This window comes from Camelus dromedarius, chromosome 10 (assembly GCF_036321535.1).
Source record: "Camelus dromedarius isolate mCamDro1 chromosome 10, mCamDro1.pat, whole genome shotgun sequence".
In the NCBI taxonomy this organism is placed as follows: Eukaryota; Metazoa; Chordata; class Mammalia; order Artiodactyla; family Camelidae; genus Camelus; species Camelus dromedarius.
Genome location: NC_087445.1, coordinates 55,855,381 through 55,999,559, shown reverse-complemented (window position 1 = coordinate 55,999,559; position 144,179 = coordinate 55,855,381). Strand labels below are relative to the sequence as shown.

General features: G+C 42.0%; 1 protein-coding gene and 1 long non-coding RNA gene across 2 annotated transcripts; one reads left to right on the top strand and one right to left on the bottom strand.

Moving 5' to 3' along the window:
- Positions 1 to 37,111: 37,111 nt before the first annotated feature.
- RAD23B (RAD23 homolog B, nucleotide excision repair protein) lies at positions 37,112 to 80,744 on the bottom strand. The gene is made up of 10 exons (XM_031450150.2): positions 80,302 to 80,744; positions 66,164 to 66,245; positions 63,257 to 63,336; positions 60,142 to 60,410; positions 55,101 to 55,156; positions 49,240 to 49,367; positions 46,021 to 46,153; positions 44,557 to 44,684; positions 43,708 to 43,878; positions 37,112 to 38,928 (listed from the first exon to the last, which is right to left on the bottom strand). Exons 1-10 carry the CDS (start codon positions 80,365 to 80,367, stop codon positions 38,815 to 38,817), a joined length of 1,227 nt encoding a protein of 408 aa, XP_031306010.1. The 5' UTR covers positions 80,368 to 80,744; the 3' UTR covers positions 37,112 to 38,814.
- Positions 80,745 to 80,863: 119 nt separating this feature from the next.
- LOC116152700 (uncharacterized) lies at positions 80,864 to 126,852 on the top strand. The gene is made up of 4 exons (XR_004136320.2): positions 80,864 to 81,087; positions 103,911 to 104,025; positions 106,577 to 106,654; positions 126,783 to 126,852. It is a non-coding gene; the product is annotated as an uncharacterized LOC116152700 (long non-coding RNA).
- The last annotated feature ends 17,327 nt before the right edge of the window (positions 126,853 to 144,179 follow it).

The following is a 144,179-nucleotide window of genomic DNA, read 5'->3' as shown; positions in this document are numbered from 1 at the left end:
CCACCACTTCAGCACGCACACCCTAACCCTCTTAGTCGCCCAGCTGCCTCAGCTCACAAGCCCCCCCACCTCACAGAGCCATCTGTCAAAGCCACCCTAGGGTTTGGTTCTCACGTCCCTCCCTCTCAGCTGGCTTTATCCACCCCTGTGCAGTGGTCATGCCGGCATATGCAGTCCTATCTTTGCATTAACCCGGGCACGTGGATTTAACATATGGCTATCCCCTAAGGATAGAGAAAAAAAAAAAATGCAAAGAGGGAAAGCATGACCTTTTAAGGGAAAATGAGCACAGTATACCCCTGTCAAGTTGAATGTGAATTCCCACCCTCCTGACAGCAGCCAAAGCGAGAACCAAAAAGACCTGCACTCAGCCTGACCAGAGATATCACAAGCTTTTCCTCCCTCTGAACTTATAATGATATTTGGTCCAGGGTGGCATGGAACGAGCTTTAATACTTGCTGTAAAACGTCATTCATAGGACCCCATTCATTAAAAGGAGGCTGGAGCCTGAACAGCAGCTGATGAAAGCCAGGACTTTCTGGGGTGATTCTGGTTCCCTCTGCCACATCGCTTTACCATGGCGGCCTTCTCTGCACTGCGTGTGACCCTTTTCCTTTTCTCATTTTTTTAAATTGTAATACAATACGTTTCACATAAAAGTTACCATTTAACCAGTTTTAACTGCACAGTCCAGTGACGTTAAGTAATCCACATCGCTGTGCAACTATCACATGTATCTATCGCCAAAACTTTTTCATCTTCCCAACTTCCCACACTCTGTATTAAACAGTAACTCCCCCTTCCTCCCTGTAATCCCTGGTACTTGCTATTCTACTCTGTGTCTCTATAAATTTGATTCTCTGAGGTATCTCATATAAGCGGAGTCGTACAATTTTTGTCTTGCATATTTCATTTAGCATGATGTCTCCCAGGTTCTTTCATGCTGCAGCATGTGTCAGACTTTCATTCCTTCTTAAGGCTGAATAATATTGCATTGCATGGATACACCACATTTTGTTGATCCATTCATCTGACCATGAACATTTTTGTTGCTCTCACCTTTTCGCTACTGTTATGAACACTGGTGTACAAATATCTGCTCAAGTGTCTGCTTTCAATTCTTTTAGGTGTAGTCCCAGAAGTGGAATTGCTGGGTCATATGGCAACTTTATGTTTAATTGTTGAGGAGCTGCCATACTGTTTTCCACGGCAGCTGCACCATTTTACATTCCCACCAGCAGTGCACAAGGGTTCCAGTTGCTCCACATCCTTGTCAATGCTTGTTACTTTCTGGGTGATTTGTTTGTTTTTCTTTTAGTTGTTGCTATTTTTTTTTTTTTTTGTAATAGCCATCCTAGTGGACATGAAGTGGTATCGCATGGTGGTTTTGATTTGCATTTGTCTCACCCTTCTTGACCCAGTCAAAATCTGACCCCACTGCTTCGGCGGAGCCTCTTCTCTGGGGCAGCCAGTATGCCCGCTGGGCTTGCCTTGGTCTGCTGGGGACCCAGGCCTTCCTGTAGCTATCAGGCTACCCCTCAGGGCAGGTCTAGCCCAGGGAGTCTGCGATCTTATGAGCAGCACTTCCCTTCTCTGCAGGTCAACCTCAGAGTCCCAGTCTTGTCGTGGATGGCTTGGATCGGAGGCTCCTGCCAGATGTGGAAATACCCAACCAGCCCTCCCCTGGGCCTGCCTCGCCTGGATCCGAGCATTTGTCTAGAGGTGAAGGGGGTGCTGGCAGCAGCCAAGATTTCAGAACTCAGCCTCTGAAGGGACGTGAGAACCAGCAGGCAGCACGGCTCCACAGAGCAATGCCCTTCGAGTTCTGTTTTCAACTGGGCTGTCGTTACGCCATCTGGGGATGAGACGCAAAACTTGGATGGATTTCCCCCATGCTCTGAGCCCACAAGAATTTATATTGGTCAGCAGTGATACATTATGGAGTTCTGTTTGGGGACCCGGAAGCCTCCAGTGTGTATTTTTGGTAAATCTGATGTATCCTTGATATGCAGTTGCTTGGAAACAGCAATTTGTATAAGGTATACAGTGACTATATTTTCCAAACCGAAGTCTGGCAAGAATGAGTGTATTTATGGGGACATGGCATATTTAAAATGGGAACTTGACCAAAAAAACTCAGAGGTATGGACTCCCTAGAAATGCAATGACACACTAAGTTCACACACAGAATGTGGTTGATTTCTCCATGGTCACAGTCTTGCTCTGAGGAATGAGCTTCTGCACAGAGGATACATTGTCTTTTTAACTGGACTTCAACAACCCAAATAATTACCCAAATACACTCTCACTGAAAAAAAAAAATTAAAACAATACTAATAAAGCTTAAGTCGTTGCTATTGTCCCCGATTCTAGTCCCATTTCAGCAGTGACTGCTGCTTTAAGTTTGATGTGTTGCCTTCTAGAGCTTTTTCTATCTATTTACATAAAGATATATATATATATATATATATATATATATATATATATATATATATATATATATATATATATTTGTAAGTATGTTGTTTTTAAAACATAAATAGCATCATATTTTTATATTACCTTATAACTTATTATTTTCAGTTAATGTATATTTGAGATTTAGTACTCTCTGACCTGGAGATACTGTGGTTGACCGAGTCACTCCCCAGTAGATAAGCATTTAAGTTATTCCTAGCTAACCATTATTATAAGCAATGCCATGATGAAATACTTAATTATGTTACTTATAACCTAGGTGAAAGTGTTTCTTTAGGATGGATTTTTAAAGGTCGTATCCAAAAATGAAGACATTTTCTATGCAATTTTCAAGTTGCCTGTTGGGGTGTGGTTACCTTGATCTTGTCTGAAAATGACATATTTACGTTCAAGGGAGTCCCCGCTGAACAGTGCACCGGCTGTAAACCGTGCTGCCTGTAGGGACCAGGGATTAAAGATAAATGAGGTGAGCCAGCTGAGTGTAAGACAGCCAAGAGAGGCGAGAGCATGGTGAACGGTAGACAGCTATGCCCCGGTGTCTGGGGTGATCTATACTCAGCTCCAGCCAACTCTTAGCATATAGGAATGAAGACTTGGTATTGACAGATATTCCATAAAAACCTGGATTTTGAAAATGTGAACTCCTCAGGTCTTTCAGTGTCGGCACGAGTCCCATTTTTAAAAAGCACTGTGAGGTTAACAGCCCACATCTGCAGACCAGATTCAGTGGTCTGTAGGCTGACTGCCAACATCTGACCTCTAGGGGGTAGGTGCCATGAGGAATGGCTTCTCTGGACCCAATTTTGACCACTGGGGATGGATCATCTGGTGCAATGGAAGAAGCAGTAATCTTGGTAGAGAGCGGCTCTCCTCCAAGGGGCAGGGGGGTGCGTGACAAGCAGAGTACTACACAGGACTTAGAATTCAGGGAGACAGCACTCAAGCAGCTCAGAAAACACTACAGACTGGTTCCTACGAAGAAGCTCCAGGGGGTAGATGTCATCTCAGCCCAGAAAAATAATGTGGTAACAGGCAAAGCTGTCTAGAGCGTGAAGAGGTGCTTTGGGCATAATGTGTGTCCCCTCCCGAGAGTGTGCAAAGAGAGGCTGGCAGTCCACTTGGAAGGGACCTTGCAGCTGAGATTCCGGCTAAGATGTGGGCTGGACAAGAGGACAATTAAAGTTTAATGAATTATAAGAAGAAGAACACTGGGTCAAGGAAAGAACTTTGTTGCGATCTCTTTCCTCTCCCCATGAAAAATTTGTGCATTGTTTACATCCCTTCCAGGTATCTTTTAAGTAGTATTACTACCCACGTGTGCACCCCAAGATTTAGTTTAGTCTAGACCATTTAAAAAATGTCTCTTAAATGTTTTTTTTAATTTAGATGTTTCTCCTCCATCTCCTTCATTTAATTACAACTTATCAGTTGATGAATCCAAGTTTTTCAGCCCACAGTTTCCAGAGTTTTGCTGATCGAACATTCTTGGTGTAGCACATTTTTTTTCCTTTGTATTTCCTGGAAATTTCCTAATTCACACAAGGGGATTGGACTGAACCCTTTTAGCAAGACTACAGCAGTGTAAGTCGAGATTATAGGAAGCACTTCACATCTGGTGTCTCTTTTTGTGACTTTGGCAGCCTTGATATGTTTCCTTTCAGTCTTATAGGAGAAATGCAGAATCTGTAGTGACTAAAGCCTTTTGGTCCTTATGTCTTCCTGTCTCCCTTTTCCCAGGGGAATCTCTGAAGTTTGGGGATGTACTTGTGCAAAAGTACATGGGCTCCTGCACATGGCCTCTCTGGGGATTTGTGGGGCCCCTGTGCTGGTGAAGTGGGCTTAGGATGAATGCCCACCTCTCAATCCCACCTGGCTCTTAGAGGGGTGAAGGAGGATCCACTGGCTTCAGTCATGTGGAAATACTGGTCCACATGTAATGCTAGACTATGGGACGCATGCTGGGAGTGGGGCAGGCTGTAAACTGTGGGTGGGATCAAAGAAGCTGCTTATTTGGGAGTGCCCTGACACACAGGAGTGTTTGGATGCTAAGCACTGATTGAGAAAACCACACTTAACCATCTATGCCAAGGCTATTTCATCAGTAAATTCCTCTGATAATGGACTGAACACCTATCTTTGCCCTAACAACACCCAGCCATGACTGAGCCCCTCAACATCCCCTGGGTCGGAATAGAGTGATGACAGTGGGGTTGGGAGCCAGATGGGCCATCACTCATTTGGGCAGACTCTCCTGCTTCCCCACTGCCCCCACTGTTGGGCAAAGGATGGGAATAATGCTCTCCAGGGCACAGAATCAGATGGGAGGAGTGGGGAAGCAATTTGGAGAGAGAGAACATGCAAAGAATGAGTTCCAGTGCTCACTGGAACTGCGAGTGGTGCTTGAGATGGTGTTCTTGAAGTTGAGCGAGTGTTTACCCACTTTCCTGCTTGTGACAGAGGTAGCAGCTCCCCTGGAAGCCCAGTTCTGCAGTGTTGTTCTAGGAACCATTTCCCTGCCCTTCAACCTATCAACTATTTTTTCAGCACATATTGCTTTTTACTTAAAATAGCTAGGGTGTTTTTTTCTACAACTAAATCTGTACTGATATAACATGATTAGATTTTTAAAAAAACTAATGGAAAGGACTGGGCTTTAAGCTGGGGCTGCATGCAATTCTCCCACTACCAATTAGGAATGTGAACTTGTCATAAGATTCATAGAAGAATAAAGAATCTACATTTTCCCTAGGAAAAAATCTTCTATCTTTCCTGATCCTGAAACTCTACTTTGAGAAACCTCCATACTGTTTTCCACGTGGCTATGTCAACTTCCCACCAACAGTGCACAAGGGTTCCCTTTCCTCCACATCCTCACCAGCATTTATCTCTTGTCTTTTTGATAAGAACCTCTCTAACATCTTATTGTGGTTTTGACTTGCATTTCCCTGATGATTAGTGATGTTGTGCATCTTTTCACATACTTGTTGGTCATTTGTATGTCTTCTTTGGAAACAAATGTCTCTTTAGGTCCTTTGCCCATTTTAGATCAGATTTTTTTTTTTTTTTTTTTTTGCTGTTGAATATATTATGAGTTCCTTATAAATTTTTCACATTAAACCTTTATCAGATATTTGACTTGCAAATACATTCTCCCATTCCATAGGTTCCCTTTTCATTTTGTTGACTGTTTTTTGCTGTAGAGCAGCTTTTTAGTTTGATGTGGTCCCACTTGCTTATTTTTGCTTTTGTTGCTTCTGCTTCTGTTGTTGTTCTGGAAAATTATTGTCAAGACCCACGCCAAGGAACTTTTTCCATGTGTTTTCTTCTGGGAGTTTTACGGTTTCAGGTCTTATGTTTAAGTCTTTAACCCATTTTGAGTTAATTTTTGTAAATGGTGTAAGATAGGGGTCTAGTTTCATTCCTTTGCATGTGGATCTCCGGCTTTTGCAACATTACTTATTGAAGAGACTACCCTTTCCTCATTGAGTATTCTTGGCTCCCTTGTTGAACATTAGTTGACTGTATATGCATGGGTTTGTTTCTGGGCTCTTGATGCTGTTCCCTTGGTCTATGTGTCTATTTTTAAGCCAGTACCATAGTATTTTGATTACCATAACTTTATAGCATAGTTTGAAATCAGGAAGCATTATGCCTCCAGCTTTGTTCTTTCTCGAGAATGCTTTAGCTATTCAGTTCCATACTAATTTTAGGCTTGTTCATTCTATTTCTGTGAAAAATGCTACTGGAATTTTGATGGGGATTGCCTTGAATCTATAGATTTGGGTAGTATGGACATTTTAACAACATGAATTATTCTGGTCCATGAACAGTAGGTATCTTTCCATTTGTTTGTCTCTTTTTTAGTTTCTGTCATCAGTCCTACAGTTCTTAGGGGGAGGACTAGATTTTAAGTAGCAAGGCTCTTAAGCACTGGTTCTCAAACTTGGCTAAGCACTGGAATTGCCTGGCCAGCTTTAACTTATACACACGCCTGAGTCTCACCCTCACAAATTCTGATTTAATTGGTTCAGGGAAAGGCCTGAGCACTGAGATTTCTAAATCCTCCCCCAAGTAGTTCCAACGGGTGGCCAGTTGGCCCAGATCAGAAGTTATAGGTGGGTGGCCTGAGGGCCAAATCCAATCAGCACATCTGTTTGGTTTGGCCCACCCAGTGTTTTAAATTGGTTCTACTGCCAACACTTAAAAATGGAAACTTCATATACATGCACAAAAACCTATATTTTCAGCTTCTCCCAAAAAATCAGAAAATCTGGTGCATGCAGCCCAATTCCTGTGTGACCACAATGGGTGGGTATTGCGTGGCTGTTGCCTCCCATAATGGTCCTTTAGAAGCCCGGGGAGGGGGTCCTTCCATCCCCACTAATGCCTTATCCGTACCGCTTCACCCTGTGGACATTCAGGCTTGCCAGCCCCGACTGGACTCTAGAAGCACCCACTGGACCTTCTCCCACTGGATTCTGTCTTTGGCTGTGCTGCTTGGCTGGAAGAGAAACATTTCTTTCCAAAATCTGGTTTTAGATTTTCAAGTTGCAGAACAGCCAGCATGTCGTAAATCTGGGTATCATGCCCATACATCTTAATCGTCAATATGTTACATCCTGTACAGGACTGTTTTACAAGAGTTCTTAGATGTCCCAAGACAAATTATGATCCCTTGTTAGAAAACCATATGAACTACTTGATGAATCCAATGCCTGGTCAGTTTTGGCATTTCAAATTAATGCATCTATCTTATGATTCACTTCCAGGCATCAATTGTTTGCATTTGCACGTAGAATAGCAATGCCTTATGCATTCAGGGTTCTGCACAATTTAAAAAGCACCTCCCCAGACATTTTTTTCATAGGATCTTCACAGTAAACTGAACGAAAGCACATATATTATCCTCAGTTACTGACAAGAAAAACGAGGCTCAAAGAGGGTGACTTTCTCAAGCCAACCTGGCCTGTTATTCAGGTCTCTTGCAGTTTTACTGACTCCCTACCTTGAACTTTCTACATCCCCATGCTGGCTCTAAAAAATACTCCCCTAAGAAAACGTTCCTCTAAGAAATCCCATGAGAATTGTGACCCCCTCACTGCAAGACGCTGATCTGGAAAACACAAGGCTTTGGAAGTTTTCACTCCTGAGGTCACATCTGCTTTATGACCTCATACTGTTCAGTTTAGATTGCTCTTGGAAAAGCCTTGATTTATCAGAAAACAAAAGTTAGTAAAGGATGCTTGGTACAGTAGAAACAACATGGCCTGTGGAGTCATGCAGACCTGGGTTCCAAGAGTCCCTACACCTCACCTCCCTTCAGCTCAGTCACGGGGAAACCAGATGTGCCCAATTGGTTGAGCGTAAATCAGGGCCAAGGGAAAGAGCAGCAGAACCTGGAGGGAAGGCAAAGACGTTAAAAAAAAAAAAAAAACAAACAAACAGAAGCCCACGAGGACCATTTGATGTAAAGCAAAGAGGAGCAAGCAGAGAGAGGAGGACAACCTTGGTATCCAGCTAAGGTGGGTTTGGAGGGCAGGGCGCTACTTGAAAGGAAAGTAAAGAGCTGTTTGATACCATCTGTGGAACTCAGTGTGTATGCACAATAGTTTTCCAGGGGCCTCTCTGGCATCAGGCTGTCCTCTCCCAGCCCCCCTTTCACTAGGAGAATAGTTAAGGTGTTAACACTTGTTTAATCAAACTCACTCTTGCTGGAAAGATGTACAATGAAGCGGAATCAGGAGAAGGGATATCAGATTTTGTGTCCCAGGTCATTTTTGCTAATTATGGCCTCTGGGAGTGAGGGAGGACAAAAGAGTCAGTGGAACTTTCCATTGCATCTGCCCTACTTTTTGCCCATTATCTCTCCCCTGGACCACTGCATCAGCCTCTCTGCCTCTCTCCATCCTCCATGCTGCAGCTAACAGAAGTGGTCTCATCCTCACCTGCATACTGGAATCATCTGGGAAGTTAAGGTAACAGATGTGGGAGGCTATGTTCTATTTGAGAATGGTCAATGCCAATTACAGAGTTTAGACGTTACCCTGCAAGTCGTTTTAGAAAGATTATTTTAGCACAGTAGCCCTCAACCCTGACTTTACATTAGAATCCGTTGAAGAACATTTAAGACTCTCCATACTGGACCACACCCCAGATCAATTACCTTAGAGTCCCTGGAGGTGAAACCCAGGCGTCAGGGGGTTTAAGCCTCCCCACTGCATTAAGAATGAGATCCACTGCTCACAGCTCCAGGGTGGAGGATAGACTAGAAGAAGAGACAGTGAGGAAGAAGCAGGAAGGTTGGTTAAGGTGGGCTGACACAGTGGTCACGGTGAGAGATCACGAGGCAGGAACCAGGGCAAAAGTGGTAGAAAGAGGAAAGGAAGGACAGGATCTAGGTGAAGGAAGGAGATGACTGGACAGGCAGGACAAGAGAGGCACCAAGGATCATTTCCAGTGTTCTGCTTGTTCAAGGGCTTGAATGTGATGTCATTACTGAGATGGGGAAGACTGGGAGAGAGGCAAGAGGAGGGAGGTGCAGGAGATGCTGAATGTGACAGGACTGCGGGACACTCAGGAGGACATGCTGAATGTACGCCTAAAGCTTAGAGGTGATGGCCCAGGGAAAGAGTACATGGTTCTGCCCTGGACCAGGAGAAGAGTTTGAGAATCCTCAACACCTAGGTGGTAGGTGAAACTATAGGTGGTGATGAGATGACCAGGGGAGAAGGTGGGAATAAAGCCAAGAACATCAGCCAAAGGGAAAATAATTAATAACGGAATAATATTAAACAAACAAAAATTGTGACTGAGGCTAAGGCCAAGGGTTCTTCTCCCTCAGCATTCTAGAGGGCATGGCAGAGGAGAGGAGCTCAGAATGGCTCCCAGCTGGAGCTTGCTATAGTGCCTAACACATTGCTCAAATATTGCCAAAAACGCAAGCCCTGACCCCGCCCTACCATGTGCCCCAAGCCTGAGTTAAGAGAATAAATCTGGATGCAACATCCTGTTCTTGTCACGTCGGCACGCAGAATCCCAGTTCATCTCGTAGATCTGAAATGGAGAAGGAATTCAGCCTCATTTCACAGAGTTGAAAACTGAGGTTCCGAGGACGGAAATGCCTTGTCAAGGTGTCACAGCAAGTTGAGGGGGGGCAGGAATCAGAGAGTTGCAACCCAGGTTCCCTGGGGACCAGTCCACAGTGCCTTTCACTGCAGCTTTAGACACTGCGTCTTGCTGTTGCAAAGTTCAGCACAGCGCTCAGCGTCTACCCAGGCACTCAATGCATCAAAGGCAGTTTATAAGGAATTAATTTAAAAGGTAATTATTAGGAAGGGCAGAGGGTGCCAAGGTTCATCAACCTGTGAGCGCTTATCTGGGCACGATCTTTGCTGAGAGGAGAATAAGCCTGCTATAAAGAGCATCTCCTTGGATAATTAACTTTGTCCACGGGTTGCTCTAACCACCAGCAACAGAATCTAGCTAAGAAATGCCATCAGTCTGGGATCAGGGCAACCAGCTATGTAGGAGAAAGAACAGTGGAAAGAGTCAGGAAGCCATGCCCAGTTCTGCCACTTCCCAGTTTCCTGAGCTAAACATGTTCCTTCTCTGGGTTGCCTGTAAAATGATGAGGTCAGACTAAGTAATCTTTGAGATCCTTCAAAACCAATGACTTGGCTTATCTGCTGCCTTTCTCCAGATGCCCGTGAGATAGCTACTGTGGATTCTTTTCCAAACATGGAAGAAGGACACTTTCTTTGCTCAATGCCTGGCTTCCCTCCTCCAGGTGGAATTAATTAGCTATCAAGGCTTGATGTGGGGAAAAAAAGAATTCCATTCTCATGTTATATTTGTTAAAAACACATTTCCATATAAGCACATACATCTGTCTTTGGGCTTGTCCTGAAAGATACTTCTGTTGACAGTTTCTTGGAGAGTTCAGAGAGCAGGAGGCCTCTTTTTCCAGTACGCACCTCGTTCAGGAGTGAGGGTTTTGAAGCCCAGTCAGTCCAGTGGACTTTGTGGTGTTGGGGTGCATGTATCTCCCTTTTTAGGTTACAAGATGTTTTCCCACAAATTACGTCACTAAGTCCTCACCACAGCCTTACAAGGTAGGCAGTGTGGGTGTTATTATTACCATCCTATTGGTGAGGCATCTGAGGTCAGGAGAGGTTAAGTGACTTGGTCAAAAGCACGCAGTGGCTGCTGGCACCAATCAAGGTAGGTGGACCCACAGCCAACCCTCTTACCATTACGTGTTCATTCATTCATTCATCCACTTGACATGCATTTGCAAAGCAGCGCACATGAACCTAATACCATGACGGGCTCTGAGGATACAAAGATGAGTAAGACTTGGTTCCTCCCACTTGAGTAGCTCACAGCCTAATGAGCTGGGAGGCAGACGGGTAAAGCATTCATGGCGACACAAGTGCTGTGCTTTGGGAGGAGAGAGGAGAAAGAAACTAACTCTTCCTGGAGAAATCTTCTCAGAGAAGCAGATGCTGGAGTAGGAGTTTTCAGAGCCACAGAGAAGGGGAGTTCCTTTCCACTGTGAGAAAAAGGAACAGCATGCGTAAAGGCACAGAGGCAGGAATGGCAGACAGGTTCAGGGGACGCTGCGAAGCTCAGTGCGGCTGAAGACTGGGGTGCTCGGTGGGGTGTGGACGGAGATGAGGCTGAGAGGTGAGCAGGGATTTGGCGGTGAAGGCTCCCCGGCTTTCGCGTGGAGCTGAGCTTGATCCAGTATGTGATGGGGAGCTGAGTCTCCAGTGCGTGGAACTTCCAGACTTTCCTGTTTGGTTAATGGTGTGTTGGCTGCTGCCTGATACACAGTCACCTACACAGTCCAATTGTCTCCTCCCTACACACGGTTGACTTGACCCAGTTATGCCTGAGCATTGCTTCATCTCAGTATAGCTTCTATAAGAGGCATAAGAAAGACGGAGGAGATGGGGAGGAAGAGGAGAGATGCTTGAGCAATCCCAGAGGCCCAGCCAGGATCTGGCCTCTGAGAGGCCCCTGTGGGTTTCACATTCTCAGGGAAGTATTTTCCATCCTCCCTGGTGGAGGGAGAGTGGCTTCTCCATGCGCTGTTCGAGCACAGGTCTAGGCCTGGATGGGATGAGTCAGTGGCCCGGGGGCAGGGATGGAAGGGAGCCGGGCGGCTGATGGTGGGCACAGGCGGAGGTGTGCCGGGAAGGTGCGCTTCTGGCCGGGAGGTTTTCCTGCTCCAATCATCAAAACTCCTTGGGTTCCCTCTTATTCCCGCAAAGGCAAGGACAGGAAAAGGGGCCTGGCCAAATATGGAGAAAACCTTCACAACTCCTGTGTTTCCAGCCTTGATTTAGAGTTACCAACAGCAGCTTCCAACCCCAGATACAGTACACACTGCCTAGCGTTTGCACAGCCCCTCAGAGTTTGTGCGTTTACACTTTACCATCCAAAGTGGGACTGAGAGTGTTTTATTGCTAAACAGGACACTGGAGCATCAGATACAAACTGGAATGGTTCTGGACACATCGTGATGTACGGTCACCCTAGAGATCTCCAAATCCAGTGCTTCGTTAAAGCCTCACAGCCAGGAGGTGGACCTCACTATCTTCATTTTACAGATAAAGAAAAGCATGTGTTCCCTGCTGGCTGGCTCCATCAGCGTGGTGTGCTACCAGGGGGACGGAAGAGGAAGGGGTTGCAGCAGAGACTGGGTGGCGTCAGTGGCTCCCCTGCCCAGCTCTTCGTGGTCAGCAAGGGCTGTGTCGATAGAGGGAAAGTGCATGGTGGAGCCGGGAAGGAAGCCTCTATACGCAAACGCTGGGAATGAGGTGGGTCTTGCCTTCAGCTCTTGTACATCTATTGCCTCATTTAATTTTGACATTAGCCTTGCAAGGAGATAATATATTGCTGATGAGGAAAACAAGGTTCAGACAAATCAAGTAACTTGTCTAAGGTTACGGAGGTGCTGAGTGAGGAGATGAGATTCAAATCCAAACCTGAACCTTTTCCATCACACTGTGCTGCCTCCCCACTGGCTCTCCTAGGATTGAAGGTTCTTAAGGAGGCCCCTGTCTGGTGGTGGTGGCTTCTCCCCAGCGTTCTTCTCTGCCCTCTTTAGCAACCGACTACAACTTTGGCCTTCAGGCACTCATCTAAATATGCTTTGAGTCTAGCCAGAGTTGTGCCCAGTATGAAACGTGCATGGAAAGAGCCAGTAACCAAGCCATCTCTAACTCAACTTCTCTCCTCTGGCAGGGAGGCTGCTTGAACCGACAGGTTCTGCAGAAGCTGAGTGAGAAGACAAAGAAGTGAGTTTCAGAGGTTCTCTCTGGTTGGTTGATTGCGCTTCCAGGATGACCACTGGGCCTGAGAAAGGTGGAGATGCCAATGTAAAGGGCATAGCCTCCCTGGCTCTATCTCTGCCTCTGGGATACTGTGGTTTCCCCCTTACCCTGTCCCAATTCCAGCCAACTCCAAGAAGTCTGCTGGCAGCCCACTCAATGCCTCTCCTCCCAAGTGACAAGGCAAGGGGCCCAAAAGGCATCACCCTTTCCTGCTCGTGGACAGCAGCTTGCACACAAGGCAACAGGAGTCTGGAGTGTGTATTCTCTCCAAGCTACTCATCTATTTCATAACATGAGTCTGCATGGCAGCGTTACATCATCCCGGATTGCTTGTCCAGGTGGCTGCAGGATCTTGCCAACTTTTCTCCAGAACATTGTGAGCCCTATTAGGTTCCTGTTTGTCTGAAATTTTCCTCTCCTCTCTGGTGAGTCAATGCCTAATGTGATCTATTCCCTTGCCACTCAAAGCGTGGACCACAGCTCAGTGCATCAGTACCACCTGGGAGCTGGTCAGTAAAGCACCAGCCTCAGGCCCCACCCTGGTCCAGCTAGATCAAAGTGTGCATTTACCAAGATTACAAGTTTGGAAAGAACAGCTCTAGATGCCCATGGAGGTTCAATTCCAAAACCCCATCATCTAAAATAAATTTTGCTTAACATAATGGAAGGATTGAAGATGATGGCCAAGTGCTACAAGATACTATTAAACATCGCAGAGCACTCCTCTACTCAGTCTGCAAAACGTTATTTGAGTACTAGTTTGAGAGATTAGTAAAACGGTCCCAGGAAAGAAAATATTTACTAAGTGTGCCCTGTAAGCCAAGGCTCTAATACTGGCAGCGGCTGCCCGGAGCTCTAAGCTGAGAAGGTGCTGGGGTTAGGCTCAGAGGCTGAGCTTCAGTTAAGTGGGAACGAGCTGGGATGGATTAGCAGTGTCTGCCCTGGACCGAGGAGGGCCAAGTGGCCTCACGTGCACCGTGTCTGCCTTCCTTGTCCCAGGTGCTCCGCTTTCCTGGCACCCATTCGCATTCACACATCTCAGCAGTTTCCCTACTCACCCTCTGGCATTTGCAGTGACTCCTGGGGGACTAAGAGTTGGGATGACTCCAGACCTGACCATTGGAATAAGGACTAAGTCCAACCCCACTCAGTCCCGCAGCAGTGACCCCTTTTTTTGACCTTCCACCCGCTAGTCCCAGCTACATTTCTACAGGAAGAGAGCACAAATGTGGCTCTGAAATGGGCTCCCCTGCTATGTTTGACTGACTTTTCTCCAAGCAAAGGCTGGAGGAACCATGGTTTTCTTACCACAGAATCTGGAATTTTCTTCTCTCAAGTCCTGGAAACTCATCCAAGTCACAGAAGCATCACCAAGGACCAGCTTTGCTCAGAATCAGTCACCTACAGCTTCAATCCATCCTGCTCAGCCCAGAACCTAACAGGAGTGAGGATAGTGACTGGCTGGTATAAAGCCTTATGACATAGGAATTTATTAACAAGGATGCCCGAGGCCAAGCAAAGAGGCCAAGAGCTCAGCATGGAACCCAAAAAACCTGCCTTCATTTCCCTCTTAGACAGAGTCAGCTGTCTCAGCTCTCAGATCTCTAGATCAATAACCCGTTTCTTTTTCTTTGAAAACAAGCACTGCTGAGGCTTCTAAAGTAGAACCTAAGGATGCCAAGATCTCTTCCCCGGGGCTGTCCCAAGTTCCCTGCCTTCCCACAGCTGCCGAAAAAATAGGAAGCAGTATATATTGAGTGCCTGTTAAGTGCTATGCAATTTCACACACTTTATCTCACTTACACCTTACCGCAATCCTATGAGGTAAATGTCATTATCTAAATTTACAGACATGTAAAGTGACCTGTCCAAGGTCACCCCACTAATAAATGGTGGAGCTACAATTCAAGCCAAATCCTGTTTGGCTCCCAAACTGGCATGTCTTCCATGTTCACAACGTCTGCAACGAAATTCAAGGATCTCCTTGTTGCCAAATCCAGTGGTTACTTTAGCCCTTACTGTGCTTCATGTGTTAGCTGACCCACGCCCTCCTTGAAACGCACACATTGCCGTCCCATAGTGATTAAGGATGAGGCTGTTACCTTGGTTACTAGGGTGTAGCTGGGCCATTCTATGTCATGACAGGGATGTCTGGTGGGGGGAAAGCATTGTCCCCTTTTATTCTGAGGGGAGATATCAGGAAAGTCAAGCTGAGGGTCTCTTGTCTTAGAGATGTTGACTGCTGTTCGTTGCTTTCTGCCTGGTGGTATAAAATTGGCTTTGTTTCTAAAGTGTCAAACATCCACCCAAAGCAGTAGTGGTGACCAACTTGTCTGGATTCTTAGAAACCTTCCCACGTGGTCAGCTACATCATTTGCAGGTCCTAATGCAAAGTGAAAATGTGAGGCCCCTTATTCAAAAAAGCTAACGCATTTCAGGAAGGTGCCATCAGAGGTTAAACCAAGGACAGGGGCTTTCTGAGCGAGAGGCCTTGTGAGAATGGCGGAGGCTCAGGCCCATGAAACTGCCCCGCCGTCTAAACACACACTCAGTTCCCGTCTTTCTCTGACTCCTCAATCTCTCATTGTCTAATTCTCCCCACATATTCTCCTTAAGCCACCCCCTCAATCCAGTGTCCGCACCTCTGATTCCCCAGTTTTTTCTTCCATAGGAAGAGGAGGTTGAGTTTCTGTCATCCCACCACGTCCCGACAGGTCAGAGAGGGAAAGAATGGTAAGCCAGATTCGTAGGGGCCAACCCTGGGCGGGTAACCATGCATCTGCAATACTTGGCAGAGTCTTTATTTGTGGTTTTGGCTAATCCTAATTCAGAGATCCTTTGTTACTGCCCCTGGTCCTTCTCCACACCTACCCGCCTCCTTTCTGGAGGAGCAAGGGAACACCACCAGGCTCTAAACTTACACTGATGGGAGTCAGAGGGCCAGAATGTTGCTTCAGAATTCTTTTCTCTAGCCCTTGCATCTTCGCTGCTCCAGTCTTTCAGAAAATGCTGTGCCTCTTCTCACACCCCGAACTTTTCCTGAAGCTCATCATCCTAGACCTCCATCTCCTTCTACACCCAGTAAACGCCCAACTTCTCTCCATCTCAAAGTATCCCTGCATTTTTGCTTGCCTGCTTTCCTTCCCTTTACCTGTGCACTGAATCCCTTCTATTCCGTTCAAGACTCTGCTCCACTGACTTCACTCTTTTCCTGTCTTTGATCCTCAATCATTCCTTCTCTGGGTTCAAATATCTCCCATCCTGAAACGACTCTCCCTTCACCCTGCCTGGCCCTTAAGTTGTCATCACATCTCTTTCCTTCACTTCGCAGCCAAATAAATTGAACAAATATCCCTCACACTTAGTCTCTACTTCCTCACCTCCCACACATCCTCAACCCACAGCAATCTGGTTTCCTCCTGACCTCGCCACTGAAACTGCTTTGACAAAGGTCAATAGCCTCCTTCTGCCAAACTCAGTGGGCGCTGTTCAGTCCTTATCTCACCTGACCTCTCTGTGAGAGTCTCCTGTCAATCACCCCATTCTTCAGGAAACTCATTTCCCTGGGTCTCCACACCTTTCTCTCAAGATTCTCCTCCCACTTTCTTGGCATCTTACTCCTTTCATGGTTAAATCATCCTCTGTTGTGATGACAGAAAGACAACACCAGCAATTAGAAGTAGGACAGGAAACCTGGGGCCCCAGTGATGTGTCGCTTACTGGGAGTGTGACAGAATCCCACTAATTGTAAACCAAGAGCTTGGCAAACACAGCACCGAGTCCCAGGTGCTTAAGCAAGGACTATGGAAAATTAGCTATATCTTTCCCTTCAAGCTGTTCTACAAGCTCCCAGATTCCTTCCTATCAGGGTGGAGATATCCACGAAACAGACACATGGCATCTGGCTCTATGACACTGAGTCTGTCAAAACATTCCAGCCTTACAACTTCGAGGATCCAGGGTGAGGGATGACCGAGCTGCAGCCTCTCCCTTCATGCACCACAAGAACGTTACTCTAGCAATTCTCGCCCCTCCTCTCCTACATGATCAGTGTTCCACTCTCCACTGGATCATCCCCATCAGCACATGCTGATCCAGAGATGTTCATCCATCTCTGAAAACAAGTCTCCTGTCCCCCTGCCTCTTTGCTCCCTTTGCAGACAATGCTCCTTGAAGGAGTCATCCATACCTGCTGTCTCCCATTTCCCTCTCCCCATTCTATTTAAAAAAATTTTTTTTATTGAAGTATAGTCAGTTTACAATGTTGTCAATTTCTGGTGTACAGCACAATGCTTCAGTCATACATGAACATACATATATTCGTTTCCATATTCTTTTTCACCGTGAGCTACTACAAGATATCGAATATAGTTCCCTGTGCTATACAGTACCCATCTCTCTAAAACCAACCCTAATTAGACTTCCTCTGTAGCTGCCCCATCAAAAGCATTCTTATCATTAATGTCTTCTATATTGCAAAATTTAGTGGTCAATTCCCATTCCTTGTTACCTAACCTTCAGCCGCATTGGACATGGTTATTTATTCCCTCCTCTTTTTTATACACATAAATATATTTCTATAAATGAATATGTGTGTGTGTGTGTGTGTGTGTGTGTATGTATGTGTGTGTATGTATATATATATTTTTTTTAACTTGGCTTTTGGGTCATCCTACTCTGTCGTTTTCCACCTCCTACCTCACCAGTAGCTCCTTCTTAGTTCTTGTAGCACTTGGCCATCATCTTCAATCCTCCATTATATAAACTTATTTTAGATGATGGTGTTTTGGAATTGAACCTTTGTGTGCATCTAGAGCAGTTCTTTCCAAACGTATAATCTTGGTAAATGCAGACTCTGATCTAGCTGGTCCAGGGTGGGACCTGAGGCTGTTTTACTAACCAGCTCCCAGGCGGTACTGAGGAACGGGCCAGGGGCTGAGCAGCAGTGGCGGCAATCAGTGATGGACGCCTCAGATCTTACTGAGAACTCCTAGGTGGTGCTGGACCAGGAGAGGGCAGTGGCAGGCGGCAGCACTGGAGGCGGCCAGGTGGCCGCCGTGGGCAGCCAGCTTTCCGTGCAGCCCACACAGAGGCAGGCTCGGGCGGCCCTGCTCCCATGGGCGGCAGCAAGAACGCCCCAGGGCTGCTGCTCGAGTCAAAACTGCACCTCTGGCATTTATTTACCAGAGTAGGGGAAACCAGGAAGAAGGGAAAACTCTTCTTTATAAGTAGCCTTGGAATCGTTCCCTCTGAAATTTAAAAGAAATCTGACTTTCAGACAGAGGACGACAAATACTGTATGGTATCATGTTTACGTGGAATCTGAAAAACACAGCAAATTAGTGAACGTGACACAAAAGAAGCGGACTCACAGATACAGAGAACTAGTGGTTACCAGTGGGGAGAGGGGAGGGGGATAACATGGCGTAGGGAACTAAGAGGTACAAACTATTGTGTATAAAACAAGCTACAAGGACATAGTGCACAACACAGGGAATACAGCCAATGTTTTATAATTACTATAAATGGAGTATAACCTTTAAAACTTGTGAAACACTATATTGTACACCTGTAACTTACAGAATATTGTACATCAACTACACTTCAATAAAAATAAAAAAAGAAATCTGACTCTATTTGTAACTCCAGCTATTAAAATGGTACATATTAGTTATTTAATTTGTGATGGTTTTCTTTCACATTGAAATTAGATTTTCTTCTGGTTACAGAAATAATACATGTTGCTTTTTAACAATGAGAACTATTCGTGTAAATATCTGGACAAAAAAAAGTCACCTGGAACCTCAGTCTAAGCTAAGTACCATGAATGTTGGTTGCCAGCTCTCTCGCACCACTTCACGCATTCATATACACATGGTGTATGCAGATTTTCATAAATGAGAAGCATCGTTCTTTTTAATCAGACACTTTCCACTCCCATCCCCCACCCCACCTCCCACTCCCATCCCCCACCCCACCTCCCACAGGCAGTCTGGGATGTGTCCTTCCTCTCCTCTACACCCATACAGCCCTCTACAGTTTATCTGTGGCTATGCTCTGTTGCTGGTTTTTGTTTTAGAAAAATGAGATCCCCCATTTCCTTGCATCTTGTGTGTCAGCGGTACTCGTGGAAATCCCTCCAGGTCACCTGAAAGGGCTCCAACTCTTCTTAAACAACTGCTTAATATTCTATGGCAGGTTATGTTGAGTTGAAATTTCTCCACCCACTTTCTCCAAGGACTCTGATCCTCGCAGATGCGAAGGAATTCTGAATACGCACTGGGAAGGCAGTGCGGTAAGGGGAGGGGGGCGGGGACGACCAGGAACTTGGGAGACTGAGGACCTAGTTTTCTTAGGTGGGACTAAACTAGGAAGATTATGGGAGAAGAGCCTTTTAAATGATGATAATGCTGCTGCTGATAATGGCTATTATTTGCATGTACTGGTTTGACTTTCTTACTGACTTTACTGGGTTTTTTCTAAGTTTGTTTCAATAACGAATGCTTTCCCATGTTTCAAAATATCCAACTGTACACAGGGCACACGGTGGAAAGTCCCCTTCCTGCCCTGTCTCCTAGCCGCCCGGTCCCCCACCCCACAGAAGACCACTGTTACTGGTTTCTTGGAGAAGTACTTTACAGATTATAAATAATTTTGATTTTCTTTATTCCATTTACTTGACTACATAAAGTAAGAGAGCAGATACCACCCCCGGTTACAAATAAGGAAGCCAAGACACCAAGATTCAGAGACTGAGATCCACCTGGCCCAGGATTCCCATCAGTCAGACCCCAGGTTAAATGGCTAGCTTTCTATGCACCAAATGAGCTCACCAGTGGCTCAACGAAAGGGAGCCAGCCAGAAACGCCTCTCTAGAGCGAGCACCCACCTATCCTACTGATCTATCACTTAAGAGCCTGGAGTTTTCTCCCCAGAGGCTTCTGGTTTCTTTTCCTTACCACAGAGAGCTGACTCCCTGAGCAGCGGGAGTGGCTGAGCCAAGGACCATCCCACCTATGCCCTTGCAGCTGGAGCATCTGGGAAGGCCGGTGCTTGTGCAGCTGGGCCTCTTCTGGAGCCTTCACTCTCTCTGCCCCTAGGGCCTCAGGACAGAGGCTGTCTGTTTCTGCGTCTGTTTTGCTACCTCTGCCTTTCCTTATGTCGCTTGGTAAAAATCCCCTGATGCTCAGTTGAGAAAGATCACCTGGGCATTCCTGGGCTTCACCCACCTGGTCCTCACAACACGTTCATGGGGCGCAAGGAAGCCGAGTACGGCTCAGAGACGCCAAGTGACCTGCCCGAGATGCCACAGCAGGCACGTGGCCCCACTGGGACTTAACCTAAGGCTCTCTCCTGCCAGTCCCCATTGCCTGGTCTGCCGTACCATACCATCTCCATGGACTGCCCATGCCCTTAGCTTCTGCCTCTAGTGTGCAGGCGGAGGTTACAGTCATGAGCTTGGGGATCAGCAGACTGGCATTGAGACCCTACTTTGGCCCATGCTGGCCCTATCATTTAGGGCATGTTCCCAATCACTCTAAACTCTGTGCAGCTGAAAAGTGGAGATACTAAGACTTGACCCCTAAGGTCCTTGTGAGGTCACCGCACAAAGCAAGAAAATGAGACGGTGCACAGAGCACATTCATCTCAGGGCTCGGTTGGATGTGAGGAGTAGTGGCTGTCAATGACGATTTACAACTCTCACTTATTAGATCCCTTGCTCCCGGCAGAGGCCTAGACTCCCAGTCTTTGAGTTTGGGGCAGTGTTCTGCACAGAACAGTTGACTTTTCGAGCTGGGCCTTAGAGGATGACTAGTCAGATAAACAAAGGAGATGCTGCCAAGACCAGCAGGTATAAGAGTCCTGGGGTTTTCCAAAAATGAGGCCTCTTCCCATGTCTGGCTCTTGCAGGTGGCCTGAGGGGGCGTGGGAGAGCTAAGCCTAGAGAGGTAAAGAGGGACCAGTGCAGGGCGTAAATAGATAACAAAACTGGCTTATGGCTTGAGGGGTCCATGATGCGGGTCAAACCAGATCTCCAAGACTGAGGCTATTATAAGCAGGATAGAAAAAAAAAAAAAAAACCCACAGAACTTCCTGGTTGTTTCCAGCTACCCCACAACAGATTAGCAGCAAGAACAGTATTTTTATTGTTGGATGAACCCATCTGTTTATTTTCCCAACTGCAAGTTCCTTATAGATAATTCTGTTTTCCCTAGATTTGTAAGTCTGCCCTTCTCACTGCTAGGATAATGTCAGATAAAGACGATCTTTTAGGAATTTGGGAGTAGAAACACTTAGAAACATTCAGTGGTAAAACCAGAAAGGTTTTGATTATCGGGGTGAAGACTAAAACAAAAAACAAACAAAAAAGCTGCCTCTCAGGAACACAGCCAAACAAATTGTTAAGTTTGTTACTAAAACCGTGGGGAGAGAAACTCTCTAAAGTTTATGTTGAACAAGAGATGGTACAGAGTAGAACATCACGGGTCCCCTAATTTCCCATTGCATGTATACAACACGCACCAGCACTGGCTTTGTTGGATATGCCGTCTCCATTGTTTTATTTTCATGAGCACTGACATCTCTCCAAGCAGAACCTAGTTTCCCCAGGCCTTGCCAACCTGGTGGTAGTCTTGGGGTTACATGCAACAGCAATAACTCAATTTTTTTCTGTGATAAGCAGAATAAGGCCCCCCTCCCAAGCTGTCCGAGTTGAAACCTCCAGAAACTGTGACTACGTTAGGTCACATGGCAAAGGGAAACTGAGGACGCTAATCTGCTGACTTTAAAATAAGGAGGTAATCCAAGTAGGCCCAGTGTAATCACAGAGTCCAGGTAAGAGGGAGGCAGGAGTATCAGGTGAAGAAGGAGATGTGAGCTCCTTGTGATGTGGCCACAAGTCAAGGAATGCGGGTGCCTTTAGAAGACGGAAAAGACAAGAAAACGGATTCTTCCCTGGGGTCTCCAAAAAGAAACACAGCCCCACCAACACCTTGATTTTAGCTCTGTGAGACCCTCTGACTTCCAGAACTGTAAAATAGTAAATCTGTTGTTTTAAGATGTAAATTTTGTGGTGATTTGTTGCAGCCGAAACGGGAAACTAATACAACGCCCTTACTTGCTGACCCAGGAGCTGAGCCCTCTCCACCCACCCCAAGTCTCACTGTTTATTCTGGACAGACCTCCCTGGCTGACTCATGAGGACTCGTAAACACGTCTCCCATATTCTTCCACTCCAGCTCCTTCAGTGATGTGCGATGTGTGATGCCCACGTTACCTCTGGGCCATGCTCTGCCACTGCTGCAGGTGTCCCCTGAGAGCACCCAGGCCCGCCCCCAGGGGATCACCGTGCAGGACACACAGAACATCAGATACTTGCTTTTCCAAAGTGGCACTGTCCCTGCCACCCGCAGCACCTCAAACCCTGCGTTGTCCATGAAGGAGCTGAGAGAATCCTCCTTCCCCCACATTGTCTTTCCCCTGGGGCTTCTGGTCTCCTGGGAGTGCTTGCTGCTCGGGACACCTTCAGCTGGCAGCCCCCTCCCTTCAGGGAGGGCTGGGATCTGCGCTGTCCCATGCCTGCCGTTTGTCCCGTCCTGGCTCTCCCAAGGCTGTTGCTGCAACCTGCCCTGCTCCTTCAGCTGAATACCCTCCCTTACACAGGCTTCCCACACACACGCCCCCTCTCACCAGACGTGCCCGGATGTGTTTTCATCCCTGCTAAGGTCACAGGGACCTGCTTCCATGAGCACAAAAGAACTTCAGTTTTACTTCCCCCACCTGCTCCCTGACCCATGCTTCTAGAACCTTGAGTTCCTCCACAGTGAACTCAGCCACCATGAGGGTTTTTGGGACCCTGGCCTGCCAGCAGGGAAGAGCCATTGCAGTGCTTTACTCCCAGGGGTGGGGGGATTTTATCATCCCGCCGCCCGCCTGCAGCAGCTGCGCACACTGAGCAGAGGGGAGCCAGAGCTTCGGCCAGGTTTGTGCCCTTAGAGACTCATTTGCCAAGGCAGCCTCTTTGGGGATGAGATGAGGACGTGGCGGGAACTAAACACCATTGCCAGTATCCCCGTCACTTCATCACTCCCCCTAACCTCACCCACGAAGCTGCTCAGCTCTCACCGCTGATGGCCATCAGGAGCAGGCAGGGGTGACCCCAGGCCCGGCCCAGCCCCAGCCCCTCTGATGGGCCCTTGGTGGCTGCCTTCAGCTGACAGAGCAGTCGGGGGGACGAGGAGGTGTCTCCTGCAAGCTGGGCCAGGACCCACCAATCAGACCCTGTATCTGCAGCTGAGTCTCTCGTGGAGCTTATTTGCATAATTTGGTTCAATATTTACCGAGCCAACCTCATTTTCTGGGCCGTCTCCACGGCCGACAGCTGGGAAGGCTGCAATTACAGCATTACGCGCGCACAGGGAAGCCACTGCGAGGCACACGGAGAGGCAGCTTCCAAACAAACGCAGCCCTGGGGAGCCCCCGCCTCGGTCTACCCCAGATCTCTGCAGCTGGAGCTCTGCCTGGGCCACATCTGCAAGCCAGCTACACCCAGACAAAGCCACAGCATCAGCAAAGGCGACAGGAACAGTAACAGTTACTTTGTATTAAGCAAATCATAGTAGCCGACTGTGGCTGGGTGCCTAGGTGCCAGCACTGGGGGCACTGGGCTAAATCCTCTACGTGGAATTTCTCACTTAATCCTCACGGTGGCCCGTGGCGGGGGTGGGGGAGGGGATGAATCAGTGAGGACTGTTTCAGACCACTGTTCAGACAAAATGAGACTTTCTTAGCCCAGAAAGAGCCTTGCCTTCAGGGACAGCTGGGTTCAAGATGACTTACCCACTGCTGTAGGTCAATTATAGTTCAAAGACAACAAACAAACTCATAGAAAAAGAGATCAGATTTGTTGTTACCAGAGGTGAGGGTGGGTGGGGGAACTTGATGAAGGCAGTCAAATGTACAAACTTCCAGTTACAGGATAAATGAGTACTAGCGATGTCACATACGACATGATAAATATGATTAACACTGCTGTACGTTATGTATGGAAGTTAAGAGAATAAATCCTGAGTTCTCATCACAAAGAAAAAAACTTTTATTTTTAAAATTTTGTATCTATATGAGACGATGGGTGTTTGCTAAACTTAATGTGATAATCATTTCATGATGAAAGTCAAATCATGCTGTACACCTTGAACTTGTAAGTGGTATATGTCAATTATGTCAATAACACCAAAAGGAAAAAATAACAGCTTTAGTCATTTTTTAGGACACTTTGCCATTTACAATGCATCTTTAAATAATGATCTCATTTGATCTTCTCTGAACATTCATGTGAATTAGATGATGATAACTCGTATTTGTTGAGTTTACCCTGCCAGGCGTGGTTCTTGATGCCACGCATTTATTAATTCCCTTCATCTTCACAAGAGCCCTATAAAGTGGATGTTATTCTCCCCAGGTCACAGATGAGGAAAGTGAGGCAGAGAGAGGTTACATAACATGACAACAGTCACACAGCTGATAAACTGGAGAGACCCAAATCCTGTGGCTTCAACCTACCCTCTTTAACCACTAAGCAAGATGCTGTTCTAAGGAGTTCCGTGAGAAAACTGGACCTGGAACAGTGGAAAGGCCTCGCCTAGTATAAAGGCAGCATGCTCAGAACACCAGTTTTCAGTGGGCAGCTGCCCTGGGGCTCCAGACCCAGAGCAGGCACACAGTGAGCACCTAGGGGGTCTGTGAGGTAGCTGAGTACAGTGGGGGTGAGGACAAGGATCCCCAACTTAACCGCTCTTTGCTTCATGCCAGACCTCAAGGCCAGTGAGCTCAGGCGGTCAGGAGGGTGTGCGCTAACTGGGAGCTCCTGAGAACTGGACCAGGCCCGATGCAGCTCTGGGCACCCTGATACAGCACCCACCCCCATACACATCGGAGAGCACCAGGAAACGGAAGGGCCAACTCAAAACAAGCACATCACTGAGCTGGACCTAGTGGGAGCTTTTTCCACACGCCAGCGGAGAGGAGACGCTCACAGAGAAAACAGTGTTAGTCAGCATGCCACGTTCTGGGGCCGCCCACTCACACCTGGAGCAGCGCGGCACCCGACTGGCTTATGGCCACAAAACCTCTGTGGGAACAGCAGGCAGCAGAGCAGACAGGTCAAAAGTTTACACTTGAGATTCCAAATCTCAGGGATGCTAAATGCAAGGTGGTGCCTTACATTTGATCTTGGAACAGTAAAAGAACACTAGTGGAAGTCCACAGCCTGTGGTTTAGTCAATGGTAACGTAGGACAGTGTTTTAATTTCTCAGCTGTGATGGATGCACCATGGTTGTGTAAGATGCCACATCAGGGAACACTGGGAGAAGGTATACAGGAGCTCTCTGCATGACTGTTTACTGAAAATTGAAAATTATTCCAAAAAAGTTGTATTTAAAAAAGTTATATTCTCCAGAGGGACTCTCAACTCCATTGCATGCTAAGCAACCCTGACTCAGTTGAAGCTCTTCACCTGGGCACAGAAACATGGGGATGACAATGGTCTCTGCCTTACTGTGTAAATGGCACTGGGTCTCATCTGGATCCTAAATACTCAGTACATGTTGGCTATTATTATTATTATTATTATCCACACAGTCTGCTCTCACACACAAACTACATTCTTGGGTTGTGGCAGACATGGGACTGCTCCCAGAAGCCCCTTCGTGGAAGGGCTTGCCCCAAGCCGCAGAGGAGCCCTTCCTGGGGCAGCCACACTGGTGATGTGGCGATGGGGAGTGTGGCATAAAGGCCCGGCCACTTCAGCCAGACGCAGGACAGCTCTGCCCAGCAAGGCTGGGGCCAGCTCTCCCTAATGGACTGACCGAGGCTTTGTCAGGCCTGCATCGCAGCTGCCTTCTTCTTCTGCCCCATTAGGTGCTGGTCCCAGACAAAAGCTTGCCCCCTGAGCTCCATTTCAGCGTTTGCTTCCTGGGAGCCGTACCTGCGGCAGCTAGTACCGGGAGTGGTCCACAAAAAAGCAGGTGGCTCGACAGGGCTTGGGACTGCACTGCTCCCCTCTCAGCTGACAAGGAGGACCCCAACACTGGTGGTAGCTGAAGCACAGGCAGGTCCTAGCCCAAGGTGGCTGCAGTTGTTATACGTATGGTGTGCCTGTGGGTGGAGCGTGTCAGCAGGAGATGAACGCACTAGGCATTTGAGACGAGGGGTGGGGAGTAACTGTAACTCTAAAGATAACAGTACTAAATGGCCGTGGCTGAGTACCACTGGCATCGCACTGAAAGACAATGAACAGCTGAGGCCCAGCAACAGCCAGTGGAAAGCCAGGGATGGAAGCCACAGGGCCTCTTTAACTGCATACAAGGAAACTCATCTTCTATCTAGGGAAGGGGGAACGAATCCAAGCCTCAGACATGAGTCTGAGTTGCTGAACCTCAAAGACAGTTAACTGTCCCACCAGGGCAAGTCCATCAGGCCAAGGGAAAGTCCAGGGATCCTGACCAATGAGCTAGGGACATTTGAGTAGATGCCGCTGAATGGTTCAATTCCCCAGACTCCGCTCAGTCTTCCGAGAGCGAAGCATGGTCCAGCCCACACCTCCCTCCAAGGCAGCACAGAGATCTCTTCCTGCAAGGCAACACATGTCCCTCAGAGCCCACCTCTACCTGTCTGGGATTTCCTTTAAGAAATCCTGACCTTACCTGAGGTTAAAATGATGCTCATATTTCTTTTAATAGTTTTTCCCTGCAGCATCCAATCTGTTTAATAACAAGGCAGATCTGGGGTTAGTTTCTGTAGCCGTGGCTGGCACGTTGGCCTCAGAAGTGCTTGAACTTCTGGTCCTTGGAGCATTGGTAGGGTTTGGTGTGGCTGTGCTGGTTCCCAGGGCCTTGCCCAAATGTTCATGCACCTCCTGGCCCTTGCAAGGATGAGAGAGCAGGACGGGGCCACCCTCTGGGGGAGCAAGCAGCACAGACCCTCACCGTGGGTGCCTCCAGGACACGCACGCCGTCCGTGACAGTCCCCACAAGCGCAGCCGCTCTGTCTTCCTGGCCTGGGGGCTTCGTCTTCCCGACCGTCCAGGACAGGGACAGAGGCGGCGAGCCGGAGCGACTCATGAACAACACTGCGATACAAACTGGCTGAAGGTGGAGTTGCTTCCTCCAGCTGGGAACGGTCCGGCCTGACACACAGCCTCGGTGGACATCCTGGCTCCCGGGCTCCCTGTCAAACCTTTGCCCCTTGCAGGGATGACTCCTGCTCAGCCAGGTCCCCAAAGTCCTTTTATTTGTTTTTATAGTTTTCCCTTTCACATTTAGGTCTTAGTCAACCAAAGAGAACTGAAGACACACATACATTTAAGGTGACTTTATCTCTGTCCAGGTAGAAGCCAGGCTTCCCGGCAGCGTTCACTAGATGCTCCGTCCTCTGTCCACTTGGTCTGGATGTCATCTCCCTCGCCCCATCAAGCTCTCGTATGTTCCAAGACCTGCTTCAGGATTTTCTATTTTCTTCCATTTGTCTGCTTTGTCCTGTGCTGCTTTTGGGGCTATGGCTTGGTAATGCATCTTAATCACTGGTAAGCGAGGTAGGGGTAAGTAACAGTATCATCACAGATGAGGAGTATCTGAGTGAGCTGTCCAAGACTGCAGAGAGCTAGTAAGTGGCTGAATCAGGATTCAAACCCACGTCTGCTTTATTTCAAAGACTGGGCTCTTTCCACCCCACATGGCTGTCCTCAGAGTTGTCTCTTTCCCAGAGAGCAGGAGGGGTTGGGATGGTATTGTGATGGCACTGGCTTCATGCTTCCAACCCCAGAGGGGGTCATGTTCCTTCCCAGAAGCAACTGACATTTCCTTTGGCTCCTGGAACCAAAGAGAGAAGCCACATTATCTGCCACTATTGTCTACCCTTGGGAGCACCGAGCAGGGCAAAGAGAACCAGTCCCAGGCCCAGGACCCAGAGAAAACAGCCCCCACTTTAGTGGGCAGTGGGCTCCCTGCTTCCTGTACTGTGGCTGCAAGGGCTGAGAAGCCATATAATTATCTTTACTTTTTGAACATATGACCACATCTGTCTCCTCTGCTAAAAACAAAATCAATAAATGACACTACTCTCCTACCCCCACCAAGCCAACAAAAAACCTACAGTAGTCCCTAATGAAACAGTAAGAGCATAGACTTCTTTCTTTTTGTTTGTTTCTTTTTAGCCAATGACCCTATTTTTTTTCTATAATTATATGCAGGAGCCTCAAATGTAAAACATTAAAGTGCAGCTTTAGAAAGGCAGGTGGACTGTTCAGCCTCCTCCTCGTGCATACAGGAGGTGCTCAGTAAGTATTTATGGCTGCAGGGGCCTCTGGGTGAAGAATCCACATGGTTAAGAGAGGGCCATGGCTCCAGCTGAAGAGTGGCACATGGACTGGGTCAGGGCCAGGCAGCAGGGCGCTTCAGGCTGTGTCCCAGGTCAGCCTGGGATGTCTCCTTCGTGACCCCTTGGAAGAGGCTAGAAGACCCAGTCCCTATGTGGCTGGGTTTTGAGGGTGATTAGGCTGATTCTTCTAAAGGGAGGTTCTTAAATAAAGGGAGGGTCGTCACCTACATCCTACTCTGTGTACAGTATTATAAATGTGAAGGAGAAAAAAAACCCCATCTGACTCCAAACCCTAAGAGCTTTCCCTGCATTCTTCCCTTCAGGCATACCCAGGAGAGTAAAGATCCAAGACTATCTCAGATGGAAAAATCTCACTGTCTCCCCAACCCCCACACTTGTATAGACAGAAAATCGGCATGAAGGGGACCACAGGGGATGGCCTGGAGCCGGGTTCCCATCCTCCCCGGGCTATGTTCTAGTATGTTGCCCTCTCCGAGCTTCAATTTCTCATCTGCATGGCAGGGTTAAACAAGTCAACGTAGATAAAGCTTAGTGCCCATGCTCCTGTAGGTTTAGTTTCCTCCCCTCCTTTCCCCTGCACAGCCTGGGCAACAGAGGGCCAGGAAGGGCTAGCTTTTCTAGATCAGCATCTTCCCTTCCTCCCCTGAGCCAGATTCCCCACAGGTGCCTTCAACTCTTCCACGATGCAGAGGTGCTGGCTCCCCCTCACCTGCCTGGCTCTTCCCCACCCTGCGCTCCCACCTGAGACACTTCCTGGCTCTCCCTCACGGCAAGGGGGCGTATCAGGGCAGGGTGGAGGGCATTTTCCCTTCACTTCCCCAGCCTGCTTGGTCAGGTCCTGGCACTTCCCCAACACTTACCTGGGCTTTTCATATTACTTTCCCTCCATAATGCCAGACCAACCTTCCTTCCACCCAAACCTGTAGCAAGGACTCAAAGCACAACTCCTTCCGGTTCCCTTGTTAGCTGCGGGTGCCAAGCTCCTACTGCTGCTGATTGATACAGCAAGTTTTATTTCTGGCTTTGACATGAAATCCAAAAAACAAACGTGCAAATGAACAATTATAATCAGATATGCAGTTACTGCACATACTGAGGGAGTAGAACAAGGGAGCAGTTCTCTGCTGGGTCCTGGGCAGGAAAGCCGTCATAGAGCTTCTAACACCGAAGTGGGCTTTAATAGTGGAGGAGGAGTTCAGATGAGGAGAGGAATACGGGAGAATTTCCAGGCAGAGTGACCAGCACGTGTGGACAGGTGTGGAAAGGCCTGGGTAATGAAGTCGTGCTGTATGTGGTGGAGAGGGAGAGAGACAGGCTGAAGACATACTCTAAACCAAGCCTGCAATGGGCTTTGAAAGCCAAGCAGAGGAGTTCGGAGTCCGTTACCCTGGAAGTAGGACTGGAGGGCACTGTGGCAGTGGGGCACCAAACAAGCTCTGGGTGCCCGACATCCCAACCACGTCTGCAACCTTTCACCAGCATCCCATGGCCTTCCCAAGCAGTGTTTTTGGGGTTAACAAGTCTAAAGAGGAAAAACCATCATCTAACACAGCAGTTCTCAAGCTTTCTGGCCTTAAGACCTCTTCTCCCTCTTAAACATTGAGAATCCCTAGTTTTTATTCACATGGGCTCTATCTATCAATATGTACTTGATGAGAAAATTGAGAAAAAATAATTCACTTAAAATAAACCTACTGCATATTAAATTATGTAATCTTTATGAAAAATAATGATTTTTTAAAAAAATTAGTGAGAGGAATGGTAGTGTATTTGATTTTTGCAAATCCCCTTGTTATCTGGCCTAATAGAAGGCAGCTGGATTCCATATCTGCTCCTTCACTCCTTCTGCTGTGGTGTCACATGCCATGCAGCCTCTGGGAAACTCCACTACACACCTATGAGAGTGGGAGTGAGAACAGCAAGCAGAGGCTCAGTGTTACTAGGAAAACAGTCCTGATCTCAGAGACTGCTCCTGAAAGCAGCCCTCAAGCCACATGTTAAGAACTGCCAGGTAAACCATCAGAGGAGCAAACAGCTGTCAAGACAGCAAGGAGGGATTTAAGAGAAGCAATCACAGGGAGGAAAGGGACTTAACTCAGGGGATGTGAAGAGGCAGGGATGAAAACAAGGCAATGTCACCTAGGGTGACACACGTCTGCCTCCTGGCTCTGCCACTTAGTAGCTGTGTAGTTTCGGCCTGACTGACCTCAGTTAACCCATCTGTGAAAAGGCAATGATGCTGGTGTAAGTAAGGCACCTAGTGCAGGGTAGGACACCTGGACTCGTAAAGGTTAGCTCCCTTCCCTTGGGCAAAGGACTTTGTGGAACCAGCTTCTGTTGGGTAGCTAAGATACACGTAAGTGTGGGGCAGGCTGCTTGTGCTTCTGTAACGTGGATCAGATGTGGACTCCAAATGCACGGGCACGTTGAAACTTTGGTATTATTAGCACAGCTGCTTAATCCAAGGCTGTCAAACCAGCAAGCTCAAATTTAGGCTGCATTAACAGAGGTACTGTGCACAGAATAAGGGAGGCGAGAGCTCCTCTAGTTCACCCTGCTCAGACCCTTCCTCGAGGACTGTGTTCGTCAGGATGGGGAAAGGACTGGACAAAACTCATCCCAAGTGAGGGGCTTTTCTCAGCATGGAGATCTGGCTAGAGGGTGGGAGGTGGTCAGGGAGAGAGGTAATCGCTCTTCTTAAAAGATCTGAAAGGTTGACACACTGGCTCAGGGTGGCCCCCAGAACTGAACTAGGGCCTGAGGATGGTCTAGCCGGAGAGGCCGAGGGAAGAGGGGAGCCTGACAATCCCTGGAGTGTCTGAAATGCAATTAGTCTGAGCTGGCAGTAGTGAGGGCCAGAGGCCCTTCCAAATCTGAGTTCCTGTGCCTCTGGTACATTGGAAAGACTGACAGAGGAAATCAGGAGGGAACACTGAGAATCCCTGGGGATGGGTGAAAGGGGCAGCGGGCACCGTCAGGCAGGTTTGCTGGGTTCTCTGCCAAATCTGATCTGGAGATGAGATGTATCTGCCAATTCCTTGGCCGAGAAACCGGCAAGAGAAAATTCAGCATTGCTCGGAAACAGTTCAGAGACATTAAAACCTTCTGTACCTGCAATGCCGATGTTTGAGCCGTGCTGCCCCGCTGAGGGGGAAGCCCTCCGGCCTCTTGGGAATGCTGATGTGGCAACAGTGACGCAGGAAGGATGAAGGCACCCAGAGATCAAAGGGGCACACACAGCTCCGTGGAAAACAGCTCAGCCACACTCTTGATCCTCCCGTAACCAGTTCTCATTGTTGGATGAAGGCAGAGAAGACGTCTCCCAGCCTTCAGGGCAGGGTCAGCAACCACATCAGAAAACAAACTTGGCCTTGGGAAAGACGTTCTCCAAATCACTCTCTCACTTGACCCCTACAAGTAGCCAGTGAGGCAGGCTCTGCTTTACAGATGAGGAAACCAGGACACAGAGGTACGGCGACATGGCTGAAGTCACACAGCTGGTGTGGGACATGAAGACAGAAACCCAGCCAGACCAACTTGGGGTCCTGATTCGCACGTCCCACTGACCTGGCCCCAGCATGGAATTCCTGGGACTGCAGCTGTTAGTCTGCTCTCCATTTAAGTCTCAGATGTAGACCCATCCGGAATTTGTCAACAGAATCTCACTGTCCCCAACAAGCAGCCAGCTCACAGTATTATGTGTCAGGTCTATCAGAATCTGGTGCCAAGGTCCCTGGGCCGCGCAAAGGAAAACAGGCAGCCTGTGAGGTTCTGTTCATTGTCCCTCAACTTCTTAGTTGGCTTTTAGAACTGAAGGGACGGCCGACAAGGTGAGGAGAGCCTGGAGCCCCAGTAAAGATGACAAAAGTTGTCCCAACTATCTGTTCACTGCCTGTTTATCCATCTGGTATCAGCTGGGCATCTCCGCCTTTCACTCGTCCTGGGGATGGAAATGAAAGGCACAGGCACTGATTTTAGAGCCTGTCAGATGCTCATTCACTGCATCATGTAATGGGTGATACAATCTCAGTTCAGGTTTTCACTTTTATGGTAGCTACTTACAAGTGGCTAAGGAAATAGAAGCCTCTGGCCCAAACTGGAGGGAAGAGGGTCATGGAAAGGCTTCCCAGAAGTGAGGTCTTGTATGGTTTTGGACACTGACGAACCAGCAAGATAAAGGAGGTGGAAGGAATTCCAAACTGAGTGCCTGGCCTTAGACAAGTTGCTCATTAGCTGCTGCACGTATGAATCAGGGAAGCGGCCTGTGCCAAGACAGACACAACAGAGCACAGTTCTTGGGGGAAACCACGAACAATCCAGCACGTGGGCTGCCCTGCCCTCCACTAGTCTGCTCTTTCTGTAGTCTCCCGTCCCAGCACTAGCACCAGAAACACACTTAGACAGCTGGGTGCCTAAGAAGACTGGTTACACACAGGGGAGGTGACAGAAAGTAAACACTGAGCATAATGGGAGAAAAGTCACTGTCCAAGAAAGGAGTTAGAAATAATGAATGGGAGAAGCTAGAATGAACTAGAATGAAAGGTACCAGTGTGAACTCAAGTGTTCAATATCTACATGTAGACATCAGAATACAGATGCATTGTTTGTGTTTGTGTACTTATTGCCGGTGTCTGTTGAAATGCTTGGGAGCAGTGAGACTCCAGCAGCAATGAGCATAGGCAGCCCAAAGTTTTGGTTTCTAAACACAATCTTCACGAAAGGGAACCAGAGCTCCTTGGAGAAATGGCAAACGCCAGAGCCGCGGCACAGAAAGTACGAGAGCCTGAAGTGCGTCATTGTGCCAGAAAGGAAGGAAGTACTCAAAAGAGTGATAAGGACATGCCAAACACAGAAGCTAGCTTTAAGAATGAAAATAATGGGACAACTTGAGCATCAAAATAACGACAGTAATGGAGTACATACTACTGAATAGAACAGAAATCTGAGTCCATCAAATGCATATCACAAATGGGGCAAAGAGAATGGCAGAATACAGGTGAATGCCAATAAAGGCAGAAGAAATTATGTCACGTGAAAATCACCACTTGACAGCCATCATGAGGACCGATCCAGGCAGGAAACATCTATGGATACTAAAACTAATGGGCAAAATTTTGATGACAAATAGGATATTTACAGTCTCAAAATATCTCCCCATAAAGTACTTATTAAATACAAAGAGAAAAGCAGTGAACTATTCAGTGAAGGAGCCTGGCAGACACTGCCTCCCTGAATGATCAAAGTGACCATTTCTGGTGATGGGACAGGTCGCCACCTCATGGGATACAGTGAAAAGAGCACAGCTGCACTTCTTTGGTGTTTCCTCCAAAAATGTGTAACTTGAGTCTGGTCATCAGGAAACACCAAACATAAACTGAGGGACATTCTATAAGGTAAGTGTCCTGTAATCTTAAGAAAAAGGTTAAGGTCATAAAGATCAAGCAAAGACTGAGAAAGAATATGGATTGAAGGAGTGTATCATTCTGGGTTGAAGCCTCTTGCTATGGAGAACATTACTGGGACAACTACAAAACTTCAATGGGTTTGGCAAAGTGGGGGCATGGGGGGGGACCTGAGAGCTCTTTGTGCTGTTCCTGCAATTTTTCTGTAAATTCGAAATTGTGTAATGATGAAAAAATTGTTAAGTGTCTTTGAAAAAATGCAAACATGGTGTAAAAATTATAATACCAAAGTTAAAGATATAAAAATACAATTTAAAATAATAATTTAAGTAATAAATTAGTGAAAATGTTTCCCTTTTCTTTATAATTTCCTTAGAACGGGAGAGAATATAAAAATTAGCTAAAATTATGTCAAACAAGCAGAAGTAGGCCTCATTGGCCAAAAAGAAATTTGAAAACCAAAAACATCACAGAATGCCCCCACAAAAAACATATTAAATATACTAAAATGCTAAAAAGTAGCAAGAATCACTCCAGGGTTCATAAAATCATTCAAAAATAAGAACTCTCACCTCAAGCTGTTCTAAGGCAAAGCACCACTGACCCCATTCATTCTCAATTTTAACCAACCAATTTGAGGTAATTTATCAAGTATTTGCTTGTCTTATCTGCTGTTGCTAGCAAATAAAACCCAGCTGGCTTCAGTGATTTACAAACACTTTTCAGACCCATTCTGAGATAATTTTGGACTTTGTTAGAGAGACAGAAGCTATCAAAAACCAACCCAGGATCCACATCTAACATCCTTTGAGCCTTAAGGTGGCAGGCAGTTCAATAAGCAGAAACCAGCCCCAGCCTGCCGAAGTGCGGAAGGCCACTGGCAGGATGCCCATCTGGAGAGCTGGTTCATGTGTAACATACAACTGCCCAGCATTTTTTATCACAGAAAGTGTAATAGTTAAACAAAACACTGGAGAAAAAGTGTGCAGCTATTCGGGGCTAGGGTTGGAGGCCGGCTTCCCCAGGCACATCGAAGACTGCCTCATGGTCTGGGGAGGATGACTATCTATGAATCATTCTGAGCCAAGTGAGAAGGGAGGATGAGGGCCTAGATCAACAAGAACAGAAAATCAAGTTCGAGAGACACGAGGCAGAAGGCCGGTATGATTACTTCCTAACGTGTGCTTCCAGACGACAAGCACCTGCACTATTCAAAGGGCCTGTCATAGTATTTCTAATACAATGGCAGAGACCAGTCTCTACTCACTTTGGAATCCACAGCACCACACAGGAAGAACATCACTAATGTTTCTTTGGTCCTTGCAGCCTCGTCTCCTACCTGGGACCACTGCTTTCCATGTTAACTGTATCGTGACAGGGAAGATCTCTTTTAATCAATTTGTCACTATCAGTGTCCCTGTGGTTCCCCAAACATTAGTGCACAGCACTGTATCTCTTCCTAGCAAGTTCAAGCCTTCGCCCCCCTGCCTCCTTGTCACTGCCCCTTGCCCCCCAATCTGCGTAAACTACCCACACAGTTCTGGAAACTAGTCTGTCACTCTACAGGTCCAACTGCGATATCCCTCCCTCCAGGATTTCATCAACCTTCTTCCAGCTGTGGTCCAGATGCTTCCTCTGATGAGAGTTTACTGATCCCAGGGCCCAAGGATTCCCAGATACATTCACATGGCCTTTCTTTTTCTGGTTGATTCATCACTATGCCACGTGCTTTTGACAGTGTGCTTAGTGTTGAATTCAGTTATCTTACTGGAAGAGCAATGAACAGTGCAGCAATCGCAAAGAATAATTTCAAAGTATTACCTTAGACACTGCATACATGCTAGACTAGCACATCAGGTACATGATGCTCCTTCGACAGTGGAGATGTGGGGGTGATACCACCTCTCTGGGAAGAACTCGTGATGGTCACAAGCAAAGCAACCTGAAGCTAAGACCTCAAGTCAAGAGGCCAAGAATGCTAAAAAAAAAAAAAAAAAGGGGGGGGGGAAGAGGGGAGAAAGCACCATGTAATTTAACACATGATGGGCCTAGTTGCAATTTAAAACAGAGATGGCAAACTTTTTACACAAAGGGTCAGGCAGTAATAGTATTCAACAGCAAATCTCTTCAGCACAAAAGCAGCTGCTATAGACAGAAATACATAAATAAATGAGCATGGCTGTATTTCAACAGAACTGTTTATGGACACTGAAATGTGAATCTTATTTTTCACATGTCAAAAAATCCTTAAAAAAAAACCCATTAAAATTAAATTACATTAAAAAAATGTAAAGACCATTCTTAGCTCATGGCTCATACAACAGGCAGCGAGCCAGCTTTGGCTCATGGGGCCGTGGTTTGCCAGCCCCTGGCTCAGAACTAAGCGGAACAAAATGGATGACAGGAAGTCAACTGGAAGGACACGCTGTACCTGAGCCGCACAGCTACTAGGGAACTCACCAAAATAAAAACTTGGTCAGGAAACACTCCCTGAAATTGCTTACTTCTGGCTGAATATTTTGTAGCTATCTTAGGCTGGTTGCTGAAAGAAAAGAAGTATGGGAAAAATGGGAATTCACTGAAATCTCTTAAAGCTCTTATGAACTTTGATTTACATTCTATCAAGTATCCCATCTCTGTGTTAATGCTTCGGTTGAGAAAACAATCAGGAGATCCACTAAAATCGACCTAGTGCCCGGCCTCCTACTTGCCACATTCACCAACGGCTGAAGAAAACAGAAGGGTCGGTGATAAAGGCATTGTCAACTTCCAATGTAAGATTTTACGTGGTAAAATCATTTTTAAAAAATGAGAAATGCAATGTTGGATATATTGAAAATACTTTATAATCAATTCTCCAGAATCCTAGCCATCCAGTACAGGAAAAAATTATATGGTAGAACACTTCAGTATTTTTAAACAATGTAAAGACATATTTGACTAGAGGATGGCAATACGAATTTAACAAATACAAACTTACGCTTCCTCACATTTTCCACAGAGCAACTAAACAACAAATATACATTTAAGAAACAGGAGACAGAATACCTCAAATGCAAAATTCCAAACTCATGCATCTCCTTAGATTAAGAGATTCACCAAAACTGCTTGTAAATTAAAAAATAACAGCAAAAGGTCACAAAAAGCCTACTTCTTTCACAGCAGCTTGGCTGATTCTTTAAGCAGATAAAAGTACTGCACAGCACGGTCAAAACTTGGCCTGAATTGTCTTCTGGCAATTAGTAATCCCAACATTTGCAGTTTTGTTGTCCAAGGACAAAAGTTCCATGCTATCACTCTCTGCTGTCAGCTTCCAGAGAAAAGAGGAGGTTGCTGCCGGTGGCCCCTCCCCACTGCCCTTTCCAGTTTTCGCTATGCTCAGAGCAATTAGGTAGCAGATAAATGCCATAACATACATGACAGTATCTCATTACCCGACCAGAACTGCTACCCTTCTTCCCAACTCATTCTTCTGCCTTGAAAGATGAGCATATTTAGGATTCCTCATTTTATTCTCCTGAGACATTTTTCATGATCCGTTATAAAACATACAGGTAATACAAAGTCCAAAGGCCTTGTTGTTTTATGGATAAACACATGAAGATGAAACTACATGATAACACCATGGGGAGAAATTATGGTTTCATTTATTTTCGTAAGAGACAAGTTACGAGTGCATGACGTAGAAGCTTAAAAGTCATCAAACTGTGCTAAGGATTATTAAGAGATTATGCAGGAAAAAATCTGTGCAAATTCATCTTCTTAACTCAGTATCCGATAAAAGAAAAAATATTTCTTTAAATAGTCTTTTTATATTCAAGAAAATAGATCTGAAAAACTGAAGTAGACATCTGACCCCCCCCTTTATGATCAAATAACAATGCCAACGAAGGAGATTCCAAGGAAAAAATTGAGATGAAAAAAATCCAAATAAAAGCCAACACTGCTATTAAGATTTTTCTTTTAATAAGCCATGAGATATCTTGATTGTATATTTTCCAAAGTACTTTTCCAGCCGCATCTCCCAACCCTTCCAAAAGATTTCGCCAGTCTTTCCAATGCAATAAAAGATGCTGGGTTGTAAGTTCTGTCCACCTTCTCTTTTTGATAGCAAATAATCCTAATGAGTTTAATGGTCATACATTCTTATCTAATAAGGAAAAACATTTACAAATATCAGAAACCCAGTTTTGAGACATTTGCATTAAGTCTGAACGGAATCAGCATTTTGTGGGTTTTTAAAAAGGCAGCAGTTGGAATTCACGACTTGCTGACAAACACATTTCTGCTGAGGGAAGGGGAAGAGAGGGAGAGTGAATGCTGCATTTCTCCATTGGCCCCAAAGTGCTAATTCCACAAAGGGATACATCAAAAGCAAACATGCAACCGTGGTTTTAAAACTTTTTACTGCAATATAACAATGAAGTAAACAGTAATTAGACACCTACCAATTTCCCCCCCTAAACAAACCAAAAAAAAAAAAAAATGTAAACAGGAAAATAACTCTGCCTATACTTGTACAGCTTCTCAAATCATGTTAGAAGGGGCTCACATTCAATGATCAAGAAATTTTAAAATAGCAGTAATTATTTTCATTTTAAGAAAAAGTTTCCCTCCTTCCCCCCTTAACCCCAGGTATTTAACATTAAAGAATGGGCTTTCTTACACATTAATTTCATACTTATTTGAAGCAGCAATAATAACCATCAATAATTTGGCATTTCTGTTTAGAGTTGCTCCAATTTCTTTCCCCCCAATTTCACAAAGCCATTATCCAGTGTTGCCATGAAATAGAGAATGTAGGTTCTAGGTAGCAAAGATTCTTTCTGAAACCAACGTTAAGTCAAAGAAATACAAAGCAGGGCATTACACTAAATTTCTGGATCTAGTACACTAAAAAGAGTGAAACCTAGGAAAAGTTACCTACTGTTTTATAGAAGAAATAAAGACCTGCAAAAGCTGATTTTTGGTTGTATAATATTTTACACACTGTGGATTTGCGGCATCTGCTAACTGAAGCAGACATGCACTGTATTTATCCCTGCCCTATATCCTAGAGCCCTCCCTCCCCACCCCCAACAACCTACTACCTTATACCAAGTATTGTGGATATGAGCCCAAGTCATCCCAGACAATCCAGTGAACAAAGTTAGTGTAATGCACTGGTGTGAAGTGTGAGATAAAAAAAAGTCCCTTTCAATCTTCATCAAAGTTTTGCTGTAGAAGAAAATTGGCAGCCAAGTTCTCATTCTTCTCACAAGCAAAATATGCTTGTATCACAAGTCCTTCAGGAAATCCTAATGCCTTTAACTGGAAGAAAAGACAGAAAACATTATGGAGTCTAGCATAGCACTACTATAGATCATCACTTGAAAATATACTGGAAAGGACACAAAAAAAGCTCTTGAGAATTTTACATGAATTCATTGTCCAATCCAAGGGACTAGATAGAACCTAGACCCTTTCCTTTAACCACTTACAAAGCTCTTTATTCCTAGTTACAGCTATAGGGCTAAATGGTTCTTTGATAACATTCATTGGCATTAACATTAAAAATTAGCCGCTGGGGTGGTTTAAAAATAAATGACCCTACAGAAGTCTGTAAATCAAATGGCTTTAGCACACAAGCGGTAAAGATATAGATGAGAGTAACTGGAGGTGAATTTCAACACTTCATCTAATTATTTGTAAAGAAAGCCGTGTCTTTCATCAGGGTAAAATATTGCTCTCAAATCTCCTTGCCTTTTGAAACACTACTAGAAAAATGGGTGATCAATTATTAGTAATATTAACATATTTTTGACATCAAAACATATGGTGTTCTATTGTTATCTGCTTAATCTTTACAGCATTATAAATGGTGATACCAGCCACTTAATTTTGTTTTCCTAGTCTATTAAAAATCACTTGTGACAATAATTGCTGCTTTTAAAAACTTTTAAACACTCAGGTCAGTTATCTAACTTCTCTCGGTACCAGACATTGTCAGCCAAATGCTATTTATGAACCCCCTCCTCAACTGTCTTAGCCACCTAAGACTGTATCAAGAAATGCCTTTAAAACCTGGGCAAAGTCCTAATTCAGCACGATTACAGTCATCCATGAAAGGAGAAGAAACTCAAAAATGATTTTGTTACCTAGGTCTTGTCCAGATTAAAGCTGGGCTAGCTGAAGTAAAAGGTAGATAGGGCACGATCCAACTATACGCTTCTACAAGACACACACTTTAGATTCAAAGACACAAATATGCTGAAAGTAAAAGGATGCAAAAAGATACATACCATGCAAACAGTTACAAACAGAGAGCTGAAGTGGCCATATTAATATTAGACGAAATACTTTAAGATAAAAATTGTTACTAGAAACAAAGGACATTTTTACAATGATAAAACAATCAGAAAGACTTCATTATAAACATATAACAACAGAGCTCCGAAGTATGGGAAACAAAAAATGATAGAACTGAAGGGAGAAATAACCAATTCAACAATGACAGTTGGAGACTTCAATATTCCCAAGTTCTGTAATGGATACAGGTAGACAGAAGACTGACCAGGAAATAGAAGACTTGAACAATACGATAAGCCAACTAGACCTAACAGACATTTACAGAGCCCTTAACAACAGCAGATTACACACCCTTCTCAAGCATACACAGACCATTCTCCATGAAGACCATGAAACAAACCTCAATAAATTTAAGAGGAATAAAATTAGACAAAGTATGTTCTCGGACCACAGTGGAATAAACTTAGAAATCAGTAACACAAGGAAACTTGGCAAATTCATAAATATGTAGAAATTGATATAATTCTAGATAACCAATGGATCAAAGAAAAAAATGATAAAAGAAATTAGAAAATACTTTGAGATGAATGAAAATAAAAACACAGCACATGAAAACTCATGGGATGCTGCTGCAGCAGTGCTTGGAGGAAAGGTAACACTGTGAGCATCTACAGGCACACCTCAGAGATCGCCGGTTCAGTTACAGACCACTGCAATCAAGTGACTAACACAATAAAGCCGGTCCCACGAATTTTTGGTTTCTCAGTGCATATAAAAGTTACGTTTACATGATAAACATAGTCTACTGAGTGTGCAGCAGCAGCATGATGTCTAAAAAACAAGGTGCATGCCTTGATTAAAAAACACTTTATTGCCAAAAGATGCTCATCATCATCCAACAGCACAGGGTTGCCACAAACTTTCAATTTGTAAAAAATACCATTATTTCCAAAGTGCAATAAAATACAATAAGATATGCCGATGTATTATGACAGAGAGACAGTAAATCAATAATCTATCTAATCTTCAACCTTAAGAAACTAGAAAAAAAGAGAAAACTAAATCCAAAGCAAGGAGAAGGAAGTAAATAATAAAGATTAGAGAGAAAATAAATAAAATAGAAACTAAAACAATAGAGACAATCAACAAAACCAAAAGTTCCTTTTTTTCTTCTTTAGATCAACAACACTGATGAAAGTTTAGCTAAACTGACAGTGAGGGGAAAAATATCTGAGGAGTCAAATGACTAAAATGAGGAATAAATGTGGGAAGATTACTACTTTTTATAGAAATAAAAACTATTATAAGGGAATACTATGAACAATTTTATGCCAACAAATTACATAACATACATGAAATTGATTCCTAGAAAGACAAAAACTATAACTGACTCAGGAAAAAACAAAAAATATGCATAGCCCTGTAACAAGGAAAGACATTGAATTAGTAATCATAAAACTTCCCAAAAGGAAAAGCCAGGCCCAGGTAACTTCATTGGTAAATTCTACCAGAAGTTTGAAGAAAAATTAATGCCAATTCTTTATAAATTCTTCCAAACAATAGACGAGTGGGAACTCATTCTATAGATAACCAAAACCAAAGATGTCACAATGTCACAGGAAAACTACAGACCAATATTCCTTATGAATATAGATGCAGAAAACCTCAAGAGAGTACTAGCAGATCAATTCTAGCAACATATGAAAAGGATTATACTCCATGGACACATATGGGATTATACTTTCATCCCATATATTTGCATATTTGGTCCAACTTACAAAAATTAACCAACTTAATAAAGCAATTAACAGAAAAAAGGACACAACCACAATAAACAGAATCTGATAAAAATTCCACACCCTTTTGTGATTAAAAACACCCAACACATGAGGAATAGAAGGGAATTTCTTCAGTTTGATAAAAAGAATCTAATGAAACCCACAGCTAACATCATACTTAATGGGTAAAAATCTAAATGTTTTATTTTCCCCAAAGATCTGGAACAAGACAAGGATGCTGGCTCTTGCCAATCCACAGGAGTCTCTAGACAGGACAATTAGGCAAATAAGCACATGTGAACAACATATAAATATGAATAATGAATAAAGGGCATCATTTTGAAAAAGAAAAACTATGTCTACCTGCAAATAATATATAGGAACATATACACAAATTATCAGAATTAATAAATGAGTTAGGAAGGTTGCATGATACACAAAATTAAATTGTATTTCTAAGTAACTAGCAATGAATAGTCCAAAAATGAAATTAAGAAAACAATTCTTTATACAGCATTATAAAAAATAAAAATACTCGGAAATAAATTAAGCAAGAGAATTATCAACTGAAGACTAAAGGAATTTCTGAAAGAAATAATATAAATCTAATATGGAAAGACATTCCATCCCATGTTTATGGCTTGGTAACACTTAATATTGCCAACATGGCAATACCCTTTAAACTGATCCACAGAAAAAAAACATAGTATCCATCAAAATTTCAGCCAGCTTTCTTTTTGCAGAAATTAGACAAGCAAATCCTGGAATTCATAATGAAAATGCAAGGGATCCAAAATAGTCAAAACAATTCTGAGGAAGAACAAATACGGAACACTCACATTTCCCGATTTGAAAACTTAACCACAAAGCCAGAGTTATCCAGACGATGAAGTACTGCCATAGAATAAACATATAGATCGATGCAATAGGACTGAAAGCCCAATAATAAATCCTCACATTTATGGCCAACTGATTTTCAACAAGGATGCCAAGACAATTTAATAGCAAAAGAGCAGTATTTTCAATAAATGGTGCTGGGGCAACTGGATACACACATGCAAAGATAGATGGTAGACTCCCACACCTTACACCATAAACAAAGGTAACAAAATGGATCACAGACCTAAATGTAACAGCTATAAAGCTCTGGAGAAAATAGAGGACTAAATCTTTTGACCTTGGATTAGGCAATGTTTTCTTGTATGACACCAACAGCAAAAGGAACACAGAAATCCAAGACTGACAAACCTAACTTCAAAAAAAAAAAAGGTTGCTATAGAACAACTGAGGCAATTGTCTACCGTTGTCATAAACAGGGCAAATTATAGCCCAGATGATTTTCTAAGTTAAAATGTACTTTCTCTGATTTCTATCTCAAAGCACTTAGTAAGATAAGACAGGGCAAGAACTGTGATTCCCACTTTACAAGTGTTAACAATGGCCCAGAGAAAAATGAATGACTGGTCACACAGTATCACGAAAACTAGGTTACCGCAGTACACACAGGTTGACCTGATAAGGGTGGAAAGAGAATCAGGATACCAGGTTCTGATGTTACGCTACATATATTTTACATAATTCATATACACAGCTATTTTACAATTAGTGACAACACTGAAGTAAAATTTGAAACATAAATTTTAAAAAAATACAATCTTGAATGGGGCATATATTCAGTATCATTTTTTTCTTCTTGAATTTTAAAACATTAATGTTTCAGAAACATCAATTTTTAGCTCATTAATACACCTGTAACTATTTCATGCTAGACTGGTATCTGCTGCTAGTCTCTCAGCTTCACAAACAAGATGGAGAGCAGGGCCGAGAAGAGACTGTCTCTACTGCAATCCCGAGGTTAATGCTCTATTTGGCTCTATCCAGTTAACAACTATCTCCCATGATGGAAATACTCTATATCTGGGCTATTCAATGCAGGAGCTACCAGCTCCATGTGACTACTGAGCATGTAAAATGTGGCTAGTGTGACCAAGGAAGTCAACGTTCAAGTTTTACTTAAACTCACCCTTTCTATAGCTTCTTTTTCCTGAGGCGTTACTTGAATGTAGTTCATGTGACCACTTCCAGCTTCTGCAATTCCTCCACTGCCACCTCCACCCCCTCCTCCTTGACCACCAGCTTCTTGAACTGGTTCATTTAACATCTGAATAAAATGCTCCTGGTGTTGGCTAATTTGCTGCAGTGATTTGAAGGGCAGAGAAAAACAATACGTTGGCTAGATGTATCTCCAGGAAAATAAGAATTCTAATATAAACAAGAAAGAAAGCTATAACTTGCAACTGCATTATTTTAGAATGATTCTGGATTATTCACTCTTTGGAAGGATGTGATTTCTTGAACATTATTAAAGAAATTCAGTACTTCAAGTGAGGTAAACAGTGAAGAATTAAAAGAATTCAAATTATCTTTCATAAACAACCCCTCATCATTGTTAAAAAAAAAAAAAAAACTACTTGACGGCTGTAAGAAAAAAACAGAAGTTATATGTATGTTTTATCTTCCACATTAGCGGGCAGTACAATCTCATACAAAACTCAAATACTTCATGACCTGAGCATTAAATAAGCCCACAAGTGTGTTTTCTACGAGGCAGTGCACCACTAGCAATAAGCTTGGGAAAAATCGAAAGTTAACTTTTTTTTTGTTAAAGAGTTTCTCAGATTCTTTAATGTTTCCCAAACATAGTTTATGACTAAATTAACCCATCCCCCAAGTCTATCTACTGCATACTGTATTGAGTGTAGCTTAGAAGAATGATTTACAGACTTAATGGAGGGGAAGGGGTACTCATATAATTTTACAGAATGTGATACACCCTATACCCACTTTGGAAATTAACTGATTAAATAGTCACCTGCAGTAACTGAGGATTTTCTCGACCTATCTGTTGTAGCAATGCTGGAAGCAGGGAAGGATTCTGTTGAATAATTTGTCTCATCTGCTGAAACTGAGGCTGATTCCGTAAAAATTCAAGAGGATGTCCTAAAATACACATAACGTTTTTAAACAAAAATAGCAATGACATATACAATCATAATTTGGATAGCAAACACTGGCGAGAAAAAAACATGATTTGAGTTCTCAGATGTATACAGAATTAAGTAAATAATGACAAAATTTTCAAACTTATCAACTTGCAAGTCCTATACTGCAGAAATTATTACCATTAGCTGAGGTAGAGAGTACAGAACACTAAAAGAATGGCGTTTTCCTAAAACTGCTTGTGCTGGGCACTCAATATCAAATATTACTGGGAACTTACGCCCTGCGTGCACTCTGTCAAAACAAAAGTACTAAAAGTTGTTTCTGATGCTCAGAAGTTCCCAAGAAAAATATACAGGCCAGAACTAACAAAAACCCTATCTACTTTAATTGCATACAAAAGAATTACGTTTTTGAAGTTAATTAGTGAGTAATGAGAATTTTTTAGATGTATGCTATCATTTCCTAAATTATTCAAGATAATCATTCAAATTAAAATGACCACACAACATGGCTATTTTTCTTTGTGTAACACCAGTTTTACATATGAAGGGAATGAAACTCAGAAACTAAGTTACTCCGTAAGTGCCGCTGAATGGGACAGTTCCCCAAAAATGCACCAAAGAGGGGCCTCCTCTTTCCACTCCCATGCTGAATCTCAGGAAATGAAAGCCTCAGGGATTTTTGTTAACCAGAGCTGACTGCCAGAATTGGAGGTAGGAAATACATAAAAGAATGGTCTCTTCAAAATTAACAATTTGAATTACTCATCAATTTTACAAAAGAGAGAGCAAAGGAGAACATTAAATAATTCCTGGGCCTACCACGGGCTCCAGGCTTTGCCAATGGAAGTGTGGGTGCTGGCCAGTAAAGAGACTTGAATTCAAGCTTTGCTTTCATCTCAAGATACAAGATTTTAAGCCTCCCAGGTTTTATTTCCTTGGTTCTATAATAAACACTAAGATCCTACTGGCTTTGAAATTATACAAACTTTCTGACATTTAATAGGGAGAAAGAGACAAGGCGAGCAAACCATTCCGAATGGCTTCAGACTGTAACACTAAATGCACACCGGGAGGTCTCTTCCCTAGAGTAAGCTAAACAGAATATGCCCTTGGCCAAAACTGCAGCAATGATGTTTAATATAAGCAAGAGTATCTTTTATATCCACTTGGTATAATTTCTTTTGGGCTCTTCTCTAATACTAATGAACAGAGAACTTGTTTTAAGAGTTATCAAAATGCTTTGAGAATGAACCCACCTCCAAAGTGCTTCAGGTTAAATTCTGCTACAGTGACAATTCAGGACCACCTCCTCCCCTGAGGTCCCACCTTACCTCCAGAGCTTGCTGTTGTAGTAGTGGCCGTCGTAGTTGCTGCAGCTGCCGCCGCTGAAGGCTGAGGAGCCCCAGTACTAGCTGCTGGAGGGGGGTCAACCACAGCCTGACTCTCTCTGTCTCCAGGAATTCCCTACAACACAATTTCCAAGCTTTAAAACTAATCTCATCAATCAGTTAGTTCAATATTATACAGAGTAAGAGATTTATGAGTCTATTTAATATCTAACTTCTAAAAGCATCAAACACAGGTGTCTGCTTCAATTAAAAACTGAAATCTGCATATATTTAAGTTAGATTAGAAAAGGCCTGAATGTGGGGTAAATGAGCCCACACTGCTGTAATACAAAGCAGCACTGTCCAATAAAACTTTCCATAATGATGGAAAAGCTCCATATCCATACTGTCCAATAAAATAACCATTAGCTACAAGTAAATGCTGAGAATTTAAAATGTGGCCAATGGTACTAGAAAGAATTTACTTTAAATTTTATTAAATTTAAATAGCTACTTGTACTCAATAGTACTCAACAGTTACTCTACTAGACAGTGTAGATCTAACGTAAAGTAAGGAATTTTGTAATTAAAAACGTAAGTCATGAAATGATGTTTATATAGCAACACATGTTAACATCTAACACCAAAGTTTTAGGCAAGATCCTAAATTTGCATTAATAATCTCCAACACTAAAAGACTATTCAGATTTTCAAAACGTCAATACAAATCTTATTCAAATTAGACACACTTGGCTTTTATTTTTACCAGTTCAGTGACAGAAAGAATTTTATTTGCAACCCTAGCCTTAAGATCATCCAAAGAAAGAGGTTTATATGCACACATGGCAATTGTGAAGTGACCCCTGGAAAAAAGTCTAGTGGAGCCAGAGCAGGTGACAACAGTGGCCAGCAAGCAAGGTGTCCTCTACTGATCTACGGCTCTGAGAAAGTGTTCTCCAGAAAGTATCACATACAAATAATTAAAATTGATTATTCAAAATTTATAAAAAGTAAATAGGTATAAAAGAATCTTAAAGAATTAAATATTTAGGTGATGCTTTTTTTAAGCTTATGGCATTTATCTTCTGAAGTTATTATAACCTAAAACTGCACAAAATTTTTGGAATACCCAATTTAACGATTTACAAGACTTCTCACATACAGTTTATTAAAGTCTTTATGAAATCCTCATAGATTTTGGAAGGAGAATAAAGGAGAAAATATTGTATTTGAAAAAGCCATGGCAATAGTAATTGCTTCAATGGAAGACAAAATCATAAACATATAAAGAACGAAGGGTAATGAACAGCAGGGCAATGCAGGCTGCCTGCATTAGATGTCACTCTAGGCACTGCAAACAAATGTTTTTGAGAGTCCACTAATCCAGACCCTTACACGAGGGGTTATTAAATGTTGACAAACTATATAGAGATTGAAGGTCCAAAAGCACCCAGCAAATTCTCAAACAAGTTTGTTAAACTACGAAGTTAATCATCGCTACAGATCTACCTCAAATTCTCACACACAGTCTTCAGCCTTCAATTAGATTGATAGTTCTTCCCATATAGTCACCCTCACACAGATGTCTCAAAAACTACTCAGTTAAAGGTAGCCGTTTTTTCAGTCTATGAAACAAATAGCAAATATATCAAAAACATTCAGTAAACTTTTTCATGAACTCATGTCTCATCTGTTCATTTGCATTTGATGCCAAATAGTAGCAACTTTGAAAATGGTGATTTTTTTATATCTCGAAATTTCAAATCTACTAGATCAAAATATCTGATACTATTAAACTTGTGCAGAATTCCAAATCAGGTATGAATAAAAACCACTCTATAAAAGCAAAGGCAACACTTTTAAGTAACTTGTGTTTTCTTGGTGGGGAGTGAAGGGACGACCACAGAGCCACGACGACTGTCAATATGACGATTCCTCAATTCCAAACAAACTGGTAAACAAATGAACTGCCTGCACTTCAAAGACTCTCCTCAAGAGGACAACGGAAAATAGAAGTCAAGAGATAAAATGATACGCTAAGAAAAGGATTTGTGAATCTCATGCACAAGAGCAGACAAATGACTGGAGAAGGCGGAGCACAGTTATTTGCTCAAGACTGGGGCTCTCTTGAAACTTGTCTCTGCAATGGAGTTTCTATCAGAAATAACAGCCTGGAAACAAAGGACTGGGTTAAACTGTGGAAAGTATTCCCCAAGGAGTTAGGACTGTGGATTTCTAATATATTTAGGGCAACTCAGGCTGTTGATAATACTCTAAAACACTAAAGACAATTACAGAATAAAATGTTTAGATTAAAAAAAAAGTTAATTTATATTGCAAGGTTCTACACTTTGGCCTGTGTCACATCTGTAAAACTAACATTCACTGTCATAAAATATCAAGGGTTTCAGTCCACCCCCACAACAATCTATTTCTCAAAAACCTTTGTTATTTAAAAAAAACCAAAAAACAAAACACAACTCATTCAAAATGCCCTCAATTGCTAAGGACTATAAACAAGTTAAAAATCAAATGCCAGTGGACCCAGTTGTAACATCACACACTAAATTAAATGCATGATGTCGGGTAACAAAGAATGAATGGGAAAATAGTGAATTAAAGAGTCCGTGCTCTAAAACGTTTCCTAAATCCTCGCAAATATCTGGGATCTTAACTGTCCAGATAAACCAGCTAATAAGTACCTGAATTTTTAAGAGAGATTTCTGAATTTTTAAAAGCTGGCAACTAATTACAAAAATTTATATACGGTATAAAATTTGGCTTGGGCTTCCAACTTGAAACTTTTGCTTTAAATAGTACATGCAGGATTATGCTGGCAGGCCAAAAAACAAACAAACAAACTACTAAAATGCTGGATTCAATAAGGTTTAAAATCTGCCCCCCTTACCCCCTAACCACACAGGTGGCATCCTCTGAGGATGACATAACTGGGGTAGAAAGTACCACTCCAAGTTTCAAGTGGACAGTTTTGCAACTCATTTAGCCATGCTGTTTTCTAACTGAAAATCATATCATAATCTTCTAGAAGAGGTTACATTTTATTAACACAAAATGTTAAACACACTAAGAAAAATAAAAGCATTATGTAAATTTGGCATATATTATTATTCTTCTGTGAACTGCAATTGTTCCTTTAAAAAAAAATCTGTTTGAGATTTTGGTCTTAAACAACTAGAACAAAGAAAGTAAAATGTTTCTCACCATTAAAAGATACTCCACTGCTCTGTCAGGGTTGTTGAAACTGGCTCTCAGGGCTGCAATTACTTGCTCTCGTTCATAGCCCATTGACATGATCTCAGTTACCATGTTCTCGTAAGACTGACCTGTCACTAAAAAAGGTGTGTGTGGGTGGAAGGAGGGGAAAGAAAAAGAACATTTAATAAATAAACACTCTCCTCAAAATTTACTGAGTGCATATATGTACACTACAATGCTAGGAATACAAAGATAAATAACAGCGTCGACTACAACATACACATGGTTGGCAGAATAACCCAACCCCTCCTCATCCCCAGAAACTACGAATATGCTATCATAAGGGTCCTGAAAAGTACGAGGGAGGCAGATAAGAGGGTCAGAGAATTAGAGGTAAGGAAGAGAGGACAAAGGCAGGGTCAGAGATGCTATGCTGCCGCCTTTGATGACAGAGGAAGGGGCTATGAGCCAAACAGTGTGGGCAGCCTCTGGAAGCTGCAAAGGACATAGAACAAATTCTCCCCCTGAGTCTCCAGGCTCTGACTTTAGCCCAATGATCCAGTCCCTAGATTTTAGTCCAGTGAGCCCCATATCAGACTTCTAACCTACAGTACTATAGATAATAAATCTGTGCTGCTTTATACTAAGTTGTGGTCACTTACTATAGTAGCAACAGAAAATGAATACAGCGTATGTTTAATAAATATGATTAAAAAAATCAAGTACAAATGTAGCACACACACAGAACAGAATTAGCAAGTCAGGGAAGGTAACCTGAAGAGACAGATGAACTGATTTTTGAAAACAAGTAGCAGGGACATTTTAAGCAATGAACTATGCTGTAGTAAGTTCCGTTTTCTTTGACACCTTTTATTATCAAAGCAGGAGGGAAAAGGAGGTTGGAAACTATAAAGTTAGAATGTCCCATACCATAGAAAACTGGTACAACGCCCCAAGCACTATTATCCCTGTAAGTCACTTCCCATAGGTCTCTCCAACCCCGACTCACTCTTCATGGAAGCGTCAGACAACACTTATTTTAAAAAAGCCAACTCTCTCCCACTAAACTTAAACCTACCACACTTAAACCACCTTCTCTCCCACTTGTATTCTGGGTACCATTCCTTTGTTCACCTCCTCAAACAACCAGACCCTTTGGTTGTTCTCTCTTGTCCATCCCTGTCCACCTAATTATCCTGCTCAGCAGTTAACTATGCCCTAGAACGTCATCCTAAAGACAAAAACATGCCTCCTTGACTGCATCCCCATTCTCTTTCAGGAACTGGCCATCTGTCTGCTGTCTTCCCTTCACAGCCATAGCTGTCTGCACATGTTGTTGTCACTTCCTTACATTTGCTCCCTCCTCAACCAATACCACCAGAATGTGACTTTGGATCTTCCCTCAGATGTGTCTCATCATTTATTATCTGCTCTTCCCATTTCAATTAACAGCACCTCTACACATCCAAGTGCCTGAACCAGAAACCTTGGTGATTTCAATTCCCTTTCTCCTCCTTCCACATCTAACCTACCAGCATACCTGGGAGGTCCTATCTCTAGACTAGATCCCAAACCTATTTAGCTCCCTCTATCTCCCTGACTTCACTCAAGACTTCACAACAATCTCTGGTCTGGATTACACCCTGTTTCCTCTCCTGCCTCCAAGCCTACAATCCATTCTTCAACCAGTTGCATTAAGTGAGCTTTTAATAGAGAAAACTTAATTTTCATTTTGGGTTCCCAACTTCAACAACCCTCCACACACTACACTCCAACCACACCAATCTCTAGCTTACATCACAGGTCATAGCTGTTCCCACCCCACAAACTTCACATACACCAGTCTTCAACGGTCAGTTCCTTCACACGCTCCAGTTCTCATTTTTAAAACACTGCAGTCTCAGAGAGGGACTGCCTAACTAGTCTTAGTATAAGTAAGTGACTTTTCTTTTCTTTATGGATGCCATTAATTTTCTTAGTATCACTTATGACCTGCAATTTATTCAAAGTTTCAATCTATTTTCTTTCCCCTAACTGAACGCAGGTTCAACTGTGCAAGGGACTGCGTCATTTTTGGGTCACTATTTCCCTGACATAAGGTGACAACATCAGTTGAAAGATTTTTTTTTTTCCTGCAGAAGTTTTCTCTTCATATAGTATATTATACTAAAACTCTGTTCTATTCACTCCCCTTCCCCCTACTTTATTGAGAAATAATTGACATACATTACCTTGTAAGTTTAAGGCATAAGTTTGTACCTTTTGACCATCTTCCTCCAATTTCCTCTCCCCCACCCTTTGCCTCTGGAAATCACAAGTCTGACTTCTTTTTCTTTGAATTTTGTTGTGTTGTTTTGTTTTGAAGATTCTATGTATAAGTGAGATCCTACAGTATTTATCTCTGACTCATTTCACTTAGCATAATACCTTCAAGGTCCATCCACGTCGCAAATGGCAGGATTTCCTCATTTTCAATGGCTAATTCACTGATGGACATATAAGCTGCTTCCAAGTCTTGGCTATTGCAAATAATGCTATGAACATGGGGGTGCATGTACCTTTTCAAGTTAATGCTTTCATTTCCTTTAGATATATTCCCAGAAGTGGAACTGCTGGATCATATGGTAGTTCTATTTTTGAGGAACCTCAAAACAGTTTTCCATGAACCTCAAAACACTGTTTTCCACAGTGGCTGCACCAATTTCCACTCTCACCAATAGTGTACAAGGGTTCCCTTTCTCCACACCCTCACCAGCATGTTGCCTTGTCTTTCTGATGACGGCCATTCTACCAGGCATGAAGTGATATCCCATTGCGGTTTTAATTTGCATTTTCATAAAGACTAGTGATGTTGAGCTACTTTTCATTTATCTGTTAGTCTTCGGTGCATCTTCTTTGGAGAAGTGTCTGTTCAGGTCCTTTGCCCACTTTTTAACTGCGTTGTTTTTCTGCTATTGCGTTGTATGAGTTCTTTATATATTACAGATATTAACCTCTTATTATATATCTAGTTTGCAAATATTTTCCCCATTCCATAGGCTGTCTTTTTACTTTGTTGATGGCAGAATTTTTAATACAGATATCCAAGAGCTATGAAAGCACGGCTTAAAAACCAAGTGTCACCAAGCAAATCCAGCATCTGATACCTGCTTAATGGCTTTCCCATCCCATAAAGTACTTAAGATATTCTTCTTAATTACCTACTGATATAATTCTAGCACACAGCATTCAAATGTCAATATACTTTCAGTAATCTAGTTCCCAGCTACAGAAACGAGCATTAATAACAAATAAAATTAAGAGCTGTGGAGTATCAGAACTGCACTATTTAACATAGTGGTTCTCACTTAAGCCTCACAAGAACTCTGTGAGAAAAGTTAATTTTCCTCTCCTTTTAAAGATAATGAGGCTGAGGCTTAGATAGATTAGTGATGAGGAACTTTATGTACGTCATTAAGAATGAGTTTTAGACTTATCTTCTAGGTCAGGAGGCACTATGAAAGGAACAATGACCTCACTGGATTTGCCTTTTAGAAAGTCCACTGTGGCAGGGAATAGACTAGTTAGACGAAGATAATACAAGAGTTATCAGCAGGGTAAGGGAACGGACTAAGGCAATTAAGTGGCAGTGGAAACAAACACTCCAGAGACTAGAAAGGAGAATCAACAGGACTCCTGGGCTCACTGAGCCAAGAGGGGCTGAGAGTCAAATTACTGGTTGATGCCAATAATTTGGTAGACAGTGGATGACAATGAAAGCAAAGAAGGGAACAAAGGAGAAGAATCTGATAGGAGAATAAAAAAAATGAGTCAATTTGGAATCTAAGGAGTTTGTGGAGCTTATAGGTTTTCCAGTTGGCAGTTTAAAGAATGAGTCTGGGAAGTCACAGGGAGATGTATACTGCCGTTACAGTTCCGGAAATCCTTACAGTATAGCTGACCCTTGAGCAATATGGGTTTGAACTGTGTTAGTCCACTAATTAAGTAGATTTTTTTCCCAATAAATTGCTACTAGTACCACATGATCCACGGTTGGTTGATTCTGCAAATGCAGAACCATGGATATGGAGGGCAGACTGTAAAGTTGTATGTGGAGTTTTGACTGTGCAGGGTTGGCACCCCTAACCCCTGAGTTATTCGAGGGTCAACTGGATATGGGTGGTATTTGCCATTCCCAGAGTCTGAACTTTGAACTATGGTCTAGAGCAGAACCACACAAAACCCATACATGGAAGGGCCAGTTTAGACAGAAAGAATTAACTAGAAAGCTTGAGAAGGAATAGTCAGAGGTATGGATCAAGAAAAGAGTGTTGTCACAGAAGTCAAAGAAGGAACATTTAAAGAAGCAGGGTACCAACATAAAGGCTGGATAAATTAAAGATGAAAGAGTAAAGGGATCCCAGGAGCATAAAGCTGAGAATGGCTGCTCTAAGAGATACAAGATGTAAAGGGTAAGGCATCACCACCAGCCTGCAGCAGCAGCGACTCGAGCTGTGGTCTCCTGCTTGGCAGCACCAATGCATTCCAACTGAAGCAGCAAAGGCGACAGCCAGAGCGTTCAGCAGCAAGAGGGGCAAGGGCCAGCTGGCCCCAGCTCTGACGGTACTGAGCACTTTACTGATCTCTAGCTGATCTCCCTGAGCTCTTCCAGCATCTATCCCTGTACAATTTTCTAAGATCAAGCCTTTCCTTGTTTGAAATAGAGTGATTTCTGTTTTCCTGATTGGACACTAACTCATACTCATTTGGTGGCAGAGTAATCCCAGAAAACAGCTCCTCAAAGATGTGAATGTGGGTTTGGTAGATTCAGGTGATCTTAATGGATCAAACAACTATTTTGCCACTACATGCTATGGGCAACCAACATGCCATTTTCCACGGCAATGAGGGCATCATGGAGTTCAAGCCCAATCAGGTCAGAGGGCCAAGTCCTTATCTTATGAGACACTACTGCTGTTGGAACCCTGCTGCTGCAGTAACTGAACAAGGAATCCAGGAGCCCGTATTTCACCGAAGACGCTACTCCCAGTCGCTCCCAGTCTTCTGCCCCTCTACCATTCCCAGCAGTACAGAAGAGCACCAAAGGGCAGCAATAGGGATGCCTGCCAACAGACCAGTAATGCACGGTGACAGCAGGAACTGTACCAGGAAGTTACAGGGGGAAAACGGGCAAAAAACCCAAAACCAAACAAAAAAATCTGATTCTTGACAGATAAGGTGTGAACGGGAGTAGAAAAAAACATTTTTCAACAAGTGAAATTAAAAGTCAGGATAAGGGGGAGGGTATATAGCTCAGTGGTAGGGTACCTGCATAGCATGCATGAGGTTCTGGGTTCAATCCCCACCACCTCCATTAAAAATAAACAAATAAACCTAATTATCTCCCCCAAATAAATAAATAAATGTCAGGATAAAAAGGCATTTTCAATGCAAGCATAACATTAAGTTACAAGATACAGATGGGAACGTATAGGGCTATAAACTGAAATAAAGGCCGCAGGTGAGAAAGATGAAATGTGAGACAGATTTAGGAACATTTTATACTCATTTTTAAGATATTCTGTAATAAACCTGTACACAGATCAAACTTTGTTAATATCTCATTTGAAATCCACATCTGGAAAACAGAAAATTATCTGCTTTAAAGAAAAAAGTCTAATAGTAACTGAACTCTAATAGTACGATTTAAAGGATTCAATATACAAAATATTAATTTACAGTCTTTGGTAACATTAATTGAATTATCTAAATCATTTAGCAGCTTGATTATAAGCAACTATAAATGAACACACTTTCACGATCTAGAAACATGAAACTTAAACGTCCTCCCTGTCTCTCATAAGGTTATTTACAATGTGGATACTTACCAAGTGCACTTGTTGCATCTTCAAAAAGGTTTGACCGAGAAGAATCTCCTGATGTGCTGGTAAAAGGTTTTTAGAAAATCATGTATCAGAAAGTATGTAAAATTTAAAGTTTAGTAACTGTCCTATTTGTAAAGAGATCCTTTGACTTTAATCAAAAGTAAAAGTCTGGCTACAGTATTAAAAAAGGTGTCCAGATTAAATGGCAAAGCTTTATCCATAACATTAATCACTTGGGAAGAATTTTCAATCTTAATATTCATTCTGTCCTGCAAATCCATCATTTTAAACGTCGAAAGACATAAAATAACATCCTTACAGATAGCTTAACATTTAAGGAATGCAAGCAAGATAGTGGTCAACTCTTTCCCTGAAAGAATTTACAAGAAAACTTAAATAATCTAAAAATTAAGTCACAGTCCTATACATGATAAACAGCACACGTAGAAACTGCATTCGACTGGAAAGGCCTGGGAGGTCTTTATAGCGGAATTTCAGTTAGATCTCATAGGTAAGTTTTCAACAGAGAAGCTGCAAGAAGGCATTCAGGTCAAGGAACATGACAAACAAAAAATGCAGATGTGGGATAAACCCAAATTATAACCAAGTTTTAAATCAGTTTAAAAGGACTAAGTTTCTGTTGGGCAATTGCAGAAGATGAGTTTGGAAAAACAAGGAAGACACAAACAAGATAATGAAAGACCATAAAGAGAAGGCCAAAGAAAAATAAAGTTTACAGAAGTGTAAAGACTGCAGTTAGCAGTTTAGATTAAAACATACATGTAACACAAAAAACACATATGCCTCTGTCCCAATTTTACAAAAGAAACGCAGTAGATTTCAGTTCTCAGAAAACCCTACAACATGGCAAAAGCAATGGAAATAAAAAAAATACCAAAGTTTGAATGCATAAATTACTTTTCAAGTTACAGATTCTTCATCAATACAGTGAAGTCAACAATGGTACCCATGTATCCCCAAGTACTGTGGGCAGGTAAAGTGCTTACTAACAAAGTGCCTGGCACTGTAACACTCAACATGATTGTTATGATTAAAACAATCCTTTGGTATAATTTTTAAAGTATCTTCATTAACTAGATAGTAAAACTAATGTGTAGAAGGCAGAACTTCAAAAAGAACTATATACTATAGCTCTGTATTTTACATATAGGAAAACAAATTCTCCTGCCCAAGGCCCCTACCCAGAGACAACCACCACTATCAGTTTCTTGGGTCTTGCTCTTGTGTGTTTCAACAATTACTGCATGCCAGCAGAGCCACAACTGCCTCCATTTCTCCCACAGACTCACAGTATTCTATTTAATTGACCAAATCAAACCATTATTAAGAAATGTTGTTTGGTTTCCCAACCTTGAAATTTTCTGTCGTCAAATTTATTAATCCTTCCTTTTATGGCTTTCTGGGTCAAGATGATTTTCCCCATGCTCTCCTCTAGTTTATGGTTTCACTTTTACATTAAATCTTTATCCATCTAGAATTTATTTTCCTAAGTGTGAGATACGTGATCCATCTTTTTTACCTCCAGATGGCTAGACATTTATCCCAACAGCATTTTTCCCACAGTGGTCTGAAATTACATCTTTATCTTATATTAAGTCCTAGTATGTATTTTGGTCTGTTTCTAGACTATTTTACCAAGCAGTCTTTCTGGTAAGAGCCATTCTAAATTGCTGAAATCATTACTATGTATAATTCATTTTACTATCTGGTAGAATCAGTCCCCTTCATTACAGTTCTTTTATAGAACAATCTGCGCTATTTTTGCACATTGCTTAAAAATTTCTTTTGAAACGTTACAGATTAGACTGAGATACTGTTTAACCACCATTCTTCAATCTGGATTCTGTCTCACCAGTTCTCCCCTCCCCATCCACAGAAGAAACTACTTTATCAGTTAGTGTGCTGTCCCTCTGCTGTTTTTCTACACATTAATATGCTTGCCCACAGAAAATATGCAATGTTAGGTAGCTTTTGTTTGGTTTACAGTTATTGCCTATATGTCTCAGCAATCTGCTGCTTTTTTCACCTGATAACAAAGCCTCGAAACCAAATTCATTTAATATGCATATATACTGCATACTTTAACTGGCCAGTAGTATTGGATATCAGAATTTCTCAATCTTTAGGAAGCTTCAGAGCTTCACCAACCAGAAAGAGAAAGAAAAATATCATATGAGATCGCTCATATGTGGAAATCTAAACAAAACAAAACAAAAACCATAAATACAAAACAGAAACAGACTCACAGACAAAGGACACAAACTTGTGGTTGCCAAGGGGGAAGGGGGTGGGAAGGGATAGATTGGGAGTTCAAAAATTTGTAGATACTGACAGGCTATGTAGAATAGATAAACAAGATTATGTTGTATAGCACAGGGAAATATATACAAGATCTTGTGGTAGCTCACAGTGAGAAAAATATGACAATGAATATATGTATGTTCATGTATAACTGAAAAATTGTGCTCTACACTGGAATTTGACACAACATTGTAAAATGACTATAACTCAATAAAAAGATGTTTATTAAAAAAAAAAAAAAGAGCTTCACCAAGAGAGCTTGTTAAACTATAGACTTCTGGGACCCACCCCCAGATAATTCTGATTTAGAGGTCTGGGGTGGAGCCTAAGAACTAATTTCAAAAACTCCCAATGACACTGATGCTGCCTACTGACTACCATGCTATGAATAGCACACATCTCTAACACAAACAAACCACAAGTCAAGCCATTCCCTTACTACTGGATATCTGGGTTGGTTCCAATTTGTCCTTAATTACAAATACAGTCCTTGTGCACAAGTGCAATTTCTCTATGGCAGATATCAACAAGTGGAATTTTCATTGTTTTAACAGGTGGTTTCTAAAGAACAAAACTGACCTCAAGAAACAAATCCCTAGCAATGAAATGTCAGGCCAGCGCTGGCAGACAAACTTTCTGACACCCCTCAGATCCGTAACAGCACACCTCTTGATAATTATCTCACCGAGTCCCGGGCTTTGCAGGACACTAAATGTTTTACAGCACAAATGTCGGGACTAAGGTACTTAAACAGCTGGCTTTCTGAGCTCCTCTCATCTTTCCCTTTCTGTGCTCTCCCTTCTCTGAGGTGTATAATTTTGGGAAATAAGAGTAAATGGTTGGTGTACAAAGCCCAAGTAAGTAAGCAACTCTGGAGCCTACTTTTCTGACCATCAACTCCTTTATGCAACATCTTTAGGTCTGAAAAGGTGATCCTGACTCTTGAGAATAGGGAAATAAAACTGTATTTCCAGGAAGAAATAAAAAGAATAGAGACAATAAAGAAATATGAACTGATGATATTAGCACATTAAAATGTATTGATCAATCTGGAAATTCTCACACCATGAGCCTTTTAAAAGGAGCTTAAAGCAATTAAGAAAATGATACTGTACTGATTCAAAAACATATTTAATTAAATTTACAATGTTTGAATGATTTGGAAAACCAATCTCTTAAACATGTATGTTCCCTACCATATACAGAACAGATGTAATAGCCTTTTGATGCAATAGCATAACCTGACTCTGGGTAGTCTCCCACTAGGTAAGTGTCGAAAGCAATCTAGCTGTATATGGGAGAGGTTACGGGGTTTCAGAATGCCTAAAGCAAAGTGCAGCAGACTTGGGAAAATATTTTACTACCTGAATCTGTACTCTCCTTTTAGGGAATCAATTCCTTTAAAACAGACCCTATTACCAAAGGGAAAGAAGGTTGAGGATAAATTCTGAGTTTGGGATTAACATACACACACACTACTACATACAAAACAGATAAACAACAAGGACCTATTGTACAGCACAGGGAACTGTATCAAATATCTTGTAATAATCTATAATGGAAAAGATTCTGAAAAACAGTAGAGATCTATATGTAAAACAAACCAAAAAAAACAGGCCCAAGTGAGCAATGAACCAGGTGACTCAAACCCCACCCAACGTGGTTGCCTGGGTTGGACACAGAAACCGTTCACACTCAAAGGCAGAACATTAAAATGAAGGATCACGACTAAATTTTTTATGATCACTGTTGTATTTATCACAGACATCCTTCCATGTTTCCAACTGCTACATAGTTTTCCATTGTGTCTGGTTCTGATTCAAGGACTCTACTGCCACTGAGGCCCTGAGTTGCACCAAAGTCACAAAATACAAGGAGAGATCCAGGGCCAGTGTACACTGGACATAATACAACTCGTGCTCTCAGATAAAGGAGAGATTGCTTCGTACGATTTCCAGCCAAGAGAATTGAGACATTGGCTATTGTATTAATCATTGGGGAAAAAAATTCTTTGCCACAAACTACTCAATAATCCTAGCTGCCAACTTCCCACAAGAATTTATTTCTTGCTCCCAAAATATCCCAGGACTTTTTCTTTTGTTCTAAAAGATCTAAACGGGCAAAAACTCAAATTTCTTCACAAGCTCACCTCTATGAGATAGGTCCTACTGTCATCCACATTTGACAGATGAGAAAAAAAATCCAAAGATGTTAATTACTTTTCTAAGTTTAAGCCCTAACAAATGTCAGATCCAGACATAGTATTATGTAGCAAGTGGGAAAATTCACTGACATGGAAGTATGTTTATGATATATGTGACAATAATCAGAAAGAATACAGATCACATATAAATAATGACTGGGGGAGATGTCAAGTCATTTATGATACGTCAAGTTATAATATAATGTCAGGTTATTTTATAATTCGTTTTGGTCATTTGTATTTCCTAACTTTTCTACACAAAATGAATAATGACTTTGACCCTTTTTTCCCTCCCCCAACCTTGGGGGATAAAAAACAATTTAGAATATATAAATCCAGTTATGGAAATTTAAACAGACATAAGCATACTATTTCAGTCAGGGTTCAAAGTATAGAAAAAAATTTAACACAGCAGATTGAAAGTTAGTTTGATCAAAGCAATAAGCAAAATAAATACACACATGAAGTTCTTGTTATGAATATATTCTGAGATACAATTTCCTAGAATCCAGTTCTTACCTATCAGTTGATGTTGGACTAGTAGCCACTGGTGTTTCTGCTGGCTTTTCTGCAGGTTTCTCTTGTTTCGTTGCACTAGCAGGTGCAGGTTCAGAGGATGTCGTCGTTGATGCTGGAGTGATGGATGCAGGTGTGGGAGGAGGAGCCAAAGCAGGGGCAGGGGTTGGCGCCTGAGCCCCAGCTGGTGCTGTGGAGGAGCTAACTGTGGTAGTGGTGGCAGAATTCGACTGCTGAGTTGTAGCTGGTGCTGGTGTTGTTACTGCTTTGGGCTAAACACATCACAAAACAAAATAACGCATTTTCATAAAATGTTTTATTACTTGATCCCTGGATGCTACAAACAAAAATAACACTAATACAATCTTGTAACTTGAGAATAATTTTGTAAGGTGACAAAAATAGATGATGAATATTAGCAATGAGTCACTGTGTTACTCCTTCAAAGCTGATGAGAGCGCATATATAAAACCTTAACCATTAACCTTAATTAGCCTGAGCCAATGGTTTCAATGAAAAAGAATCAAAAGAAGCCAATATTGTAAAATATACAGGATATGTATCCAAAAAAAGAATCACATAATTTTCCCCAAACTTTACAATTCCTTGGTTATAACTTCAAACCAAGTTTCTTGGTTATAATTTTGAAGTATTTATTGTCACTTGAAAGCATTACCAAAATAACTTTCTTGAAATGGAAGTATAAATGGAAGTACGGTTAATGAACATGCCAAATATTCTGCTGTGTTTCAGAAGAGGGAGGAAAATCCCAATACTGACTATAAACCAAGAGTTATAAGTACAAAGAGGTTAACATAACTTTTGAGATGTGTATGTAGTTAAACAAAGGCCAAATAAAGTTATAACCACATGCTCAGCACTTTCTGAACTAAAGCAGAGCCATAAACATTACCAAGCAAAAAGCAATTACATATATGTAAAAATCATACTGTATGAGTTTTATTCTCCTAAAGCCTATCAATGCTCACTACCTGTTTAACTTATACTTTTCCTAAGGAGAAAATGTAAATGTTTTGATGGAAGATGGGGTTAAAATTCAACATAATTTGCCCCAAGTATAAATTAACAAACAGTAAATGTAATGAGTGGATTTGTGTCTTGCTCAATTTGAGCTAGTACAGAGTGTATTGGAACAAAGTGCCTAGTGCAAGGTAGGGGGATGGAACTTTAAAAATACACGTAGCACTCACTCCCTCCTTGGCTTATGTAAGAGTCTAACATTTGGCTCTGTAATTTTAACTGTCAATATAATACTCTGCAAATTACTAATGTTCTATAATTCCAACTAGATAAAAATGTAATTTAAATGCACGATGCCCATTTTAATATTTCTCTTAAGATTATCCGTGATCAATATAATATTGTAATATACCATGTCCTCAAGGTCTCTGTTGCCACAAAGAGCTATTTAAGCCTCATTTTAAATAGTACCAAACCCATCTGCTTTTCAAAGTTCCTCTGCTTACTTCTGATACTAATTTTTCCTAGCTCTTCTTTGTAATAAGGTAATTTCTCATTGCTTCTATCATGTTTAATTGTAGCGGTCTTCCCCTTCTAATGGCTGGCTCTCAAATGCATGCACCTATTCTGAGACCTATCCTGCTTACCTTTTAGTTATGTTCTTAATAGTCAAGGTTACTATAATACTAAAGGAAATAAGACCGTAACAAATACATACCCAGATGTATAGCTACCAAATTTTCGACTATGTTCTAGACAAAGAAATATTATTCAGCCCTAAAAAGGACAGAAATTCTGGCACATGCTACAATGTGGAAGAACCTTGAAGACATTATGCTAAGGGAAAATAGCAAGTCATAAAAGGACAAATACTTTAAGATTCCACTTACATGAGGAACACAAGAGTAGTCAAAATCATACACAGAATGTAGAATGTCAGGGGCTGGGGGATGGGAGAAATGGGTAGTTACTATTTTAATTGGTATAGTTTCCGTTTGGGAAAATGAAAAAAGTTCTGGTGAGAAACGGTGGTGATTACATTAACAATGTGAATGTACTTAATGCCACTGAACTGTACACTAAAAACTGTTAAACTGGTATATTTTGTGTTATGTATCTTATCACTATTTTGAAAAAACTAGAGACAAAGTTTCCTCACATGATTCTGTTCTTCTATATTTAAAGTTTAACATTTATCAAATATGTGCTTAAATATAGTAAAATCAGTACGGTTCTTAATGGATTAAAAGTTTTTAAATCCAACATATGCAAACTGGTTAGCTGATTTTTTCCCTCACTACAAAATATGAAGTAATTAAAGCTTATTTGTTCAACTCTATTTTCTATTGCTTATCTCAATTATTTTGAGACTTCAAAAAAAAATCCACATTTATTCTACTTTCAGTCTTTGATAAACTGGTTCCAATTACGTAGTTAAAGTTATTTTCAGTGCTAAAAGTAACACTGTTTTTCTCAGATTATTAGGATTTTAGAATTCTGGATTATAATTCAGTCCTAAAAATTAATGTTATGAGTACTACCACTCCTTTATTTGTCGTCACTCTCCACTGGATGTTTATGTATCTTTAAACAAGTATACAAATAAAATGAAATCCTGAAAGAATCTATTACTTGCTTTAGAGAAAAACTTTGACTTTTATAAAATGTACCAAATATATTTCAGTCCAATAATCACAAAACAATTCCTGTTTAAAACTTTCTCACAATAATTACTCCATCATTCCCCCTTAGCTGCCTTTTCCTTTTTCAGTCTAAAAATCTACCCCATTAACTAAGAAATATCACCAAAATTATTAGTCTATATGCCTCTTCTGCCTTGAGGCATTTGTCAAGTAGAGTACATCAAGTCCCTTTAAGGTGCTCTTCAAAACCTAGTAACTTTTTAACATGACATTTCACATATTCATTGCTTTGATGTATTTAAAATTATGCTCAAACTACAAATATATTAAATTATTAGCTTTATGGTTGACCCAAACTGTTAAAACCTTTAATAACAAGTAAGTGCATCCAATATGGATGTGTATCAACTATTTTCACTTAAAAGTGTAAAAGACTTGAGATTTTTTTTAAAACTCGCATGCACAAAGACAGACAGAATGAGGCTGAAACTTACTTTTGTCACCATAACCACCACAAAGTTTTTCTCATCGATTTTATATTCTTTTAGAGCAGTATCATCATTGAGGATTTTGCCTAGTACATTAAGGAAAAAAACATATTATTGCAGGCAGAGCGACCTTTGCTTTACCCATAACTGAGGTTAAAACAATCACCAACATCAATCCTATCAATTAAAACTTTTCCCAAAGAAAAACATTAACCAATTAGCCAAAATAAAGATAAGCATAAATGGATACATGATTAGTGAAGAAGCCTAAGCATTTGACTAAGATATAAAACACATACACTGTATGTAGATAACCCAATCCCAAGCAATTCTTAAAAATTATTACTTATAGTAAAAAGACTTGCTGGGTAAGGAAACATTAAGGTCCTGAGAAAGGGGAGATCATGAAGACAAATAAAATCCAATACTGAGATGGCTCAAGGATCCCCAGGGGATAACCTATAATCCTTCTTGATGGAAGGAGAAAAGAACAAACTTCCTACTCCCACAAATATTGGATATCTGCAAAACAGAAATACTCCACTGCTATAAAAGGTACTCATGACGGCTTCATACACAGAAACGACAAGATGATACAGAACTGAGTAAGGCACAAGAAGTGTGTAAGAGTCTGGTCTTGCAGAAGGTCAAATGTGAGGCCAGGATTCCTTCAGGTTTCCTTTTCCTTTAATTTAGCTTTTCATTAAAAAAAAATTATTGAATCAAAAGCTGCAAGCATTAAGACAGAAAGGTCTCTGCCTTGGATAGGAATGAGAAAACAGGCCAAGACTAGGAACCAGAAATTCTACTTTTATGTCTGCCACCAACTCCCTGTACCTCTTCAGGCTTCTGATTCCTGATCACAGGGCTAGTGTTTCCTCTAAACCACCTTAGTTAAGAAAATACTACAAAATCTCTACCTAGGAAGAGACAAGAATCCAAGGGCAATTCAAGGTCCACCTTACTGACATCTACAATGACAGTGTTCAGCATTTCTTTTGAAGGACAAAAAAAAAAAAAAAAAATAGAATTTCCTGCACAAAATTAGCGTATCAAGTCTATTTTTAACATACATTTCCCTGGTTACTACTGAGGCTAGTTAAATTTGCAACTTCTTATTTATATCCTTTGCTGCTTTTTAATTGGATCAGCCTCTCCTTATTGATTCGTAAGAACTCTTTATATGATCTGAATATTAATCTTTTCTTGTTACTTATTTATTGTGTCTTTTGACCAATAAGGCTTTCTATATTCTTCAGTCAATTTTGGTATTTTATTTAAAAACCAGATAAACTGAAATTTTAATTTTACAGGAATGATTCCAAGTACATTAATAAACGTGATCAGTACAAATGGTTTCATTTCAATAGATTAAAAAAGATGCTCAGATCGATTAAAAATACAAAAGCCAGAGAAGGAACAGTCTCTTCAACAAATAGTGCTGGGAAAACTGGAGGAACAAACACAGACAATGAAAGTGGACCTCTATTTTGCACCACTCACAAAAATTAACTTGAAATAGATCAAAGACAAATATAAGGTCTGATACCATAAATCTCCTGGAAGCAAACATAGGGAAGAGTTCATCAATATTGGTCTTGGCAATAATTTGGGGGGCATGATGCAAAAAGCACACACAAAAAAATCAACAAATGGGATTACATCAAACTCAAAAGCAAAAGAAACAATTAAAATGAAAAAAAACCTACAGAATGGGAAATGTTTGCAAACCATCTATCAGATATGAGGTTAATATCTCCAAAATATATAATGAACTCAGTCAACTCAGTAATAAAAAAACCAAACAACCTGAAAAGATACTCATCATCACTGATCATCAGGGAAATACAAACCAAAACAACGAGATATTACCTCACACCTATTAGAATGGCCATCATCAAGAAGACAAAGAGGGGCTGGTGAGGTTGTGGTGAAAAAAGATTCCTTATGCACTGTTGGTGGGGACGTAAAGTGGTCCAACCACTATGGAGAACAATATAGAGGATCCTCAAAAAATTAAAAATGGATCTACCATACAATTCAGCAATTCCACTTTGGGGTATATACCCAAAGGAAATGAAAACAGGATTTTGGCAAGACATATGCACTTTCATGTCTACAGCAGCAATATTCACAATAGCCAAGATATGAAAACAACCCGTGTGCCCATCAATGGATGAATGAATAAAAAGAAGTAACCCATATATACAGTATTTTTCAGCCACAAGAAAGAAGATATCATTCCATCTTCAACAACAAAGATGGACATTGAGAACATTATGCTGAGTGAGGTAAGTCAAATATTGTGTATCACTTATATGTGGAATCCTTAAAGAAGTTAAACTTGTGAAAAACAGAATATTTTAACTTGGTGGTTACCAAGGATTTGGGGCACAGGGGAGGCAAGACTGATGGTGTTTAAGGGTACAAACTTGTAATGGGTAGTAAATAAGCCACAGAGATCCAATGCACAATATAATGAATAATACTGCACCACAATACTGTCCAATAATAATGCAATGTGATAAATACTGCTACATTGTCAATCATGTCACAATCTATAAATGTTAAAAGAGTAACACCTTACACTTACAGAATGTCTCATATCAAAGTGATTCAATAAAAAATTTTCACTTAGAAAAAACCAGAGACAGTTATATAACACTTAAAAAAGATAAAATTAGCAAAACTCTCTAACATCATTAGATAGAGAAATACATAAAGCAAATGTGAATAAAGAGAGGACTAAATTTTAACAACATACTCAAATGACTGCTTATTCACTGCTTTTATCTGTACAATGTTTCTGACAGAATTTGTACATGCTACAATTCATTAAGATGGCAATTCCTAGAACTAAAATATCACAGTGAGCAAGAAAATGATATATTAATTTCAGTATGTAATTCATACCTGCATAAATTAATTTTTGACCTGCCACAGGAAAGGCATCTTTCCCTTTTTCAGATTCTATCTTCTCTTTCAGTGCTTTCACCTAGAGGAAAATAAAATTTTTTTGAAAAAGTCTAAACAACAAATGACAATTCAGAATCTGAATAAATGATGTAAGGTAAAACTTTAATACATATTACTAATGCTTTCAAAAACTTAAAAGATGTCCTTTAAATATTATATCAAAAAGACTCATTATTAATAACCCATTATTATTAGGTATGATAGGTATAAACTTTGTTTAACCACCATCTGTTATATATACATACTTTAAAACAAAACCCTCACCAGTCAACTTTATAAATCTATTCAAAGTAAAGGTTTCAACAGCAAAAAGTTTTGATTCTCATTATAAAGTTTATGGGCTCATTTCCCAGAGTAAGAAAGCTAAGAAAAGGTCTAAGAAATAAAATGGTCTCGTCTACAATAATAACAAAGGTTAAATGAGAATGTTAAGAGGCAAATTACTCACTTTAAAAGTGGTTAGTGTTTCATTATAATTACCTGAGGGGGCTTTACAAAGATTAATTTTAAAGCATAATTTCTGAGGGTAGGGTCTGACGGACATAAGTATTTTTTAAAAGCTTTACAGTAGGTTCCAAAATTCAGCCAAGGTTAAGAACCACTGTATTCCTTAAATGATCTTGAACAAGTAGCCTAGTTTTTCTCAGCATCAGTCTCATCTATAAACTAAGAGGGCCTGGAACAGACAATCTTTATGGTCTTTCTGACTCCTAAGGTTACATGACAACAGGCTTATTATTAAGTATTTGGAAAATGAGTCTAATCAATTTCTGAAGTAGGGTGGCACAGGAGTAAAAAATGCAAGGAAACATAATGGAACTAAATTTCATTACTTTTAAGGCCCAAGAATCATGGAGGGAAATTTCATTGCCTTCAATTTCCCAGAATACTTCTGAAAATTGTCTAAGTTGATATTTCTGAGCTTTAAGTGGAAAACTTTACAGAACAGGGATACAAAGGGAGGTTCCTCCCCAAATCACACTGCTACTATTAAGTAGTAGCTGAAACCCAAAACCAGCTCTCTGACTCCAAGCTTTAGAGCAGAGTATTTTGCAGATTCCACATAAATCACCCTTGCAGTATACTGACCTTCCTACAGTTAGTCAGTACCATCACTGCTATTCTGATGTTCCCCAAAGTAGAAATCCATCACAAGAATCTCAACCCACTATATAAAGGTGGAAAATAAAAGATACTACCTAAATTTTAAAGCAACCTTTAAAGACCATCCAGTTAAGCCCCTGTGTTGCTACACGATGCTAAGACCTAGAGCATGATTCTTAAGGTGTGATCCAGGGAGTCCCGAAGGTTCTCAGGACCCTGATAGGTGGTCTGCAAGAGCTAAAGACATCGTCTTTTTTCCCACCCCCATTTTCTCACAAGTATACAGCTGTGTCTTCCAGAGGCTACAAGGCATGTGGTACCACGAAAGACTGAATGCAGAAGCAGCTGAGACTCCAGTTATTCTATTAAGTCAAGCATGAAAGAGATTTGAAAAACAAGTGTCAGTCTTCTCGATGCTTTTTGTTATTGTTGTTTACACACAAAAAATTAATTGTAACACTTAATGGATTTATTATTTTTAAATAAACAAGTAATTTCCCAGTTTAAATTTCTAATACAGTAAATAACAACAAATACAAGTATATACACATAAGTTATTTTGGAGCCCTCAATAATTTTTAAGTGTGAAAGGGTCTTAAAAACAAAAGTTTGAGAACTGCTATCTTACATGCTAAATGGACTGCTCAGAGTCAAATGAGTGGTGGCAGAGCCAGGTGAGAGCATTCTGTGGTGAATGATAAGCTTCTGTGTACATCTTTTTGTTTAGAGAGGGAGAAGAGATGCAAATATTTGTATGTGATTGCTGGGTGAAAATCACAAATGAATTACAGACCACATGCGTCACTATGAGTGAATCCAGTTCTCAGAACATAACACAGTGATTTAGCACATAGCAGGTGCTCAATTATCTCTTGCTAAATGAGTAAGTTAATCTAGTATAGAAATATGTGAAAAGAAAAGGAAATTAAGAAAAAATACATGAAGAAAAAGGTAAAAGAAATAAAATTTTAAAAATAAGCAAGAATCTCACTTCTTAACAGGTCAGGATGAGTAGGCAATTTAGATAGACCTAATTATATATGTGCTTTTCTATCCTACAGGGACTATATTTTTATTTCCAAGACCCACAGCACAGATATTTTTAAAGTTTAGACTATTTCACTATTTTCAAAAACCTAAATAAGTAAATAAAACGCACTAACTTTGTATATCAAAAAGGAGGGACTCAAAAAACAAAAATCCTTGTAAGTTAAGGAAAGTAGGACAAATAACAAAAAAACACCTCCAATCATTTATTACTAAACAACATTGGCTTCAAAGAAATCAACTGTGGTTAAATATTACGAACAAAACAATGAGAACTCTACACACATCAACATCTACACGACGTGGCTAAAAAAGTACTCGTAAACTAACACTAAACGTGTTTATCATTAAACACAGATCAAAATTGACAAACTAAGTAAGCGACTCAAATAAACAAGCCAAATACCAAAAGGAAAAATGCAAATAAAGTAAACTGAGAGAAATGGTAGGAAACGGTTCTTGTACCAAAAGAAAACTGGACAAATGACAGGGGCAGGCAACTCAATAACACAACCAATAAAAAGAAAAGCTCAACCTCGTTAGTAACCAAAAGCACAAATTTTAATGTCAGACATTAATCCAGTAGACCATCATACTGGAAAAGACTGGAAAAATTCCTGGTGTTAAGTGTGAAGAGATACAGAATCAAGAATGAGAGTATTAAATGACAAAACGTTTTGTGGGCAATATGCCAAAATGCCTCAACACTTTTTTTTTTTTTTTGGCAGAGGGGCATTCAACCCAGCAAAACCACTTCGGGTAATGAATCAAAGAAAATATGTGAATCAGACTTTGGAACCAGGTTCACTGACCTGTCCAAAACTCTGGCATTGTTCCTTAACCTCAGCCCAATGATCTTTACTTCCAAACCACTTAAGTCATCTACTCACCGTCATTCAGGACACAGGGTGAATCTCATCAACCCCAACTGCTCTGTGAAATTATAAGTACAGATCTCACTCCCACCAGCTCTCTCAGTAACTGCTCGCCACACCTGGTCTTGCATCTCACTACCATTCTGGTCCCTGGGGCCTGACTCTGACTTTGATCCTTACTGTCAGCTCTGTGCAGCTTAGACAATGCCACTACTTCTATCACTTTCTTCACATCCCAGACTTCTTTGTCTTTCTGCTGCTCCTACCAGGCAAAATTCCGTATCTAGACCAACACAACTGAATTTATTTGTCAGTACTCAACATAAAATTTACTTTAACTGCTCTGTGGTGTCACACTCTTCTACCTCATTAGCTAACACGTCTCATCTTTAATATCTAACCAACTACCTACCCACATTTATATCCAGCCTTCTACATGCTGTTGGAGAAAAGGAAAGATACCCTCAATCTTTTCGTTCTCCTGGCTAGCCCTCTCCTCCATTATCCAAGAGGTTATTTCAAACCTGCACTCTCCTCTAAATCTGATCTCAACACTACCCTTCTCCCTACAGATGACCATTTTCTACTTCATGCAAGACACAGAAGACATCACCAGAACGCACCTCTAATCTGCCACCAAAATGACACACGCTTTTTTGCATCCAGACCCACCTAATCTCAATCCTCTTCCAACCCATTATTAAATGACAGGTATCTCTCTCCTCAAACCGGATTCCTGCTCTCCCTCTAGTGTTCTCCAGTACCTTGCTAGATTCATTATGTTCCCTAACCCGGCCCTGGCTTTATTTTCAACCTCTCCCTCAAAGTCAGTTCATTTCCATTCACACTTAAAGAGACCCAATTCTCTATCATCTTAAAAACAAAACAAAACCCCTTCATAATCCATCTCCTGCTAGCTATGTTTTCCTCGCCTTAGTTTCAAGCAAATTTTCAAAAAATTAACTACACATTGTCTTTACTTACTTATAACCCCACACTTAATGCAATGGTCCTGATAAACCGAAGCATGGATTTTTGTTCTCCATTTGCTGCTTATTTTCTGTGGTAGTGCTACTCCCACAATCCCATTAAGACTGTTCTTACCAGTCTTAATGGAATTGAGAATTCAGCACCGGCAGACACTTCTCAGCCCTTCCCTATCTTACCTGACCTCTCTGTCACACCTGAGTACTGACCCGTCCTCCTTTTCACACTTTCTTTGACTTCCATAACACTAAACTTGTCCCGTTTTCCTCCTATCTCTTTGTTCACTCCTTTGTGAAATCCTCTTTAGCCAGCCCCTTAAGCGTCACTAAGGCCTATGCCCAACACTGCCTTTTCCTCTAAATAAACTTCCAGGATAATCCATCTCACTTACCCCCGGTTTTAAGAACTATTCAGATGTCATCTGTACTTCTAAGCCCAGCTCTCTCCTGACCTTCTGTTTTGCATATTCAAGTCTACTTGACACCTTCACTGGACGTCCCATAGGCATTTCAACCATAATGTATTCGCTGAAGGATGGTTTCTAGACTAGTTTGTCTAAATCTTCCCTGGCCCAATCAAATTGAGCACACTTTAAAACAACTTATAAAGAAATGTCTTCCTTCTGGATGTTGCAAAGAAGGGAAAGGTGGCAATTCTGCACATAGTCTCTCTTGGAAAGGTTATGTCCAGCAACCGACGTAGTTATGACTCCTCTCCAACTGTGCTGAGTCCCGTGCCACTGCTTCCAATGAGTCATCTCAACAGGATGGACCTAAAACTGAGCACTACAGTCCCAGTAAATAACGAGGCTTCTCCAAGCTAATAAACAAGAAGCAGGAACTAAACTATCGTTTGCTGCTAATTTCCTCCTAGATAAAGAGAGTTTATCAATGACTAACTAGACACAAAGCATGGCTAACACTCAAAAAAAAATTTTTTTTCTAGCCGCATACTTCTATAAAATTATACACTTTAAAAGAAAAACATAGTTGACATTCAATATTAAACATAGTTGACAGGGCTTTTATTTTTTCCCCCCAAAAGGAGACAATCACAATAGTCTACTAAATAAAAGTTCTAACACAAAAACAGATGAACTATCCTTTTCATCCCATTCCCTTGGGAGGTATTTGTCTCTTCCTTCTCTTATACTCCGCACATTAAATCATTCATCTAGTGGCTCTAACTTACTGTCTAACTACTTCCCTGTGTGAACACCATACTGCACCCCAGGGCACTACCATTGTTCAAGCCAACCACCATTAATCATTGTTTCCACTCAAGGAATTTAAGTTGTATGTTTCAGATATAAAAATAACATCTTTTAAATTATATCTCCATAGTGGTATGATGTTTTGCACATAAGTCTTTTTACACATCACTTTTGCATAAGATTTCTGGGACTTCCGCTAGCTGATCAGGTTAGCAACTGAATATTCATATAATGACCCAGCTTCCTCAATGCTACAGCATATTTTCCTTATTACTGTTATAGCTCGTGGCTGCTATGTACTTACCACGTGCTAGGCAGTGTACAAAGAGCTTCACAATACTTAACTCATTTATTCCATGCTAGATCTCTACTGGAATCCCTGCTAGTTGCTCAGATGGAAGTTGGTATATGAGAATAACAAACACCGTTGGTATTAGTGAGCACTGATGCAGGTATTTTTGAGGCAGTCTGCCAGCCTCTGATCAAGTAACTCCATATCTAGGAATCAATGCTAAAGAGATGCTTGCAAATACATCAAAGATGCGTGAACAAAGTATGTGCACTGCACAACTGTTTGTAATGCTGAAAACCCTAAAACATCCATCAATGGTGAAGTGGAAAAATACGTTACTGTTCATGCACTCATTTGAATACTTACGTAATACAAGAAGAATGGTGACTATGTATGAAAGGTATTCACTGAAAGCATGCACATATAATGACTGAATGAAATATTTACAATTATCTTTAAGAGACAAAAGCTAGTTGCTAAGCAATTGATTTTTTAAAAACATAGTGTTGTGATTATACACTACATGTACATATTTAAAAAAACGGCTAGCAGCATATACAGTCCAGAGTGGTTACTTAGACCAGGGGTCTAAAAGCCTTTCACTTTTTTACTTTATGCACTTTATTTACTATAACAAGCCTGGATTATTTTAGTAATTTAAGGGAAAACAAATAGTTAAAAGATGAACTCATTGTACCCTCCCCACTGCTTACTAATATTACAAAAGAATATACTGAATTTAAGAGATTTAATTATAAAAGAAAATTCTGGACAGTAGCTCTAATATTACACAGCCTTTTGGCAATTAACCATTAGCAAAAGGAAAGAGAAACCCAAATCCAAATATGTTTACAAAATGATTTCATACATTTACGCTAAGGGAAAAGCCTTTTCCTTTTTGGTTCCTTGGGTGGTATCCTTCCATCTGAGAAACTGGTGCAGGAACCAAGGATTATGTCCTAAATCTCTCTCCCAAAGTAGGTTTCTGCTAATTCTAAAAACAGAGTTGATTATGAAGATGTCAGCTGAGTTCAGAGTAACAGGAAAAATCTCCCCACTGGACCCAAGGAATGAAAAAAAATGTAACACAAGAGATTATTTTTTACTGAAACAATAACTGAGGCTACAGGATTAATAACGTGTGGCTAGACAGTAAACAAAGGCAACCAATTCTCAATTAGGGTTAGGACACAAAAGGCTACTAAATATAATTTGAAATCCAGAATCCATTTTTTTCATAGAAACTTGTTATTTAGCCTCCTAAGCCTACCTATTTATGCCAATTTTATCTATCCTATTATAAAACATACTCCAAACAGTATGGTTTCAACAAGATCAAAACCGATGGAAATTACCAAGTTACTTGTAAATTTTAAAGCTTCTATGTAGGCAGAGAGTGGATCTAATGTACTATCAAAAAGCCACCTACCTAAGTCAACCAGAAGTGTGTGGAGGAGAGGGCAGAGGGAGTGACAAGTAATAATTTTTATCTACCTGTTGAAGCATCTAGGACCTGTTCTTACATACTAGTCATTCATTTGTAGCTGGTCTACTTCCTCTGCTGGAATAAGTATATGTAATGTTTAAAGGGTTTATAAACTTCCTTTCTTTGTAAAATTAGTTCTGAGACACTACACAACGAATTTGTTTATTCAAACGTATAGGGAATCAACATTCTGATGTCCTTTGGTAGGATTCACTGTGCTATGGCAGGCTTAAATTTAGCAAATTTCTTTCCAAAAGCAACAGAAACTTGACACATTATCTTTCAAATAATCTCCAAGCTAAAAATGGCAGAACACTGCTCTGAACACTATTGGAAGTTTCTGATTACATAAAGCTGAGAAAATGGGAAGGATGTCTCATTCACACAAATCTTCTCTAAAAAAAGGATAGTGAAAACATTGATCAAAATAATTAGAAAACTGATGAAAACAGGATTTGCTAAAAATTCACAGATTTCTGATTTCACAATTCATTACAATTTTTTCAGATCCATGAACTCATCTGAGTTTCACATCAACTCTATGAGGAAGGCAGGTAAATTATTATTACTCCCAATTTACTAATGAGAAAAGAGACTTAAGTACTATGCTCAAGAACACAGGGCAACTACGAAGTGGGAGAAAGCTCTCCTCTAGTTTAGGAATAGTATGATGTATTTGAAAGAGAGCAAGATGTTCAAAAAAGCAAACAGACTCAAGAGCTCCTCTTAAGTTTTGCTGTAAGAGTAGGGAAATGTGGCAGTAGCCAAATGTGGAGATGAGGGAGGGTTTTATTAAGATGGGGAAAATGTATGGATACTCTAGATGGGAAAAATCAATGATGCAGAAAAGGAGAGCTGATGGAGTGATATCCTTCATAAATGACAGAGTATAGGACCCTGCGGAAAGGTGGAGAAACTGGCTTTAGATTGTACCATCCACAAGACATAGCTATCTCACAATAAAAGGAGGCTGGCAGGTAGGTAGCTCTGGTGGGACTCTGTAAAAGGTCTGCCCCAACTGTTTCTATATTCTCAATAAAATCTAAAATGTAGGGTCATCAGCTGAAAACAAAGAGGCGATGCTATGAAATCTGCCTATGACAGCTGGAAGAGTGAATGGGCTAGTGAAATGTATGACCGTCAGGCAGTATGAAGGGCCTGATTATGATCACTGTTCACAAATTTAAGTGAGACAAGTCAAGGCAGCTATGTGTACACCTTTTAGCTGCACAGGTGCAAGCACAAACAAAGAGCTGAATTTAATCATATTTGGGATTTTCCAAGAACAATGTTGTGAGAGTGGAACCATGCTGCCAAGCACTGCCACAGTTCCAAGCATGCTATGTATATTATCTCAGACTCACACAACCTTCAGAACAATCCTGTAAGGCTAGTACTTCCAGTGGCAGTACCCTAATTTTACAGGTAAGGAAATAGGTACAAAACTAGGTAACTTACCCAAGGTCACATCACACAGCAAATGCTACAGCCAGGATTGAAAATTAGGCAGTCTGGCTCAAGAGATATGTTATACTGACCCTTGCAAAGGAGTGATTATAATCACTGACTATTTTAACTGGGCAAAAGTAGAAGCAGTAACACGAGGGGAGGGTCAGTGAAAAGAAGTATGGATGAAATGGATTATAAATCTCATTAGAAATGGTATCAGAGAGAAGTTAAAGTGGGATACTAAAAACAGATTACTGTGGATAGAGAGGAAGAGCTACAGTGAATGGTAGTGATAAGAGCTAGCTACTAGTCATGCGTCTGAATAATTGAAGGACAGCAGAAGGAAAAATCACTGACTAAGAGATCAAGTAATAGAATGGTCACAGTATGGGCAAGAGCATCATTCAGACTTGGAAACCATCAAGGCCATTGACTCTGCGACCCCAGGCAAGTTACTAATCATGCTGGTCTGCATTTCTTCTTTTTAAAACATACACTATTCCCTATTTTTCACAATTCTGGTGTGTGTCTTCTTCTTAACAATGTCCACCACATGCTGCGTTGCTCAGAATTATTGCGATTATTTTCAAATGTTTTTAACCCACAGCTAAAGGCGCTACATCAGGAAAAAGGACATCAAGGATAATTAACAATATACGGACACAGCTACATATCTCTACTTCCTCATTTCCATTTATTCCTCAGTCCACTCAGATCTAACTTCCAGCCCCACCACTCGATGGAGACTACTCATGAGGGTCACTAAAGACGTCCAAGTCGTCAAAACCAAATCATGTCTCTTCATTTCTCAAGCAGTAGACACATTTAATCCTTTCCTCTGCTTCAAAAGATTTTTTCTTCTCTTCGATACTTCGCACCTCAAAGGCTGCTCCTTGATTGACTTTATTCAATCTCCACACGTTAGATCTCCCAGGTTTCAGCCCTAAGTCTGATTCCATTATATTCTCACCGAGTTTCATTTAGGCATCAGCGCTCAATTTTCTCAAGGAATGAACACTGAAAAAGACCGTTAGACGATCTCATCCAGTCCCATGGATTGAGGTCAAATATATAGGCTGCCTATTGTCTTATCTCTAACTCCAGCCCAAATTTCCCTCTGGAACCTAAATTCGTAAAGAATCTCCTTGTCATCTCTGTGTCAGTGTTTCATAGGCATCTTAAGTCTTGAGTTCCCACCCCAGCCGCCAAACCTGCTCCTCTCCCATCCCTCCACATCTCAGGAAAGAACACAAGCACTCACACAAGTTATACAATCAAAATCTATGTTTAACCTTTGGTTTCTCAATTTTCCCCACACCAACCCATCAAAAAATTCTCTCAACCCTCCCCTCCCAACATATCTCAAACCCTTCCACCTCTCTTTGTATCCCTACCCCTATCTTTCTGCTCAAAGCGTCATTCCTTAAAAACTACCGCACTCACTGTGGTCTCCATGCTTTCACGCTTGCTCATCCTGCTATCTGTTCTCCACACTGCAGTCCAAGTAACCTTTTCAAATCATGAAAGAAATCATTTTTTCTCCCCCGCTTAAAAGTCCCCAAAGGCTTCCTATTACACCTTGAAAACCCTCCACTTATCACAAAGCCCTCCAAGTCCTGGCCCCTTGCCTAACTCTCTATTCTCTTACCCCTCTTCCCCCTCACCTACTAGATCAGCAATACAGACCTTTTTTGATTCCCAAAACACGGTCTTAAAGGTCTTTCCCTACAGAAAATCTCTCCCCATCTCTGAGTGCTTATCATTATTCAGATCTCAGTTTAAATGTCACCTTATTTAGAAAGGCCTTCTGTGACTAGTTACTTTAAAAGTAGCCACCCAGTCATGCACTATCATATTACCTCACTCTATTTCAATTCTCTACGTAAGTCACCATTATCTGGCTTTTAAAATTTGTTTTTTGATTTATTTCACTACTATGTATGCACCACTGACAGCAAGACCTATTATTTTTTACTAAGTATTCAACAAATATGAAATAAATGAATCAACATGCAAACACTGAGGGATCACTGACCTGACAGTTCACCAAAAGAATGTATTTAATTCATTCAAAAGATCTTTATTAAATACTGATCACGTGCAACTTACAGAAAGAGCAAAAGTCTGCCAGAAATCATACCAGATTTCTCAGGTAATTCCTGTATTTTGTTTTACCAGTATGCCAAGAAACCTTAATTTGACCTCTGTGGTAGTGTTTTAATACATTTACTACTTAATGTTTTAATAATCTAGGGAACTTCCATAGTAGGGAACTATCTCCAGCACAACTATATTAAAATACAATAAACCTCAATAGGAACAATTTGCTAGTAAATGATGGCTAGCAAACACAATGCACTCAAGCAGTATTCTATAGCATAATCACCATTATACAAATAAACCACAAAGGGAGGTAGTTCTTTGCAGATTACTATATAGCACACTAAATACACCATCTATAGTAACTGCAACTACCGCATCTTTACAACTCTTACCAAAAACTTCCAGTGTACACAATTTCGATGTCACTTACAATTAATTTCAGCTTGTGCATTTAAAGTCTCATCACAAACTTACTGTTAGGTTTTTCCCCACTTACTTTATAGGAGGAGATATATTACTACTGTAATAAAAGACTGTTTTGTAATGATTAACACCAAAGGCAGTGCATGGTAATGGGCAAGTAAGGGGTACAGAACAACAAATCAATGTTAAAAATGTTTCACTTGTTAAGAAAACAGGTGGGGAGGAAGACTTTCAAGTCTCAAAAACTCAAGCAAATACAAATACCTTAAAAAAACAAATGCTCTTGCTTCTTCCACTCTGTACATCTCCTACTCTATAGCCACTGACTGAGCTAATACTGTCAATAAGGCTCCCAAGGAGATCCAGACCCCGTCCCCCACGGCCCTATACTCCTCCCATCCTGCCAATCAGAGCTCACTGAACATTTACTTGTTCAGCAAATGAATCACTCTCATGATCCTTCTCTCTCAGTCCTCTCTTTCACTTATTTTTGCTCCTGCTCATCTCAAGCTCACAAGAGTTTCTGTATTGGCCATTTCAAATCACTTAAGTTTCCTTAGTTCTTTCTAGGTAAAAATCAAACTTTTGAGCTGGCAAAATAGAGGTTTTAAAGACTAAAATCTGTTCATTTTATGTGGATCTCCCTACAGGTCTCAATAAAGTCCTTATTTTTCCCTTTTATTTTAGTTCTATTTTTAATACCCTTGGTCATCTAGTTTTCACAAATTATAAACAGGACACTTACAGTCTCCCTATATTTGTATGATTTTCATTGCTTCTTATTGGAATTCTACTCTCAAATACTATACCAAAAATATTAACTTAGAAATTATTATGAGGATGGAATTAAAATATTGTTTTTCCCATTTCTGAAATTTAGGTGCAATAAAATAAAAACCTACAAGTCATTTTAATGTAAATGTTGTACATCTCAATGAAATGCTTTCAATTCTTACCCCATACTAACAATGCTAGTTTTTATATTTATATAAACAGCAACAAAATTATATTCAGACAAATAGCAACAAAAAGCTGAAGAACTCTGTAACAACTAAGCTTTCTGAAAATATACTTCTAAAACTTTACAATTCATGTAACTTAGTAAATCCCCTTGGAAATAAACTGGAAAACAGCAAATACAGTTAATCGGTACAATACTGGCTGTAAGATAGCGAATGCATAAAATGTCTAAAGAGCTATACAAATCTTACAGAACATAAATATTTCAGTGGAGCTGTAAAAAGTTAGTACATAACTTCAGTAAACCCACAGATGCTCACAAAAAAATCCTTTAGGTTTCAGTGATTCTGGGATTGTTAATATAAGCTGGTAAAGTTTCTGCCGCATCAATATTTATCACTACAAAAAAATCAAAGTCAAACAGACATTTTATGAAAATTTTTCTCTGAAAACATTAAACAGCTACATTTTAACTTTCCCCCTTTAACTTACAAGCATACACTAAGCAGTAAAAAAATATTTAGGAAGAATTTGATTTCTGTTAATAATAACAATTCACAGGGTGTTGTCAGTTACTTCTGAGGACACTGAATTCCTCATCTATAATTATCTCCTGCATGTTTACAAACTTACCACACAGCATACTTATACATATAAGTAAATATCTTGAACTAAAATCATTTTGTGCAACAATTCCAAAAAGGTTGGAACAATGCTTTTTAAATAATTAAAAATGTAGAAAACTTTAGGTTTAAATGATACAGGTAAAACACTGTATCTTCACTCAAAGGTATCCATTGATTAATAATCAATTCCATTTATTGACCACCAATTAAATACTATTTAATCTTCACAGCAAATAAATTAGAGCCACGAATGGGGGTTCAGGTTTATTTAATTAACACCAATGACCCGCCTCCATCTCCACCAAAAACAGTTAACTATTTTTTTCAAAAATACAGATGGGCAGAAAGTTGTTGCTTTAAACAAAGCATTATGACAACCTTAACGGTGTACAGAATCACAATTCCAGAACATAGGCAGTAAGTTTACACTGAACGCATTTTTAGATCTTGGCTTAAAGTTGTACTGATTTCAACACAGTGGCTTTTTGCAGGCACGAACACAGAAGACGACATGAGGATTATTAACATGTGAACTTTCGAGGTGGTTCAAGAGTTTAGAGAAGAGAGTCAAAGTTTTTATTTTCTTTTTTCTCTCCTGAAATGCTATTATTTGGGGGGTGGGAGGAGGGTGCAGGGTTTCAACTCCTACAATTTCAAGAGTTCCAAGACAGAGGCCCCATCAATCTGGAGTTGAATTTGAGCCTGAATTTGAAGGGTTGTAATCCAACAATCTTCACCACCGAAGAGGCCTCAAAGTGCAATCTAGATATGGGTGTGGGTTCGGTGGCGGGAGAATTGCAGCGAAACGATTCAAGATATATATGCAAATAGAAGGGTTACCAGTTCTGCGGGGAAGGGAGCAAAGAACGCATTTTCACCACCCTTCACCACTCACCTCTTGCTCTGCGGCAGACGGAACCTGGTATCTTTTTTTTTAAGGCTCATTATCTCGGATTACCACCTCCTAGACCTTAGGGCCGGACCAGATCCACGCAGGAGTAGTGTCGACTCCTACATCTCCCTCCCCCACCTGTGCACCCACACCAGAGCCCGGCTCCACCGCCCAGGCGGCCCTGACCTCCCCTCCCCCTTTGGCCCCACTGCCGAGAGCGTCCAGGCCGAGGTCTCCTGTACCCGCGGGCGTGTGCTCCACGCCATCTGCCACCAAGTCTTCGGCGTCCGGCCACCGCTTCCCCTCACCCCTGCCACAAAGCCCACAGCCAAATCCAAAGGGTCGGGTTGGCCGCACGCCGCCGGGACCCCGGGCCCTGCCCGCGCCCGGAACCCGCAGGCCTCACCCCGCGCCCGGGGCCCGAACCCCCCCCCCGGCTCGCCGAGCCCTCCCGGGTGCACCCGGGGCTCTCCCCGCTCGGGCTCGCCGCCGGCCCTGCTCGGAGCTGAGACCGGGGCCTCGCGCACGGCCCGGTCGCGCCTCCCGCTAAGGCCTGGCGGGCTCCTGGCGCGGCCGCCCCCGCCCTGTCCCGGGCCCCGCGCTCCCTGCCGCTCTTACCGTCTCCTCCGGGTCGATGTCGATCTTGAAGGTCTGCTGCTGGAGGGTCTTCAGGGTGACCTGCATGGTGCCGCCGCGCAGCTCCGCTGCCGGGCCTGCTCCGGGTGCTGGCCGCTGGGCGGGGTCTGTGGCCTGGCGGGGCCCCGGGGTCGCCCGCGCTCCTCGAGCACTCAGGAGGAAGGCAGTGGGGGTGGGGGCTTGTCACATTCGCCCTGCAGAGCGGCCTGTCCTCCAGCCCTGGCCCCGGGCCGCGCCGCTGCCTCCGCGACTGCGGCCTTCCTCGCGAGCTCGGGCCGCCGTGCTTCCTCACGCGCCCGCCGCCAGCCACTGAGTCTGCAGGAGGCGCGAGGAGCTCTACGAGACAAGCAGAGAATCCGCTAGCTCACCACAGACTGGTAGCCGCCATCATCGTGACTAGCCGAGACGTGCCCCCTCCCCCACCCAAAAACCCTGGGGGATGGGGCCGGACTGCGGAGCGCGCAGGCGTAGGATGCGGCGAGGCTGTGCGCAGGCGCAGCCAAGAACTCCGCCCCGGAATTGGGGCGGGGCGGTTTACGGCTCTGGAATGTCGGCGGCCTGGATTGCGCGTGCGCAGGCGCAGTCAGTGGGCGTCTCGAAGGCTTTCGGGGCTTCCTCGTCGCCTTCTCCCGCCGGCTGCCGCCGCCGCTCCGCCTACGTCCAGACTCCGCCCGGTTGTCCGAGTTGCGCAATCCGTAGCCGGGGAAGCGCTACGTGGAGACCGGTCTAAGTGGATGCCGAGCCCTGGAGCTGGGGAACTAGAGGGCGGTAGGTCGGGGCGGGGTTTAAGTGTAGCCACAGTAGTAGGCCGGCGCTTCCAGGGCGCTTGCGGTGTGGCTGAGCCCTTATGGTGGAGATTGATTCTTTCATCCTGAGAGCAGTGACTCCAGCGCCGACTGTCTTGGTGAACCTTGGGCCTAAATACAAGGACCGAATTAGGAGGTCAAGTTATATCGCTTCCCTGGGCAGCGCGTCCACTGGTTCCTCACCTCACCAAGAGTAAAAGTCAAAGTTCTTACTACTGGGTACACAGCCCCTGCCTCTCACGTCTTACTCTCACGGCTTGCTCTAGGCGCTGTTGGTGGATGTTAGGCAAATGCTTTCACCTGCAGGCCAACCTTTGCGCTTGCTGTTTCCGCTCCCGAGTCTTTCCCCAGATACCTGGGTGGCTCACTGTCCCACTTCCTTCAAATCTTTGCTCACATGTCGCCTTCTCAGGAAGGTCTACCCTGGATACCTGGCCTAAAACAGCAACTTCCCTAGCTCCGTTACGCAGTTGTTTTTTTCTGTAGCATTTATCACCTTTAATTACCATATAATACATTATTAAATTATTGAGTTTATTATCTTTCCCCCTTCTCCTCTAAACCACAGACAGGCTGCACACAGGCACGAATTTTGTGTCACCAGGTGCACCCCCAACACGAGTAAACATGCCTGGCAATATTTGTGGAGTGGGGAAGTGTACTTTAGGTTCCTCATCAGTAAGATGGGGCAAATACTAGCATTCAACGCCATTGATTATTGGAGAAGGGTGTTGAGTAATACGTGGAAAATCTTAGTACCAGGAACGTAGTAAGCAGTCCATAACTAGATAGCTATTTGTATTATACCCATTCACAGATAAGAAAACTTCAGTATAGAGATGATGAGTAACGCACCTGGAGTGTCCCACCTGGTAAGCGGCAGGTCCAGAATTTCTACCCAAGCAGAATGATTCCAGAGCCTGTCCTCCAAGGTATCTGGCTATTCTGCCTCTTGATACGGTGCCCTGCTGCACATTTGACTTAAAGTAGTTCAATTATAAAGTTACCATTAGGTTACCAGCTGTGTGACTAATTGCAAATTACCTTTCAGGACCAGCATTCTCACTGACTGGTCTTCCATAGATTCTAGGAGCTCAGACATAATTTTTCCATGGAACTTTGCCTGACCAGCCTCCCTCTCCACTAACCTGGTATTGCCCCATCCACAGCACACATCTCCCTGTTTTGTAATTCATTATCTAACCTTCTGCCCTCTGTCTTCCTGTTATCACCAGGTGATATCATCTTGCCCCTTGTTTTGAAATACCTCCAGTCTGACCTCTCCCCTTAGCTATAGTTAGCCAATTGCCTACACAGTGTCGTCACTTGAAATATATAATAAGCCTCTGAAACTATAACAGAGCAAAGCAGAACCATTGATTCCCTGTGGATCTCCCTTACCCCTGAAATCTGCTCCTCTCCCAGTCTTTCCCCATCTGAGTTCATGGCTCCACCATCTACTGAGGTGCTCAGACCAAAAATCTAGTCATCATCCCTGATGAATCTCTTCCCTCCCTTTTTCCCCTCAAGCCCCTGCATCTAATTCATGATAACTCCTGTCAACTTTATTCTCCAAATTATATCCCCAATTCAGCCATTTCTCACCATTTCTACTTCTGCAACCCTAGGCTCATCCCATCCATCGTTATCATTCACCCTTCTCCCAACTGGTCTTTCCACTTCTTTTAAAATCTCCCCAGCAGAGTGGTCTTTTTCAGATACAATCAGATCATGTCACATCTATTAATACCTCATTATACTTGAGAAAATTCAAACTCTTTACCTGGCCTTGGGAAGTTCATGACCTGACTCTTGCCTAACCCTCTGGTCTCATCTCTTTGCTTCTCTCCCCCTCTCATTCACTGTCATCCCTCTGCACCACTTTCCTTTTCCTCCCTCCAACAGGCTAAGCTGGTTCTAGTCTCTGCAGTTGAGGTTACTTCAGCTTGAAACTCTCTTCCCAGATCTTTGAATGACTAACTCCTTTTCATCATTCAGAGTCCGAGTCATATTTTTCTTCCTCACAGAGGACTTCTCCAGCAACTTCAGTAATACATGAGAAACATATTTACTCTAGGCAAGTCACCATTCTAGGCATTTTCCACAGATAATCTCACTTGAGCCCCACCAAACTTCATGAGATACTGGCTTAAGTATTTTAATGGATCTACTTGAAATTACTATTTTTTATTTTCTTTACTGAGTAGTACAGGTCGGACAGGCTGTATGCCCCTTTGTCTGATGTAGGTGCCTTTGCCTGGAGTCCCACGGTTCACATGAGAGATGATAAGACGCCATCCAACTCCCCCAACACAGAGGCCACCAAGATGAGGGTGCTTATGGGCAAGGCCTTGGAGGATGGGCCCTGGGCTTCTTCAGGAGCTATTGGGCCAAAATGTAAAGACGGGAGGGAGTCATTGATTCCAAATACTTGTTTACAAGCCAGAGAATTTTGCTTGATTTTTTGGAAATCAGTCAGGTGACTTCAGGGAAGAAGATGAGCAAGCAGAGATGCAGCAGCTACTGACTTAGAAAATACCAGGGTCAAAAAAACACCAGATTCCAAGCCATTCATTCATCAAATAGTTACTGAGACTCTCCATGCCAGCAACTGTCCTGGGTGCTGAGGATACTATAGGGAAGAAAGTCCCTGTCTTCGTGGAGTTTATTTTCTAGTGGGATAATAGATAAACAGATAATGAACTAGAAATCAAAGCTATTTGTGATATATCGGGTGCTGATGAGCGCTGTTTTTTGAAAAAAGCAAGTGAAGAAGCTCAGTAGTGCTCAAAAAAAAAAAAAAAACAAAAACAAAAACAAAAAACAATTGCTAAAGAGAATGTGCCAGCTGCCTTTTATTTCCCTCCCTCATCTTCTTTCTTACCCTTGCTTCACCCAGCAGTTAGCCCCAAGAACACCAATCTATATGGCTACCACAGTTGGCTTCCTGGAGAGTCCCGGCAGGAGATGGGAGGAGGGAGGAGAGTGAAATTAGGGATGTATTCCTCTTTGCAGTTGGCAGTGTTCTTGATGTAAGGTCATTGCTTCTGTTTCCTGGCCTTCCAGGTGACTCTTCTTCCAGGTGATTCTCTCCTTCCAGGTTCTGGTAACTGCTTCCCACCTTGCCCCTTCAGGCCTGGAGGGCCCCTACTTTTCACTCTAAGGTGCTGCACTGTCCTTGTAGTTTCCCTGTATGCTTCCCTACATCATCGTAAAGAGACCCTTTATTGCATCTCCCTGGATTACACCTGTACTCGTTTCACAGGACTGCTGGAACAAAGTGCCGCAAACTGGTTGGCTTAAAAGAATTGAGCTTTAGTGTTTCATAGCTCTGGAGGCTAGAAGTCCAAATGTAAGATGTTGGTGGAGCAGTGCTCTCTCTGACACCTGCCACAGGAAATTCTTCCTTGCCTCTTCCTCGCTCCTGATGGTTTGCTGGCAATCGCTGGCATTCCTTGGCTTGCAGCTGCACCACCTCGATCTCTGCCTCCATCAGCATGTGATGTTCTCCTCTTGTATGTCTGTTCCTCTGTGTCTCTTCTTATAAGGATGCCAGTAGAATAGGAAAAACTGTTTTTTCTCCTTGTTTACCACTCTGTTACTACTTTCAGTATTTTACTTCTGGTCACCAAATGTGTGGGTTTTTTTTCCCCCACACCAGGTAATTCTCCAGTTATCTGCAGGCACCAGCTGGCTGTCCTGTAGTTCAGTTCAGTTCTGACACTACCTGGAGACAGTGTCAGGTCCCACAAGTTAAGGGCTCAGTCCCATGAGACTGTCCCCACTTCAGATGCCAGTTGCAAGTCCCAGCTTATCACCTGTACTTCAGACTGACTGGCTATAAACCGGGATGCCCACAACTCCCTTCTTGGGTTTGATCGTTTGCTAGAACAGTTTACACAATTCAGGGAAATATGTTTACCAACTGCTTATATAATAAAGGATATAATGAAGGATATAGATGAACAACCAGATGAAAAGACACATTGGGTGAGATCTGGAAGGGTCCTGAGTGTAGGAGCTCCTGTCCCATGGAGTTGGGGTGCCCCACCCTCCTGGCATGTGGATGTGTTCACTGGCCCAGGAGTTCTCCAAAATCTGTACTTTGGGAATTTTTTTTGAAGGTTTCATCACACAGGCATGATCTATTATTAACTCAATTTCCAGCCTTCCTCTCTTCTCCAAAGAATGGGGGGTTGGGCTGAAAGTTGCAACCTTCTAGTCATGGCTTAGGCTCTCAGGTGGCTGGCCCCCATCCAGGAGCCCACCAGGAGTCACCTCATTACAACAAAAGGCATTCCTGTTACTCAGGAAATTCCACGGGATTTAGAGCTCTGTGTGAGCTACAGCTGTCACTCAGGAAATCATAAGAGCTTTTGGGACCCCTGTGTCAGGAACCAGGGTCAGATATCAAATATTAGCAAGGACCAGGGGCAGAGGCCAATATTTATATTTCTTATTATTTCATATCAGTCATATTGGGTTAAGGACCCAGTGTACTCCAGTATGACTCAGTCTCACTAATTATGTCTTTAATGACCATATTTCCAAGTAAGGTCACATTCTAAGGTATTGGGGTTAGGTCTTCAACATAGCCTTTGGAGGGACACAATTCAACGTGTAACAATACCTCATTTGAATGTGGCATACTTTTCTGCAGAGACACTGACTGAGGTGTGGGTTAATCAAGGAGCCTCTTCCTGACAGTTGATTTTAGAATAGAGAGAAGTGAGGAAGCCAGACTCGCAGATATTGAGTAGAATTAGAGGGAACCAAATAGAGGGAACAACAGTAAGAGCCATAAATATTCATACTCACATAGCATTTGTTACGGGCAGATGCAGGGACGCAAAGTAGGAGCATCCTTGGCATATTGGAGCAGTACCCGGGAGGGCAGGTGAAGTTACTGGGAAGCTATGGGGAGGGAGTAGCTGATAATATTAGGGATGTAAAGGAAGTAGGGGCAGTGAAGCAGAAAGCCACTGTAAAGACTTTGGCTTTTATTTGGAGTAACATGGAAAGTCATTGGAAATTTGAAGGTGGAGGAGTGGCAGAATCTGACCTGTGTTTTAAAAGGGTTACTCTGATTGCTGTGTGGAGAACTTCTTGGTGGGGGATAGGGGCCCGGTAAGGATGGGTGCAAAGAGACCAGTTGGGAGGTTATTGGAATAATCCAGAAGAGAATGGTGACTTGTGTTAGTGTGGAAGCTGTACAAGTGGTAAGAAGAGGTTGGGTTCTGGATACGTTGAAGGTAGAGCTTCCAGGCTTTGCTCATGGAGCTGGCGTGGCCTGAGAAAGAGGCTCACCACACATGAGTTCATGTTAGGAAACTTCCTTGGAATTCTGTGGTCCTCCCCACTCAAGAGTGTCTGTCCTGACTGATGGCATTCTGTAGGATGCCAGTCTATCCCCCATATATTCTCTGAGCATCTACTCTGTGCCTAACATTGTGATGGAAATACAGTAAAGGACAAAGACTGATTTTGGATCCTATTCTAAAAGATGTCAGTGTCTGACTTAAGTCCTTCAACACACATGGCTCCCACCTCCATTGTCTACAAAATCTATTGGTGATTTATGACATAAGTTTTATGGTAATAGAATGTCTTTCCAAGCTCTAGATGTTTATAGAGTGGTGCAAATATTTCCTTGCTGTAATTTAAGTTTTCAACTCTTTATTAAAAGTATTTCTTTTTACAATATACTTTTTAAAACAATGGGGAAGGTATAACCCAGTGGTAGAGTGCATGCTCAGCATGCATAAGGTCCTGGGTTCAATCGCCAATACCTCCACCAAAAAAAACAAAACAAAACAAAAAAAAACCCTAATTACCTCCCCCCCACCAAAAAAAAAAAAAAAAAAGGAAAAAAGAGTTTACCTCCATAAAACAATTTCGGCCCATAACAATTGAACTTTAAAAATGTCTTCTGTTGTCTAGCTTAGACTTCAGGCATCCTCACCCTCCACCGTGCCTCCCTCACCCCAAGTTTCTCAGCCCTGTGAGTCTCATTCATTGTTTAGTCACTGTGTCAATTCAGACACTGAAGTGGAGTCAGGAGTCCAAGAGGTTTTTTTGGTGGGTATCAACTGTGGAAAATAAAGGGGGAGGAAGCAGAATTTGGCAAGGAAAGCCTTCAGACCACAATGCTGATGTGTTTGGTGTGAAAGGAAAGAAAGAAGGGAGCAGATGGGTGGACAAAGAGTCAGACTGATGGAGACCTGACAGAGTGTTAGGCAACGTGATGGGAGTAAATGGTGTGAAGATGACCCGTTAGAGCAGTCAGTCACCTGCTGGATGGAATTGCCGGCCTCTGGTGTCCCTCCATGTTCAGTGGCTAGGGGGTCTGCCGGAAGAGCTGTCAGCTAACTATTTCTCACAGGTAAGTTTTTTCTTGAAGGGCAATCCGAGCAGTGCACTTTTGGGCTGAAGTAGGCATTGGCTTGCCCCACGTAAGCCCTCCCATCCATGCACACTCAGGAAACAGCAGCTCCAGGGGCTCATTGAGTCTCTCTGCTTAAAGGGAAACCTAGAAGTGGGACACTTGGGTAAACCACACACTTGGGACTGGCTGCTGGTCTCAGGGCCACTGCTGGGACTCATCGCATCCCTCCACCACTATCCATACTAGATTCCCCGTGCTCTCATCAGTCACCTCTGCTGGTCTCAGTGCATTAACTGGTGGTGTGACCCAGCCTTTATTCCTGAAGGGAGTGTGCCTTTTGTGTTTCCACTCTTCTCAGGCCCGGCTTGCTGCACTTGTCCGTTCATAGTCATAACTGAGCAAGGGAGTAGCAAGAGGCATCCAAGTCAGTTCCACATATATTCCTTCTTGTTCTGAGGTCTCACTGTGGTCCTACCTTGTCTTACTGATAAGAATCCACTGCCCTTCCCAAGTTTATGACTCTTCTTGATTTTTCATCTCTTACTACAGGCAGTGGCAGCTACCACTTGTAGTTCAGTGGGACCATTGCTGTGTCCCCTGGCAAAGTGCTCCCCCTTTGAGGACCAGGACTTCTAACTCCACAGGTTCCACAGTTGTGGGGACAGAAAGGTCCTTAGTAGGGCACTGGGATGGTAAGTGAGACCATTCCTGCTTCCCTGCCTTGATTCCTGAACCCAACTAGTCTTCCTGTTCAGGCCCATAGGGTTCTTTAATTCAGTTTGTAGATTGCACCCTGGAGAATGAGACCGTTCTTGCACAGTATTGCCTCCAAGATGGTGCTTCATCTGCACCATCAGCAGATCACGCCTTTGCTGTCTGGCTGGCTCTTCTGCGGAGGGTGGTATGTGACAAGACCAATGAGTTCTATGGTGATGGGATCACTCCCAGACCTCCCTCCCTGTGAAGTGGGTCCCCTGGTTGGATGCTGTGATGGGTGGGGTTCAGGCTATGGATCAGGCACTCTGTAAACTACTGTGTGGTGGGACAAGCTGAAGCTCTGCTGGCAGGAAATGTAAACCTGTACCCAGAATAAATGTCTGTTCCTGCAAGAACAAACTGCTTCGCCTTCCAGCGTGCAAAGGGCCCAATGAAGTCCACTTGTCACCAAGTGGCCAGTTGATCCCTCAAAGAATAGTACCCTATTGGGAATTCAGGACCGATCTCTCTTTCTGGCAGGTTGGGTGTTCAGAGGTGATGGGAGCTAGATGAGCCTCACTGAGAGTTCATGCCAAGAGGCCATGCGTAATCTCCACCTCTGCCACCTTGGTCACTCCATTCACGTGCCCATCGTGTTTCTACTCTTGCTCCTTTTGGTGTAGTCTAAATACCATAGCTTCATCCTTTTAAACCATAGAACCGTTCATGCACTCTTAAAACCCTACACTGGCCCCGACTTCAATCAGTGAAACCCCAAATCTTTACAGTGCTCTCCTATGCTCTTCATTGCTTTTCTGACTTCATCAGCTACACATTTCCCCAAGTTCACTCTGCTCTAGCCACACTGGCCTCCTTGCTGTCCCTTGAGTTGACCAGGTCCACTCCTACATGGGTCTTTTGTTCTCTCTTCCTGAAACACTCTTCTACAGATATCTGCCCTCTCTTTCACCTCCTCCAATCTTTGCTCAGATCTCACCTTCTCAATGAAACCTGCTCTGCTCCTTGATCACCCTATTTAACGGGACAAAACGCCCATTTTGCAGTCCAGTGCTCCCAGTGCCCCTCACCCTGCTTTCCTTCCCCCAACTCTCTGCCATTAAACAGCTTACTGTCTTCCAACCCAATACCTTGTTTATTTATTTATTATGTTTCTTGTTAGAAGACAGAGATCGCTGTCTATCTTACTTAGTCACATTCTTTAAGGACTAGGAAGAGTGCCCGGAACAGAGAAAGAACTCAATCATGAAAGGAAAACTTAGCCACTCATCAAAAAAAGCAAATTAAAACAAAGTGGTATTATTATGTATTAAAATGAACAGTTATACAGTAACCTCCGATAATATCAAAAGTGTTTGGGGAAAATGTTTTCATAGTTTGCTGGTGAGTTTACAATTTGTTACAAACTTTTGGAAAGCCAGCTAACCATATACGTGGTTCTTAACTTCTGCAATTCCAACTCGTATACATACTACATGAATATGTCTGAAACTACTTCTCTCAGCTTAGCTATCTAACTAGGATTTGAAAGTTGATTTAGTGGTGCAGTCAGCCAGCCAGCCAGCCACTGGGGCAAAGGCCTGGTATTCACATGTTTCATGTTTAAACAGTATCGTTTACACAACCCAACATTCTTTTTGTTTTTTATTTGAACTGATTTTCTCATTAATTTTGCAAGAGGAAGTAGAAAAAATTGTTAGCAATAAATTGTGAAATAGATCTTTTGCTCAAGTTCAATATGTTTAAACAGTTTGGTTCTCCTCCCCCCACCCCCAATTCAGGCTTCTTTGTCAACAGGTTTTTTCATTACTAGCTAACGCTGATTTCAGTACATGCTTTATTTCAAGTATATCTGGCTTGTCTTTTGAGTTAAAAAGCATAGCTGGCTTTTTTTGTTGAAATCATGTTTATCTGTTAATTAGTTTATTGTCATTTATTCTCCAATATTTGTTGGGAAGCAGTTGCATGCTAGGCCCTACCTTTGTTGGATGAATCTCTGAATCTCTGCCCTCAGAAGGTCACTAGGAGAAATAAACAAGTCAGAGAACTCAGTTTTGTGCTGGGATGGAGGCAGGTTCCAGGAAGGCAGTGAGGCTTGGTTGGGTCTGGATGGGGTGGGAGATGGATGCAGGAACCCAGCATCTTTTCAGGACTCTGTCTGTCTCACAGCTGGTTATCTAATCTATGTGTTGCTCAAATGTCCTGAAAATTGTTTTAGAATTATATTGTCTTGTCATAAAGGAAACTATGAATAAATTAATATAATCCTATAGACTTCTGTAAAGAAACTTTAGAGCATTAAAAAAAATTTTTTTAACTTTAAATGGAAAGTATGGGTTTCTTTTCCCCTGATGTTCATGATTTGTAGTTCTGCAATACAGGCCTGCCTGTGTTTTGTAGAGCTGTTACTGTATATTAATTAAGAAGAGCCGCAGGACCCAAAGTGTTGGAAGTTCAGACAGCAGTTGTCCCACTGATACATCAGATACTAAATGCATGGTTTCTAGATCCCATTGGTATTCCCAGTCTGTCTCATTGTTTATTGCCAATTCCAAATTACTATAAAGTAGTTGTAGCCCATGCTGTAGTTTAGTTAAAAATAAAGTGAAACAAACAACAAAAAACCGCACAGGGGCTGTGAATAGGGGGTGTGCTCCTGAACAGCAAAAACCGTGCCTCCTACTCTTCCACACAGCTTTCATGACAAAACCAGTAGCTCTGAGAAAGTTAGGAATGAAGAAGACTCTGCTAGTCTGAGTACAGGTTTTTGGCAGAGGGAAGTAATTTGGCTGTATTGTTGTATTACATGACATTTAAAAAAGTCATCATGGAGAGGAGGGTTTAGCTCAGTGGTAGAGTGTGTGCTTAGCGTGCACGAGGTCCTGGGTTCAATCCCCAGTACTTCCATTAAAAAAATAATAAATAAGTGTAATTACCACCCCCCAATTTTTTTTAAAGTCATCATGTTCAACTACTTATCAAAAATGATTGTAAGCCACTTAAAGATACATCGCCTCTCATATTAGTGTAAGAAACAGAGTAGAGTGAAAAATGACAGCCTGAGACTTCAGTGTATACCCATTTAATTTAGGATCTGATGGTACAGTTAAAGGTCATTTTAAGAATCTTTAATAGGGAAAAGTGTTAGCAGTAGAATAATTGGTTAGCTATTTACGAACTGTAATGTGTTGACTTGTGTGTCCCCAAAATATATGTTTAAGGCCTAACCCCCAGTACTTGTGAATGTTGCCATACTGGGAACTAGACATAATCCAGTTAAGATGAGGTCATACAAGATTAGAGTGGACCCTAATCCAGTGACTGGTGTCCTTATAAAAAGAGAGATGGACACAGACGCAGGGAAGAATGCCATGTGATGATGGAGGCAGAGATCAGAGTGATGCAGCCACTATTCAAGGAGTGCCAGGAATTGTTAGCAACCAACAGAGTCAGGAAGAGACGAGGAAGGATCTTCCCCTAAAGCCTTCAGAGAGAGCATAGCCCTGCCAACATCTTACTTGTGGATTTCCAGCTTCCAAAATTGAGAAGCAATATACTTCTGTTGTTTCAGGCCACCCGGTTTGTGGTAATTTGTTACAGCAGCCGTAGGAAACTCATACAGAAACGTCTGTGTACGCTAACATCAACTCCAGCTGGATTGATTAGTAAATATAAAAAGTCAGACTACAGAAACAGAATAAATAAGAAGCAAATATTTTTCAGATTTCTGATTGGCAGCAAATATCCAAGCTTAAAAAATACCCACAATGGAATTGACTACATAAAGATTTCATTATATCATCATGTCACAACAATGTAAACAGAATAAAAAGCATGCAACAAACTGAAAAATACTTCCAACATGTGACAAATAGAATATCTTTAATATATAAATTACTCATACAAATTGAAAAGAAAAGCATTATATAATCCACTTAGGCAAAAACAAAAAGTTTATACAGAAAATTCATTGAAAAAGTACAATTAGCCAATAAATAATAATGTGGGCCAGTGTTTATATAGTGCTTATTATGTGTCCAGGTCCTTTTTGAAATGCCTTGTATATTAACTTCTAATCCGCACATGCATTATGAGATGACTCTGGTCAAGTTGCTTAATCCTTCTATGCCTCAGTTTCCTGCCTCTGTGCACATCTGAGAATTACTCTATGAAAGATGCGAAGAAGTGAGATTGCTGGGTTTTAAATGTGGGTTTTAAATTTAATAGGTTCTACCAAAATTCTATCAAAATTGCCATGTATGTTCCTATCAATACTGTTTAAGAGTATCAGTTTCCCTTGCCCCTAGGCCAACACTTTATATGTTCTGTAATTTTTTTTTCCCCAATCTGATGGGCACACCACTCCTGCCTCACAAGAGTTCAAATCCTGTTCATCCTTAAAGGCACATGTAATATCCACTTTCTCTTTGAAGATTTCCTTCAACTGCTCAGTAAATCATTTTTCCTTCCTCTCAAGTCCCTCACCATTTTATCTACTCATTCAACAAATGTTTATCAAGCATTAACTATGTGTTCTAGTCACTACAGATAAAGGAATGAACAAATTAGGCAAAAATTTCTACCTTTATTGAGCTTACATTCGAAGGGGGAAAGCAGACAATAAAAATAAATAAAGTTGCATTTATAAACTATTAAATAGTGATAAGAACAGAGAAAGCAGATGTGGGGAGTAAGCAGTATCAGAGTGGAAACAGGATTGAAATTTTAGATATGATGTCTGAGGAAAAGCCTAGGGAAATCTTCCTTGCGCCTTTCTTACAGAATTTACCGCTTTCTGTTTTATGTGTTTATTTTATTGTGGTAAAAATATGTAACATGCAATTTGCCATTTTAATCGTTTTAAAATATACAATTCAGGGACGTTAAGTACATTCACATTGTTGCGCAACCATCACCACTATTCATCTCCAGAACTTTCTCATCATCCCAGACTAAAACTCTGTCCATTAAACAGTAACTCCCTGGTCTGCCCTTCCTCCACCCCTGCTCCATCCTCATCCCTAGCAACCCTTTTGCTTTCTGTCTCTATGAATTTGACTACTCCAGGTATCCCATATAAATGCGATCATGTAATATTTGTCCCTCTGTGTCTGGTTTATTCCCTTAGCATAATTTCTTCAACGTTCATCCATGTTGTAGCATGTATCAGAACTTCCCCCCTTTGTAAGATTGAATAATATTCCATTATATGTATATACCACACTTTGTTTATTTACTCATCTGCCAGTAGACAGTTGGGTTGTTTCCACTTTTTGTCTGTTGTGAATAATGATGTGGACATGGGTGTACAAATATCTGTTCAGATCTCTGCTTTGAATCCTTTTGGGTGTATAACCAGAAGTGGAATTACTGGCTCAGATTGTAATTTTATGTTTAACTTTTGGAAGAACTGCCATACTGGTTTTCATAGTGGCCGCACCATTTTACACTCCTACCAGCAGGGCACGAGGCCTCCAGCTTGTCCACATCCTCACCTCAACTATTTTTTTAATAATAGCCCTTGTAATGGGTGTGAAGTGGTATTACATTGTGGTTTTGAGTTACATTTCCGTGATGATTAGTGGTGCTGAGCATCATTTCACGTGCGTTTTGGCCATTTGTATATCTTCTTTGGAGAAACATTTATTGAAGTCCTTCGCTCATTTTTGAATTGGGTTCTTTGTTTTTTTGTTGTTGAGTTCTGGGTGTTCTCTATATATTCTGGGTGTTAATCCCTTAACGGATACATGATCTGCAGTTATTTTCTCCTGTGAGTTGCCTTTTTATTCTATTCATACTGTCTTAGTCTAGTTGGGCTTCTATAAAAAAAATTACCATAAACTAGGCAGTTTTTATTTATTTATTTATTTTTATTTATTTATTTATTTATTTTGGGGGGATAATTTATTTATTTTTGGAGGAAGTACAGGGGATTGAACCCAGGACCTTGTGTATGCTAGGCATGTGCTCTACCACTTGAGCTATACTCTCCCCCCAACTAGGCAGTTTTTAAACAATAAAAATTTATTTTTCACCATTCTGGAGGTTGGGAAGTCCAAGATCAAGGCACCAGCAGATTCGGTGCCTGGTGAAGGTCATATCGCATTTATATCTGCCTTCTTGCTGTGTCCTCACATGGTGGAAGGGGTGAGGGATCTCTCTGGAGTTCCTTTTATAAGGGCACTGGTCTCATCCTACTGGGCTGCACCCTCATGACCCAATCACCTCCCAAAGGCCCCACTTCCTAATGTCATCCGTTTGTGAGTTAGGATTTCAACATGTGGATTTTGAAGGAACACATACGTCCAGACCATAGCAGTGTCCTTTGGTGCACAGAATTCTTTAATTTTTGTGAAGTCCGGTTTGTCCCATTTTTTCTTCTGTAGCCTGTGCGTTTGGTGTCATATCCAAGAAGTCATTGTCAACTGAAGTGTCAGGAAGCTTTCCTTGTTTTCTTCTCAAAGTTTTATTATTTCAGATTTCACGTTTAGGTCTTTGATCCATTTTGAGTTAATTTTGTATATGGTGTTAAGCAAGGGTTCAGTTTCATTCTTTTCCATGTGGATATTAGATGTTCATTTTTATTACGTTTGATAATCTTCATTACTGCAGGAAGGCCCTGTGAGGACAGCACTGTGTCTTATAATCCTTTCTACCCCTTCAGTACCAGGCATTTGACAGGAGCTTAATGCACTTAGGAAAATGCTTTGCAGTTCCTGACCACTGAATTAAATTAAAAATATTAGTCAGTCTGTACCCTAATTGTAGGACCTAGCACATAATGGGCATTTAAAATGTTTATTGAACTAAGGAATTAAATATATTCTTATTCTGAAGGATCTCATTGTCAAAGAAAAAATTATTTTTTCAATTAAGTGATACTGAGAGAGTTGGAGAATGAAAAGATTATTGTAAATGTATTAAATAACACATATATGTAAAAAGAGAATGACGTAAATACTAAAAAATAATTTACGTAGCCATTTTCAAAACAAATACTCGACTTACACTTTGAAGATGATGAATTACAGCTAGGAATTCACCATTTTTCTCTCCTCAAAATCTTTTTGAAATAATCCAATTTAAAAAAAACCATAAGAGCTCTAGAAAACCAAGAAGATAATGTGATAGTTACACAAAAATGTTCCCAGTGAACCAGGCTCACTGGTACCCAGGTCCTCATGTAGTTCCCTGCCTATAATGAAGCTGAACTTTAGCAAACAGAATACCAAGAGTAGTGCTGGGCCATTTTATACCTAAGCCTTTAAAAGTCCTGGCAGCTTCCTCTTTTACACTTATAGGGGAGGAAAAACTTTTTTCTATATCCATCATAAGTTCATTGATGGGGGCCCTGCCAATTAGACCGACTAAAGACAGATTAACAAGAGAAAAAATGATTTTGTTAACACATGCACTCTACATCTGCTCAGTGATGAGCAGTTCAAAGGAGTGGTTAGAACTCCAAGTGGTTAGAACTTGGGCATATGTGGCATCTTAGCAAAGAACAATGTATTTGTAGAGAAGTGGCAGGACCAACGGTAAGGGCTTTAGGCTTCCAAGGGTAACAGACGGGGGGACAGTAAATATACAGGGGAGACTAACGGAGTGAGGTTGGTTTGTGCAGGTTCATCTCAGTGTTGACTTTCTGTCTTTTGCACAGCATGAAGCTTCCCTGAGAGAGGGAGTATGGCAGCCCTCATTTCTCAGAAGCTTCTGCTGCCGGGGAAGCTCCAGGAAGGTGTCTTTCTGCATTTGTCAATTCTTGTTTGCCTCCAGCTCAATATTATCCTTGTATCAGTGGCATATTTTGGTCCCCTGCACTTTTGCAAGCTGGCCACCATGTATGGAGTCTAACTACCATACTGTGGAGAGAGGTCATGCGGAATGACCTTGGAAGATACCCCTGAGGATGGAGAGAATGGCCTCTTGGAGAAGCACCAGGGGGCCAGATGTGTGAGAGGAGACATCATCTTGGATGTCCCCTGCAGCATAACAGTCTGAGTGTAACTGCATGGGAGACCTAACGTGGCACCAGGAGAAGAGCCACTCAGCTGAACCCAGTCAACACTTAGTATCGTGAGAGATCATAATAAATTAATAAACATGAATAAACATGAGAGCCATGAAATTTGGGCTTGATCCATAGTCGGCTACCATTCTAGAAGCTATAAAGCATCTGGAAATGGACTGACAGGAAAACAAACACAGGTGGATTTTCCTATATGAGTTCCAAGCTCAGAGCAGAGGCAATGCTATCAGGAGCCAGACCTGAGATGCAAACGTGTGGGTGGGTTGAAACTGAAGGACCTCAGGAGTTGGGAGTCTTCATTTTGCTAGGCTTGCTGGCTAAGGGGGCTGGGAAGCGGGGGGTGGGTTGTTGCCACAACCAGCTCCTGGATTGGGCAGGAAGGAGTTTGATGACTTCATTGCCCCTTCAGGCTGCCATGGTAAATTAAGCATGTCCTGATAAGTTCAGCATGTCACCTCCACAATAACTTCCCACAGCATCCCTAATATTACAAGGCCAGACATGGGAATATTTGGCAATTTTTTTAAGCAGTGAGGGAAGGCATCAAAGCAAAGAATTTGGAGGACTCCATTTATCTCACTTGAGAGAGTTTCCAAACTGTCTCTGGGGAGGTGAGTAGCTGAAAATATTCAAAGAGCCAAGGTCAAGACTTACAGAGCATGATCTTGCAGAATGAAGCAGGATGTGAAGATGAGCAAAAACACAGCAGGAGAGATCATTTAGCCAGTGCAATAATAACAGCTGTCACTTATGTGCCATTTACCATGTGCTGAAGGCCACTGCTCCAGCTCACCCTCTAACTCATAGACAACAGTGATGAAGAGAACAGCGGCGGTCTGATCCCAGAGTTTTCACTATTAACCACTAGTCCGTATAAACAGAATGTGGTACAAGTTCATATCGGTGGGAGAAGAATGGATGTTTCAATAATAGGAAGCTTCTACTGCAGAAGTTAGGCCAGTTATGGAAAGGAGCCAGTGCTCCAGCTAACTTCATGCATGAAAAAGAGTGGAACTAAAATAAAGACAAAAATAAACCATGTATTACATTAATATCTCTAATTAATAGAGTACACTTACAAATTAGTAAGAAAAAGTTAAATAGTCTAATAGAAAATTGATATAGACAGGCAATAAACAAAGGAAAAACCGAAGTGGTCAATGTGCACACATTTAAAAAAGCATCATATTTCACTAGTATTCAACTCAACACAAGTGAAAAGAACATGAGATATCAGTTATCACATGTGGCACTGCCCAAATAGAGGAGGTATTTGAGGTCACATGCCTTAATAAATATTTAAACTTAATAAGTTGGAAGATGTCAAACAAGGAATACTGGTGAACTAAAATAAACAAATGAATCAATGGAACAGATCTGAATGCTCCACAACAGACTCTTCCATGTTAAAAAAAAAAAAATTATGTGGTGACAGTGATAACCCAGATAAGTAAGGAAAAAGAAAATTACTCAACTACATTATACTGGGATCATTAGTGAACTAAATAGAAAAAAATAGATTTATATACCACATCATAGATTGAAATTTATTCCAAATGGATGAATGGATGATACGTGAAAAACCTTTACATAATTAGCTAGAAGTAGGGGTGAGTATTTCTCTTATCTCAAAATGGAGAAAACTCTTCTAAGCACAAAAATAATGGAAGAAATTGCAAAGGAATAGATGGACTTAATAGCATCAAAATCAATAACAAGTCTTTTTGAAAAAACCATGAACAAAATAAAAAAGCGAATGATTAAGAAAAAGTGTTCAGTAAGCTTGGATACATAAGATAAAATCCTTTATTGTTGTTATTTTATTAAGCAGTTCAGACATCAAAGAAATATAATTTTTGACTTACTGAACTGGCCAGATTTTTAAAAATAAAATGGCAGGACTCAATATTAGCAAAGATGCAAAGAGACGTACATTTTCCTACAGTGCTTATAGACGTATTAATTGCAATATTCCTGGAAAGTTATTGGTAATATCTGAAAAGGTCTTTAAGATTTTTATAATTTTTGACATAATAACTCTACTTTTAGGTATTAGTTCTAAGGAAATATAAGAAATATGAACTCCCTTTTATAAATAAGATTTATACATCCTCATTAATTATAATAGTAAAAAATTAGAAGGTGGGACTAGCTCAACTGTGGATCAGTGGATCAGTAGAAGAATGTTCAACAAATTACACTGTATACATTTGATAGAATTGCTTAATCATTGTAAATCATGATTTTCAAGCATTTACTGACACAATAAAATGCCACTCATTCATTTATTCATTCATCCTGCAAATGTGTATTGAGTAACTAACGTGTCAGTCACTGTTATAGGTGCTGGGTTTTCACAGTGAACAGAACCCCCTTCTGGAACAACTGCTGTCCTGGAACACACAGTCAGGAGAAAACAGGAAATATGAAGGCAAACAAATATATTATGTCAGGTAGCAATAAATGCTAAGAAGAAAAATAAAATCAGAGCAGAGGAGAGTTAATACTGTTAAAATATGGTACAATGATACAATGTTAGGAAATGTTTAATCCCAGTTTTGTAAAGAAATAAGCCACCACCACCACAATAAACACAGGTACATAAAGACCGAATAATGACTTAAAGAAAAAAAAAGAATTAGAATGCTCACAATGTTTATCCCGGGGGAGTAACGTAACTTGTGGCTTTTAAATGTTTTCATTTTTCCAAAATGTCAATAATGAATATTTATTTAGAATTAGGAAAATTAACCACAACACAAATTATTGAAACACTTGTTGAATTAAGTTTAACATGGAAATATTCTATTTCTATGTTAAGCTTAATCTCTTAAAAGAACATAATACTTGTTAAAATTCGTAGAACGTGTAACATAAGAGTGAACCCTAATTTATACTGTGGACTTTGGGTGAAAATGATGTGTCAGTGCAGGTTCGCTGGTCATAACAGCGCACCGCTGTGCTGCACGACGTCCGTGATGGGAGAGGGGGTGTGTGTGGGAGGACAGGGGATGTATGGGGACTCTGTGTACTTCCCACTCAGTGTGGCTGTGAACCTACAACTACTCTGAGAAAAATTAAGTTTATTAATTTAAACGAAGAAAAAGAACATAACAACCATAATGATGTCAGGCATAGAATTTCTTTTAAGGAGGGAATTTTGTCAATACCCTTTATCTTGGTAAATTTGGCATAAATATTTTACATTTCTGTCCCTCAATCCCAGAAGTTTGGTTTTCCAGTATCACATGGTAAGCACATCCATTTATAAGGGGCAAACCAATATTCATCAAGTCCATCAGACTGAGGGACAAAACCATGCCTATGTATTCTTTAGAACAGGAAAGAGTTCTGTCACATGGGCTGGAATACATATACTGATACAAGCGATGTATTTTCTTTGTGAAGGCATGGAGAAAGGCTTTTTTATCAGAAGGTTACCTGGGGAGCCTGAAATTAGAGGAACTAGGAACTAGTTTGTGATTTAATTATCCAATGAAGTGTTTCTCAAAGTATAAGTCCATCTATTACCTATATCAGTCTCACCAAGGATGTTCATAAAATGGAAATTCCTGGACACTAACCTAGATTTACTGTAGCAAAATCTCCAGGTATGGACCCAGAGTCTGCATTTTTGACAAGCATCCAAGATTGTATTTATGTGCATGGAAGTTTGGGAACCAGTGGTACTTGGTTCCAGTGAAACTAGGGTACAGGGTAGTGATCCCCGTCTTCCACAATAGGAACACTTTGCCAATAGGAAATTAACAGGTCAAGGGTGTTGGTAAGACTAACTTTCCCTAAATCTGCTTGGAGAGCACTGCTAATCTCAAACTGTGAGGCTGCTTTTCTCTGATTCCTTGACAATGTTAAATTCATTTGATTACTGTCAAGTCATGGAAGAAAATCATTCTCTTTTCGCTTCCTATTACTGCCCAGATTTATTACATACTTTTTATGTATTTTTATAGAGGCATGATTGCATACAGCAACAGTGACAGTTTGATGAGTTTTGACAAGTGCATATATCCATGTAACCAGTACTCCAGCTGAGTGTGCCGTCATCCTAGAAGGGTCACTGCGGACCCTCTTCCATTCTACCCCTGCCCCCTGTCTATTCCAGCACCCACTATTCTGATTTTTCTTCCCACAGATCAGTTTTGCCTGTTCTTGAACTTCATAAAATGATGTATTTATTATGGACTAATGCCGTAATTGTTGTAAAAGACAATGACACTCTTTTTCCAAGTTCCTCTAAGAGAAACCATTCTAGACAACTCTTAACAAAACTCTTAACACTTTTCAATTTATGTTGGTAAGGGTGCAATACCATAATTAAGATTTCTTTGCCTCGAGATATAACTAGGATCGCACGGAGGACTCTAGAAACCATCCTTCTGTAGCTACTTAGCTAATGTTAAGCCTTGAACTAGACCTCATTTCAGTTTTAAAAAGTCTGACAATAAAGATATGCAGGCTACCCAAAAGGAATCAATTCTTCAGATCCAGAAGAGGGACACCCCCAAGCTCCTGCAAAAAAACTGAGAATCAACTTGCTAACATGCTTATTAGTAATACTTAGGAAGAAGAAAGAAAGTGTGAAGATAGACGAATGAATCCCACTTGACCCACAGAGTGTGGACCACCAAGTTTGATCCCAGGTTAGATTTCAAAAAGGGTCAGTAACATCTTCCCCAAGCTTGGATTTCAACATACTCTTACCCGCTTTTGTCTTTTCAGCTCCACAGCTGCCTAAAAGAGAAATCTGAGAAACAACATATCCTTTCCGCCATCCATGACCATAATTCCCTTGGTCCCATAGCACATTCTCTGGTCCTTACCATTTTGCATGCTTTGTGTGGTTCTGTGTCATTCTCATAGAGTTAGCATTTGCCTCTCCCTTTTTGAATGTTCATTCTATATTTTAGTTTAAAGAGCTCTGTGCCATTGTGCTAATTTCTTAAAGAATGTCCCCACCTCTTTTCTCCTCGTTGATAATGTCCAAAGTCATGCTTCTGAGCACCTGCTGGTACTTTCTTCTTTTGGAAACTTGTGGAATTATGCCTGTTTTTTCTTAAAATATTTTGAAGTCTAGTTTCCTAAAGTCCTCTGTAACATATCTCATCCAGCGCATTCTTGTTGTCCCTTGAAGATGACATGCCATGTTCTCCCAGGGTCTCATCCCTTCCACTCTGACAAATGGCTTCTTCCCACTGGTTGGAATCAGTCAGAGTACAGTTATTTTTATTCCTTCCTCTACTTCTAGGACATGAAATTGTTAGGAAGGCAAGTGAAAAGCTCTGCCTTTATCTGAATGAAATATCCAGAATGTTATCCCCAACGTGTGTGCATTGCCAACTTTGTGGCTTTCCCCCATGTGGTTCAGCTCAGTTTCCATAAAAACATCACTTCTGTTCTTCTCTCCTTTCATCTTCCTCCAAGTGCTCACGGAGTCCTCTGAATCTATTGTTACCACAGCCTGCAGGGCTGCTCGTCTCCTCTCAATGGGTCTTTTGTGCACGGCACACCCTCCCTTCACTGTGTTCCCATGGACCTGTTCCATGCCGCCAACTCTCCTGGTATCTGTGAGGCCTTGTTTGCCACCCTGTGCTATAATCTCAAGGTTACTATGTTCCGTGCCTGGTATCTGGACGTCTGCTGCCTACGTTTTGTTTCTGATGTCCTTCCCAATTGTGCTCTCATTGAGTCACTCGGCACCTCCCTCACTGTTGAAATTCTTCCCAGGCCTTAATGTCATCCGTGGAAACCCATTTCAGTTTTATCTAGGTGTCCCCCCCCCCCCCTTTCCCATCTGTTTTCCATTTACAGCCCTTTGGCCAGATGAGCTGCTCTCTGACTAAACACATTCTTTTCGGTCTTTGAAAAATGTGCTCCATTCTTAGTCAAATATCTGTCATTCCTGCATTTGAAGCTGTGGCCCTGAAATGAAGAATTTCACCCGCTGTGTATACCTAGTCATTCCATTTTCATATCATATTTCTGTCCTCAACATTTGTGCCTTAAGTGTTTTATGTTTCAAATTTCCCAGCAACTTGAGGTGCTTCTGTGCTTCGTTTTGATGGCTTTTCATTTCCCTGTAACTTGGCAGTTGATAGTTTTGACCGGCCTCCCAGGCTCTGCCGAATGCTAGGTTCATACTCCATGAAGGCAACACCCCTTCCGGCATGACTTGGGTGTGTCAGTTCACCAACATTACCGTATCCCCCGCAGGGATACGCAAGTCCCAGGGTATGGCTTTTCCTCCATAGCTTTCCCATTTCACGTGCCTTCCTCCCCTGTGGGAAGGAGTGTTAGCGGTGGTGTAGTGTGGGAGAAAGGGGGCTAGCTCTGCTACACATTACTGGTTAGCTGAAGAGGACACATAACTAAAATAAATGAACTTCCCAGCCTCAGCTTCTTTATCCTTCAAGTGGGGATATAATACTGACCTGACTAGGGTTATTATGATGATTTAATAAGATACCGTATACGAAACCACTTTGTACACTAAAAGTAACAGAAGCATTGGTTTTAAGAATAATCAGTGGAAAGTGTGGTTTTCCTTCAAACTGCAGAGCACATGCATCACGCATGAGAAGTCGCTCAACATTTGCTCCAACCCCGTATTAACACAAATATTGGGTGCCTCCCCGAAGCCAGGTTCTCTAAGGAGAAACAAAGGCAGGCCCACAAAACTTGGTGGTACAGTTCTAGGCCAGGAAAAAATGCCTTGGGGGGCATGTCCTTTTCCCAGAGGATTAAACTGGGTGGTCTCACATACCTCTGTGCCATGCCTTGCTTTTTGGATTTTAACAGCCTCCTGCACAAGTGTCTCTGAGCATCCCAGGGTCATCCCAGTGGTACGCAAGAATCTGCTTATTTTCTAGAACTCCGGGCAGTTGGGACCTCTAGCTCACGCAGGATCCACCCTACACTAACTTCATCTGGGAACTTGCCACAGTACCCTCTTCTCCACCCTAACCATGATGGGATGGCACGGTTCTCTGGTCTGTAGGACAATCATAAGAACAACTAACCACGATAAACAGCAACAACAGTTCTCATGTATTGATATCTACCATGTGTCCCATAGTCTGCTGGGCTCTTTGTATACATCCATGTTTTTCAGCCATTTAAAAAAAATTATTGCTCCCCTAGGGAGCCTTTTTAGACATGTTTTTCTTAATATTCCCTCCATGAAATTTTTTTTTCCCCTCCATGAAATTTTAATACCACAGATACACTGTGTATTTGTTTAGGTTCTATATGTATGTTGGTATTATCTGTGCTTTATGTGTAAAAAGAGTAAGTTTTTTCTACCCTCTCCCCTAAGAACCAAATATATATTTTTCGATAAGGGAAATACATATATGCATGTATATATTTTCCATATATATGTATTTTTTTCTCTTCTCAAAATTATTCTGCAAGTAGTTTCTAGATTGTTTGCTCAGTCCCTGAACTGTTGCACAACTATTGACCCGAGGGACAGAAGCCTTGAGTTGGAGGTAACAGGAAACACTCCATTTGAGGAAAGGCTGCATTTTCCACCTAGAGCCCCCCCCCCCCCCCAGGTCAGGCTGGCACAGACCCTCTCTTGATGCGGTCCTGCGGTCTCCCCCATGCACACTCGTTTCTTTGTGACCTCCTCCCCCAGGATCTTGACTAGGATGCTGGACATTCCTCATGGGAAACCTGAGGAGGATGCTAAAAAATCAGCCACGGTTTACCTACTGCCTGCTGCCAAGTTTCTTGAGGGCCCTGCTGTTGGGGTAAGGTTTTGTATAATTTTAATTAATTTATTTTTTTTTTTTAGAATTTATGTATATATAATTATATATAAATTTATATGTAAATTCTAAAATTATAAATACTTGTATAAAAAAAAACCCTGAGACTTCCAATGCTGTCTTAGTTTTCTGTAGAGTTAAAGGGCTAAATTATGTGGAAATGAGGGAAGGAGTGGTGGACGGACGGGTGACAGAGAGAAGGAGAGAGAGGAAAGGAGAGGAGAGGAGACTGGAGGGCTGGGGGTGGGAGGAAGAGAAGGGGAGCAAGGGCCTTGGAATCAGACGACAAGCTTGTCACCTAGTGACCTTGAGAAAGTTACTTAAACACTCTAGGTCATTAGTAACACTTGTTTTTCAAGGTCAGTGTTCATATGTACAATATTTGGCATAGAAAAGAATGCTCTACTGTGTAAGCATTATTTCATATATACATATTGGCAATAAAAGGAATTAGAATCAAATAAATTTGCCAGTCAAGTTTTCTTAGAAAAGGCTTATGCGTACCAACACATTTGGGCACAGCCACAAGGCATCCTGTGACCTCAGGACAAAGGCTGATGGAAGAGGACCCTTTTGGAGTTTCTGAGGGATCCAATAATTAGCACTCCTTTTCCCCATTCCATTTTCGAACCAATGAGAAATAAGACAAAGGAGACAGCAGGTGGAGGCCAATACATGGCCCTCATTACCCATCAGTGCTACTTCTGTCTTTGAGCAAGTGGAGGTCTTAACACCAAGCTCCAGAATTTGCCCAACTTGCACATCAGCCTCAGGCAACACCAGAGTATGGCAGGCTTTCCCATGGGAGAAAGATGCCCCCTGTGGGTAGCTTCTAGGAAGCGGAACAGAGTCAGGAGCTAGGCCATGCATGATTTCTTTTTCTAAACTCACCAGCCAGGTAAGTCACTTCAGCCCCCACTCCGCCCCCGACCCAGGGGAAGGATGTGTAAGGAGGCAGAAGAGGCCAGCTGGGTTCTGCTAATGGGTGTCCCTCCACCTGGGCAGGATGACCCAAGAGGGGGTTAGGTATGAACGTCCTACCCTCCAGCCAGCTCTCAAAGTCAGCAATGGGTTGTGAACAGAACTAGGAGAATTTGAGACTGTAGAACTGGTCCTGGGGTGGGAGGAAGGGACACTGTAGTTTAAATGTTTAACAGTTAGCTCTCCTGAAAAAAAAGATTGTATCGATTCATAAATTTTACTAACATAAATGGTCTGTAGCACACAATTTATAAATAATGATAAAATATACAGTACTCTTTATTTTAAATTCCATGTAGCTGATTGACTCTCACTGAATGCTTTCACTGAATTTTGCTGAACTCGTTTATCCATAGCCAAACCGTGGTTGCAATTCAACCATGATTTGACATGTAAAGTAATTTCTACCATCCAGAAAACAATAGATATAAATAAATGAGCCTAGAAAATAGTAAAATGTAGTAAGATTATTAAAAAGTGATGAGTTTTCACAGACGTAGAAAACAAACTGGTTACCCGGGGGAAGAATGGGGGAGGGATTGGTTAAGAGTTTGGGGTTAACAGATACACACTACTATATATAAAACACATAAACAACAAGGACCTACTGTATAGCACAGGGAACTATATTCAATATCTTAAAATGAGCTATAATGGAAAATAATCTGAAAAAAATGTATATGTGTAACCAAAATGCTTTGCTGTACTCCTGAAACTAATGTTGTAAACTGACCACACTTCAATAAAAAATAAGAATTATAAAAATAAAGTGATAAGTGATGAGTTTTGAGTATTTATGGCCTTTGTTTTCAATGTAAGTTAATTTTAAGTTTATATAATTTAAATTTCAATAATGATAGTGTTTAACAGTCCAACTTGTAGAAAGCCTAAAAATTTATCAATTGGCACACCACTGAGGAATATCCCACAGTCCCAATTATGTTTTTTTAACAGGTGTGGCATATTACTGTTTAATCCCCACTTAAGGAGATGTTTGGGTGCCACTCAGGGAGTGAGTGGCTGGGCTGGCTGCAGCCATCTCCAGGCAGGAAGAGCAGCATCCACCAGGGGGCAGTGTGGTTCCAGGTGGTCCCCTCCTAGGGAGCCAGACCTCAGCCTGTGGTTCTTGGAGGAGTAAAGGGCTGTGTCTGGGGGCAGAAGGCCGGGACTCAGGGCTCCTCTCTGGGTGTTGACCAAGGGAGTCATCAGGAAACCAAAAATCCTGAGATGTCACGAGAGGAGTGAGGGGAGAAGCCTCCTGCTCCCTGCACCCATCTCGCCACTGGGCAGCAAGGCCTAGTCCACACCCCACTCTGATGGGACAGAGCCTCACTTGGGACGGAGGGTGAACTTGGGCTCCAGAGTGTGAGTGGGGCAGAACTTAACCACCCCCAATGGGGCGCAGGGCCTGAGGTTGAGAGGGCCACGGAGGAAAGACCAATTTTAGAAGCAAAGCAGAATTCTCTAGGCAGTTAAACAGTTTAGAGCCTTGGAGGACTCAAGCAGGATCACAGAAATCCAATTTCCAGATTGTGCTCTTTCCTACACACAGGGGCTGTGGCTGAGTTTTTAAGCAAGAGCAAGTTACACAGCACAACACACCTCTCCTATCCACAGAGGCTCAGATATGGTAAGTACTTACGTTTGATTGACCCTCATTCCATTTTGTATGCTTACAGTCACTCTCTGGAAGGCCCATTTCAGGCTTACGTGCCTCTTTTAGGAGCTTGGAAGTGTAACGTCATGGTGACTGATTTTTTTCCTACCTAAGGTAACTCCAGCCACCATAACAGCAAAAGCAAACTTGGTACCTGGAAAAAAAAATCACATTTTATTACCAATTTAGGCAGAAGTGTATGAACTAAAATTTTATAAACTATCCAAATCATTTACATAAAGTAAGTTTTTGTTTGTTTCTCTACACTCATCTGCTGGGAGATTCAGTTTGCTTCCTTGTTTTGTTTATGAAGATCTAGCTTTGTATTGAAACTTGAAAGCCCAGGATTTCAAAAGAGTTGTGGTTGTCTCTTTTGCTTGCTTCAGGAATAAATTGCTCCCAGGCCGCAGGATGAAAGTCACTTCATAACTGGTGTATGGGCCTTCAGTGCCTAGGTGAACAAATCTGAGACAATGTGTAACTTCATCTTACACTGAATTTTTAACAGTTTATGAACACAGTGCTGTATTAGAAATAATGGGAAAATAGCAAATTTTGGGTGATTAATGTCTATTATAAATTGACATTGCAGGAGAAGGGGGGAGCAAGAGAATAGTCAGTCCCACGTCTCGAGTGAATTCCTGTCCTGGGATGGGCTGCCAAGTGAGGGTCCTTGGCTTTGCACAGGGAAGAATTCAAGAGCAAGACATAGTAAAGTGAAAGCAAAATGTATTTAGAGAGACGCACACTCCACAGGTAGAATGTGGATCCATCGTCTCAGAAAGTGAGAGCCCTCCCTGGGGATGAGGGTGTTAGCTTTTATGGGCTGGGTGATTTCATATGCTAAGAAAGTGGGAGGAATATTCTAACTATGTTGGGAAAGGGGCGGGAATTTCCAGGAATTGGGCCACTGCCTACTTTTGGGGCTTTTATGGTCACCGCGCCTGTGGGTGTGCCATTTAGTGTGCTGATGTGTTACAGCGAGCGTCTCTGGAGGCGCTCAAGGTCTGTTGAAAGCTGAATCTTCTACCATCTTGGGCCCGGTCGGTTCTGTCCAGTCTTTGTTGTGGCCTGTTTGCCTCCACAGTTGTGTCATTCTTTAAACAGTCGTGCCCTGCCCTCTTCCCTCCTGTCTTTTGCTCAAGTTGTTAAACAATTTATTACAAAAAGTGTTGAAAATTTTTCATGTTTCATATAGAAGAATAAGAAAAAGATATCTGAAATTAATAAATAGGATCACAGTATATATACTGTTTTAGAACTTAAAGGTGTTTTTACAGTGCATAATTTTAAACGTGCACAGAAGTATAGAGTAGAGTGTAGTGAACCCTCAAATTTTGTTAACATGTTTCATCTATAGTCTTACACACCCATCAGCATAGCATTTTATCTCTAAATGTAGAGCTTAAGAAATATCACTCTCACTTTAAAAAAAATTATAAAAATTTCCATAGTATCTTTCAATAGCTGGTCATTGTTCAGATTCCCTCAGTTTTTGTGTGTGTGCCCTCCCATAGGTGTACGTGCTTAAACTTATAAAGCAATATAATACATTGCAATTGGCTAATATATCTCATAAATTTCTTTTAATCTATAGATTCTTTCATCTCTTTTTTCCCCACACTTTGTTTATTAAAGATAACACTTTTCTTTTATGTAACATATCACAAACATTTCCCCCTCATTCTTCAAGACTTCATAATATTCTACTACGTGGATGTTCCATAGTTTATTTCCACAATCCTTTATTGTTGGATAATTGTTTCCAGTATCTTCCTAATACTCAATCTACTGCAATGAACACCCTAATACCTACATTTTTGGCAACCGGCTTGATTGTTTCTTTAAGAAAAATTGCTGATTGAAAGAATCAAACTCTCTCCTCGTGCTTTTTCAGTGGTTTACTTCTAAAGGAAAGGTATAAACCTACTTTGGAACTTGATTTAAATTTAAACTCACCAAAAATGGAAGTTTCCTGCAATAAATATTAAAATCATTTCTTATTGTACCAGTAAGGTTCAGGGTTTGGTAAGCAGTGTCTCTCATTACAGAAGGGGCAAGGAGAGGTTTATGGTGGGACGACTATACAGGTGTTCACAGTCAAAGAGCAGGTTAAACTGGAAGCTGCCATTCTTCCTCAACGACCCACCCCTCTGGCTTGATGAGTCACTGTAGTTTGAACTGAAAATGGCATTGTCTTACACGATTGATGAAAACCCCTGAGCATATGTATAGACTGCCTTGGGAAATGCATTCATTCCTTCTTTGATGGCTGTGCTCAAACTGCGAGATTGCAGGAAAGTAGTCTCTGGGAAGGAATGTGAGTAGTCGTTATTGCCACTGGCTAAGATTCCGTGACTTCCTTTGGAAGCTCTCAGGAATTCAGTGTGGTGCTGGATGAATGAGAAGGGGATGGGGAGCCAGGGAGATAAAACACCATCAGCCATGAATTGAGAATTATGGAAGCTAGGTGATAGGTACCTGGTAATTCATTCTACTTTTCTCCCTAATTTGGGGGTATGTGTGAAAATTCATGGCCATAATCAAAATTTAGACAGTCTCTCTCGGAGCAGTGTGGCCAATCCATGGCCATGTGCCCCTGTGTGGCTCTTTGGGGCTCCAAATACAGCCCTTGAGGCAAGCATGAGTGAATATGATTTCATGATAAATTATTGTAATGGAGTGTTTCTAAAATAATAACAATCCTTGGAGAGATTTCAAATGACATTCCATGCAAGCATGTGCCACCATTCACTTACATTTCATGCAATAAACAAATCATATAGGAATATTTCATAAGGGAAATTATTGTAGCCCCTTGCCAATGACGCTGGAAGATTCTGCCTTACACCCTTTGTTAAGGAGACCACTCTTACTGCAGTCTTAAAAAGTAAAAAAGCAAAAAACTTCACAATCAGGAAATTCCACCTGCTGTCTAATCTGGTTTATAAAAGGTGCTGAAAACACTTGTGGTATACCAAATTGGGACTCATGAGATAGTACTGATTTCTTTTTGTTTTAAACTTCAGAAAGTCAAGGATTCCAGAGGACCTCATACACAGCAGCTCATCACTGAGAGTGACTGTAGAAAATCCAGTATCTGAAATTTTAATTGTAGAATGAATCCCATGTCCTGCTGGAATAAGTTTTGGACATAAAGAGTGCTTACATTAGTTATACAGATATTTGACCTATTGTTAACCCCAAAACTGGTGGGTGTAGAGCCGAGAGACCCAAAAGCCAGAGATCAGGAGAAGGATGTGTTTATTGTTACTGGCAGCAAGTACGGAGAACACTGGCGATCTTTCCCAAAGTAGTGAACTCCCTGAACAGCAAAACTGGGCAAGTTTTAAGCTAAGGGTCCATGCCTATTCATGAAGGAGCTTGAGCTGAGGGGAATTCAGTGCAGAACTGGGGCAAAAGTCAAGAGAGTCCAGGCTGTAGTTGATTGACGTCAAGGGGGCCAGCGTCATCATTCCATCCTCCACCTGGTGGGGGCCTGAGTTCCTGCGGGACTCGAAGACCGAGTCAGATTATGTACATCTCTTGGGGAGGAGCTCGGACTCTGTTTTACTGCAGAACTGTCGTTTCTTGACTCATTTTCCTTTGTTTCTGCCTTCCCTTACTTCTCAAGATTTTTTTTTTAAATTTTTAAGTTTATTTTATATTTATTTACTTAAAAAAAATTTTTTTTAAAGATCATTGTTACTGAGACTTGTTCAAGGGTAAGCACTGTGGCCAGGCTTAGATCACAAAATAGCTTAGGCCAACATGGCTTCTCTTATGTCAAGAAAGCCATTCCTGGTTCTCTTCTCCGGGGACCCCCTACCCTGTTTGCTTGTACCATTAGATGGCTCCTTATAGTAAGCTAAGGACTAGGTGCTGAAAATGCAAAGCCAGATCACTTCACCAGCCTCAGTGGTGATTCTCTGACATACAGAGAAGAGAAGACATTTTGACCTATGAGTCAGTAACCACTAGCAAAAAGCAGATGGCTGATTTTTTTGTGTGCCCTCACACCCTAACAATGAAACTAGAAAACTATAACCCTTAATGGGCATAAATTATATCTTGGTTATAAAAGACTTCATTTCATAAAATAATATTTTATCCTTTCAAGGGAGTCCTCATTTTACGCATAAGGAAACAAAGAATGAATGAGGCTTAGAAAGTCAAGGTTAGATTGAAATCATGGTCAGTTCTGATTTGATTACATAAAGTGGCAAAACCTAACATTCATGCCAGTGACTTCCTTCGTAAAATAAGAGAACATTTTCTATTTATTCTCTGAAAAAGACGCATTCTATTCTATCTGCTATCAACAACTGCTTGCTCACTAATTCCAAAGTACACAGCATCATTTCCATTTAGAGTGTTTCCAGAATTGAGGCGTAGTACAGTGGTGAACTGGAACCAGTTTGTATCTGCTCCGCCTGCACACCTCTTCCAGCTTCATATTCTCTAACCTCATGGGGGTGGCTTGAAATCAGACACGGTGAGAGTATTTACACCACAGAAATCGCCCAACGCTTCAGCCAGGGCTCACTGCTTTTTTAACTTGGAAATCCAGTTTGCCAGGATGTTAGTATAACCACTTGTTATACTATAGCTGCTTAGTAGCCAAGGCTTTAACGTTTATAGTTTCAGCCTATTTCCAGGTGACCCTGACGGCTAAGGCACTGATCAAGTCCAGAATCCTACATGTGGCCCTGCATGGTCTGGCCCTTGCCCACTTCTTAAGCTTTGTCTTATGTTATTCTTTTCTTTGCTCACAGCTCTTCAGACCCACAGACATGCTTTCATTCCTTTGAAAACTCACTGCTTCCCAAGACTTGGCATTTTAACAATTTTCTCTGTGCCCCAGCCCACCTGCTCCTGGTTAACACTTGTCCTTCAGCTCAGAGATGAATTTCCACATCCCTGACTCCAAGTCCAGGTCAGGTATCAGAGTTAAAGGCTTTCCTAGCCCTCTGAATCTTAGCTTTGTAAAACAGATGGCAGTCTGTAACTCTGACTGTCTATGCATGTTTGATTCAGGGCCACTTCACTGGGCAGGCACTCCCCTGGGAAGTGGAGCTGTGTCTGTTTTTCCTCCATGTGATTTCCATACTAACTAGGAGGCATAGGGTCCTTTAAAAATATGTATTTAGAAAATAGTTCAAAGATTTAGAAAAATATAAAGAATAATATAATAAACACCTGTGTCCTTATGCACCAGCTTTAACAAATCTGAGTGTTTTGCCAGCATTGTTACACAGTTTTTTAAAGAACGAAAAACGTTGGTATTCTCATTATAACCTTGGTGAATTCCTCTCAATCCCATAGCCCTTTTTTTCCCTCTCTGGAGAAAACTCTTATCATGAAGATGGTGTGTCTCCTTCCGCTTTAAGAACAAGCCATAATTTGCATGGGAATGCCCATCTACATGCATATTTAGACAAGACAGCACTCATCTTTGCCGGCATATGTGGTGGCTGGAAGTGAGCGAACGCCCTTACTAATGAGAACTTATGAACGGCACGGTCCTTAGGAGAACTGATGCCCTGTTTGGTGTTTGGTTCAGCATTTCCCAATATGTTGTGTAAGTCAATCATTTCACACCATCTTTTAAAACTCTTTTAATTTGTTTAGTTGTCTAAGTGCTGACATGAGCTCGGTCTTCAGAGACTTGAAGCTTTGCTACCATAAGATGGCAAAGAGGGAGTGTGGAGTAGTGGTGAAGAGCGTGGGCAGCGGGGTGAGAGCTCTCGGAACATCGTGGTCAGAGCCGCGTGACCCCGAGCAGCGTCAGGGGCCCCACTGGGAATGGGCCAGAAGTGCACGTTCCCGGCTCCTACCCCGGCCCCATGAATCAGAAACTCAAGCCCTCCAAGTGACGCCGTGCACACTGATCTAGGGTAAGGAATTTAAGCCCTCTAGACCTCACTTTACATGTCTTTATTTTACAATAAAAATGATACTATGACACAACATTGTAAACTGACCATACTTCAATAAAAGAAATATGTACATGTATGACTGAAACATTATGCTGTACACCAGAAACTGACACAACGCTGTACACTGACTATACTTCTTTAAAAACTTAATAATAATATCACAGGACCTTTGTGAGGATTAAATATTGGTTAACATTGATTGAGCACTTCTGCCAGTGTCAGGCACTATTCTTAGCACTTCCCATATGTGATCTCACTTAATCCTTAAATTGACTTCACAAATAAAAAGAGATTAGAAAAGTACCTGGCACCAAGCAAGCACTCAGTAATTGTCAGTATCATATTATTATTGTTACCTTTTTGAGCTGTAAAGATTAAATGAGATGATGTAAGTGCTTAGCACAGCATCTGATCCATAGCACATGCTTAACAAGTATTAAATATTTGCATATAAAAGTATTTGTCTAATGAGTAAACATTAGTCACATGGGTCTTTATGGGAAAGGGGACCTAGTTTAAAAAGATAAGTGACAGGGACTCTCCCAATGGGGGAAAAAAAAAGACCATTATAGAAAAAATTTTATAGATCACATTTCAGCATTTCTTTTTCTGATTCGTCATAAGTCACGGAAGCCAAAGAAAGCTCTTTGAACTCATTGGGAGGGACAAGAAGGTAACTAACTACTCTGTAATTAAGCTGGTAATAGCCACCCTCTATCAAAAGTGACCAAAAGCCAGAGAATCACAGCCTGTGAGGGCTTTTAAAGGAGCCAGGCTGCTCTCAGTGATGACATCCTTGAAGTTCTGACCTACGACGAAGTAGCTCAGAGAGGGAGTTGACTCTGTCTGCTGGGGTCCAAGAAAAGTAAGGGGAAGGTCCAAGTGGATGGAGAGCAAGAAGTTCAAGGCTTGTCAGAAAAGTGTTAACTTGTATTTGAGCATTTATATTTGTTTTAAAATCTTACTGTGAATTGTGTCTTCTAAAATCAAGAAATCGCGAGTAATCGCTTTGCAGTTTTAGATAAAGAATTCCTGTCTTTTGGAAAAGGACCAGTGCCTGGGAGAGTGCTCCCTGCTCGCTGTGACTGGGAAGCCAAGCAATGGAAGCCTTCCCTAGCTGCACTCTCTTCCCCAGCTAAACTGACCTCTCCCACTCCGTGTGCCGCAAACATCATGGGCTTCTTTTCTCTTGGCACTTGGTACACAAAGAAGTGCTTGTCTTTTTCTTGGTCTAGACCAGGACTGTCCCCTATGCCAGCTAGATTCGTGATTTTTAGTTTTCCTAAGTACAGCTGACCCTTGCACAGTAGGGGGTTAAGCTGCGTGTAGCTGACAGTCGGCCCTCCCTTTCCGGAGTTCCTCTTCATCTGCAGGTTCAACCAACTGCAGGCCATGCAGTACTGTTACACTTACTACTGAAAAATATCCACCTATGAGTGGACCCGTGCAGTGCAAACCTGCGTTGTTCAAGGGTCAACTGCAGACGCTTTTAAAAAGTAAAGAGGAACAGGTAGGGTTAGCTTTAATAATGTATTTTATTGAAACCAATGTATCTGGAAAACTATCACTTTGCTATGTAATTAATACATAAATATTAATGAGACATTTTACAGTTTTGGGGGGGGAGTGTACTAATTCTTTAAAATCCAGTGCCACACTTACAGCATATCACACGTTTGAATTAGCCACGTTGTCAGGGCTCCATAGCCACATGTGGTGAGGGGCTCCTGTGTTGGACAGCACAGGGCTAGAGCGTGAGTAACTGGAAGGCAGCATCTAATCTATCTTTGTACCCACAGTGCTTTGTGCAATGCCTGAAACATAAATGCTGTTCTGTAAGTAAATGTGGCAGGCAGAATTCTAAGATCACCTGCAGTGATCCTTGCCTTCATATAATCCCTTCCTCTTTTGAGTGTGGGGACCATATGGATATGATGAGACATCGATCTATTGATCACAGTATGTTATGTGGCAAAAGAGACATTATCTTTGGTGGGCCTGCTCTAATCAGGTGAGTCCTTTAAGAGCAGAGAGTTTTCCTTGACTGGTAGCAAAGGAAGACATCAGAGAGAAACACTTCTGCTGGCTCAGAAGAAGGCATCCAGATATGTAGTGAACCGCCTGCCGATGGAAAGGAGCAGCCTCTCGAAGCTGAGACAGATCCCCAGCCAACAAACCTCAGTCCTACAGCCACAGAGAACTGAATCCTGCCAACAACTAGTAAGCTTGTAAGAGGACTCTGAACCCCAGATGAGAGCTGCAGCTGACACTTGGATTTCAGCCTGGGAGACCCTAAGCAAAGGACCCAGCCACACAGTGCCCTGATTTCACTAAATTTGTTGTAATTTATTACATAGCAATACAAAATGAATACAGTAAATAAATATCATAATTCAACAATCATCATCCAGCTGGGGGCAATATATCTAAACTTTAGGCGTAGTTCCTAAGAGGAAATAGCGACTTCTGAACATTAGACTTGAAAATCAAACCAGTATCATGATGGCAACATATTTATCTTAACCATGCCAGGGCATCAGGGCATCAGTGAAGTGGGGTGTTTGAGTTATTCTGTCTTTCCCAGTGCTGTTTGCATCAGAGGGAGGAGCTAAGTGAAAAGCCAAAACAAACAAACAAACAAAAAACCCAAAAACCCAAAAACAAAGCCTCTGCAAATAAGTTTGATGTACCCACCCTGTAAAGGAGTAATTATTGATTAAACAGAGACAAATATGGAAAAATGACAATAACAAGCAGAGCTCACATTTGTTGGGTTTGTCATCTATACAAAGCACGTCACCCATTGTGTCACTGTATCTTCACCATAGCCCTAGCAGGCAGATACTGTTACTGATGTCATTTTATGGATGTGGAAACTAAGCTAAGCATAGAGATAGGAGATTTAGCTGCACAATGAGGCAAGAAAGGTGGTTAGGAAGGAAGAGGAAGAGGAGGTTTTCTTGGATGACGCACTCCCGGATACAGCCCTTTCCCTGGAATGTTAACAGGTTCTTATTACGCCCCTTTCTTCTAACAAGATGCCTTTCCCAAGTGGTCCTCGGCCTCTGCATTCGGTCTTTCTACTTTCTTCTTTGGAGAAATCATTGACTCCTGTGACTTCCAATAATATCTCCAGTCCTGACTCTGAAAGCTACCTCTTGAACCCTGCCCTTCTGAGCTCCAGCCCTCCAGTGTCCCTTCTACCTGGATGTCTCACTAACCTCTCAAGCTCGGCTTGTTTAAAGTGGAGTTCATTGTTATGCCCCGAAAACCAGCTCTCTTCTCCGTAATCGCTGGCCAGACCACTCGGCTCCAAACCCAAAGACTGTTCAGCCCTTTCTCATCTCCGTTCCCTTTAGCCAGTCAACTGCTAAAAGTGTCCTTCCAGGTTATTTACTCAGCTGCTCCTTCTGCATTCTTCAACCTCCTGAACCCTTTAGTCCACTGACCTTCTTTGCTTCCTTCCTTATCCAGCTTTGATTCCACGCTGCATCAGTTCAGCTGCTCTTACCAGAGCCCAGATCCTCATGCTGCTCTATTTTCATCATTCCTCTTTGACATACATGAACCCATCCATCTTCTTTCTCTTCAACTGGGAGGCTGAACAGTACTGAAAAAGTTGCGCAGAGGGAAGATAAAAGTAAAATAGAACCCTTTGTTCCAGTTTTCATGGAGGCCCCAAGACCAAGGGTGCCAAATACTATCACATTGCAAAGCAAATTATTTGGCCCACCTATCCATGACTTCTAAAGCGAGTGGATAAAGACGGGTTTTATGAGTTTCATCTTTCACTTACCTTGAGCTGTGAATTCTTCCTATCTGACACTTCCTCCCTCCCTACACCTTAGCCATGGGGGAGCTTCACGGGCATCTTTGATAGGTATCTTTTGAAGCTTGGGGGACATAGACAGGCATTAGATTCATGCCTAGGGAAAAAAGTCTTTAATGAGAGACTGACTGAGGTGAGCTGTGTCAGTACAGCCGAGGGCTGCATTTAGGAAATAACCACATTCTGACCTTTGCTAGGCCAAAGCTGCATGCTTCCAGGGACCAAATGTGAAACCCGCAGTAGGAATGTGAGTCTGGGTTGTTTAAAAAGGAATTCTGACCCAAAGGACTTCCTCTCAGCAAAAAAAAAAAAACAGGTTTAGAAGTTCCGGAGGAGGGGTGGGGGGAATTATAGGTGGCTGGCTAGGAGGTAATGCCTGAGACAAAGGAATTCCAATTGGAAGGGTCCAGCAGGAGAGCATATGAGAAGGCCACAGATGCTTGAATGAGAGAAGAAATGTCAGCTTAAAACATCAGCCAGAACCAGAGGGAAGCCACACCTTGTGTCAGTCTAGAAAGGTTTCACTGGTGGCCAAGTGGTGGGAGATCGGAGTCGGGGTCAGGGGGAGGTAGCACTAATGGGGAAAGAGAGATGAAATGTCATTCCCCACTGCAGACCCTTTGTTCTAAAGCATACCCCCGCTTGCAGTGAAGTCTGGAGTTTTGTTACAACAGTTTTGCCATGGTAGTTATAAACTGAAGCTGTGACGTAGGAATGAAGTGACCAAGAGGGCATTATAGTATCTGAGATGATCAGAGACTTAAAAGATCTTCCTAAATGTTTCATCTGAAGGGTGGGGAAGAGCTGACCCAAAAGAGAGGATTTGAATGGGCAAGTGGGGGCGAAAAATAGAACTGTCCTGTCTTTGCACCCTGTCAGTCCGTATTGCTCAGTGAGATCATTCAATTACATCACTGAAATAAGCTCAGTCCAGAGCTAGGTCTCAACCTTCAAGCCATGGCAATATAACAGCCTTCCTGGTGGACACACTCTCCTGTCCTCTGCAAATTTTCCCTAAGCCTCTCCACCCTCCTTGATCCTGGACTTCACACTGCCCCTTACCCTCAGATGATCTTGTCTCAGTCTTGGCAGAGAGAGTTCTTGAGAAGGGAGGAGGCTTGGAACTATGTATGTTATTCATTGTTAATTAACACATACCTTGTAAGCATGTAACGGGTGGTTCCGCTGTTTGACAAGTGTATTCCCTTTGGCAGGTAGACTGTTTCCTCCATCGTCTTATTTTCAGTGTTGGTTCCCTTACCATCTCATTTTCATATAATGTAAAAATAAACTTTTCACTCAGTTTGAAATTTGGAAACTTTTTCTGTTCAGACTAAAATCTATGAGCCGCTCTAGAGTCAAGTTTTAATTTATATGTACTGCATCCTGCAAAATGTGTCCAGGAGATTGCCACCTGTATGGTAAGTATTTTATAATATTTGAAACAGGGCATTTCATGCCTTTGCCATTACCCTCAGAGAGCTTTTCTAGTCCCAACTCTCATATTCCATCTAATTACAATTTCATTTTAAAAGCAGTTGGGAGCATATATACCCTGAGCATTTAAATATGTTACATTTAATGTATCCAATGAGTTTTTTATTCCAATATAACTAACAAAAATAATTGGAAAACTGGGTTGCTAATGGAAATATACCTCTCTATACTAGTCATTTACACTATCTAAAGGAATTCTAAGTTCATTGTAGAAAATTTGAGAATCACAGGAAAGCATAAAGAATAAAATAAAAATCAGCCATAATCACACCACTATTTCTGTACCCGTTCGTGAGATCTTCTAGTCTTTTCTGTTTTTCAAACTGGGTGTAATAATGCACATACATTTAAAATTCCTGCTGGTTTCCCACTGAACATTCTATCGAGGCCATCTTGTTTCCTGTGCTATTTAATACTCTCTAACAATCCAGTTTTGGTGACCAAGTTGTATCATCATACTATAATATGCTATGATTTATCATATTGTAGTACATATCATACATAATAATATAATCTGGTCCTACTATAATTCATTTAACAATTCTCAGCTTGCTTGTTTCTAGAAATAGAAAAATCTAGCATATACTTGGCTTCTGCATGTATTTGGTTTTGATATTTTCATCCCAACATCAATAACCTTAACTTAAATTGTTGCAACATTGCATACTTCATAGTGTGTAAAAAAATTGCAGTCCAATTTTAAATTCAGCAAAAAATAGAAGGCCACCGAACTCCTTAGTTTTCTGAAATTGAGATCTCAGGGTCTCGCTTCTCCCACTCTCCTTTACTTTCTAATTCCTTATTATCTAGTATTTTCTTCTATTGAATTTTTTCTCTTTCCTCTGTCTCTCTTCAACATGAAGTTTGTTTTTGTTCGATTTTTCCTTCTAAATGCTCCTTGTAGGGAAAAAAATCAGCCATAGTTACACGTAAGGCTTGTGCCTGCGCATCATACATTTACCTGTGTATCAAGGGTGGAACCATCTAGTGAGAGATTTATGTATACCAGGCTCATCCCACTGATGAATCAGACAGGTTTTAAATTTACCCAGATGAGCAGTGGAGCTGTCATGTGGTCCAAAATGCTCTAATATAACTAACACATTCTCTTACTGAAGATAGACCTTCAAATCAAACCATAAGCAGAAGTTTGCTTAATAATAAGAATGAAATCAGAGCAAGAAGGTTGGAATTAGACATTTAGAATGTTTGGTAGCCACAGGTTAAGACAGCATCATTATAATTAAGGTTAGATGTGGAGTTGGGGTTAGGCTGAGGGACAGAAATTGTGACTGAGAAATTCATCAAGGAAATGAATGCCATCTTGAAGTGCCCCTTGTGAGGGAGCCAGCTGGACTTACTAAATCCCTCTGCCTTGCTGTGCATGGTGTACCCTTCTAGTAGAAACGTGTGCATTCATAACCTGCTCCTTTCTTTACTGTCTCTCCTTCCTCCTGGTCATCTGTGACTCTTGCTTCCTTGGTCCTCCTCCTATTGTCTAATTGTTCTTTCTCTGTCTCCTTTCCATGCTGAGTCTTGGTTCTTGCATCTCTGGGGTAACATGTTTATGCAAAGTCTGTCCTGGACCTTGGGGTAGACATTCATAGAGCCCCTGAGGTCAGCACTCCTCTCTTTCCAGACACATAGTTGGATGACAAGTCCTGCCTTTCCTGTGGTTGGGTCGGCTGTGTGATGAAGTCTGGCCTTTGAATTATGAGCAGGAGCATTGTCTGTCACTTCTGGGCTAGCATTAAATTGCCAGTTGGAGATCCTTCTTTCCTCCTGTCATAGAGAGCAGCAATGTTCCAGGTAGGTGTTTGTCCATCATTCCGAGTCCTAGAGTGAGATGACACTGAACAGAATTCTTAGTCAACTCTTGACTTAAAGAAAAGTGCAGAATGGGGGGAGGGTATAGCTCAGTGGCGGAGCACATGCTTAGCATGCTCAAGGTCCTGAGTTCAACAAACAAATGAAAAACCCTAATTACCCGCCCCCACTAAATAAAATAAATAAATAAAAGATACATTTAAAGAAAAAGAGTGATGAGAAATGAGTCTTTGAGGTAACATGTCACTGAGTTTTTGGGATTATTTGTTCTTTGGCATAATCTAGCTCTACCCTGACTGAAACAGCCTTCTTCTTCTTTTTTTTTTAACTCTTCATCTTATCCTCTGATGAGTTTATCCAAGACTATGGCTTTAGCTTTATCCTCTAATCAAATGAATTCCAAATCTACTGAACTGAACTTAATTGACTATCTGAGTTCAGGTCCTAGTTTTCTAGTTACCTTGTGACACTTTCAGGACCCATTTGAACCTCAGTCTGAATGTTCCGTAGGTATCTCGAACTCACCATACCCCCAAACAAATTTATCATCATCTTTCCCTCAATGGCTGCTCCTCTTTTGCAAATTTTAGTCAATAACATTATCTTCCTTGATTCACTCAGCATTGAACCTTGGAAATTTACAAACTTCCTCCTCCTGAGTGAAGTGGGACCTGCCTTACCAGTGGAAGTTTCCAGAGGCAGAGAGACCAAGTTCAAACACAAAATCCAGGAACCAGGGGTATCCATTCAAGTCCCGAGAAGATGTCTTTCTTAAATTCTTCCTAGTGTAAAAGAGGGAGGGTCTCCTTTTCCTTTTCAGACCCTATGGGTTGACTTTCTCCTCCACTGGTTTGCTGAAAGCAGAAGTGATGATCTACTCTGTTTTTCCTTTCCTTTTTTCTTTGTTTGTTTGTTTGTTTTATAATTAAAAGAATACTTGTAAACAACAGGATTACAGTATATTTCCAGCATATTGGCTGCTGCAGGCTTCGTAAACTATGGTGGACTTTCCGAGCATCACTTTCTTGTCTCCATTACGTAGTTGATGGGGAGCTGGCATTTGGCCCCTGAACACAGCCAAGAAAGAGAAATCAAGGCTGATGTTCAGGTGGTGAGGTAATATCCAATCCGTGGTCCCTGAACCCAGTGTCTCCACCCCAGGTTCGTTATTTGTATCTGCAGTTCTATGGCAATTGCAGATCTGGAAGGCTGCCACTCCACATGTCACCGGGCCATTTATTTATTCATCAAACCAAGCCCATGATCGAATTGTTCCTCCAATCACCAGTAGAAAAGGAAAGGGTGATGAAATCAGTCCCTGGCCACATTGCAGGAATCAGGAATATATTTGGGATTTGCTGCTTTAGTTGCATTTTTGGTTATAATCACAAGAAGAGGAACAGGGAACTGAGAGTAACGTACTATTCAAAGAACAGGGAGTCCCGGGGAACAGTCCATGCTGGTTTTCCCTTTGCTGAGGCAGTTCCTCATTATCTCTGTAGGTTGAGAACCAAGGCCACTTCTTTGGTGAGAAGGGGCTGGGTGGATGGGCCACACCGAGCACTTACAGAGGCAGACACTAGTATTTTGTGGGAGCCTGTGTACAAAGTCAAAGCTGCAAAACCAAGAATGTGGGGCTACATGGGGTGGAACTGAAGGAGAGCAAACCAGGATTAAGCTGCTAGTGTCACTATTGAGAAAATGCTGCCATTCTTATCCAGACTTCTTTGTGACTAGTTTTCTCTCTCCCGTCTGCGAGTAAAGCTTGAATGGCAATATTTCTGAGAACTACCATGAAAAAGGGAGTGGATTTGGGTTGGACTTTCTGTTTATTATGTGATTAAAATCACCCAGTCACTTCATTTCATTGTGGTGCATTACTGCATTGTCAGCTGTGTCTGGCGTTCCCAAGTCTGGACACCTCAGCACAACCTGTCTGGAGGGACACTCCTGATGTGCCACTGGGGCTGGAATGGTGGCTGCCTGGCCACAAAGAGCCGGTAAGGGGACCTGGGAGATCCCTTACTCCTTACAAAACTTGCAGTCAGTTGTCCTGTTTCCAGACCCACTCAGCATTTCTTCCTTGGGAGGCACCTGGCATCCTCAGTTTCTGAGAGTTTGTGGCTCTAATTGTAGCAATGTTTTCCTAGGCCAGTATCCCAAGGCAAAAGAAATAAAAGCAAAAATAAACAAATGGGACCTAATCAAACTTATGTGCTTTGCACAGCAGAGGAAACCATAAACAAAACAAAAAGATGATCTATGGAATTGGAGAAAGCATTTGCAAATGATACAACTGACAAAGGATTAATTTCCAAAATATACAAACAGCTCATATAGCTCAATTAAAAAAAAAAAACAAACCCAAACAACCAAATAAAAAAATGGGCAAAAGACCTAATAGACATTTCTCCAAAGAGGACATACAGATGGCCAACAGGCACATGAAAAGATGCTCAACATCGCTAATTATAAGAGAAATGCAAATCAAAACTACAATGAGGTATTATCTCACACTGGGTTCAATCCCCAGTGCCTCCATTTGAAAAAACTGTGATATTAAATAAACCCATTATCTCCCCTACCCCCCCAATTTTTTTTTTTTTAAAGAAAACAGTCTTATGGTCACCAAAGTGGAAAGGTAGGGGGAGGGATACATACTACTATATATGAAATAGATAAACAGCATGGATCTACTGTAGAGCACAAGGAACAATATTCAATATCTTGTAATAACCTATAATGGAAAAGAATCGAAAAAAAGAATGTATATGTATAACCGAATCACTATGCTGTACGCCTGAAACTAGTACAACACTGTAAGTCAACTATAGTTGAATTTTTTTTTTAAAAAAAGCCGATATAACATGATAAAGTGGCTTCCTTGTCTCAAGGGGAAACAAGACAGGGATTAAAATTATCCTGCATGAAGATTTCTGAAAACAGCAGATAATGCAATATTTATCCAAATTTCTTGTTTTTCATTCATGCAAAACCTAGTGAGTGCCATGCTGAGATTTAGGTGCTGGGGTGTGGATAAAATAATTAGAAATCTTACAGCATCTCCTGGTGAATTTCTCCTGTGTTTCTTCATATGACACATGGTGGTTCAATCACTGATGTCAGTTGAACTTTTGCTATAGGCTCGAGTGACAGAGAGGAGTGGCTGTCTTTTCATAGCGAGAAAACAGCTGTGCCATCATTGCATTTGCCAGGAGAGAGAGGAAAATTTGTCAGGGGCTCCTATTTGTCACTGGCAAGAACAGTGAGACACTGGGGCAACACAGATTATTCCAGAGGTGCAGATTCTTCCATCAGTTTCCAAGAATTGACTTGGCTTTATCCACGAGGACCCTTACGGAGGGTCTGAAATTTCTCTTTTGACCGGCCAAAGTGTGGCTTTTTATACAGAACGTTTTGCAATGCCAGCAGATACTTTCCAGAGAGGAATTGGGAATTAAGTGAAGCTCTGGTTGCGGATGATTCGTTTTCATGCCTAGGTACCCAAACAAAGAGAGTGAGCCAGAAGCCAAATCTGCCAGTGAACACACACAACGGAACTGGTGCATGGGAATGTCAGGGCTCTGCTGGAGCACCAGGGGGCGAGTTCTCTCCCCCTCCCTGGCTTGCATTTTGGCAGCTCTGTCTTCCCACCCCCACCGTCCGCTTCCCCGGGTCCTCGGATCCTTTCGCACTGCTGCTTGGAAGGAGCCCAGCTCACACAGACTGACAGTGCTGTAATTGGTGCTTCACCTACCCCTGCCTCTTTTCTGTCTGCATTTGATCCTTCTGATAACGACAGTTACTTTCTTTCCACCGATAAATAAACTCTTGCAAGAGTTGTGGAGTTATGTTTGAATTTTCTGAGGTACACTGCTATGGGGAAATAAAATTCGTATTTTGAAATGTTTCCCCACTTCTGCTCACCTCTTCCTCCCTCCTCACCCAGTCAACACTGATGGAAACCTTAATGTAGACAATTGGTTTTCTTCCCCTCAGAAGGTGTTGTGATGACAGTGGTGGCATCCTTGAGAGCTGACACGTCAAAATGTTGATGTTCTCATTTAAGACCTTCGTCATTGTCATCATAATTGGTGCCTCCGTTTGCTAAGACTCTGTTTATTTATGTGCATTTTATCTCGAGTGATATTTCTTAGGATAATATCCACAGGGGTTTGGGGTTCCTGGAATGAAAAGTGTTACATAAACTGAAATGCTTACCCCCTGGCAAAAGGTAATCTCCATTGCACACACCACCTGGTTATAACAGCTCACATTTGCACAGTGTTTTGTAGTTAAGGAAGCATTTTCATGTATATTGTTTCATGTAATCCCCTTGACAACACTGAAGAACACAGAAGGGATGGTCTGGCTCCAGGAATCATTCCATCAGGCACATGCGATCCTGTACCTGGTGTACTGCGAACTTTTCACAGGTATAATTGTGCAGCTCTATAGAAGCTGTGTCCCAGGTGGTTCAGTCTTGAAGAAGGGCTGGATTTATAGAGGCACAAATAAGCACAAAATAATTAGAGGAAAATTCTTTCATTTTCTTATGTCTCTTAAGGAGGAAAACTGGGCAGGTAATTTATTGCAGGATCTCTTTGGCAGACTGGGTGAGAGGGGAAATCTGCGGATACTGCGAAATTAATAAAATTGATTCCATTATAAATGTATAAACACTTCAGTTAAGGATACATATAATTAGGCCAATGGCTATAATGCAAATTGAGTGTATCATGTGATTCACCACAGATTAGGGTATGACTTCTTGTGAGTGACAAAGATTAAAAAGCAGTTTGTTTACTGGGACACACATAACCTTTGAACTGAGACTTCATAAGAGAGTATTTCAAGGCAGTAAACAGTTCCTCTAGAAGAGCATCCTTTGGAAAAGAAGACCAAACGATACTGTAATAGTTGTGGGTGCGATATGATTCCCTTGGAGGTCTTGCCTAGAAGTCTGGTCCTTGAAGGAATGCCTTAAATGCAAAACCGTTAATAAACACAGCTGTAAAGGGCCACCTAATGCTGTCGGAAAAATATGGGCTTGCGGGAGGAGCACGGGCCTTGGAAAAGCTTGAACTGAACTTGACTCGGTTCTCCAAGCACCAGTCACATGGCCTGGGGCAAACCTTGATTTCTGTGAGCCTCAGTCTCTCCATGTGAATATCCATGGGTTAAAAATACTTCCTTTATAAAACAGTTGTGAGGATCGAGTGGGACAAAGCAGGGCAGCGTGCTTAGCATGGAAGCACTCCATGAAGAGTGGCCATTCTTACTGTTGGCTTGGTGTCCCTCCCCTTCTCCAGGGAACCTAAACCTTGGGTCAGAGACAGCTCAACTCCTTTTTCTGTTCCCTTGAAACCCCAAGTTACAAAGGCTCTCCGAAAGGCTTTAATTGGGCTGCAGTTCGTCTTTATTCATCACAGCCTTGCTTCCAACTCACATCTTGGTTGATTGATTGGCTCTACTGGATGAGTTTTAGAAAGGACTGTTTAAAAGAACTTGTATGGGCTGATCACACAACAGCTGACACTTGGTCCAGAATCTGGTTTGTGTAAATGATTGTAAATAGGAATCAACTCTTCCTTTCTCATGCAGCAAGGGGGAAAGGATTATAGCTTTAACTATTACATATTGTCAATTACTTAAATGTCCCTCCCTTACGAGTTCTGGAATCATATTTAAGGAATGTGGGGGCAATGAATGCACTTTCCGGAAGCTGAATCAAGACTCACACTTGCCCTGCATTTCTTTTTCTTTCTATTGCCCTCTTGGTGAGGTCTGGCAAAGGGACCAATCTCTGGATGTGTCACTAGGCCATCCTCCTTCTGTACACAAAGCATTTCGAAAAATTGACTCAGAAGAAAGGGCTATAACAAATTTGAGAGTGAGCTAGCATATTGATTAAAAACTTCTTATTGGAAAACAGAAATCTGAACGAGTCAGCTCAGGCAAAGTAGGAAATTAGCTCAGATGACTTGGACATTCAGGGATGATGCTGACTTTGGATGCCAGGTTATCAACCCCAATGAAAAAGGTATTCTGATTACTCTGGCAGAGGAGTCTTAGGGAGGACTTCATTTAGATTTGCATTGCCAGGCTAGCAAAGAAAATTGCACCATTGCATGTCTTAGTCTATTATGTACTGCAAAAATCTTGTGGTAGCTGATTTTTCTTCTATTTTATTCCCTGCTTTTGTCTTCTTTTCCCTCTTTTTTTGTGGTCTGGGTGTAGATCCTTAAATATCCTTAAATATATTACGTGCTCTCTGTTTTTGTTTCACTAATCATGGCTCTGCTTATGTCGCATGCCCATCTGTGAACCATTGACCATGACCAGACAGATGAGTGTATTGTTTGGTCAGCCCGGGCCACGTGACCACTCTGGAGTTGAGTGAAGGGTGGCATCACCCTTCACAGGTCCATCAGGACCACGTGACCTGGGTAGACTGCAGGGTAGATGATGTGTGTCTGCTATGCCCATTACTGTGTTGTAGTTTTTCTGCTGAGAAATGTAATTGTTGTGACTAAACTGGTTCCCTCTGGCTCCAGTTCAATCCCTTTCCTCTTCCAGCTGGTTACAATCTTTTCATGATTCTCCTTCACTAAAAGGCAACCCTTAAATGTTCTTGAAATTTTACATTATTTCATAACCTTGACAAATTTAGTAATGAGAAAAACCATCCTCATTTCCATTAAGTTTTCCCAGGCAGAATTTCTCAATTTTTTTGTCACATTCATAGATCTGATAGACAATGTTTTCTTTCTTTCCCTCCTTTTTCTAGTTCAGGATTCCAACTGGAGCTGATGTGAAAGATACAGTATAGGGTATTGGTAAAAAAAAAAAATGAATTTCTTGGTCAGCTGACTTGTGTTCAAATCCCATTTCAACCACTAGACCAGCAGTGGTTAGGGAAATGCAAATAAAAATGCTGTTTTTAAAAAATTTATTGTATTGGCATAATTTTAAAATACTGATATATTATACACTTTTTTTTTTCCAGCCTTGTATCAATTCCTTCTGTTCCATGGCAACAATACCACATACATTTTACATCCAGCCCTGTCCGAATCTTATCAACTCCTGGAATGCTCGATTATATGAGCCAATAAATTCTCTTTTCAGGTTAAACCACTTTTGGGGTCAGTTTCAGTTGAAACTGAATTGCAATTCATGTAATTGATAATGTCCCTTTCTTGTAAAGGTCGGGGAAGGTATCAGCCAGGCACCTGGTAGCAGTGTGACTATCAGGAAGGGACTCTATCCCTTCCTGCAATGCCAGTTGCATCAGTGGGAACTACAACTTTTTCCAGGAAGCTTCCTATATTAAGCCCTTTGTAGAGACTGTAGAAAGCCATCACAGTGAAGGCTGTCTGATGGATGGGACTTAACACAGGGCAAGAGTGCATGTGAGCTGTGCAAGAGATGGCATTCTGTGTGTGCCACTTCACATCCTCAGCCCACATGGAGAAAATCCAGCCACGGCTGTAGCAGCTAGCTTGGTGCAAGCACTCTGACAGTGCCTCACTTCATCTGCATCACATCTTCCTGCCCTGGGACTTCTCTAATGCTGTGCTGTGAGATAGCTGTGGAAGCCCACTCAGGCACGTGTAACCTGAAAACGCAGGGGAGTTAAAACCAATGGGCATCTCTTTTCCAATGGGAGATGAGAGCTTGTGGACAAATGAGGCCCGTTCTATATGGCTCCTCGGACGGTCTTAGTGGGTCAGGCCCGAGTAACAGAGCAGTGACCAACTTGTTAACATTCTCTAGTATTGCCGTTCCCTCTTGGCCTCACTTCTCTGGATCATTTCCCAAATAAACTGCTCACACACAAACCCTCGTCTCAGCCGCTGTTTTTGAAGGAGGATACAGAATCACCACAATTCTTATGAGATTCTCAAATTTAATCCAAGTCTCCTCAAGTCTTACCTGCATAAGTAGGTACAGTGGAGCACAGCATGGGTAATGACCAAAATTTTGGGCTCTTGCTCCAACCTACATGAGCCTACAAACACTGATCTCAACTTTCTTTCTGCCTGGCTTAACACAGTCAGTGTCCACCAGTGGAAAAGCCCTTCGGCGGTCATGCCCCTGTGCTGATGCTGGGGCCTCGGGTGGCAGCACTGCATCTGTGCTCTCCAAGTGGTACCCAAGGTGCAGACCCCGACGCTAGCCCCCGAGTGGCTCTGGACTCCCTGGACTCTTCTCTGTGTCAGGTCCAAACAGTAATAAAGAGAAGATCCCTCTTCTCTGTCTGGGTGATGCTCAATTCCCCAGGTCCAACACACCGGGGGCAGTATCCTCACGTCTCCCTTTAGATTCTGCCTGCAGCCCAGAGAGATCAGACCAGACCCATAGTTCATGAGCTGAGCCAGGGTGTGCTGTCCATGGCAGATCCCAAATCCTTCCTTTCATCTTCATTTCTCTCAGACATTTTTCAAAACTTCCCCACTAGCTCCTTTCAAATAACCCCGTAATTTCAGAAAAATCCTTTCTCTGTGATTGTTCACGCATGGCCCATCCCATTCTTTGACTCATCAGGACAGTCTGAAACTCAGCAGTGGGTATATCCTAGGCTCAAATGGAGTCCTGTCACTTTTCCTCCCACAATGTTCTCCAGAGAAAATGAACTTCACAGCTGAAATACCAATGTTTAAATAGAGTGGAGCGTGAACAAAATCCTGCTTGTTATAGACTGTGACTCTGAACGTGGCTTAAGGATTTCCAGGCCTCTTTAGCCTCTGATTACCACATAAAGTCATGTTTCCTTTTATGATCTGAAGGAAAATGACCCTAAGTCTCCATCTTCTGAAGACCTTTCCTCTGCTGAGTTTTCCTCAGCAATGAATTCTGGGAGGCAAGAGGATACTCACATGCTCTGTGTATCTGTCCTCTGGTTGTGTTTGTCAGCCATTCACCCCCGAAGTCCCCTGCTTCTCCAGGACCCCTTGCTCTCCACATAGCTTTGCAAGTGCCAAAGGGGCCGATGAACTGGATTTAATCAATCTGGTAACACAGCTCTTCAAGTTTTTTTTTTTTAATTAATTTTTTATTGAATTATAGTCATTTTACAATGTTGTATCAAATTCCAGTGTAGAGCACAATTTTTCAGTTATACATGAACATACATATACTCGTTGTCACATTTTTTTTTCCTGCTGTGAGCTACCACAAGATCTTGTATATATTTCCCTGTGCTATACAGTGTAATCTTGTTTGTCTGTTCTATATATTCCTGTCAGTATCTACAAATTTTGAAATCCCAGTCTATCCCTTCCCACCCCACGCCCCCTAGGCAACCACAAGTTTGTATTCTGTCTATGAGTTTGTTTCTGTTTAGTATTTATGTTCTTTTTTCTTTTTTAATTCCACATATGAGTGATCTCATATGGTATTTTTCTTTCTCTTTCTGGCTTACTTCACTTAGAATGACATTCTCCAGGAGCATGCGTGTTGCTGCAAAAGGTGTTATGTTGTCAGTTTTTATGGCTGAATAGTATTCCATTGTATAAATATACCACATCTTCTTTATCCAGTCATCTGTTGATGAAGTTTTTTTTTTTTAATAAAAGAATACACAGTGGGAATGTAAGTTGGTGCAGCCACTATGGAGGACAGTATGGAGTTCCTTTAAAAAAACTAAAAATAGACTTATATGATCCAGCAATCCCACTCCTGGGCATATGTCTGGAGAAAAATATAATTCAGAAAGACACACACACCCCAGTATTCACAATAGCACTATTTACAATGGCCAAGACATGGAAACAACCCAAATGTCTATCAACAGATGACTGGATCTTCTTAGATGTGGTATACATATAGAATACTACTCAGCCATAAAAATGAATAAGATAATGCCATTTGCAGCAACGTGGATGGACCTAGAGATTGTCATTCTAAGTGAAGTAAGCCAGGAAGAGAAAGAAAAATGCCATATGATATCACTCATATGTGGAATCTAAAAGAAAGGACACAAATGAACTTACCTACAAAATAGAAAGAGACTCACAGACATAGAGAACAAACTTACAGTTACCAGGGGGGAAAAGAGGTGGGGTGGGAAGGGATAAATTGGGATTTCGAAAATTGCCCCTCTTGGGGAGTGATAGAAATGTTAGCTATCTTGATTGTGGTGGTGGTTTAATGGATGTATATATTTATCAATATTCATCAAATTGTACATCTAAAATACACGTAGTTCACTATAGAGGAACCATACCACAATAAAGGTGTTATAAATAAATAAATAAATAAATAAATAAATAAATAAATAAATGAATATGCAGTCACCCAAAAAAGTTTGCCACTCCCACAAATCTCACTGCTGTGTTATAATGAAAGCCAGTCTCAGACCCTGTTCTGCCACACAGCAGGCATTCACCAGCAAGCAAGCACAAGGCAGCTCACACTGTCTATTCTGGAAGCTTGGTGAAGTCACAGCCTCTGTCTGGCCTTTTGGATGGTCCGCTGAACACCTTGCATACACTTCTGTTCACTGGAGACAAAAGCCACGGCTGTAGAGGCAGGATTCTGTCACCCTTTCCATCAATATCAGACCACAAGGACACTCCACATGGGTGGCCACACACTGGTGGTGCCCACAGAACTTTTAGCAGTCGAGTCTCCCTAGAGGCTGAATCCAGCTCTCTGGATTCAGATAGCCTGCTTGTGCAAGGGTAGAGATATTTTAGCTAGTCCACATATTAAGAACACTCTTTTCTTTTAAGCATTGTTAGAAACATCTTTATCACAAATTTTATATATATATATATATTTACTTTTAATTGAAATATATTTGACAAAGAATACTTTTAATTTCACTAATATGAGTCCATTTCTGACATTTGTTATGCTGATCAACAGGGCACCATTGTCCACAATAAAATCTAATTTTTTTTACATTCCATGTGCACATTAGCAAAGCTGTGAGTGTTCACTGGGATACAGACAGCAGAGGCCTGGTGGATGAACACCAGCTGAGGATGCCAGCTGACCACCCTGGCTACCTCTAGAGTTAAAGCTGAAACTAGTAACTGGCACATATACAAAATCTCACTGTCTATGTTGGAAGTGTTTTAAGGTAAATTACTGTCATCATTATAGGTCCCCAAACTCCAATGTCTAAGGCCCCAAATCTGGATTCCACAGATTGACCACTGGACCCAATAGATGCATGTTTTTTAAGCTGAAAATTATGACCCATTAACAGGTCATACTATGAATTCAATGGGGACATGAACAACATTAAAAACAATGACATAGAATATACAGAAATGTCAACATTATGCATAATAAGGATGGGTGTGGCTTCATGGAACTTGTTTATGTTAGATATTTGGACTCCTATATAAAATATAAAATATCTTTAAAAATGTCTTTTTTAAAATCAAAGTTGAAAACACTCAAACAGTCAAAAATACATTTCACAAGTTTGGTGTTATCTACTCTTTAAATATCAGTCGTCCTGCTCTCAAGTCACATTTAGGCAAAACATTTCTCCCCCTCTTCAAGGGCATGGTTCTGGCTGAAGATACCCCACTTACATCACTGGACAGAATACCTGACATCTTGATCTGCAGCATCAGCATTCAGATTTATGGTGACTTCACTGCTCTGGCCAAGGACAGTGGGTGGGTACTTGCTTTATATTTATATAACTACAGAGCCAATTCTGGTAATTTTCCAAAAACAAAAGGGATTGGTTCCAGAAATCCTGAGAGCTTTCTCAACCTCCCAAAACTAAAAACTGCCAGCAGTCTCCCAATGGCAGTTCCTGGCAAAGAAAAAAGAAATTGTCTTCACTAGTTAACCAGCATCATGCCTGCCTCACAGATAAATCTGTATTCAGAACACATACCTTAAACCAGATGTTGTCTTTTATATCAAATAAATTGAAAAGAATGGTTGAAGCTTTCCTGATGATTGCATTGCCTCCTTCTCTGCTTGCAAACGGTGACTGGTGCAGAGGGAAAAAATCTGTCATCTGCAATGGTGTTCTGTCAAGTGTTTTTAAGAACTCTCTCACTGAAAGGTAGCACTACCCCAAGGAGCGATTTTTAACTTTCGACAGCGTTTCTATTAACTAAGTCATCAGTGCTCCAAGATCCTGCATAAGAATTGAAAATGGAGTTTGCAGGGATGAATATGTCTACATGATTCTTTGAACTTCAGCTCAAATTTCTTTGAATTTAATAATATGACAAAAGTTTATGGTATTGGCTGCCAATATTAAAATATAATACACATATATGTGCATTAGAAAATAGTTGGAGAGCATTATGTGTTAAAAGGGATGAATAAAAAGCCAGTTTGTTCTACCAGTAGGTTATTCCAATGGAAGGATAGACAGTCAGTTTACCTGAGAGGAAAACATACTTAATAATGGCTGGAAACTGCTGAGAGAAGGAGCTCCCCACATCGTTAGAGCCCTCAGAAACTGGAGGGGCAGGACTTTGTGATGCTTGGGGCAGATACCTTGGAGTCAGGTGATCTGGAGGCCTGGGTCATATGCAAAGGCACTTGTCTGGGAGAAGCAGAAATAATGCAATTTATGACGAGGGAGCTTGTGAACCGGCAACACAGGAAGTGACACAGAGGGTAGCAGGGGTAAGTCACGTCAAGTTGTGGTTCCAGAACCGAGGAGAGGCCTGGAAAGCACCAATGAAGCACGCCCCGCTTCGGGCAGCGGGCAGCCGGCGGGTAACAGGAGTCCTCATTGAGACCATCGCTGCCGCAAGAGAAATAACCTACTGAAAAGCCCAGCCCCTTGTTCCAGCAAACAAAATGGTCCCGTTCTTCCCAAGACCTTACAATGGACACCTTTTTTTTTTTTTTCAGGATTAGGAAAATGTGAGAAATGTCTGTCTCTTATAGTCTGCATTTTTTTTTTGATGTGGGCCCTCCTAAAAGACGAAAGTGAAGTTCCAAAATTAAGTACCTTTTCGTTTCTTCAACATACAGTATGCAGCAAATAATGCAACGTATTGCCAGCCTGTCAAGTTTATCCTTAGATATGTGAGGTCCCCCACTGCTGTGTTGGATGCTGAGTGAGGGTGAGGAGGGCCGAGGGCAGGGAAATAGTGTCAGAGAACTGTGGGTGTGCAAGGGGCGTGATAATAGAGGTCGAGGCAGCCCTAGGCACCGGACCATCTGCCTTCACAGCCCTGCGCTCCACTTTCCACCTGGGCCTTGTTTTCATCTGCCGCGAATCTGGGGCAGGGCCACCTGGAGTTTAATTATTTAAATTGGCTGGCCTGTGTAGGCCCCCAGTCCCCATGTAGTTTCTCAGATCTCTGCTAGTTTCATCTAAGATGCTTAGAGATTAAGAATATAGGTTCCTGAGCCTGGGCCCAAACTCTGATTCTACCATGTACTAGCTGTGAGAGCTTGGGGCAGTTAAGCAACCTTTCTGTGCCTCAGTTTCCTCAGTTGTGAAATGGGGATAAAGACAGCACCTACCTCATTTTAGGGTTTTTGTGACTCTAAAATTACTCATGAGGACACACTAAGTCCTCATTGACTATCATTATTATATTTAAAACAGGCGGTATAGCCCAGGGGTTCAAGCAGGGAGTCACAGCCAGGCTATTTGGATCTGAATCCTGTGTGACCTTAGGCAAGTTCATTACCTTCTCTGTTACCTGTTTTCTCATTTGTATAATAAGAATAGCTACTTCATAGGAACTGAGCAAGAATTAAATGAGTTAATTTGTTTAAAGTTCCTAGAACAGTGCCTGTCATATCATACGTAAGTGTTTACCCCTTTTATGATTGTGATTATTTTGCCTTTTTTTTTTTTAAAGCCAGCCCTGGGCCTGGCCCACACTAGGTACTCATTAAGAGGCTATTGAGCGCGTGAATGAATGAATACGTGTAGTCTAATGCAGTGGGCCGCAGTATATGGCTGTGCACTTGGACTTGTCTGCATCACACACACCTTTAGATGAAGCATAAACATTGTCTCCGGTCCCTCTCCCATTCTGCCCTGTGGTCCTCAGTGCTAAAAGGGAGAACCTATACGACATGGGGCCATGACAGCCTCAGGAAGCCTCTCCCCATTGCTCCAGCGGTGCCCTAGGGAATCATCATAGCGTCCCCCAAATTTGGAAATCCAAGGAGGACACAAGTTAATTACAGACACAAGTCAGTCACTCTCCATCCCTTTCTCCGTGAGTATTTCTGGTGGGGAGCCGTCACCACTGTCATTTGCTGGGGAAGTGGGCAGGCCCTGAGAGGAGGTCAGCTCCCTGTCAACCCAGAGCCCATCTATCTGCCGCCTGGGTGGCAGCAGTGGTTCTGCCCCTTCGTAAACATCAGGACACAAAGTAATGGAATGTTTAGTCTGAGTGATACATTAAGGAAATCAATTAGGCCCACATGCAACCTTCGGAGATTTTAATTACAGTACTTAGGGCACCACACTAGCGTAGTTTGTCAGGAACATAATTTGTTAATGAATAACAACTGACAGAGTGAATTAGTTGGGATCGTAATTAGCTCTTGCTGGCCATCCATTGGAACCCTGATCAAAAGCCAGTCGGCAAAAGAGGGAGAAATCAGCTGTAAATGATAACCTCGACAGCGCGTCTGTCTGCGCGGTCTCCCTGATGCTCGGCCCTGCCCACAGCCGCCCGGCCATGACCAAGCGCAGAGGTCAACTCAGGTGAGGCCTGGGAGCTACATCTGCCTCACCCAGGAGCTTGTTAGAAATGCAGACTCTCAGGCCGCACCCCAGACCTGTCGTATCGGAATCTGCATCCTAGGACAGCCAGGTGACTCAGGAGCGTGTTGAAGATGGAGAAGCGCTGTCAGAGTAGAAGGAGCACAGGTTCAAAATCAAGCGGATCTTGCTGTAACTCCTGCCACCCCCCCCAACTAGAGATGTGTCCTTGGGCAGTTGCCGAGTCACTTTGAGCCCTGATTGTCCTTTCCTGTAAATTGGACCTACTAATATGCATACTGCAGGGTCCTTGTACTGACCGGCAATGGCATGTGCACGTGCCCAGCAGCCTGGCACGGAGCGGGTGGACAGTGATTGATGGTGTAGGAGAAACCCAGCCAGGCTTCCCCAGGCCTGCGCCTGACTGCTGATGGTGCCACGTGTTCCTCTCTGACCTGGTCCCTCATGTGATGCCTTTTCTCAAAGTCTCTGAGTTCTTTCATCGCTCTAATCTTCCCGTTCCACAATGGGGAAGGACTAGGGGAAAAGAGAGAAAATATTACAAATAAGTTCAAAGAGTAGAGAAAATATTTTTAAAGATAGAATAATGAAAAGAGTTACACAAGCCAAAGAATATTCTAAAATTAGATTAAAAAAAATTTTTTTAAGGTGGCCAAGCAAGCAAATAAGAAAATGTGGTTGGTAATACGAAACACCTGGGAAAGTGCAGAGCTCGGATTGTTCTGTGTCTTCCCGTGAGAAGGAGGATCCTGAGGAAGGAGGTAGCCGTGAGCAGTCCTCCCAAAATGGGGTTCATGCAACAGCCTGGAGAGCTGAGACCCTTAGTTGAGGATCAGTGTCCCAGGAAGCATCTTTGACACACTGTACACAGTGGGTGTGTTCTTGACAGAGCATGCAAACTTGAGAATATGTACACTGGAATTTTCTCACAAGGAAATTTCCCTCTAAGCTTCCTCACCCAACTCAAGAGGATGTTGCAAGAAGCCCTTACCTCAGCTGATAATTAGACCACACCCTCAAATGTGGAGATTACTGCCGTGTCATGGCTCCTACAGAAAATGGTAATATTCTTTCACCATGTTGTGAGAGACTGAAGAGGTTCTGGGGGCACCTATGTGGGGCAAGGTGAAAAGTATCGTTTTATTTTCTACATCATAGAATTACAAGGAGAATTAAAAATTGAGAAAGATATTGGCCCTCTGGTTTGCATAAAACACTCAAATGGAGTATTGGCGATTTTTAAAATGAGAACATGGTTTCACTTCTGGAAATACAACCTTTTTATATCAAGGGTTTTTTGTTTGAACCCAGGACCTTGTGCATGCTAAGCATGTGCTCTACCACTGAGCTATGACCTGCCACCATATATTGAGTTTGATGTTTGAAATGACTATACTCAGTTCCTGATCAAAAGTTTTTAATAGCGGTCTCTTCAATTTTTGGACCTTCACCATTGGTGAGAGAATCTGTTTACAGGAGGAGGTCATAAAAAAATATTTAAACCATTGTTTTATGACTGTTTCAACATTTGTAATAGTTGAAATTATATTTAGGGACTATAGCAGCCCATCCTTTTGTTGACAAACTTAGTGTTGAAATTTCTTGTGATAATGCAAATGTTTTTCAAATCTAATTGAACTTTTTCATATCTTGTACTTCAAAATATTAATATGGCTCTAATTTGCAAAACTCTCACACATCATTAGAGCAGTCATCACGGAAAGGACACATTGACTGCAAATGGGGAAAAATCCCAAATACAGGGAGAGGCCACCACCAAGAGCTCAGCCTTGCTGCCTCCCCTTCTCTCAGCACAGTCACGTGGCACTCTGGGCTCTGCACCGCGCTCCTTGGGCCCCAGGACCACAGACTTCCCCCAGAAGCTCCAGGGGCCACTTGTTCGTGATGGACAGTGTGGGCTCCGTGCTTAGTTGCTGGCGTGGCTGTCCAGGTGGAAGGGCTCCGGCTTAGCTCTGCTTAGAATGTTGAGGCTGAACCGTTCGTACTCAGTGGTGCTCAGTACACTTCTGTCTGCTGTGACTGTGGGAGGTACAGACAGATCCCGCTTGTCTGGAACCACCCTCTGCAGAGCCCCAGGTAAGGCTGCTCATGGCCAGAGGTGACCAGTCTGCAGCTTCCGGCAGCCCCAAAGGCTTGGGGGTTTAAGGGCTTGTGGGGCATCTGTTATCCATTCATGGCGCACAACTGGCCCATTGGGAAGCTTCGGCTTATTCTGGGGCGGGAACCAAGCCGTCCTCTGTCTCTTTTACTTCTTGAATCTATGCGTGGTAGGCTCTTTTACCCCCTTCCTCTTTTACTTCTTACCTCAAGGATTGGTTGAAAGACTGACGTCTTTCTGCACTGCGTTGGAGGACACTTAGCCACTTCCAATTGGATTTCATTTCTTCCCAAATGACAGTCTGGCCCTGTCTACTGTTCTCATCCCGCAGTAAGATGCCCGGAATACTCAGTACTAGGTTTGGAATCAGATGTGGTCCTCTTAGTGGTTTGACTAGCTCCACTTCCTCTGGTAGTTGTGGTTCTCCGTGGTCTTTCTTTGCATGGCAGTCATAACATCCCAGCCTTGGGTCTGGGAAATGGTAGCGCTATCAAGGGGCTTCAGGCCTCATCTGTACTTTTTGTTCTCTTACGAAGACTTAGCTTTGGAGCATCAAGCACTTACATAGCTATTAATAAATTATGTGACTTCTTTCCTATTTGGTCACCGAAAATGAAACAGGATGTTATATTGGAGGTTTCAATTGATGTAATACCATACATTCTAAAGGAGAGTGTAGGCCATATGCAGAAATTACATATGGGAAGTTAAGTTGAAAACCACAGCTCACCAAACCCCCAGCCACACCAAGGATATAATAAGACTAGGAGAGTGGAAAGTAAGGGAAAGATTTATGAGGATTTCTTTGGAGAGAATTGTGGCTGTGCTATGAGTCCTCCTTCCCCATCCAAGGAGGGGGGTTGAAGGGAGCTCCCCACCTCATCTTGCCAAGGCAGAGGAGTTTCAGTGGGACCAGAGAGCAGTCAGGGAAGCACACAGGCCTGTTGTCTGAACCCACACCACTGCCCCCGCCCTGGGTGTCAGAGGATGACACCCGGGTTATCTGGCTGGTGTAGCAGCAGAGCAAAGGAGAATCACTTCTCCCTGGACATTGGTCTTCGCTCCTAGATTTTGGGCAAAGACAGGGTAGTTTCTGTGTCAGCTGTGGGTGGGTCATCTTGTATCCTGTCCAATAAAGTCATCAAGGTGAGATAAGTACCCTCAGCAGAGGGTAGGCCAGCGCTCTGCTTCTGGATTCCCAGGGGCAGAGGAGAGGGTGAGTGGTGCTAGACCAGCAGGCTTTTGCCTGGGTCAAGGGCATGGCCTGTGAGAGCTCATTGGTGAACTGCCCCAGAAAACAACTTGACTATCATCCGGTTCCCAGGGCCCAACCTGCTTATGGTAGTCAGGTCAGACAGTTCTGCCACTCTTACCTACCCCGTATGCCCACCTGATCCTGCCTTACCTCAGCCCTGAGGCATCAGAAACTGCAATTGATGAGTGTGGAGGAGCTGCCACACTCCTTCCCCTCCCTCCAGCCCCGCCTTCCCTGAGAGGGAGGGGAAAGTCTTACCTTCAAATGCAGGGCAGCTTTGATTAGTATTACAGGAGGCTGGCCTTGCTAATCACTGGGTTTATACTGCGTTTGCAGCTCAAAGTGGCTATCAGGCTTTTGGTCAGAAATTGATCCCCAAATCACGAGATTACCTGAGTTTTCATCCCACTGAATACAATTTGAAGGGAAAGTGGGAGACAGAAATGAAGTTGCCATCGGACTACAGTCCATGAGTCCTGGTTGTTCAGGGTGCTGGGTACCATTTTCTATAGTAGAACCCTGGGCAGGGAGCTCTGTAGGGATGGAGAGCGCACTGCAGCAAACCTCATGTGAACATTCAGTGTAGAGACACATAGAGTTGGAAGGAAGCTTGAAGTCATCAGTCCAAATGACCTCCTGCGATGTTGAGCCCCTCTGCCACACCCCTGCCCAGTGCTTACCCCACTTGTGTTTGAACATCTGCTGAAATAAGAGGACCTGCGTCCTCTCAGACAGCCCATCCCATTTGGAACAGCACTTCTCATTGTGTTGTTTCTTTTGCTGCTCAGAAGTTTTAAAATTTGATGTAATCCCCCTTGTTTATTTTTGCTTTTGTTATCTTTGCTTTTGGCGTCGAATCAAAAAAAAATCATTGCCAAGACCAAAGTCAAGGGGCTTTTCCCCTACGCTTTCTTTTAGGAGTTTTATGGTTTCACGTCTTATGTCCTAAGTTCGTCATCCATTTCAAGTTAAATTTTGTGAGTGGTGTAAGATAGGGGTCCAATCTCATTCTTCTTCGTGTGATTTTCCTGTTTTCCCAGCACCGTCTATTGGCCAGATTATCCTTTCCCCATTGAGTGTCCTTGGCTCCCTGGTCAAACATTAGTTGACCATATATGCAAAGGTTTATTTCTTTGTTCTTGGATCTGTTCCATTGGTTTAAGTGTCTGTTTTAATGCCAATACTATACTGTTTTGATTACTATACTTTTGTAATATAATTTGAAATCAGGGAAGTGTGATGTGGAAGTTTAGGAGACATTGATTACTGAGGCCCGATGTATTCATCCTTATTTTTTTAACTGAAGTATAGTTGATTTACAATATTGTGTTAGTTTCTGGTATACAGCATTGTGATTCAGTTATACGTGTGTGTGTGTGTGTGTGTGTGTGTGTGTGTATATATATATACACATCTTTTTCATATAGAATAATGGAAATCACCCAGGCAGAACAGCAGACAGAAATAATACTCATCCTTGCATGGTGCCTATTTACTCAGGTCTCTGGGAAGCTCCCCTGGCTCCCCAAACCTCTGCGCCCATATTGGTACTCCCCTCACACTATGTGGGGATTTTTCTGTATGTCTGTGAGGGTGGGGATTGTCTTGTTCATTGTTCAGTCCACAACACCAAGCCCATTTGGAGAGAAATGGGTATCAGTACATTAGTTCCTTCCCCATCACAGTGTAATCCGTAGCCTTTGCTGGGCCTGCGTCCAGCTATTCCCATTCAGTCTTATCAGAACTCTGGTCCTTCAAACAGATCGATTACCCCTTTCTTTGCTGCAAGCTTCATTCCTAGGTTTGTCTTTCCAATTCTAAAAACACTTTGATTTTTAAAATCGTACTAAAAAGAGGAAGAAAATGACTTTCCAAGGTCAGGTGGTTGAGCTCTCAGTCCACCGGGAAAGAAACAGATGAGTTCTGATATATCCTATGAAACTCTGTCCATAAAAATCAAGCCATCCTATTTCTGGTATTTCTGCCTCATTCAATGACATTGTTTTCTTTGGAAGAATAGGATATTTATTATTTAGACTCTGGGCAGAGGAGCCCAGTGGCCTGGATCTAGAGATAAGGGGCAGTTTACTGCTGGCCAGTTACCGCCCTTGCCGCTGGACAGATGTAGTTTATTTATTTATTTATTTATTTATTTTTTCAACCTGTAAAAGGGTATATTTGGGGTAATGTGAAAATTTAGCAGCATTAGTACTAGTTGTAGTAATAATAATAATAATAGTAACACTGGGCACTTCCTTTGGTGATCATTGTGCTAAGAGCTTAATTCACATGGACAAATGTAGTTTAAATGAAAGTATTGTAGGCCCACTGCTGCCTCTGTTCCAGAAGAGAACTGCTTATGTCAGCCACGGTTTTTCCCTCCCCTAATGCTGTTTTTGAAGAATGATGGGTACTTTCATCTCACTGTGTGCTTCTCCTGTCCCTCCCGGCCGAGCCTCTCCCCTGGGAGACAAACCACTCATTAGGTTATTTAATAGCCTCCCACCTGGTCTGTCGGTCCCTGCGTTTTCCCTCCCATCATCTTCAATTCAACCCTCACACCACTTACTTCGTGAAGTTGAGTTCTGGCCGCCAGGTCGAGAGCTCCCATGGCTCACTGAACAAGGGCCAGATACTTGAGCATGGCCTTGAAGCCCTCTGCCCTTTTTTCCTTGTGTTCTTTCTGCTCCAGCCACTGTCACCAGCAGCTGCTATGTGAACGTGCCCTCCCCTTTCCTAGAGCACCCTATTTCCTCCCTTTTTCCTCCCTCTCTCTAGTTCTGCACGCTCCACTCTCCTCATGCTCCGGAGCCCAGAACTGGCATTACCTCTCCCTAGTCTCTCTTGCTGGAAGTGGAATGTCTCTCTTCACAGGGTTGTTGAAAGGCTTGAACAAGATTATGCAGAGAAGTAGGATGGTGGTTGCCAGGGGCAGAGGGAAGGGGGAAGGGGAGCTTCAGTTCAACGGGCAAAAGGCTCCAGTTATGCAAGATGAGTAAGTTGTAGAGCTCCGCGGAACAGCATTGTGCCTGTCGTCGGCAATGCTGGATTAAATATTTATTAAGAGGGTAGAGGTCATGTTAAGTGTTGTTACCACAATAAAATGAAAAGATTTTGCACACAGATATGCAAGGTGAAATGCTTAGCAAATACTAGACACACAGTATTTTTTTTTTCTTTTTATATTTTATAATTCTTTGAGCTCTAAGAGCATTTACCCATTTTCTTCCAGGGAAGCAAAGTCATTTCCCTTTATCTTGTATTGTAGTTATTTGGGTGTATGTCTTGTTATATGTCACGGTGAGAAAAAAAAGGACACAGATTTTGATGTCTGACGTCTGGTTTTGAGAGCAACCTCCAGTACTCAGTAGCTGCATGGTCTGAGTAAGTTGCTCAGTTTCTTTAAGACTCAGCTTTATCATTTATTAGAAAAAGGAACAAAGGAAAATAATAGCTATCTCTCTGGTCCTATGGATGGATTGAATGTGACAATACATGTGAAAATGTCCAGTATGGTGACAGACGCATGGCAGCAGTTATGAGTCCTACTGTGGTTTCTTTTCTTCTCTTAGGACAAGGACTGCAATGTCTACAAGTTTATAACAGCATGTAGGCTTGTACACAGTCAGGGCTGAGTAAATGCTTCCTGAATGAAGGAATGAACAAATATGTGAGTGAAAGGAAGGAAGGATAGAAAAAAGGAAAACAGGGAGGGAAGGAGGGAGGGAAAGAAAAGACATGAAATGAAAGAGTGAGTTCACTTATGTCTTCTTTGCAATGCAAAAGTTATGATTTTCATTTCATATGATTTTTTCAACTCAGAGACAAGTATCTCCAAAGAGAACAGGGATATTTCCTTTTCTTCCTAACCCTGTGCAACATTTTCAGTGACAGCAGCAACCTTTATATTTGGAAGGGAGAGCTATTCAAAGTTCTCTAACTTTTGATTGGAAGCCAATAGTTGATACACCAGTGGTGCCACCTCTGCTAAAGAAAAAAAAATTATTCTGACACTTGTTAAAATGGTAAGGAAGACTTTATTCAAGACTGTTAACAATAAGGGTCAGCTCCATTGTAATAGAGGAGAAAGATCAAACTCAGCTCTGAATACAAAGGGACAAAGGGGGATGTATAGCCAAGGAGCAGGCTGAAGGGGTCAGCAGATAAAAAATTACCAAGAAGAGACATCCAGGGTCAGGAGGATTCCTGCTGAAGACCAAGGACTTGGACATCAAAGGTGGGGAACGGGAGACTTGATCAGCTATCAGGAGTGATCAGATGTCTGGGACGGGAGGATTCTCAGTGAACGGACATAGCAGGATTCTTGCTAAGACTGGGCTAGGCAGACCAAAGACAGGATGGGGGCCAAGATCATCGTCTAGTTGAGAAGAGGGCTCTGAGGAGCCTGGCTAAAGTTTGTTTGGTCAAGGAGTCCTGGGGAAAGCTGTTTGGACTAATCCCACTGGGGAAAGCAGGAGTGGGGCAAGTGTGCTGCCCTAGAAGTCATGAAGGTTTGGCAAAACATTATAAATAGGGTGAGGGGAGGGTATAGCTCAGTGGCAGAGTGTGTGCTTAGCATGCACGAGGTCCTGGGTTCTATCCCCAGAACCTCCATTAAATAAATAAACCTAATTACCTCCCCACCAAAAATAAATTTTTTTTTAAAAAAGCCAAGGAAAAAAAGAAAGAAGAGGGGAAAAAAATCCCCAAACAAGCAAACAAACCATCATAAACATCCCTATCTCTGGGTTTTCTTTCTTTTTTTTTTAAATAAAATTTTATTAGAACCCAGGCATGTATATTCATTTTCTCTTTTTTTTCTCTCTTTAATTTTTGTAACAGGAGGTAATTAGGTTTACTTGTTTATTTATTTATTTAGAGGAGGTACTGGGAATTGAACCCAGGACCTTGTGGATGCTAAGCAAGCACCCTACCACTTGAGCTATACCATTTCCCCACATCTCTGGCTTTTCATCTTTGAGAGGGACGTAACACCACTTTTCCTCCTGGCTCCCTTAGTAGGTATATATTGGTTTCCTGTGGCTGCTGTAACAAATTACCCCAAACATGGTGGTTCAAAACAGCAGAAACGTACTCTCTCACAATTCTGTAGGCCTGAAGCCTGAAATCGGTGTCCCTGGGCCAAAATCAAAGTGTCAGCAGGGCCAACGTCCTTCAGAAAGTCCTGGGGGAGAATCTGTTCCCTGCCCCTTCCAGCGTCTGCTGCCTGCTGGCGTTCCTGGGCTGGTGGCCACATCTCTCCAGCCTCTGCTCCATCTTCACACGGCCGTCTTTTCTTCTGTCTGTTTCTAATCTTCCTCTGCCTCCCCCTTATATGAACACATACTGTGTTAGTTTACTTGGGTCACCATACAAAATACCATCGACCGGGAGGCTTAAACAGCAGAAATTCGTGTCTCGTTGTTCTGGAGGCTGGGAAGGGCAAGGTGAGGGTGCTGGCCACTTTTGTTCCTGGTTAGAGTTCTCTTTCTGGCTTGCAGACAGCCACCTTCTCTCTGTGTCATCACATTGTAGCTGGGTGGGCAGGAAAGGGAGGGAGAGAAAGAGAGAGAAAGAAAGTGCTTCCTCTTTTCCAGGGCCCAACTCTGATGACCTCATTTAACCTTAATTACCTCTTAAACTCCCTGTCTCCAAATATAGTCACTTTGGACGTTAAGGCTTCAACATATGCATTTTGGGGGAAATACATTTCAGTCCATAGCACATGTAATTGCATTTTGGACTCACTGGGATAATCCGAGATAATCTACCCATCTCAAAATTCTTAACCGAATCACATCTGCAGAAACGCTTTTTCTAAATCAGGTAGTTTTTACAGGTACCAGGATGAGGACCTCATATCTCTGGGTGGCCACTATTTAGCCTACTACCAGTCAGCCAAATGGGTCATAAGAGCCTGGGTTTCTACAAGGCTTAGAGGCCCTTCATGGTTTTAGTGGAATCCAGAGCATTATAGTTTTATTCACAATAAAATGACCCTCAAGATTATTTCAGAGCCTGATCATTCTTGAGTGTTGTTGCATTGCGGTTTGCGTTGTGCATGGTGACTGGGAACCTTCACTTGGCCTTTAGTCCTTTCCACTTGGATGTTCATGAGTAATGAAATTGAACAGAATCATTGTTTCCCTCCCACCGGACTAATTCATCCCCTGTTCCTCCACATGTCAGTCAACACCAGCGTATCCATCCAACAGCTTAAGCCAAAAGCATAGGCGTGCTTCATCCCTTTCTGTTCCCTGTGCTTTAAATCCAGTTGTGATCTTTAGCAAACAGTGTGGCATGGGACCCACCAATCAGAACACAGTCAGGCAGTAGAGCT

What these genes read in the sequence shown, in the direction of transcription:
- RAD23B (XM_031450150.2), bottom strand. Translation starts at nt 80,367, where the DNA reads ATGCAGGTCACCCTGAAGACCCTCCAGCAGCAGACCTTCAAGATCGAC. An exon ending in ACATCGACCCGGAGGAGACG is followed by an intron (nt 66,246 to 80,301) that starts GTAAGAGCGGCA and finishes ATTTTCCTCTAG; the next exon opens with GTGAAAGCACTGAAAGAGAA. An exon ending in AAAATCCTCAGTTACTGCAG is followed by an intron (nt 43,879 to 44,556) that starts GTGACTATTTAA and finishes AAATCACTGCAG; the next exon opens with CAAATTAGCCAACACCAGGA.